The sequence below is a fragment of the Salmo trutta genome, chromosome 18, assembly GCF_901001165.1.
Source record: "Salmo trutta chromosome 18, fSalTru1.1, whole genome shotgun sequence".
Lineage (NCBI taxonomy): Eukaryota > Metazoa > Chordata > Actinopteri > Salmoniformes > Salmonidae > Salmo > Salmo trutta.
The window spans coordinates 42,054,935-42,199,113 of NC_042974.1; the positions used below are offsets into that span (position 1 = coordinate 42,054,935).

The window sequence follows — 144,179 nt, forward strand, 5'->3', positions numbered from 1 at the left end:
TAACCCCACCATGGGGCACTCTGTTCACAACGTTGACATCAGCAAACCACTCAACCCACCATGTGCCATGGAATCAATACATCGAAAATCTCTTCAACACTGTATTTAGATGTCAGACATTCGCTGACAAATTGTATTTGGATTTGGAACCATTCAAGCAGCTGGCACACAGTTTGGACACAACACAAGACATGCAGCCAGAGGTCTCTTCACAGTCCCCAGGTCCAGAACAGAGGCTGGGAAATGCACAGTATTAAAAGACAGCCATGACTACATGGAACTCTCTGCTACCCTAACTCATGCTAGCAATAAAAACAGATAAAACGGATAAAAGAACACCTTACGGCACAACGAGGTCTGTGCAGAGACAGCCATTTTTATATATTTTGTATTGTACTTATGTATTTATTGTATTATGTAGGTGGGTGGCCTTGCACGAATCCTTGGCTTGTGCGAACCGGAACGGCTCATAGTGCAGGAGCCATCTCCTCTTTCGTGAGGCAGAGGCAGCAGGAGATTATGTAGTATTATGTATTTTTGTTTTGTTTCCTGTTTGGACCCCAGGAAAGGCAGCAGCTAATTGGGGATCCCAATAAATACTGCTACTAAACAGAAATGGCACAGAACAGAATAAATAATCTATATAGTCATTCAGTCGATCTGTGCCACTTGAGAGCTGCAGTGGCCTAAACAATTAATACTTAACAGACGTGAAGTGCAAATTGCACTGATAAGTGTGAAGTAGATAATGACAATTCAGAAATACATAATGAATATGGACAACCACACATCCCCAGACAATATACCAAAGACCCATTACCAGAAATTACCTCAAATTAAAAAGCACTCTTATAAAAATCATTGCAACTGGAGGCATTATGTGTGAGAAATTGATCTGATAAACCAAGATACTATTTTAATGTGATTTCATAAACACTGGTATAAAAACAAAACATATGAGACCTATGAAATATTCACGCTATAATTTTGAGTTTCCACACATGACAAATATTTATTGTCACATACACTGAGTGTACAAAAATTATGAACGCGTGCTCTTTCCATGACAGACTGACCAGGTGAAAGTTATGATCCCTTATTGATGTCACTTGTTAAATCCACTTCAATCAGTGTAGATGAAGGGGAAGAGGCAGGTTAAAGAAGGATTATTAAGCCTCGAGACAGATGAGACATGGATTGTGTATGTGTGCCATTCGGAGGGTGAATGGGCAAGACAAAATATTTAAGTGCCTTTCAACAGGGTATGGTACAGTAGTAGGTGCCAGGCGCAGTTTTTTGCGAAGAACTGCACCGCTGCTGGGTGTTTCACGCTTAATCAACAGTTTCCCGTGTGTATCAAGAATGGTCCATCACCCAAAGGACATCCAGCCAACTTGACATAACTGTGGGAAGCATTGGAGTCAACATGGACCAGCATCCCTGTGGAATGCTTTCGACACCTTATAGAGTCTATGCCCTGATGAATTGAGGCTGTTCTGAGGGGGAAAAGGGGGGGGTGCAACTCAATATTAGTAAGGTGTTCTTAATGTTTTGTACGCCCAGTGTACACTGGATAGGTGCAGTGAAATGTGTTGTTTTACAGGGTCAGCCATAGTAGTATGGCACCACTGTAGCAAATTAGAGTCAAGTGCCTTGCTCAAGGGCATATGGACAGATTTTTCACCTTGTCGGCTCGGGTATTCAAATCAGCAACCGTTTTGTTACTGGCCCAATGCTCTAACCGCTAGGCAACCTGCCACCTCAAGCAACCAGAGTCGGGCATTTAGAGCAAAATAAATGTAGCCTTAGGTGTTGCTGCTTCGAGGATGCTCTTTATATGGTCTGTATTCTGGCCTGACAGAATAACAGCCCAGTCAGTTGCTTTCCAAGCAGCACTGAGGATATAACTTCCAGTACTGTTTAACACCTGAATGAGTCATCCAAGAAGATTTTAGGATAAACCTACTGGTTCTAAGTGGTCTAAGGGTGTGTTTACACAGGCAGCCCAACTGTAATGTTTTTTCTACTAATCAGTCTTTTGACCAATCACACCAGATCGTTTCGCATCAGATCTTTTTCAGTGCTAATTTTATTGGTAAATTAAAAAATATATCAGAATTTGGCTGCCTTTATTAACTAAGGGGTTTCCTCAAGAACCAAGGTAATGTTAGCCATCACTCTACTGGAATGTTATCTAGAGCAATGTTCTACAATCCTGATCCTTGGAACCCCCAGGGCATGCAGGCTTTATTTTTCCAACCCAACTAATCAAGGGCAGGCTGATTCGTTGAAGCAGGTGTGTTCATAGTACAACCTCAGCAAGGCCCCCCTTAGCCTTGTAAATTTGCTGATTTGTAAGTTAAGATTTGTCTATATTCTTTTCTCAAAAGTCACTAGAAACTAGCATTTAAAAACAGTTTTTAAACATGTCAGAGGCCTTCCTACGCCCCCTGTCTAAGCCTACTAACATACCTGATTCAACTAATCAAGTGTGTTCATATATACTGGAATGAAAGACAACACACAAAGCCAACAAAAAAGTAAAGTGGTCTGAATACTTTCCGAAGGCACAGTATTTTATATATATATACACAGTTAAAGTCGGAAGTTTACATACACCTTAGCCAAATACATTTAAACTCAGTTTTTCACAATTCCTGACATTTAATCCTAGTAAAAATTCCCTGTCTTAGGTCAGTTAGGATCACCACTTTATTTTAAATATGTGAAATGTCAGAACAATAGTAGAGAGAATTATTTATTTCAGCTTTTATTTCTTTCATCACATTCCCAGTGGGTCAGAAGTTTACATACACTCAATTAGTATTTGGTAGCATTGCCTTTAAATTGTTTAACTTGGGTCAAACATTTCGGGTAGCCTTCCACAAGTTTCCCACAATAAGTTGGGTGCATTTTGACCCATTCCTCCTGACAGAGCTGGTGTAACTGAGTCAGGTTTGTAGGCCTCCTTGCTCGCACATACTTTTTCAGTCCGGCCCACAAATTTTCTATTGGATTGAGGTCAGGGCTTTGTGATGGCCATTCCAATACCTTGACTTTGTAGTCCTTAAGCCATTTTGCCACAACTTTGGAAGTATGCTTGGGGTTATTTCCATTTGGAAGACCCATTTGCGACCAAGCTTTAACTTCCTGACTGATGTCTTAAGATGTTGCTTCAATATATCCATGTAATTTTCCTCCCTTATGATGCCATCTATTTTATAAAGTGCACCAGTCCCTCCTGCAGCAAAGCACCCCCACAACATGATGCTGCCACCCCGTGCCTCACTTGCAAGCCTCCCCTTTTTTCCTCCAAACATAACAATGGTCATTATGGCCAAACAGTTCTATTTTTGTTTCATTAGACCAGAGGACATTTCTCCAAAAAGTACAATCTTTGTCCCCTTGTGCAGTTATAAACCACGGTCTGGCTTTTTTATGCCGTTTTGGAGCAGTGGCTTCTTCCTTGCCGAGGGACCTTTCAGGTTATGTCGATATAGGACTTGTTTTACTGTGGATATAGATACTTTTGTACCTGTTTCCTCCAGCATCTTCAGAAGGTCCCTTGCTGTTGCTCTGGGATTGATTTGCACTTTTCACACCAAAGTATGTTCATCTCTAGGAGACAGAACGCGTCTCCTTCCTGAGCGGTATGACGGCTGCGTGGTCCCATGTTTATACTTGCATACTATTGTTTGTACAGATGAACGTGGTACCTTCAGGTGTTTGGAAATTGCTCCCAAGGATGAACCAGACTTGTGGAAGTCTTGGCTGATTTCTTTTGATTTTCCCATGATGTCAAGCAAAGAGGCACTGAGTTTGAAGGTAGGCCTTGAAATCCATCCACATGTACACCTGCAATTGACTCAAATGATGTCAATTAGCCTATTAAAATCTTCTAAAGCCATGACATCATTTTCTGGAATTTTCCAAGCTGTTTAAAGGCACCGTCAACTTATTGTATGTAAACTTCTGACCCACTGACATTGTGATACAGTGAGTTATAAGTGAAATAATCTGTAAACAATTGTTGGAAAAATTACTTGTGTCATGCACAAAGTAGATGTCCTAACCGACTTGCCAAAACTATAGTTTGTTAACAAGAAATTTGTGGAGTGGTTGAAAAATGAGTTTTAATGACTCCAACCTAAGTGTATGTGAACTTCCGACTTCAACTGTACATACATACATACATACATACATACATACATACATACATACATACATACATACATACATACACAACCAGTCATTCCAGGGTCTTTATTTTTACAATTTTCTACATTATAGAATAATAGTGAAGACATCAAAACTATGAAATAACACAAATGGAATCATTTAGTAACCAAAAAAGTGTTAAACAAATCAAAATATATTTTATATTTGAGATTCTTCAAAGTAGCCACTCTTTGCCTTGATGACAGCTTTGCACACTCTTGGCATTTTCTCAACCAGCTTCATGAGGTAGTCACCTGGAATGCATTTCAATTAAAAGGTGTGCCTTGTAAAAAGTTAATTTGTGGAATTTCTTTCCTTCTGAATGCGTTTGAGCCAATCAGTTGCGTTGTGACAAGGTAGGGGTGGTATACAGAAGATAGCCCTATTTGGTAAAAGACCAAGTCCATATTATGGCAAGAACAGCTCAAATAAGCAAAGAGAAATGACAGTCCATCATTACTTTTAGACATGAAGGTCAGTCAATCTGGAAAATGTCAAGAACTTTTAAAGTTTCTTCAAGTGCAGTCGCAAAAACCTTCAAGAGCTATGATGAAACTGGCTCTCATGAGGACCGCTATAGGAAAGGAAGACCCAGTGTTACTTCTAATGAACTTCTCCTCTTCAGCAGTGTTACCAGCCTCAGAAATTACAGGCCAAAAAATGCTTCACAGAGTTCAAGTAACAGGCACCTCAACATCAACTGTTCATAGGAGACTGCGTGAATCAGGCCTTCATGGTCAAATTGCTGCAAAGAAACCACTACTAAAGGACACCAATAAGAGACTTGATTGGGCAAAGAAACACGAGCAATGGACATTAGACCGGTGGAAATCTGTCCTTTGGTCTGATGAGTCCAAATTTGAGATTTTTGGTTCTAACCGCCGTGTCTTTGTGAGACGGACGATCTCTGCATGTGTGGTTCCCACCGTGAAGCATGGAAGAGGTAGTGAGATGGTGTGGGGGTGCTTTGCTGGTGACACTGTCAGTGATTTATTTAGAATTGAAGGCACACTTAACCAGCATGGCTACCATAGCATTCTGCAGCAATACGCCATCCCATCTGGTTTGCGCTTAGTGGGACTATCATTTGATAATGACCCAACACACCTCCAGGCTGTGTAAGGGCTATTTGACCAAGAAGAAGTGATGGAGTTCTGCATCAGATGACCTGGCCTCCACAATCACCTGACCTCAACCCAATTGAGATGGTTTGGGATGAGTTGGACCGCAGTGAAGGAAAAGCAGCCAACAAGGGCTCAGCATATGAGGGAACTCCTTCAAGGTGAAGCTGGTTGAAAGAATGCCAAGAGTGTGCAAAGCTGTCATCGGGGGAAAAGGGTGGGTACTTCGAAGAATCTAAGATATATTATACAATGTAGAAAATAGTAAAAATAATAACCCTTGAATGAGTAGGTGTCCGAACGTTTGACTGGTACTGTATGTATGTATGTATGTATGTATGTATGTATGTATGTATGTATGTATGTATGTATGCATGCATGCATGTATGTATGCATGTATGCATGTATGTATGCATGTATGTATGCATGTCTGTATGTATTTTGTTGTTGTTGTTGTAGTAGTATTTTACCCTCTTTCTCCCCAATTTTGATATTGCCTCATTGCTGCAACTCCCCAACGTGCTCAGGAGGCAAAGGTTGAGTCATGCGTCGTTTGAAACATGACCCGCCAAACCGCGCTTCTTAACACCCGCCTGCTTAACCCGGAAGTCAGCCACACCAATGTGTTGGAGGAAACACCTTTCACCTGACAGAAGTCAGCCTGCAGGCACCCAGTCCGCCACAAGGAGTCGCTAGAGCGCGATGGGCCAGGTAAAGCCCACCCCCCACCCCGGTCAAACCCTCCCCTAATCCGGACGACGCTGGGCCAATTGTGACACAGCACGTGATCGAACCCGGGTCTGTAGTGACGCTCTAGCACTGCGATGCTGCGCCACCTGGGAGGCATGAATTACTATTAACATGAATTATAACAAAAAGAGAAATACAATCAGATTTTTAAATTAAACAGACTCATCTCACACTTACATTTTCTTTATGGGCCTCTTCACTATTCAACATTCACTCTCAACATCTCAATCAAAAGTTTTAACTTCTTGCAAGTCACAATTTTTCTATATGGAAAATTACCATTTCTTTAGTTATGGTCTTATGCTCTGATTTTATTTAACCATTTGCCAATAAATTAAAATGTCCAAATTAGTTTAACACACTTTGTATGAATTACTGTTAACATGAATTAAAACAAAAAGAGAAATACAAATCAGATTTGTTTTAAATTAAACGCCAGACTTTCATCCCACACTTACATTTTCTTTATGGTCCTATTCACCCTCAACAACACTCAAAAGGTAGCCCAGGGTGGGTCTTTTTTTACTCAACGTCTTAAAGCTTCGGTCAGGATATTATGTTGGAACATTCATGTATGCCTACCTCATTTCCTATACCCAAACTCCAATCCAGACAGGCCTATATGGCTAGGATAATTCACGTCCCACACTGAGTCGCCAAACTCATTGGAGAGTCTTTCAATGGACATTGACCTAGAAAGTTAGAGTAAGTGACAAATAATAGGGCAAGTACAGTACATTTGCGTTTATTTATTGCAGACTATACGGAAAATAACAGTTTTTGTTTTCCATTAAAGGTGAAAAGGCATAATACAGACCACTCCTTCACAATGAGGTTGGCATTAAGAAACATTAGTGTAACAAAGTGATGCCATTAATGCAGCAGTTATGGGGCAAAACATAATAAAGAGTCTAATTACCCCATTATGTATTGCCCCCGCATTAGGTCACCGTTTTCTACCTACAAATATTACTCCAGGTAGGAACGGCTGAGCTGACCATCTTGTGATGACCATTTACCAAGGGAATAATAGTTAATGTAATCAAACAAGTCCTATGAGCGCGAAAGTCAATGAATGGTTTAAAGCACACAAAAGCCATAGAGCTCCTCCACGATTCCCAATCAGAAGAAACATGTTAACTGGCATATCATATACAGAACAGATGCCTACAGTTCATTTCAACTCATTTGCTTTTTGAAGAATAGTACAAAAAAATATAGAAAGATAGAAAATCCACCAAAGGTCAGAATGTATGTCCAGGTCCCATCAAAATAAATACCATAATATATTCTCTCTCTGAATATCCCACTTCTATACCTCATGTTCTAAACATCAGGGTCTGTACTGGCTGTACTGTGATGGGAGAGGGTTGATTCCAAATTGCTGTGGCGCTGCGCCTAAGGCAGTTCTGAAACCTTGTTGTGATGAAGGCATCCCTACACCCATTCCCAGGTTCATACCCATCCCACTCCCCGGCCGGGCTAGGTTTTGGTTGAGCATGTTGGTGTAGGGGGAGGCTCCGTAGTTGAGGCCCATGCTGTAGGGCCTCTGGTGCTGGGTGCTGGGAAGCACCATGGGCTGGACATGCCTCCCCGGGGTGTTGAAGGAGAACTCTGGCGGTGGGCTGCTGGGTTTGGACGGGGTGGAGGTGAGCCGGTCCATGTCCTCAGAGGATTTGGGGGGAGGGGGGACAAAGCTGGACAGGCCCCCGTGGTCAGAGGGGCTGAGTGTGCTGGCTGGGAGCACTCCGGCCATGAGGGAAGGCCGGATCCAGTCATCCTTGAAAATCTGAACCGTCAGCGTGGACACGAGGGGGAAGAGACGGTTGGTCACATGGGCCAGCACCATCTGCTCGTTGGCATCCCGGCGTATTCGGACATGGACAGAGCCAGCCTGCACACAAAGCCAGTGGAGGAGACAAGGAGTTAAAGTGTGAGTCTGTGTGTTTACTCCACATTCTCTCTCTCCCTTTCTCTCCCTCTAGCTCTACTGGCAGTACGCTAAGGCATACAGTCTGGAGAGAACAGTGTGACAACAACCCAGAACTGTGTGACAACAACTGAGCACAGCAGCAACACCACTGTATAAACTTAGTCTACACAGGAATCTACGAGTGCAGCCAGGAAGCTGGCCTATTTATCGATATAACAGCAGTGATGCTGTAATTGCGTAATGTTACCATTACATTATACTGCTATTATGCAGAGTGCAAATAAGTGTTATTTCATTTAATTAGATTTAACGTTGCAGCAGACCAGACAGAATCTGTATTTAAGTTATTCTACGTGAAACAACATTGTTATAGCCACAGTCTGAATAATTCACAGCTCAGGCGTTTCAATGAAACCAGAATGACTCAATTTCTGTCTTTATGCCTTATTCCCTGTATTGGAGTACGACTTTTTGTGTGACTACTCTGTCTTCACAATGGGAATCAAAGAACATGGCCTTGCTTCTCCTAGAGGCAGAGCTAACAGAGCATGACGCATTACGCTGGGAGTCTGCTGGGTATAATGAGGAGACAGCAGGGACAGAACAATGATGACGTACCAGAGAGCCAAAGCCCACCGTCCAGAAGTGTTCATTACGGACCTCCAGGACCCCATCCAGAGTGGAGACCTGATGGAAGACAAGTACAGTGTTACACACATACAGCAGTACATACAGTCTAGAGGTCTGCTCCTGCCCGCTCCCACTGGCTTTCTGTCTGACTCCCACCCGCTCCCGCAATAACTGGTCCCGACCCAACCGCAGTTCCGCAATGTTATTTTAGGCGTATGTGACGCAGCTTACCTTCCAGCCATGGTCCCAGAAATTCTGCACCCTATAGGCAGTATCAAAATGTGCAAGAATACCTAAGATTCGTACGTCACATGGCCCATTATATTAGGCTATCGGTAGGTATAACTGGGCTATATCAACCAATAGGCTAGATGTAGTTCGAAGAGAGCAGAGTGGACACTTGCACTTTCTCTTGAGCTACATTTTATAGCCTACCTTTAAGGAGCAGGACAATTGGGTGATCAGTACCTACTCTACTTCACTGAAACCACACAAGGTTGGCACACATGATCTCGCACACCCAACTAGGAGAGGAAGGCTACTGAACTTGAAGCAGTGAAATTCTGAGGGTGTGTGAATAACGCGACAAAGAGGTGCTTTTAATACAATAGGAAGGCATATAAAGCAGAAAGACGTCCGTTTCCAAATAATCTGCGGGATCTGACCGCATCATGAAAAATGCAGACCGCGCCACAATCTCTGTAGGGGTCTAACAGAGTCTCTGCCATGAGGGGACCAGTTTAACCTGATCGTGTGACCAGTCCCAATCAACTCGCATGGTCTGAAAAAACTATAACTGGCTCTAGTTATAATATTGATAGAGTGGCACAATAGGATCCCAAGGGGCACAATATATTTTAAAACATGGTAGGGAATCATTGCAAGTTGTTGCACACTGTGAAATACACTTAAATAATATATACATATAAAGCAGAGACAAAAATTGGCTTCAATACACATGGTACACATTTCAACTGCCTTATTTAGCGAGTGCAACAGGCTTGAAAAATAGGAAAGAGGTCAAAAGAGGACAACCCTCAGCAAACACATCACTGATTGCCATTAGGAGCAAAGATGAGATGTTCCCATTCGCTTTCAGCACTTTGCCCTCCACAACCATGGTGCTAAACAACTCAAGAGTTGTTGGACCATCAAAAATGGTGGGGGAAAAAAACATTTTTTAAATGTTTTCTGTAAACGGTTATTATTATGTAAATAATTTACATGTATTCCACCTCATATGCCTCGTTATTAACATTGTATTTCATGTCTAACTTTAGCTCCATTTGGACATGACATTACGCTTTGTTGTGCTGATGATGTGGATGTCGATTAAGGCAGCCCCCAGCACCTCTCTGATTCAGAGGGGTTGGGTTAAAAGTGGAAGACACCTTTCAGTTGAACGCATTCAGTTGTACAACTGACTAGGTATTCCTCTTTCCCTTTATTGTTAGGATTATCTCCTCTCCACAATTCACTAGGGTTATCCTCATTGCTTTTGTCTAGATGGTGTACAACTATGACCAGAAGTGACTTTTTGTAGCAGGTTAGGAGAGCATTTTAGCTAACCCTTTTCCTAATTCACCTAACCTGCTATGTTAATTCTTCAAACCCGCTGCCTAAGTTCTCCTAACCAGCTACAAAAAAGTAACTTCCGTAGCTGTATACCACCTAGTTAAAACCGTCCTTAATTGACCTCCCATCCGATTTCAATAGTTCATTAAACAACAAAAACATCACCCCCACTTGAGTGTTCTTACCTCTCTGAGCAGTTTGTCAAGCTGTCCGATGACATGGGAGGGAGTGGTCTAAAGAGGACAGAGCAGAACACTGTGAGTCACCAGAGTGTCTCTGTTCAAAACACAGCACTCCAGAAAATCCAGAGAAAAACTATTTTAGTATTTATTTCATTAGTCCACTGTTGATGCAGTCCCAAAATGTCTCCTGCATTCTGCATCATCATGATGATGTGGCCTTTGCTTCTTAAAAGTCCAATATCTTGAAAACTTGACTGCTGACATGCAAAATATTTTGGGACTGTATCAACAATGGACTGACTAATGAGAAAAAACATATCAAAATATAATTTTGAGTGGATTTTCCCTTTAATGAGTAATGAGCATCAAAGAACATGCTCTCTTTAATTTATTTATTTAACCTTTAACCACTAGGCAAGTCAGTTAAGAACAAGTTCTTATGTACAATGACGGCCTACCGGGGAACAGTGAACTGCCTTGTTCAGCGGCAGAATGACAGATTTTTACCTTGTCAGCTCGGGGATTTGATCCAGCAACCTTTCGGTTACTGGCCCAACTCTCTAACCACTAGGCTACCTGCCACCCCAACAGTGTACAGTGCTTCTTCCTTTAAAAGTTTTGAGCTTATGCCACAACCGTTTGTGGTAGATGGTGGCAGATTGTGGTAAATTGCGTCATTCTAGCAACAATGGCTGACACTTAAATGACGTGCTGCAACTTTTAAAGGAAGAACCACTGTAAGCCAAACATAATCCGGACAGAACATAACTCAATCATTCCAAGAGTTACAGTAAAGTTGTGCGATCCACATCACATCCTACAGAGAATCAATGATCCAGTTCAATTTAGACTGTGGACATGTTTGAATAGCCTACCTGAAGGAGCACCTTCCCGCTGTACACACTCATAGGATACATGGTGCCAAAGATCATGAGGCCGATGGTCACCGCCGAAACTGTGTCCACAGCATTGTAATTACTAGAGAGAGAGAGAGAGAGAGAAAATCATAAGGTACTTCATAATAGATAATATTAGTACGTTATTAAGTTAGGAGCATATAGCTGTCAGGATAGAGCTGGGTGACATGGACAAAAATCCATATCACGATAAACTGACTGAATTATCATGATAACGATACGTTTATAACATTCATGTATACCACCATTACTCACAATCATCCATATAACTCAGTACTGTAGTCTTGTGGTTAGTGTCCACCTTGAGATTGGAAGGCTGTGAGTTCGATCCCCGGCCGAGTCATACTAAAGACTGTAAAAACCTGATGAGTCTCTGCTTAGCACTCAGCATTTTTTAAATTTATTTTTATTTAACCTTTATTTAACTAGGCAAGTCAGTTAAGCTCTTTGGGATAGGGGGTGGTATTTTGACGTCCGGATGAAAAGCGTGCCCAAAGTAAACTGCCTGCTACTCAAGCCCAGAAGCTAGGATATGCATATAATTGGATAGAAAACACTCTAAAGTTTCTAAAACTGTCAAAATGATGTCTGTGAGTATAACAGAACTTATTTGGCAGGCGAAACCCTGAGGACAAACCATCCAGGATTCTTTTTTGTTGAGTTCACTGTGTTTTCAATTGGTTTTCTATGGGAAACTAGATTTATGAGGCACCTGGTTGCAGTTCCTATGGCTTCCACTAGATGTCAACAGTCTTTAGAAATTGGTTGATGTTTTTCCTTTGAGAAATGAAGTAGTACGGCGATTCAGAATGAGTGTCAAGCCAAGTGGACTCGTGTTTGCGGCGCACGACCTGTAGCTCGCTCCACATTGATTTTATCCGCTATTGAACACAGTATATTCCGTCTTAAATGTTATCGATTATTTACGTTTTAGCATACCTAAGGTTGGATTAGGAAAGTTGTTTGAAATGTTTGGACCAAGTTTACAGATAACTTGTAGTCATGTTGTGCGAGTTGGAACCGGTGTTTTTCTGAATCAAACGCGCAAAAAAAATTGACATTTTGGGGATGTAAACAAGGAATTTATCGAACAAAAGGACCATTTGTGATGTTTCTGGGACATATTGGAGTGCCAACAGAAGAAGATCTTCAAAGGTAAGGCATGAATTATATCGTTATTTCTGACTTCTGTGTCGCCACCTGCCTGGTTGAAAATGATTGTGCATTTGTATGATGGGGCGCCGTCTTCAGATAATCGCATGGTTTGCTTTCGCCGTAAAGACTTTTTGAAATCTGACACCGCGACTGGATTAACAAGAAGTTAAGCTTTATTTTGACATATTGCATGTGTATTTTCAAGAATGTTAAATATTTACAATTCTGTAGTTTGAATTTGGCGCCCTGCATTTCCACTGGATGTTGGTCAGGTGGGACGCTACCGTCCCACCTAGCCTAGAGAGGTTTTAAGAACAAATTCTTATTGACAATGACGGCCTACCAGGGTACAGTGGGTTAACTGCATGTTCAGGGTCACAACGACAGATTTTTACCTTGTCAGCTCAGGATTCGATCCAGCAACCTTTCGGTTACTGGCCCAACGCTCTAACCACTAAGCTACCCGACGCCCCTGAGCCCACAGTCCCTACACCCATACCTGCCGCATTAAGGAGATAGATTGAGGGTAAGGCCGTGCGATAGACTAGCTTTCTGTCCAGGGTGTGTACATGTACATTAAGCTGCCTCAGGCTCCTGCCCTATGAGCGGCTCGTGCAAGGCTATTTACATATAAGCAGAATTATTTCATTTCAAAACTTTACATTTCTCTAGTATAGGCAACTTATCATTATGAGTGATATCAGCAAATGCCCACGATAAGTGGTCTGTGTCGATAATTTTCGGTTTATCGTCCCATCTCTATGTCAAGAGTTATCATGGAGGTTGATAAGTAACAAGAGGGATGTCAAACACACATCAGGTCGATAATGAGGGCTTTGTGGAAACACAATTCAGAGTACACATTATTCCTCAACAATACTGATTTATAACTTCCCCGAATCCACTAACTAATTCCATTAAACCATGTCGGAGGGGAGGACTTACTTGATCTCAATGAGCATGTAGGTGATGCAGAGTGAGAGAGCTCCGGCCACGTTGATTAAGACAAAGGGATTCATACGAGGCAGAAGGACACTGCTGAGACCAGGGATAATCCCACACAGGCTGAAAACATACAAACACAAACATAAAATTACTATACTGAGCCATTCAACCCTGCGGTGATGCTCCAAACGCGTCTAAACTTGTTAGAGTTACTGTGACAACATACATTACCAAAGTGACAACACACATTACCAAAGGGCAACCAAAGAAATCACACAAACAATCCAAGACAGGGACTCACAGAAAGCACCTGTAATATACACATCTTCTTAAAAGTGAAAATATGAATAATGCTGAGACTAAGTGATTGTAATATTCTTCTACAATCTACTAGACACAAATATAAATGCAAAATGCAAGACATTTCAACTATTTTACTGAGTTACAGTTCATATAAGGAAATCCGTCAATTGAAACAAATTCATTAGGCCCTAATCTATGGATTTCACATGACCGGGCAGGGGCGCAGCCATGGGTGAGCCTAGGAGGGCATAGCCCCACTTGGGGAGCCACCCACTGGGGAGCCAGGCACAGCCAATCAGAATGAGTTTTTCCCCACAAAAGGCTTTATTACAGCCAGAAATACTCCTCAGTTTCATCAGATGTCCAGGTGGCTGGTGTGCTCACTGCATTGCCAGACTCCAGAGGTGCAGTCAAATTGAAATATGCTCAAAACAAATCAAATGTTATTGGTCACATACACATGGTTAGCAGATGTTATTGCGAGTGTAGCGAAATGCTTGTACTAAACCATTGCTAAACCATTATTTGTAACATTACGATGCTGTCACCATCGACGATGGCTGTCAAACATTGTTGATACTCCGAGTCGGGAATTCATGTCATACGAAAGAATTCCCCTCGACCACGACCACAAATTTTGGAAAACAAACGTTCTTCATCGACTTCTGGTTATAAGGAAATAACAAAACATGCTGAAAAGCTGCTGTGTTGTTCAATGTGTGTTCAGAAAGTATTCACACCTCTTGACTTTTTCCACATTTTGTTGTGTTACAAAGTGGGATTAAAATTAATGCCATTTTTCGTCAACAATCTACACAAAATACTCTAATGTAAAATTTACTGATGTTAGAATTTATGAAATATGAAACACTAATATACAATATACATACACAAAAGTATGTGGACACGCCGTCAAATTAGTGGATTCGGTTATTTCAACCACACCCGTTTCTGACAGGTGTATAAAATCGTGCACACAGCCATGCGATCTCCATAGACAAACATTGACAGTAGAATGGCCTTACTGAAGAGCTCAGTGACTTTCAACGTGGCACCGTCATAGGATGCCAACTTTACAACAAGTCAGTTCGGCAAATTTCTGCCCTGCAAGAGCTGCCGCGGATCAGCTGCGAAGTGGTAGGCCACACAAGCTCACAGAACGGGACTGCCGAGCGCGTAAATAACTTCTGTCCTCGGTTGCAACACTCACTACCGAGTTCCAAACCACCTCTGAAAACAACATCAGCAAAATAACTGTTCGCCGGGAGCTTCATGAAATGGGTTTCCATGGCCGAGCAGCCGCACACAAGCCTAAGATCACCATGCACAATGCCAAGCGTCGGCTGGAGTGGCGTAAAGCTCGCCGCCATTGGACTCTGGAGCAGTGGAAAGGAGTTCTCTGGAGTGATGAATCACGCTTCACCATCTGGCAATCCAATGGACAAATCTGGGTTGGCGGATGCCAGGAGAACGCTACCTGCCCCAATGCATAGTGCCAACTGTAAAGTTTGGTGGACGAGGAATAATGGTCTGGGGCTGTTTTTCATGATTTGGGCTAGGCCCCTTAGTTCCAGTGAAGGGAAATCTTTGTTTCAGCAGGACAATGCCCCTGTGGACAAAGCGATGTCCATACAGAAATGGTTTGTTGAGATCGGTGTGGAAGAACTTGACTGGCCTGCACAGAGCCCTGACCTGAACCCCATCAAACACCTTTGGGATGAATTGAAACGCCGACTGGCCTAATCGCCCAACATCAGTGCCCGACCTCACTAATGCTCGTGGCTGAATGGAAGCAAGTCCCCACAGCAATGTTCCAACATCTAGTGGAAAGCCTTCTATGAAGAGTTGAGGCTGTTATAGCAGCAAAGGGTGGACCAACTCCATATTAATGCCCATGATTTTGGAATGAGATGTTCGTTGAGCAGGTGTCCACATACTTTGACCATGTAGTGTATATTCTTGGGACCCAACTCTTCAATGTATTATTTTACAGACAGATGGATGCATTCATCCTGTGTTCTCTCTACGTGGTGTGTTTTTGGATCAGATGATATTTTCTTTTTGGGATGTGCTTCGTCCTGTTCATAAATGACCAATGTCTGACCTAATTCAAATGGCTAGCCGTTCATTATGCCGTTGTGATACAATTCATGTACAATTAAGCATTCATGTGTGTCGCTTTTCAGCATGTGTCTAAAATAAATACATTACTCTCATTCCACAAAAAGAAAAACGAGATCCCTATAGTGAGTGGAACCACCTCAGATCTTACAGTTGTGTGGTGATGAGGCAGTGTGCATGCTTTACAGATCAGTTATGTGTGTTTAATCAGAGATGTTAATGCAGTGCATTAGGAGGTGTAACCCATCAGAGTAGGCGTGATGATATGATATGAAGTGATGTCCTCCTCAGACAGATGAGTGCTGCCAACACTGGGGATCGCAGTCTCTGAGACCACACATCATACTCATCAGCATCAGTAGGGGGAGTAGAGGGCAATGAGTTCACTCACATTTAGCCAGTGTGAAATCATGCACTGACATTTAGCCCGTTTTTTTTTTTTATTTGCAGCGATGTATTCAGATCTTGGCATAATATTATTTGAAATAGGTCATGATTAGATAAATACTGAGAAGATGAATTCTATATAGTGTTTTTCAACTGCATCCCTGTCCAGTGTCAACCTCTTATTAAACATGCATGGATACTAGTCCACTGGTGTCCAACATGGACACAATAAAAAAAAAAAAACTAGGCATTATCTTTAAAAAAGAAAAGAAAACCCATTAACCTAAAGAAGCTCGACCTCCGGTCACTTAATTTGAAGCCAACATTTGGGGGGGGGGGGGGGGGGGGGGGGTGAGCGGGAAGCAGGATTTACAATCCCAATAATCTCCTAAATCTCCCTGCTGCATTGATATAATTGAGTACTAGGGACAGGGTCGTGTGATTCCACGGCCGTCTGTCTGCACAGTCTGTGCGTCCGGCGCTGCCTAGAGAGAGAGCATGCGCGCGAGAGAGAACACTGTGTGGATAGAGGGAGCTTTGTTCCAGAGTGACAGTTTGCATAATCCCACCCACTGGAGACAGAAATTGTGGGATTACGGTGAGACAAACAAACACTTGATATGATGTCGGTCGGCTATAAATACAGGCTAAATGCTGTTGCCCAAATAATAGTACACAGTGGACTAGCTCTGAGGGTTATATAATGTCTACCCACCACCAGGGAGGGTGGTGAGGCCCAGAGACACGGATGACACGATTACAGCAGATAATGAAACAATGACTCAAAGCAGTCCGGGACATCCTGTCCACTGTGCCTTCTATTCAGAACAATCAGAACTTTACTCTGTTATACAGCGCCTTCAGAAAGTATCCACACCCCTTGACTTTTCCCACATTTTGTTGTGTAACACAGCCTGAATTTAAAAGTGATTAAATTTAGATTTTGTGTCACTGGCATACACAACGAACCCCATAATGTCAAAGTGGAATTGTTTTTATACATTTTTACAAATGAATAAAAAAAATATTTTATTAATAATAGTATCAATACGTATTCAACTCCTTTGTTATGTCAAACCTAAATAAGTTCAGGAGTAAAAATGTGCTTTAAATCACATAATAAGTTTCATGGACTCACTGTGTGCAATAAGTGTTTAACAGGATTTTTTAATGACTACTTCATCTCCGTTCAATTATCTTTAAGGTCCCTCAGTCAAGCAGTGAACTTCAAAAACGGATTCAAGAACAAAGACCAGAGACATTTTCCAATGCCTCGCAAAGAAGGGCACCTATTGGTAGACGGGTAAAAATAAAAAAGCAGACATTGAATATCCCTTTGAGAATGGTGAAGTTAATTACACTTTGGGATGGTGTACAGTGCATTCGGAAAGTATTCAGACCCCTTGACTTTTCCACATTTTGTTACATTACAGCCTTACCTTTAAAATGTATTAAAATATTCCTTTCCCTCATCAATCTACACACAATACCCCATAATGACAAAAGCGAAAACATGTTTTTAGAAATGTTTGCAAATTAATAAAAAAAAAAAAAGAAATAGTTTATTTACATAAGTATTCAGACCCTTTGCTATGAGACTCAAAATTGAGCTCAGGTGCATCCGGTTTCCATTGATCATCCTTGAGATGTTTCTACAACTTGATTGGATTCTACCTGTGGTAAACCGAATTGATTGGACATGATTTGGAAAGGCACACACCTGTCTATATAAAGGTTGCACAGTTGGCAGTGCATATTAGAGAAAAAAAAACAAGCCATGAGGTGAAATAATTGTCCGTAGAGCTCCGAGACAGGATTTTGTCAAGGCAAAGATCTGGGGAAAGGTACCAAAATATTTGTGCAGCAGTGAAGATGCCCAAGAACACAGTGGCCATCATTCTTAAATGGAAGACATTTGGAACAACCAACATTTACATTACATTTTAGTCATTTAGCAGACGCTCTTATCCAGAGCGACTCACAGTAGTGAATACATACATTTCATACATTTTTTCCGCGTACTGGTCCCCCGTGGGAATCGAACCCACAACCCTGGCGTTGCAAACACCATGCACTACCAACTGAGCCACACGGGACCAAGACTCCCTAGATCTGGCCACCCGGCCAAACTGAGCAATCGGGGGAGAAGGGCCTTGATCAGGGAGGTGACAAAGAACCCAGTGGTCACTCTGACAGAGCTCCAGAGTTCCTCTGTGGAGATGGGAGAACCTTCCAGAAGGACAACCATCTCTGCAGCACTCCACCAATCAGGCCTTTATACTAGAGTGGCCAGACAAAAACCACTACTCAGTAAAAGGCACATGACAGCCCTCTTGGAGTTTGCCAAAAGGCACCTACAGGACTCTCAGACCATGAGAAATATGATTCTCTGGTCTGATGAAACTAAGATGAAACTCTTTAGTCTGAATGCCAAGCGTCACATCTGGAAGACACCTGGCATCATCCCTACGGTGAAGCATGGTGGAGGGAGTATTATGGTCTGGCATGTTTTTCAGCGGCAGGGACTGGGAGACTAGTCAGGATTGAGGGAAAGATGAACGGAGCAAAGTACAGAGATCCTTGATGAAAACCTGCTCCAGAGCACTCAGGACCTCAGACTGGGGCGAAGGTTCACCTTCCAACAGTACAACGACCCTAAGCACACAGCCAAGACAACGTAGGAGTGGCTTCGGACAAGTCTCGGACAAGTCTCGGAATGTCCTTGAGTGGCTTGGCCAGAGCCTTGACTTGAACCTGATCGAACATCTCTGGAGAGACATGAAAATAACTGTGCAGCAACACTCCTGATCCAACCTGACAGAGCTTGAGAGGTTCTGCAGAGAAGAATGGGAGAAACTCCTCAAATCTTTCCTAACTCAGTTGTTGGAGAGGAAGGAAAACCGCTCAGAGATTTCAGAAGCCAATGGTGACTTTAAAACAGTTACAGAGTTCAATGGCTGTGAGAGGAGAAAACTGAGGATGGATCAACAACATTGTAGTTACTCCACAATACTAACCTAAATGACAGTGTGCAAAGAAAGAAGCCTGTACAGAATAAAAATATTCAATGCATCCTGTTTGCAATAGTACACTGAAGTAAAGCTGCAAAACACTTGGTAAATAAATTAACTTTCATGTCCTGAATAAAAAAAGTTATGTTTAGGGAAAATCGAACACAACATATCACTGAGTACCACTCTTCATATTTTAAAGCTTGGTGGTGGCTGCATCATGTTTTGGGTATAGAGGTCATCAGCAAGAACTAGGGAGTTTATTAGGATAAAAAGAAACGGAATAGACCTAAGCACAGGCAAAATCCTAGAGGAAAACCTGGTTCAGTCTGCTTTCCAACAGACAGTGGGAGACAAATTCACCTTTCAGCATGACAATAACCTAAAACACAAGGCCAAATATACACTGGAGTTGCTTACCAAGACGACATTGAATGTTCATAAGTGGCCTAATTACAGTTGTGACTTCAAATCGGCTTGAAAATCTATGGCAAGACCTGAAAATGGCTGTCTAGCAACTAACAACAACCACCTTGACAGAGCTTTAAGAATTTTAAAAAGAATGTGCAAATAATGTACAATACATGTGCAAAGCTCTTCCAGACTTACCCAGAAAGACTCACAGCTGTAACATGTATTGATTCAGGGGTGTGGATAGTTATGTAAATTATATATTTCTGTATTGAATTCTCAATAAATTTGTTAAAATGTATATTAGGTGCTTTTGCCCTAAGTAACCTGGAGAGTGGGTGGGATTGTATGTGCTTTTTACTATTCAGGATAGAATGCGACAGAAAGCCACTTCAATAATATTTGGGGTTTTAGATAGATTATGAGAATCAATCTTATTTAGGCCTAGTTTTGTTTCATAGAGTGCTACTGGTATATTATTTGAGATCAGGGTGTTATAGCTATGAGGGAACGCCTGCATAATGGAAAGCAAAATATATCTGGACCTGCAATGAGTTAGAGGCTTGTTTCACATGACCCTCAGCTGCTCATTCACCTAACCCATTAGGAGGTAAGGGAGGGTTCTTTTTCAATGAGTCCGCCAACTCCAAACATGACTCAGCCTTTTGTCATTTTCCACTTCCTGAGTGGCATAATCCAGACCGGGGCACCAGCAGAGAAAGTAGAGGTGCAAAATGATCTCAACACTCTGGACTGAAACAAAACCCACCAACATCCATTATTCAGACAAAACAAGTGAGGCGATTCATCATCCTGGAAGCTACTATATGAGGGCGGAAAGGTGGAGGGGGTGGCGTTTCACTGTCAAGCCTCTCCCCAGCCCTGCACAGGGTCTCCAGGGATGAGGGCCAGGAAGTGGCTGACCTGAGAGTATCCATCAGGTCTTAACCCCAGGGCAAGGGCACACAGCACAATATGGAGAAGGTGAAAGGAAAGATAAGAGTTTCACATCTGACCTCTACAGGCAGGTTTCGCCAGAGGGGGTCATTGTAATCCATTGGAAAAGACATGAGACCGGCCCTTGCTGTCCAGATACCTTACAATAATTCCAAGAAGCTCAATCGATTAAGCCAATATGTTTCCCTGAAAAAGCCACTCCCTAACATCTTGCTGAAAAAATATACTACTACACCCCATGTCATGTTTTACATACATTTTGAAATGTTTTAGTCATTTAGCAGACGCTCTTATCCAGAGCGATTTACAGAGTGCATTCATCTTAAGACAGCTAAGTGGGACGGACACCCACATATCACATTCATAGTAAGCACATTTTTCCTAAAGTAGCTATCAGCAAAGTCAGCGCTAGTAAAGGGGGGGAGACAAGTGCGAGTGTTAGTTCACGAAAGTGGGTGCAAGGGGGATGCTGAGGGATTATTTAAAATACTCTTTGAAGAGGTAGGGTTTCAGATGTTTTCAGAAGATGGGCAGGGACTCTGCTGTCCTAGCTTCAGGGCGAAGCTGGTCCCACCATTGGGATGCCGGGACAGAGAAGAGCTTGGACTGGGCTGTGGGAGCTGCCCTCCCGTAGGGGTGGGAGGGCCAAGAGACCAGAGGTGGCAGAAAGGAGTGCTTGGGTTGGGGTGTAGGGTTTGAGTATAGCCTGAAGGTAGGAAGGGGTAGTCCCTCTTGCTGCTCAGTAGGAAAGTTCCATGGTCTTGTAGTGGATGCGAGCTTCGACTGGAAGCCAGTGGAGTGTGTGGAGGAGCGGGGTGACATGAGAGAGCTTAAACACCAGGCGGGCTGCAGCGTTCTGGATAAGTTGCAGGGGTTTGATGGCACAAGCAGGGAGCCCAGCCAACAGCGAGATGCAGTAGTCCAGACAGGAGATGACAAGTGCCTGGATTCGGACCTGCACCGCTTACTGTGTGAGGTAGGATCATAATCTACAGATGTTGTAGAGCATGAACCTGCAGGAGTCACTGCTTTGATGTTTGCAGAGAACAACAGTGTTGTCCAAGGTTCTTTGTACTCTGGGAGGGGGACACCATGGAGTTGTCAACCGTGATGGAGAGGTCTTGAAGCGGGCAGGCATTCTACGGGAGGAAGTGTAGCTCCGTGTTGTTGTGCTTGAGGTGGTGGGCCGACATCCAAGCGGAGATATATGCCAGGCACGCAGAGATGCGTGTCGCCACCTGGGTGTCAGAAGGGGGAAGGAGAAAAGTAGTTGAGTGTCATCCAAATATCAATGATAGCAGAGACCATGTGAGGATGACAGAGCCGAGTGACTTGGTGTATAGAAAGGGCCTAGAACTGAGCCTTGGGGGACACCAGTAGTGAGAGTACGTGGTGCAGACACAGATCGTCTCCACGTCACCTGGTAGGATTGGCCTGCCAGGTATGATGCAATCCAAGAGTGTGCAGAGCCTGAGATGCCCAGCCCTGAGAGAGTGAAGAGGAGGATCTGACGGTTTACGGTGTCGAAGGCAGCGGATAGATCTAGGAGGATGAGAACAGAGAAGAGAGAGTCAGCTTTGGCAGTGCGGAGAGCCTCCGTAACACAGAGAAGAGCAGTCTCGGTTGAGGGACCCGTCTTGAAGCCTGACTGGTTAGGGTCAAGAAGATCATTCTGAGAAAGATAGCAAGAGAGTTGGTCAGAGACAGTGCGCTCAAGTGTTTTGGAAAGAAAATAAAGAAGGTCTGTAGTTTTTGACGTTAGGAGTCAAGTGTTAGTTTAGGAGGGGAGCGATTCGGGCCATTTTGTAGTCAGAGGGGACGCAGCCAGTGGTCAGGGATGAGTTGATGAGGGAAGTGAGAAGGTCTCCAGAGATGGTATGGAGAAGGGAGGAGGGGATGGGGTTGAGCGGACAGGTTGTCGGGTGACCGGACCTCACTAGTCGCAGGATTTCATCTGGAGAGAAAAAGGGTCAAGGCGTAGGGTAGTTCTGTGTGTCTATTTACCCTTTAGCCTCAGTTTGAGTGGGACAGACTGCTAATCACATTACACACATACACTGTGGTGCATACATTTCCTGAGGGATGCTTGGGAGGGAAACTGTCCACTTCTGGACTACAGGGGGAAAACAAGGAGGATCAATACAGCAGGATGACTCATTGAAAGAGGATCTTACCTTCGACTCAGGTCTGCGACATGCTCCTGGAGCCAACTGGTGCTGGCAGCTGTTGGGAGGATGGTGCGGGGAGGAGAGAATGAAAAAAAGAGAGAAGACAGAAGACAGGGGTCAGAATTACACACATCAACACAGTGAGAGAGCATCACTCTAGCAGCCCTTATCTGCAGTCTGTTCCCATATATCTTCCTCCACAGTGGCCATTGTTGTGGCGGTAACAGGAGCCGAGTGCCATTTGATCAGCAAGCAGAGTGTGTCCTCAGCTGTCCACCCCGCAGGATGGGTTACAATCACAGACGACTGACCAGGGGAGGGCACATATATGATTTTAGAGTATCCCACCGCCATCTGTGATGTTTAAACACAAATGGTTACAGAGCAAACCTCTCAGCCCATATTGGCTAGTTTACTGTGGTTTAGGCAGATAAGTGAGAGAGGCATTGAGAGAGACTACAAAAAAATCTTCCCCAAATCCAATTTTCACTCCCCCACATAAGCCTGACCACACCAGGAGTTTTGGGGTGTTTGTGTATGCGTGTTTGCTCTCCTTGAACATGTCTCTCCCTGACTCTGAGATGACAGGACACAGAACATCCAAATTTGCAAAGCTAAATGTTTGGTTCAGATTTTGTACAACAATATTCTCTGAAAGGGACTCTGGTGTGGCAAAAAGGGACAGGACATAGTCTTATAGTCTTATGCTCTAATTAATTTGTACTGATAAATCATGTACATGCGCAAAAACACAAAACGTTAATAAATTGATAACAAACAGTTGCAAATGTGCAATCCAAAGCTATTGCTTTTTTTCTCCGCTCTGCTGAGGAGTATTTTTCTCCGCTCATACAGGAGTAATAAAAGGCCTAGTACACCAAGTCATTTTTTAAAATTATATTTTTTCCCAATTGCAGCATCCTCAGCACCCTTAGTTCCCGTGGCTATGATATTCGGTAGGCCTAAGATATGGTAAAAAACAACTAGACCTAATGGTCCCTTGTTGCACTTTATGATTTAATTTGAAAATGTAGCCTATATTCAAATCCAGATGCATGCATCTTATTCGAAAGACAGGCAAAAATGTTCCATCAAAGCTTGAAAATATATTTTTTAAACTAATTTAGGTTGTTTTGTATTTCGTTTACACAACTTAACTAATGTATTTTATAACTTGCAGGCCTGTATTTAAAATTTGTACAGTTCGATAGGAAAAAGGCATACCCAAATAGGCCTGTTAGTTTTAAGCGAATGCATAAGAGAATGTTCATTTGTTTTCATGTGTTAGGCTATAAAGAATGTTACAAATAATAATTTGCTTTATCGGTTTATATATTTAGGATTTTTACAGTTTGATAGGCAAAAGGCATATAGCTTAAGGATAATGGGCCTATTAGTTTTTTTGCCTAAGCCAATGTTCATTAAAGTATCATAAAGTATGTTCTAGGCTAAATAATACTTTTTTATCTTATTGTTGTTGACCCCTTGACTTTTTCCACATTTTATTACGTCACAGCCTTATTCTAAAACTGATTAAATAGTGTGTGTCCCCCCCATTAATCTACACACAATACCCCATAATGACAAAGCAAAAACAGGTTTTATTTATTTTACTGAAATATCACATTTACATAAGTATTCAGACCCTTACTCAGTACTTTGTTGAAGCACCTTTGGCAGCGATTACAGCCTAGAGTCTTCTTGGGTATGACACTACCGTACAAGCTTGGCACACCTGTATTTGGGGAGTTTCCCCCATTCTTCACTGCAGATCCTCTCAAGCTCTGTCAGGTTGGATGGGGAGCATCGCTGCACAGCTATTTTCAGGTCTCTCCAGAGATGTTCGATCGGGTTCAAGTCCGGGCTCTGGCTGGGTCACTCAAGGACATTCAGAGACTTGTCCCAAAGCCACTCCTGCGGTGTCTTGGCTGTCTGCTTAGGGTCATTGTCCTGTTGGAAGATGAACCTTTGCCCCAGTCTGAGGTCCTGAGCACTCTGAAGTAGGTTTTCATCAAGTATCTCTGTACTTTGCTCCGTTCCTCTTTCCCTCGATCCTGACTAGTCTCCAAGTCACTGCCGCTGAAAAGCATCCCCACAACATGATGCTTCCACCACCATGCTTCACCATAGGGATGGTGGCAGGTTTCCTCCAGACGTGACGCTTGGTTACATCAGACCAGAGAATCTTTTTTCTCATGGTCTGAGAGTCCTTTAGGAGCCTTTTGGCAAACTGCAAGCGGGCTGTCATGTGCCTTTTACCGAGTGGCTTCTGTCTGGCCACTCTACCATAAAGGCCTGATTGGTGGAGTGCTGCAGAGATGGTTGTCCTTCTGGAAGGTTCTCCCATCTCCACAGAGGAATTCTGGAGCTCTGTCAGTGACCATTGGGTTCTTTGTCACCTCCGTGACCAAGGCCCTTCTCCCCCGATTGCTCAGTTTAGCCGGGCGGCAAGCTCTAGGAAAGGTCTTGGCGGTTCCAAACCTCATCCATTTAAGAATGATGGAGGTCACTGCGTTCACTGACTACATCTCAGCGTTCAACACCATAGTGCCCACAAAGCTCATCACTAAGCTAAGGACCCTGGGAGTAAACACTTCCCTCTGCAACTGGATCCTGGACTTCCTGACGGGCCGACCCCAGGTGGTAAGGGTAGACAACAACACATCTGCCAAGCTGATCCTCATCACTTGGGCCCCTCCTGTACTCCCTGTTCACCCACGATTGCGTGGCCAAACACGACTCCAACACCATCATTAAGTTTGCTGACGACAACAGTGGTAGGCCTGATCACCTACAACGATGAGACAGCCTATAGGGAGGAGGTCAGAGACCTGGCAGTGTGGAGCCAGGACAACAATCTCTCCCTCAATGTGAGCAAGACAAAGGAGCTGATCGTGGACTACAGGAAAGAGAGGGCCAACAGGCCCCCATTGACATCGAAGTGGAGCGGGTCGAGAGTTTCAAGTTCCTTGGTGTCCACATCACCAACAAACGATCATGGTCCAAACACACCAAGACAGTTGTGAAGAGGGCACGGCAACACCTTTTCTCCCTCAGGAGACTGAAAAGATTTGTCATAGGTCCCCGGATACTCAAAAAGTTCAACAGCTGCACCATCAAGAGCATCCTGACCGGTTGCATCACCGCCTGGTATGGCAACTGCTCGGCATCTGACCGTAAGGCGCTACAGAGGGTAGTGTGCACGGCCCAGTACATCACTGGGGCCAAGCTAGGCGGTGTCAGAGGAAGGCCCCAAAAAAATTGTCAAAGACTCCAGTCACCGAAGTCATAGACTGTTCTCTCTGCTACCGCACGGCAAGCGGTACCGGAGTGCCAAGTCTAGGACCAAAAGGCTCCTTAACAACTTCTATTCCCAAGCCATAAGACTGCTGAACAATTAATCAAATGGCCACCCGCACTTTTTACATGGACCCCCCCAACCTCTGTTTTTACACTGATAGTCACATTACACACAGTCACTTTACAAATGACCTTGACTAACCTGTACCCCCCGCACATTGACTTGGTACCGGTACCCCATGTATATAACCTTATTATTGTTATGGAATTTTCTTGTGTTACTTTTTGATTTGATTAGATTTTTTTTTACATTCGTTTATTTAGTAAATATTTTCTTAACTCTTTCTTGAACTGCATTGTTGGTTAAGGGCTTGTAAGTAAGCATTTCACGGTAAGGTCTACACCTGACAAATAACATTTGATTTGATTCTTGGTGACCTTCAATGCTCCAGACAATCCCCAGATCTGTGCCTCGACACAACCCTGTCTCGGATCTCTACAGACAATTCCTTTGATCTCAAGGCTTGTTTTTTGCTCTGAAATGCACTGTCAACTGTGGGACCTTATATAGACAGGTGTGTGCCTTTCCAAATCATGTCCAATCAATTGAATTTACCACAGGTGGACTTGCACCAAGTTATAGAAACATCTCAATGATGATCCATGTAAACAGGATGCACCTGAGCTCAATTTCAAGTCTCATAGCAAAGGGTCTGAATACTTATGTAAATAAGGTATTTGTTTATTATTTTAAATAAATATGCAAAAAAAATCTAAAAACCTGTTTTAGCTTTGTCATTATAGAGTATTGTGTGTAGACTGATGAGGAACATTTTTAGAATAAGGCTGTGACGTAACAAATGTGGATGAAGTCAAGGGGTCTGAATACTTTCCGAATGCACTGTAAATGCAAAATGTGTAAGCTATTGAAAATTATATTTAAAAGCGTTATGGGAGCTTATGCCGATTGCCCATTGAGCAATTCAAGGACATTAATAAACACTTCGACAATATTAGAAAAATGAGTTTATATTGTTTAATTTGTGAAATAAACATTTACTGCAACTTTTATTGACAGTAGCCTATATGTAGGCCTATATTACTGGCTGTTTGGTTTGCAAGGAGGGATTTTCCAAGGGCACAATTTATTTGCCTACACTTCAACTAAAGCAGAAACGTACCAGGTTTGTTTAAACTTCCTATTTGATAAGTCTGTCATCTCTCTCATTATTACTAAACAACTTTCTGAGATGGTTGATCATGAAAGAGTAGGGTATGCCTAGGCCAACAAGTCACATTAAAATCGACTGGAGATTGGGGAGATAAAGGGAAATTAAGATTTTAAAACAATAAGCCAGTGTCTGCTGCAAAAGGCCCATGATAATTTGACATTGGAGAGGATGGAATAAAACATGTTAGACCATATCTGATGTTTTGCTCTGGTGCTCTCTGCTCTTTCTACACCCTACTGAACAAAAACAGAAATGCAACAATTTTACTGAGTTACAGTTCACATAAGGAAATCAGTGAACTGAAATAAATAAATTTGGCCCTAATCCATGGATTTCACATGACTGGGCAGGTGTGCAGCCATGGGCGGGCCTAGGAGGGCATAGGCCAATCAGAATGAGTTTTTCCCCACAAAAGCGCTTTATTACAGACAAAAATACTCAGTTTCATCAGGAGTTGCAGTCAAATTCAAATATGCTAAACCATTGTTTGTGGCATCACAATGTCGTCACCATTGGTGATGGCTGTCAAACATTGTTCATACTCCGAGTTGCTTTTCATGTCATAAGGACTTCCCGTGACCATGGCCACAAATTGGGGAAAACAAACATTTTCCATTGACCCCCAAAAGTATGTGGACACCACTTGAAATTAGTGGATTCAGATTTTTTCTGGGTAGTGTAACAATCTGTCCTCAGTTGCAACACTCACTACCGAGTTCCAAACTGCCTCTTGAAGCAACGTCAGCACAAGAACTGTTCGTCAAGAGCTTCATGAAATGGTTTCTATGGCCGAACAGCCACATACAAGCCTATCCCCATGCGCCAAGAGTCTGGAGTGATGAATCACACTTCACCATTTGGCAAGCCGATGGACAAATCTGGGTTGGCGGATGCCAGGAGAACACTACCTGCACCAATGCATAGTGCCAACTGTAAAGTTTGGTGGAGGAAGAATAATGGTCTGGGGCTGTTTTTCATGGTTCAGGCCCCTTAGTTCCAGTGAAGGGAAATCTTAACGCTACAGCATACAATGACATTCTAAACCATTCTGTGCTTCTAACTTTGAGGCAACAGTTTGGGGAAGCCCCTTTGCTGTTTCAGCAGGACAATGCCCCCGTGCACAAAGTGAGGTCCATACAGAAATGGTTTGTCAAAATCAGTGTGGAAGAACTTGACTGGCCTGCAAAGAGCCCTAACCTCAACCCCATCGAACACCTTTGGGATGAATTGGAACACTAATTGCCCAACATCAGTGCCCGACCTCACTAATGTTCTTGTGGCTGATTGGAAGCAAGTCCCCACAGCAATGTTCCAACATCTAGTGGAAAGACTTCCCAGAAGAGTGGAGGCTGTTATAGCAGCAAAGGGGGGACCAACTCCATATTAATGTCCATGATTTTGGAATGAGATGTTTGATGAGCAGGTGTCCACATACTTTTGGTTATGTAGCGTAGAACGTGTTATAGATTTGACAGTTGAAAAGTTCTATAGACGATGCAATCGTAAAATACCCCAACCCTAGTATCATGTACCGCTTCTTAAGGATATGAGTCTGAGGTGCTTGTGATGGAGACAGGAATAGTCCTAGAGTCTGCTCGCTAACCAACAGATAAGCAATCCTCTTTCAAGTTTACTGTCCATAGCCCCATTTCCATTACAGCATTATAAAGGTGTTTAAGTCTATAAACGTTCATTTGAATAATACATGACTAATCATTATGAATAAAAACAATGATTTATAATCATAATGCAAACCATCTTAGTGTACAAAAACAGTCAGAGTAACGCATGAAACCCACCCCCCATTCTGGGGACGGTGTTGAGTAAAGCCACAGGAAGGGTCATTTTGCTGGGCCTACTCCATGAATGAACCATTTTAGCAGAGTGACTTATTTATGATATGGCAGCCTGTCTGGCTGCCTCAGGGCTCTGCCGTCTGGAACATGCTTATATAATACAATTTTGCACTCACTGTGTGTGTGTCTTTAGCCTGACTAATGCACTCCTGGCAATGAGATGTTAAATGAAGTTAGCCTGTTAATTTAGCCTTGTTTATTTGGGTGTGGGGTAAAGTGAATGACCCAGACAACATTTACCCAATGTACAGCTTCACCACAACTAATCAATCACAAACAGCACAATCTAAATGTGCATACTAACATGAAAACCATCAGTCATTGTGCACTACAAAACACAGGAAGAAATCCTTCCAAACCAAGGAGAGGACTGGTGGAGAGAGGTACAACCAGAGCCATTCAGAGCTCTTTTCTGTGGCATGTGACTGGGTGACAGACAGGCTGACAGAGAAGACAAGTCGTCCATGATCTAAGTCTTGTCTCGAGTTCTAATAATGTTCCTCGAGCAGATTAAGTCATTCCAATGAAAGGCAAAGGAGTAAGGCAAGACAGTCGTAGTGCTCCTAATCGAGCATACTGCTCAATTAAAGCCCTTAATTACATAAGAGCAAAGCTATACAGTGTCTAAGAGGCCATGGACCAAATGGACCACATCTGGACCAATCAAAAACATTGGGCAAATCGGAGCTGACACTAATACAGCACAAACCATAGGCGAAGGGGACACAGACAACATTTTGCTTGTGTCGTAAACATTGGGCTCAAACAAACAAACAAAGACAGGAAGGACAGCTTTCTATGCTGGCCTCTACTAGGTCAAGTGCTGACTGTGTGATCTCCAGATATTGTGTTTCCTCCTGTCTCCCTCCATTCATTCACTCTTCTATGGCCATTCTCATCTCTTTCTCTCGCCTTACCGCATCCCTCCTAGCAAACTTTTTCTCTGAATACTTGGTTCAATCTTGGGCAAGAGTAGAGACAGTGTAAATGATGTGCCCAGGGCTGTGTGTACACGGTGTATAACATTAAAAGTCTCATTGGATTTCAGGCAGACAGATTTAGAGGGTCAACTAGTCTGGGGTCTGGATTGTCCTAGAGTCCATAACTGTGTCAATGAGGATTTACAAACAAACAGTGAGCCATGACAGCTTGGGCCCTGCTTAATGGAGCAGTGCAGCCACAGGCATCGTGCAGCGCCAGGCCCCCTGCTGGCAGCTCAGGGAATTACAGCCAGACTGCAGCAGACAGAGCCACATACAGCAGGACCAGGGACAGTGAGGAGGCACCATGGTACTAGGACTGGCATGTACTACAGCTATAATTGATTATCAATGACCGTGTGGAATCCATTACTAACAAAAACAGCTGAAAACCTGACAGTATCCCAGAATGAACCACAATAATGATGCATTATAATTGGCATAAATTATTATATATTATTATTGACACTAATATTGTCGACCTCTTTTTACACACAGTAAGTTAGTATAGCAGTTTATTATAACCTCAGACATACTAGGCAGTGAGAGGTGAGGAGAGTCAGAGTTGACCTACCTTCTGAGACATAGACAAATGGCTTGTTCTTCACAGAGAGCAGAGTTAACAGGTTGAAGAACAGCGCTACAAAGGTCCCCACCAACAGACGACCCCTACACACACAGAGGACCATTATCAGTACAACATAGATGTATACTCACTTGTAACACATGTCAAACACAGCACATACTCTCCATGGCTTGTACAGTAGTCTCCGTTGACTTCAATATTATTGCTCAAATTAATTTCGAATACATGACACTTTCCCAATGAAGTGAAATAAGTGAATCATAATGGAAAACAAATACGTGTAAACGTTTCCAAAACACAAACATCCACATAAACATCCAAATAGAGGCAGATTATAATGCTGGAGGAATTCAGTTGGTGCTGCAGTGTAAATGGATGTTCTCCACTAGATTAAGTGTTCTGGTACCTAGAACATGTGGCGTCTTGCCTGGCTGGCACCTGCTGCCCAGCAGTGATAATAATCTGTTGTTTTAGTGATATTGCCCTGCATTACACTCAACATCACATTTCCAATGTTCCACTGCTTTGAAAGGTAATCTCGTCAACGAAGACGGGTTTAAGTCGGTCATGTTTTCATCAAACTACTAATCTTTGTTTCATAATGGCGACCCAGGATGGTGCAGCTGCAGCGAGGGACGGCAAACTGATTAGTTGAGAATCCCATTGCGTTCAGTTTAGAGGGATGAGAGGAACGGTAGGCTAATTCTATCTGGACCCAGACCCAGCTGTGATGTTTGTTTGGGCTGATGTTCTCCCTGGAGTGTGTGTGTGGAACAGGGGTGCGTGGGCGTGCGTGTGCGTGCGCGTTTGGACCGGGGCCTACTTACGTGTGCACCTCCGGCTGCTCCACAAATCTCTCCAGACTGGCAAAATAACAGAAGGGAAGAAAAACTGTCACACAGAAACATGGGGCAATATGGGACAAGTAAATAAACAAAAAATGTTTGTTTTTTTAAAGTACCACATGACCTGACCGGGAAAAACTGTTGCCTGTGCTGAGATGTTAAAGCAGAGTGATATAATAGACGGCCAGGACACGCTGGGAGCTAAATGGCTGATTAAGTCTGATAGTGACACTAGTACCACTCACCGTGACAACAGCAATCAGAAACACCCCTCAAGGCTATACAGAAGTGTTTTTGATATTTCAACAGGATAAATTCCGACATGTAAACATGACAACATCAACTTGACGCTTTTAAGGTGGACGATCAAAACCTGTGTCCAGTATTCATGGTGGCACGGAGGGAAGAAGGCATGCAGCCAGTCTATATTTACCATACATTTACCACAAATACACAGTATGTATTCTCTCATATTGCCCTCCCCTCCCCCTCCGTTTCTCTCTGAATACTGGAAGCCTTGTTACACACATGCTTGTGTGACGGTGTAACATCATCATCCCTCCCCTCCCCTCCCAGAAACGTGACCTTTAGATAAACCATGTCTTCTATAATGTGTGCTTCAGGCTAAGGTGTGGACATATGCAGGAGCAAACATGACCACAGCTCTGAAATATGTCCTACACTCATCAACACAAACATACATCTTCTCCTCATACAACCCCACTCAGTCTGCTTCTTTCTCGCTCGCGCTTACGCTCTATGCTATTGGAATTAAGGGCCACACACACATGGTTGATGTACTAGTTGGCAGCACTCACTCCCCTCCTCACCCCTTCCCTGCCTGAGCCGTGACCGCTGGATAAACCCTGATTCTGGGCGCTTGGGCCTAGGTGTGGGCACAGGCAGGAGGAGACATTCCCACAGCTCTGAAATATTCAGAAGCCCCAGTCCCCCACCCCACTCCATCCCCTGTTCCACCCACCTCTCCTTCAGGATGAACAGAGCTCCCAGCTGCACCAGCACCGTGGAGGAAAACACAGCTAGGACCTCCAGCCGCTCAAACCTGGAGGAACACACGATAACACTTTATTTGGATTGTCCATCTGTAGGCAGTCTAAAGACTATCAGTAACGTTTCAATTAACTAACTAACTAACTAACTAACTACTAACCGTAGCCCTAACCCTTATCCTACCCCTAAACTTAACTTTTACCCTTATTCTAACCCTAGCCATAACCATAACAAGCAATTGCTTATCAACAGATAGTTTGTTAATCGTATGACCATTGGGCCCAGTTCCACGAGGGTGCTAAAGGGGGCACAGCCTCCTCGGTTTAGTTTTATGTCCCTTTATTAAAATAGCAAAACAGTTAAAATGAGTGAAAAAATTCTGCATCTCCTCTGCGCTGTGTCAGCACAATGGACAGGACGTGCCGTGGTGTGTGTAGGGGGGCTACGGAAAGCCACTGGGCGGTTAGGTAGGACTCCTTTGGGTTTCCACAAAAATCATGAAAAAACGCTTCTTATCTCTCATCTCGGTGGTAGGCTAAGTGAATAAGGCCCAGGTTAGCTTAGAATCCTACCCCAGCCGCAGGTTCTATCCAAAATTGTTCATTTATAGCAACTGGTTCATAGGAAGAGTGTGGCTGGAACACTTGGTTACTGCAGATGCTATTATGGTTTTCTTGATAGCCTATTGGTTTCCGTTTCTGTAAATTGAACTGTATATAATGGAAACGTTTCTATGGTAGGGTGGCATTGCTTAATTGATTATGTAGGTCAAATTTGATTCACAGAAGTGTATTGTGCCATATCACAACGTGTTGCTGAACTCATGAGCGAGTGGCATGATTTTCCATGCTTGAAGCGGGCCTGTATAGGCCTATTTATTTGGCAAGAGAGCTGTACATGGCTGCTAGGGCTGGGCGATATGGCCAAAATATCATATCACAATATTTTTCACATTATTGACGGTATGATGGTTTTGAATGTTTTGAATAATACAAGTTCTAAATATGCTTTGGTATTTATTAGGATTCCCATTGTAAAAGCATCTGCTACTCTTCATGGGGTCCACATGAAACATAGTACCCGACATTATTAGTCAAGGACTGAAATACATACATTTAAAACGTCACACATAGCCTACATATCAATACATACACACAATATCTAGGTCTAATACATAGTATAGTGCAAATTACAAAATGTCACACTTCCGGATTGTATCCGTGCTGCTGTGCTATTTGTTGCTACTTGGTTACCTGACAAATGTTTTTTGTTTTTTAAAATTACTTATATTAACAGTTTAATCAAAACTCTGCATTTAACACATTTACCAACGTCTTAGTTTTTTGCTCGCTCAACTTTTTCACCCCGGACGCTTTTTCTGGACATGGTTCTACAGAACCTCCACCAGCCGAAAAAGCGAAGTAATAACATTAACGCTATGCCATCTACTTGCAGACGCTGTACTCATAATATGCAGGAGAACTACCGCCTTATGGTGAGGATAGCCGAGTTGGAAGCCCAGCTTCAGACGCAATAGTTAGGCAAGGGTAATTTAAGTGTAGGAAAGGAAGACAACGTCTGTGCCACCAGTAAGTACAGATAGTAGTATAAATCCCCCCCGCACAGTCCACGCAGTCTGACAATTTTCTCAAGGCTTCTGGAAAGAAATGCTGTCGGCATGCTCAGCCGGAGTCGCTCATTTAGCCCATAGAAACGTTCAACCTGTTCTCCCCATTAAGCAGCGAGTTAGATTCAGAGGCCGAGCCTTCTCAGGTCTCCCCTCCCCCGGTTACGGGGTCTGAGTCGCCAAAGCCTCCCACCATTGGTTCTGGCAAATCGAAAACCCTAGGTCATTGGCGACTCCAATACCCACAATATTAGACATAAAAACACACATTCAGCGATCATGGGGGCAGGGCTACCGTGGTAAAGGCTAATCTGAAGAGATTGCTGGCTGAGTCCAAAACTGGCAAGTGTAGATTGTATAGGGATCGTTATCCTCGTCGGCACCAACGATGTTAGAATGAAACAGTCAGATCACCAAGCGCAACATAGCTTCAGCGTGTAAATTAGCTAGAAAGATGTGTTGGCATTAAGTAATTGTTTCTGCCCCCCCACCAGTTAGGGGGAGTGATGAGCCCTACAGAAGAGTCTCACAACTCAATCGCTGGTTGAAAATGGTTTTCTGCCCCTCTCAAAAGATTGAATTTGTAGATAATTGGCCCTCTTTCTGGGACTCACCCACAAACAGGACCAAGCATGACATGCTGAGGAGTCACGGACTCCATCCTAGCTGGAGGGGTGCTTTCATCTTAACTATCAACATAGAGGGGGCTCTAAATCCTCTAGCTCCACAATGAGATAGGGTGCAGGCCAGGGTGCAGGCCAGGCTGCAGGTTGTTAGCTAGCCTGCCAGTTTAGTGGAGTTTGCCACTAGCATAGTCAGTGCAGTCAGCTCAGTTATCCCCCATTAAAACAGCATCTGTGTGACTTGATCTAGGTTGGGCAAAAAGTAAACATGGCGGTGTTTGCCTTAGCGATCTCACTGGAATAAAGACCTCCTCCATTCCTTTCATTAATGAAAGAAATCTTGAAATCTCATCTCAAAATAGGGCTACTTAATGTTAGATCCTTCACTTCCAAGGCAGTCATAGTCAATGAACTAATCACTGATCATAACCTTGATGTGATTGGCCTGACAAACATGGCTCAAGCCTGATGAGGCCTCTCCTCCTGGTTACACTAGTGACCATATTCCCCATGCATCCCGCAAAGGCGGAGGTGTTGCTAACATTTCCGACAACAAAATTTACCAACCCCAAAAATGACTGCGTCTTTTGAGCTTCTAGTCATGAAATCTATGCAGCCTTCTCAATCACGTTTTATTGTCACAGTTTACAGGCCTACTGGGCCATATGCTTCTGCTGCCAATGGCTGGAACGAACTACAAAAATCTCTGAAACTGGAAACACTTATCTCCCTCACTAGCTTTAAGCACCAGCTGTCAGAGCAGCTCAAAGATCACTGCACCTGTACATAGCCCATCTATAAATAGCCCAAACAACTACCTCTTCCCCTACTGTATTTATTTATTTTGCTCCTTTGCACCCCAGTATTTCTACTTTGTACACTCATCTACTGTCAAATCTACCATTCCAGTGTTTTAATTGCTATATGTATTTACGTCGCCTCCATGGCCAATTTATTGCCTTTACCTCCCTTATCTCACCTCATTTGCTCATTGTATATAGACTTATTTTTCTATTGTATCATTGACTGTATGTTTGTTTTACTCCATGTGTAACTCTGTGTTGTTATGTGTCGAACTGCTTTGCTTTATCTTGGCCAGGTCGCAGTTGTAAATGAGAACTTGTTCTCAACTTGCCTACCTGGTTAAATAAAGGTGAAAAAAAAATTATATATATATATACACACACAGCGTTCCTCACTGAGTTCCTGAATATTCCTATTGGACCTTGTAGTCAAGGCTGATAATTTTTGGTGACTTCAATATCCACATGGAAAAGTCGACAGACCCACTCCAAAAGGCTTTCGCAGCCATCAGACTCAGTGTATTTTGTCTAACATGTCTCCGGACCTACGCATTGTGACAGACATACCCTGGATCTAGTTTTGTCCAGAGGAATACATATTTTGGATCAAAATATTTTTCCTCATAATCCTGGACTATCGGACCACCATCCTATTACGTTTGCAAACGCAACAAATATTCTGCTCAGACCCCAACCAAAGATTATCAAAAGCCATGCTATAAATTCTCTGACAACCCAAATATTCCTAGATGCCCTTCCAGACTGCCTCCACCTACTCAAGGACGTTGGAGCACAAAAATCTGTTAACCACCTAACTGAGGATCTAAATTTAACCTTCGCAATACCCAAGATGCAGTCGCACCTTTAAAAACAAAAAACATTTGTCATAAGATATTAGCTCCATGGTATACAGAAAATACCCAAGCCCTGAAGCAATCTTCCAGAACATTTTTATGGAAATGGCACTGTCTAGGAAAGACAGTACCGTGCAATATCGAAGAGCCCTCACTGCTGTTCGATCAGCCTATTTTTCCAACCTAATTAAGGAGAATAAGAACAACCTAACTTTTATTTTTGATACTGTCGCAAAGCTAACTAAAAACCATCATTCCCCAAGAGAGGATGGCTTTCACTTCAGCAGTGATGAATTCATGAACTTCTTCAACGAAAAGATCATGATCGTTAGAAAGCAAACTACGGACTCCTCTTTGAATCTGATACACATGAAAAGCTCAGTTGTCCAGAGTCTGCACAGAACTGCCAGGACCTAGGATTAATGGAGACACTCAAGTTTTTTTTATCCTGTATCTTGACACATTCACAAAAATAGTCATGGCCTCTAAACCTTCCAGTTGCTTACTGTACCCTATTCCAACTAAACTACTGAAAGAGCTCCTTCCTGTGCTTGGCGCTCCTATGTTGAACATAATAAATGGCTCCATAACCTCCGGATGTGTACCAAACTCACTAAAAGTGTCAGTAATAAAGCCTCTCTTGAAAAAGCCAAACCTTGACCTGGACAATGTAAAAAACTATTGGCCTATATCGAATCTCCCATTAGTCTCAATATTTTTTGAAAAAGCTATTGTGTATCAACTCACTGCCTTCCCGAAGACAAATAATGTATACGACATGCTTCAGTCTGGTTTTATACCCCATCATAGTACTGAGACTGCACTCATGAAGGGGGTAAATTACCTTTAAATGGCATCAGACCAAGACTCTGCATGTGTCCTTATGCTCCTAGTCCTTAGTGCAGTGTTTTACATCATCGATCCCCACATTCTTTTGGAGAGATTGGAAACCCCATTTGGTTTACACGGACAAGTTCTTGCCTGGTTTAGTTATCTGTCTGAGAGATATCAGTCAGTGTCTGTGGATGGTTTGTCCTCTGTCAAATCAATTGTACGTTTCGGAGTTCCTCAAGGTTCTGTTTTAGGACGACTATTGTTTTCACTAAATATTCTACCTCTTAGTGATGTCATTCGGAAATGCAATGTCAACTTTCACTGCTATGCGAACGACACACCTGTACATTTCAATAAAACATGGTGAAGCCCCAAAATGGCCTACACTGCAAGCCTGTATTTTAGATATAAGGAAGTGGATGGCTGCAAATGTTTACTTTAAAACTTGGACAAAACAGAGATACTAGTTCTAGGTTCCAAGAAACAAAAAGATCTGCTGTTGGACCTGACAATTAATCTTGATGGTTGTATAGTCGTCTCAAATAAAACTGACGGGTCTCGGCGTTACTCTGGACCCTGATCTCTCTTTTGACGAACATATCAAGAATATTTCAAGGCCAGCTATTTTCCATCTTCGTTTCTGATTTCTGAAAAATCTGAAACTCTTTGTCCAAATTGATGCATAAAAGTCAATCAATCCTTTTGTCACTTCTCGATTAAATTACTGCAATGCTCTACTCTCTGGCTATCCGGATAAAGCACTAAATAAACTTCCGTTAGTGATCATCACGGCTGCTAGAATCTTGACTAGAACCATACTATTTTATCATATTACTCCAGTGCAACCCTCTCTACACTAGAATCCTGTTAAGGTTAGGGCTGATTTAAAGGTTTTACTGCTAAACTACAAAGCATTACATGGACTTGCTCCTACCCATCTTTCCAATTTGGTCCTGGCTTTCATACCTACACGTACACTATGGTCACAAGACGCAGGCCTCCTTATTGTCCCTAGAATTTCTAAGCAAACAGCTGGAGGCAGGGACTTCTCCTATAGAGCTGAATTTTTATGGAATGGTCTGCCAATGTGAGACACAGACTCGGTCCCGACCTTTAAGTCTTTACCGAAGATCTCTTCAGTAGGTCCTATGATTGAGTGATGTCTGGCCCAGGGGTGTGAAGGTGAACGGCAAGGATGAACCGCCCTTGCTGTCTCTGCCTGACTGGCTCCCCTCTCTCCACTGGGATTCTCTGCCTCTGACCCTATTACGGGTTCTGAGTCACTGGCTTACTAGTTCTCTTCCATGCCGTTCCTAGGAGGGGTGCGTCACTTGAGTGGGTTGAGTCACTGACGTGATCTTCCTTTCCGGTTTTGCGCCCCCTCAGGCTCGTGAGGTGGAGGAGATCTTTGTGGGCTATACTCAGCCTTGTGTCAGGGCAGTAAGTTGGTGGTCTGTTGATATCCCTCTAGTGGTGTGGGGGCTGTCTGGGGGTCCACCTCTGTCTCCGGTCCCAGTATCTATTCTGTAATAGTCTTTGTACCGGGGGCTAGGGTCAATCTGTTATATCTGGTGTAATTCTCCTGTCCTATCTAAAGTATGCTCCCTCTAATTCTCTCTCTCTTTCTCCCCTACCGGAGGACCTGAGCCCTAGGACCATACCATAGGACTACCTGGCCTGATGACTCCTGGCTGTCCCCAGTCCACATGGTTGTGCTGCTGCTCCAGTTTCAAACTGTTCTGCCTGCGGCTATGGAACCCTGACCTGTTCACCGGACATGCTACCTTGTCCCAGACCTGCTGTTTTACTCTCCCTCTCTCTACCGCACCTACTGTCTTGACCTCTGAATGATCGGCTAAGAAAAGCCAACTGACATTTACTCCTGAGGTGCTGACCTGTTGCACCCTCTACAACCACTGTGATTATTATTTGACCCTGCTGGTCATCTATGAACATCTTGAAGAACAATCTGGCCTTAATGGCCATGTACTCTTATAATCTCCACCCGGCACAGCCAGAAGAGGACTGGCCACCCCTCAGAGCCTGGTTCCCCTCTACGTTTCTTCCTAGGTTCCTGCCTTTCTAGGGAGTTTTTCCTAGCCACTGTGCTTCTACACTGCCTGCTGTTTGGGGTTTTAGGCTGGGTTTCTGTATAAACACTTTGTGACATCTGCTGATGTAAAAAGGGCTTTAAAAATGAATTTGATTGATTGAATATGATTGATATAAAATGGCTGCATCCCTTCACACTCCCCTTTGTGCAGTAAGGTTTTCTTTGATCTCTTTTTTTTAAAAACTGGTTTTATTGCTAGCTTGAGTTACCTGGGGTGGCAGAGAGTTCCATGTCGTCATGGCTCTATTTAATACTGTGCGTTTCCCAACCTGTGGGAGGCCCCAGTGGAGGGAGGGAGGGAGGCATGCACGCACATCTGTTCTGAAAGGCCCCAGAGTCTGCAATACCACTAAGCAAGGGGCACCACCAAGCAAGCGGCACTATGAAGCCCAAGGAGCTCTCCAAACAGGTCAGGGACAAAGTTGTGGAGAAGTACAGATCAGGGATAGGTTATAAAAATATATCCGAAACTTTGAACATCCCATGGAGCACCATTAAATCCATTATTAAAAAATTGAAAGAATATGGCACCACAACAAACCTGCCAAGAGAAGGCCGCCCACCAAAACTCATGGACCAGGCAAGGAGGGCATTAATCAGAGAGGCAACAAAGAGACCAATGATAACCCTGAAGGAGCTGCAAAGCTCCACAGCGGAGATTGGAGTATCTGTCCATAGGAGCACTTTAAGCCGCACACTCCACAGAGTTGGGCTTTACGGAAGAGTGGCAGAAAAAAGCCATTGCTTAAAGGAAAAAATAAGCAAACACGTTTGGTGTTCGCCAAAAAGGCATGTGGGAGACTCCCCAAACATTTGGAAGAAGGTACTCTGGTCAAATGAGACTAACATTTTGCTATTTGGCCATCAAGGAAAGCGCAATGTCTGGCGCAAACCCAACCTGGGAGACTGGGATGGAGGTTCACCTTCCAGCAGGACAATGACCCTAAGCATACTGCTAAAGCAACACTCAAATGGTTTAAGGGGAAACATTTAAATGTCTTGGAATGGCCTAGTCAAAGTCCAGACCTCTATCCAATTGAGGATCTGTGGTATGACTTAAAGATTGCTGTACACCAGCAGAACCCATCCAACTTCAAGGAGCTGGAGCAGTTTTGCCTTGAAGAACGGGTAAAAATCCCAGTGGCTAGATGTGCCAAGCTTATAGAGACATACCCCAAGAGACTTGCAGCTGTAATTGCTGCAAAAGGTGGCCCTACAAAGTATTTACTTTGGGGGGAGGGGTGAATAGTTATGAACGCTCAAGTTCTCAGTTTTTGTTGTCTTATTTCTTGTTCATTTCACAAAAAATATTTTGCAACTTCAAAGTGGTAGGCATGTTGTGTAAATCAAATGATACAAACCCCCCAAAAATCAATTTTAATTCCAGGTTGTAAGGCAACAAAATAGAAAAAATGCCATGGGGGGTGAATACTTTTGCAAGCCACTGTATATAGTAAAATAAAGTATACCACCCAGCCCTACTGGCTGCATCTCACTGTAGGCTGTGTTTTGGTTATTTGGATCTCCATTCACCTTTTGTTTACTGCGTTTGTTTACTGTTAATGAAACTAGCCTAAATATAGATTGCCCTGCCTTTTCGATCTGATATTTTGTTTACTAGGCCTACTACTTGGCACCTCTGTTTTGTTCGGTTTGCATTCGCAGTTGTCAGTATTCTAAGGCAAACTGCTATTCAGTATTTTAGTTTTTATGCATAAATGACCAGGCCAATACTTTCAGTATTTAGTTTTCATTATTTTGGTAAGACAGCCGTGTGTACAGCTGCATTCAAATATGCTGTTTGTAATAGGTGAATTGTCCTATCTATCTTGTAGCCTATATTCATTACCCAAACGGCCTAGCTGTAGGGCGCTGTCCATTGTGCTGATACAGCGCAGCAGAGATAAGCTACAGCTTTCAAAAGCACTCAATGATCTCGGAGTCTTGGCATTTGAATGTTACGTTTATTGTGGTGTAGCATGATAATATAAGCAGAATTCAATATAATTCCAATGCAAGAAGGCCAAAAAAATGTGCCCCCTCGCCGATTTCAACTACCCCAGCTAGTGACTTTATCCTGGCACTGGGTCTGATAACCATCTGTATAGCATCTACAGATGGACTATCCTGACTATCCAGATAAAGTGTGACCGAACACACACCAACACTGAATACACACAACACATGAGCAATCAAGCAAACCGACATAACTGAAAATACACATGACTGACATCAGAGAAGGTGCTTTATACCATGCATTTTCATTTAAAATACTGAAAGACTAGTAAAATCCTTGGAAATAGATTAAAAAAAACATTTGTCACTGATCTCATTGTGTCTTATGAAAACCTCAACAGAGAGGTAAATATAAACATTCTGTGAAACAACAACAGATGTCCATAAATAAAACAACATACAACGTATGAGTTTTGGGACTGGGTGATATGACGCACAGGACAATTCCCTGTAAGCCTTAATGAAAGTGCTACTGTATCATTTTAATCCCAGATAACAAATGTCCATTCATCTTCAAAAACGGTTCCCCTGACCGGGATACAAACCAGTACACCATCTTCAGTCTCAGTGGTCTGCCCAAAACCCAAAGACAAACCACAATACTAATGTACATAAGTTGGGTTGATGTCTACTGGCAACTAGAATGTCAGATTAAAACTCATATGTGTAAAATGTTGCATACCCAACTTCTGTTTTGCTAACACACCATAACACTGGCCACAAAAAGCAGAACACAAAAAGAGGGCGAGGCATCGCATATCCCTAAAATGAAGCCTAATGGGTTGTTTGGACAACAGAGTGCCATGTCCCATTCTGTGGTGCCGTCAAGCCAACATCCAAATGTCACTGGGTCACTCTGGTGTTTGCCAAAACTGCAAACAGACCCTTTAGTTGAACCCAAACACACCCCTGTAAAACAAAGGCTCAATATTGACCCCCCCAGCTCCACCCGCTAAGCCTAGCCAAGTTCACAGAGAAGTGTAGACTATTGTTTTTTTGCGATATATTGTTTTGTTCCTGTTTGGACGACAGGAAAAGTAGCGGCTGCCTTTGCAGCAGCTAATGGGGATCCAAATAAAATGCTAAATACTGCATTAGGGGCTGAGCAGAGAGTAGCAGAGAAGTGGAGCGTGGCTCCCAGTACTGTACTACTGTGAGCCTTTTGGGGGGCCCTAAGCAAGATTTGGTTGCCCCCCCCACCCTAAAATTGTTAAAGTTAATTTCCTGCAATTATACACATCTTGCCCAAGGCCGGAGAGAATTTAGCAATTTTATTAATCATTTCATGCAATTCTACTCATTTTGCCATGGGGTGGAGAGAAACATTTGCTGTTTTAAAGCGAATTTCATGAAATTCTACACATTCTGCCATGATTTATGCCATGTTAAAATTATAACTAACAAAATCAAATGGGGGTCCCCTGGATATCAGGGAGCTGCAGAGAAGTGTACTGCTGTTAGGGGCTGAGCAGAGAGCTTCGTGGACCCATTAACTCACTGGGAGGGAAATCCATATCAATGAGCTCATCCTAAACCTGACCAAAAACTGTGGGAACAAAACGGCCACAAACAAATTATGAATACGCTTTTCCTATATATTCAAAATCTTTCTGAATAATGTTAACCAAAAACCCCACTTACAACCGGGATCAGCTTTGTATTTGCATCATTTTCAGTTATAAAATATTCTACTTTCTGTTTCACAAAATTTGTGGGGTTAACATTTTAAAAGTAAAGGCATGGAAAAATACATCTCAAATTCCATATCTCAGTATGTGATCATATACCCTTGTACAGTTATACCAATGTCAAAGCCTTTCCAGCTGTAAAGGGGCAATCAGCAGTTGCTACATACATTTTTTTGACTTATACAGTAATGATATGTACCCACTGATTACTGAAGAAAATAACTTATAAATGCCTCATGAGCTTAGTTCAACTGTCGTACCCCATCAAGGCAACAGTAAACATGTTGTCCTGCGCCCCCAATTAGTGACAATTATTAAAATGTATGTTGCATGGATTAATGAGAGAGAGACAAAAAACAATTCAATATTTTTTCCCCTCACTGGAAATCAAAACTTGATAGCTCAAAATGGATGGGTGTCAGAGAACGGACTCCACTGCTTGATAGGAAGAAGCATTGATATAAAACAGGATTTATTTTTATGGGCAGACGAGAGACAGTTATACTGATAGTAGTCTCGCTAGACTAAACTGAAAGTAACAGAATGTCAATGAATTGACTGAAATATTCACATCGATCCACTGTTGTAGATCGTTTACACTTATGCAAACGGTCTCTATACACTAGGCATGTAAGACACTCCTAGGGCATTTTAAATCATTTCACTGTGAGTACTCACCTTAAATTATTATCAAGTACTCGCAAAAAAACCTAAGTTGAGAATACCTAATGCATGCACATTTATGTTAATTTGCCTAACACCAGCCATGACATTTTTAGTTAGTCTTTAACAATTAACCAAGGTTTCTGATTTCATAACAACGAAAAGAAGTGAACAGGCAGATATGTCAGAGCTGTTGCAAAATGGTGTTATAAATCTGAATATCAGTTATAAAAAATAAATCTAAAAGCAGCAATTCTGGGGGCCAGGCACACCATAGCGACATTTGCACATTGTGCAAAGTTTTGTGACAAAATACCAGGCGGTTATGTAGTGTCATCAAATCATATAGGAAGGAAGAGCAGCAGCATAATATATTTTTTAAATCTATTCCCCACAATTGTGGGGGACAAAAAGTATAATTTGCCAGAAAATCTAATTGCCGGAGTTTATAGGTCCTAACGGGAAACTTGCTGCTCATGAGAGGATGAATAGGTGTACAACATTTCATGACAATAGCTCAAATGGGACAGCAGATATGCTTGTTCAAAGTTTGGAATTTCAGTCAATTACTACAGCATCCCTTGGGCCAATCAGAGTTATTTTGTAAACTAATGTGCAAACAGACGGAGACAGATCCATAGTCGTCATCGTACCCCCAGGGGCTTAAACAACCTAAGCTGTGTTGGTATGTAAGTGTTGTATCACATGCATTAATGCATACATGCCACAAAAGAACACCACACATATTATTAATAATCAATACAGGCCAATGGAAACACGATCATCTAATGACTACATTTTTTAAATGAAGATTAACAGTGGGGGCTACTGTAGAATCAGTGTGCTAATGGACTTACCCAAAAGAGAAGAGCTGACTAGGCTTCTTCATTGCCACCCAAGAGCTCAGCAAACAGGTGATCAGACTGTGGGCCAACAGGTACACACACACATAAGTCATCATGACTAACAATAACAGCTCAACACAAGCAGTTGCACAGCAGTAAAAAGAGCTCAACACAAATGTTAGGTACACAATTTAGCTTAGTGTAAAACTTCTTCAGACAGCGCTGACAAAACATAATGAACCCCAGGATTCCCACTTACTCACCTGAAGAGATCGAAGATGGTGAGGTACGTGAACGCAGTTAAGGCTGAAATGAAAGAGAAATAGATGATCAGTGAGTGCTATATTTTACTTGAAAGGAAATACTTTTTTTTGCTCTGTAAAAGCTATTGCAACACGTTTAAGTATGAAGCTGGTAGCTGCAATACACCAGTTGAAAGAATATAGCCTATTTTGGTGAGATAAACAGCAATATATATATATAATGATACATCAGTCGTAACACCCTTAGTGTTCCAGCCATTTCACGGACACACAAACATTAATATCCTTTGGTTGACAAAAACGGTGTTATTCCCATCCAGTAGAGATGACAGTGTAGCTGTGGTGTCTAAGTTAAAATGCCAACTCCCACGCATGCACATAGACACAGCCAGTAATTGTGAATAGACTCAGTGAACAGGCCTTAACCAGTCTCCTACTGCTTCCCAATGTATCTAGACTTTAAAAAACACAGGGAGTAAACTCCCTGGTCCTAGGGGGCGCTGTAGAGAAGCAGTATGCTGGATGACGAGTAGGAGACAGAGGTGGAGGCAGAGTCATATCCGCCAGCCTGCAAACCCGGCTTTATGTAAGCCGAATATGATGGAGAGATTAGCAAAGCTTTGCATGGAGAGGAACATTTTGTTTTCAAACTGCTCTACCATGTTGACTAAATTGAGTTGACGTAATCCATTATCCGTTCACCCAGTGGATCTATTGGACTGACTGAGCTCTGCTTGTTCTGTCCAGGCCACGCTGCCACTGTGATGGCTCAGCACTGTGTCACTGCCACAGCAAACAGGTATATGAGATCACCTCAAATAGGGTATCATCCCATATGGCTTTGCAACTGTAGCCCAATCCTATAAAATCCACTGTGGTGCAGGCATTAACATTAGGTTTTAATCATGTGAATGTACTAGAACATCAGGGAGGACATAGGCTAGACTTGCCTATTGGTAAATAAATTATCCAATTGGATGAGCCCTGGTGCTAGGAATGGGCTATTCACTCAATGATTAGAAGACGGACCATGTTTAATAAAACAATACAGGGTGAGATTTTCTTCCGGCCATATCAGCTCAGCGCCTTTACAATGTACTTTACATCCATCACAGTGTTTTATTCACGACACACTGCGTCCGTTAGGACACATATCCTACCCAATTGTCTGAATGAGTTTAACACTAAGCAGTTTATACACTGACCCACCTGACTGTCTCTGCTCTCTTTTGTTTTAAAATAGACTTCCCTCCAAATATCATGGATACAAACACTGGCACTCAAAACACTTGTCTGGTATCATGCAGCACAAGTACATTAGTCATAACTTCGGCTCCCTCCGGAGCTGAACCCAATATGTGAAGCATAACGTGTCCAGATTAAAGGTCATTTGTGTATGTTTGTAGACCTGATCAATGGGAGACAAAAGGGAAGGAGCAGAGTGGAGGAATATGACCCGGGAGCTGCATATTTAATGATGTCTGCAGAGCAGAAGCCCAAACAAGTCTGATCGGCTGACTGTGCCCCATGCCTTTCTGCCATCCCAGCCCCAGCTCAATCCCAGCCCCATCCTCACCCCCTAGCCCCGGCCCATCAGTCGCACCCACCCCAGGGAACAAAATCCATTAACGGCATTAAGTGCTGCCTGGTTATCGGAGGATAAGCAAAAGTTAAAAGGGGCCTTTGGACCATTGTTGTGTATTACCTTTCTCTCGGCCAGGCCATGTTGGGTCCTAACTGCCTTGGCGCATAGACACAGTTTCATACAGGTATAAACTAGGGTTGAATGGTGGGAACCCGGTTTCTGAGATCAACCGCCCGAAACTAGTCTGCATGATCAAATCATCAATGCTCATGGTGGGGACAGACAGCCCATCTCAGTTGGGAGTGCAGTTTACAATGGATGTAAACCTATCATCTCATCATGGTAACTTTTTTTCTTGTGACAGGTAGGCCTACATTTTAAAAACAGCCTATCACTCAAATATTATTGCTTTAAATCAGAGCACGAGTGAGCAGTCTTTCTCTCTCTCTGCATCAATTCCATTCTAATTGCATCCAAAATAGTTAGATATCTTGAACAGGATTTATCTAGATGTCCTATATACCTCTTTCAGGTAATAAATTAAATGCAGTATTAGCCTTATATTCAGCTAATGAATAATGGGTTATGCATACGTTTCTAACATAGCTTCTCTATTGCGCAATATGCATCCACCTATGTTCCGCTGGCCTCTCTTCCTTAAAAAAAAACCACTCCTTAGCTCTTGAAGTCCCATGCAGGAAAAGCTAGACTAGAATAGCTTGCTGGACATTTCTTTTTTGTAGCATTTCTTTTACCAATAGACTATTTGAAGAGGGACGCTAGCTCTTGTTTTCTGAATGTTAAATACAGCAGCCAATAGAACTCACGGGTAGTTTGAAAGAATAGCAAACGCGCGATAGCGGTAGGCTATAGCAGTTATTTATCCAGACACATAACCATTCAATCGTCAATTTCATTTAACTAGGCAAGTCAGTAAAGAACAAATTCTTATTTACAATGACGGCCTACCCCACCAGCCAAACCCTCCCCTAACCCGGACGACGTTGGGCTAATTGTGCACCGCCCTATGGGACTCCCAATCACGACCGGTTGTGGCACAGCCTGTGAATGAACCATGGTCTGTAGTGACGCCTCTAGCACTGCAATGCAGTGCCTTAGACCGCTGCGCCACTCGGAAGGCCATGAAGAGAAGTGAAAGCCGTCTGCATCTAATTCTAGTCCTATTTTTCAAGCATGTCATTAGAATGATGAAAATAAAAACAATGAAACGTATTTCACTTAACTGTTGAAAGCGAGAAAGCAATGAAGCAACAATAGAGAGAGAAAGAGGAGGTAGGCTAATAACATTAGGGGAAATATTATGAAAGGCATATCTGCGTCATAATTAGTAGGCTAACAATAGGCCAAATTATATTTCCAAATTAAAATCAAATTCGCTAGCCTACACTTGTAACTAGAGGTCGACCGATTAATCGGAATGGCCGATTAGTTAGGGCCGATTTCAAGTTTTCATAACAATCGGTAATCTGCATTTTTGGACACCGATTGTGGCCGATTACATTGCACTCCACGAGGAGACTGCGTGGCAGGCTGACTACCTGTTACGTGAGTGCAGCAAGAAGCCAAGGTAAGTTGCTAGCTAGCATTAAACATATCTTATAAAAAAAACTATCTTCACATAATCACTAGTTAAACTAGTAATATCATCAACCATGTGTAGTTATCTAGCTTGTCCTGTGTTGCATATAATCGATGCGGTGCCTGTTAATTTCTCATCGAATCACAGCCTACTTCGCCAAACGGGGTTATGATTTAACAAGCGCATTCACGAAAAAAGCACTGTTGTTGCACCAATGTGTACGTAACATAAACATCAATGCCCTTCTTTAAAATCAATACACAAGTATATATTTTTAAACCTGCATATTTAGTTAATATTGCCTGCTAACATGAATTTCTTTTAACTAGGGAAATTGTGTCACTTCTCTTGTGCTCCGTGCAAGCAGAGTCAGGGTATATGCAGCAGTTTGGGCCGCCTGGCTCGTTGCGAACTGTGTGAAGACCATTTCTTCCTAACAAAGACCGTAATTAATTTGCCAGAATTGTACATAATTATGACATAACATTGAAAGTTGTGCAATGTAACAGCAATATTTAGACTTAGGGATGCCACCCGTTAGATAAAATACAGAACGGTTCCGTATTTCACTGAAAGAATAAACGTTTCGTTTTCGAAATTATAGTTTCCGGATTTGACCATATTAATGACCTATTTCTGTGTGTTCTTATGTTATAATTAAGTCTATGATTTGATAGAGCAGTCGGACTGAGCGGTGGTAGGCAGCAGCAGGCTCGTAAGCATTCATTCAAACTTTCCTGCACTTGCCAGCAGCTCTTCGCTGTGCTTCAAGCATTGAGCTGTTTATGACTTCAAGCCTATCAACTCCCGAGATTAGGCTGGTGTAACCGATGTGAAATGGCTAGTTAGTTAGCAGGGTGTGCGCTAATAGCGTTTCAAATCGGTGACTTCACTCGCTCTGAGACCTTGAAGTAGTTGTTCCCCTTGCTCTGCTCGCTTTTGTGGAGCGATGGGTAACGATGCTTCGAGGGTGGCTGTTGTCGATGTGTCCCTGGTTCGAGCCCAGTTAGGGGCGAGGAGAGAGACGGAAGCTATACTGTTACACTGGCAATACTAAAGTGCCTGTAAGAACATCCAATAGTCAAAGGTATATGAAATACAAATGGTATAGAGAGAAATAGTCCTATAATTCCTATAATAACTACAACTTAAAACTTCTTACCTGGGAATATTGAAGACTCGTGTTAAAAGGAACCACCAGCTTTCATATGTTCTCATGTTCTGAGCAAGGAACTTAAACGTTAGCTTTCATTCATGGCACATATTGCACTTTTACTTTCTTCTCGAACACTTTGTTTTTGCATTATTTAAACCAAATTGAACAGGTTTCATTACTTATGAGGCTAAATTGATTTTATTGATGTATTATATTAAGTAAAAATAAAAGTGTTCATTCAATATTGTTGTAATTGTCATTATTATAAAAAATAAAAAATAATAAATAAATAAATGTAAAAATAAAATACATGAAAAATACTTTAAAAAAAAAAAGAAATTCAAAAAATAATAATAATAAAAAATTCTAAAACCGGCCAATTAATCGGTATCGGCTTTTTTGGCCCTCCAATAATCGGCATCGAAAAATTATAATCGGTCGACCTCTACTTGTAGGCCACATATCCTGCACCAGAATTGCGTGTTCTCTCAGCTTTATCGTGGTTTGAAAGAGGTGCGTAAATCCAGTCCAGATAATACAATTCACACTAAAAAGATTAGCCCACTGGAGCTTTACCCAAGAGAGCATAAAGCTAGCTACATCTATGGGCTTTTATGTTTTTCGGTCGTGCATAATGTGCAGTATACTGACAGAAAAACATCAAAGCCCATAGATGTAGCTATTATGCTCTCTTGGATAAAGGCACAATCATTTGGGCTTGGGCTCATAAAAAAGCTTTAATGTTGGGCTCATAAAATGTATTTAATGTATGGCTCATCAGACTTGAATTTTCGATCAAAGCCTATTTATATGCTTTAAAGTGAAACTTCCGGTTTGGGCGGGAAATACCAGGTTAATCCGGAGAAAAGTGATTTTTCTCTGGATGGAACATTTGTAAAATATCTAGAAAATATTCAACCTTAGTATACACCCATAGCACCCTCCCCCCCCCCCCACACACACACACAGTATCTCAGATAGGAGAGATTTGCTAACTGCAGCTGTGTGGACTGTCATTGTGCAGAGAAACACGCATCGACCGGGGCATCTCGGGTGTCTGTCGACGCGGCACATTAAAACAACAATAAATCGCTCCATATGTAAACTAAAAGCTTTATTGACTTACTACATAGAAACACCTGGCAGGGGAAACGGGAGCCGTGCAACGGAAGCTGCTGCTGGTCTGACCAGGGAAACACACTCAGGGCTTCCTGCTACATAGCGTTGAGAGCTGAGAGCACACACACACACAGGATGTGAAAAATGTGATTTTTATAAAATGTTTAAACTACCCTTTTTTATAATTGAATTGATAATTAAAAAAATCATGACATGATGTGAATTCCAGGGCCCCCACAATCCGATGAGGAGCATGAAGTCAAGCCCTGGTCTACCCTAGAAAGCCTATATAAAATGATAAATTACCAAATCGCCAGAACGGCCAAGCAACAACAAAAAATGGATGGACATTTTGGCCTCCAGCAATAGGGCGTGCTTCAAATTCAAATACTTCCGTCTTCATGCGCCATCGGGGGTTTTCCAGAGGAATACGTGGATGACGTCTGCGCTATCACTGTCTACTGGTGATTTTGATGGTGAATTCAAAATGCAGATATGGTCATGCATGTGACAGCTAGGGGGCAACGTAGTTCAATCTACCGCAGTCATGTCTACCAGACGGCACTCACCTTAATGCTGTCCCCCACCCACTCAGTAACAATGGTAGTTGATGCCGTTTTTAGGTTCCCTGCTGTGTGCCTCTCCTCCATGATCACAGTGGTCAGTACATGGGACTCCATGTCACACTTCTCATCGATGTGATGGCTCGTTGCAGCGATGTATGACATTGTGTTCATAGACGTCCAACAATCTGTTGTTAACGCCACGTATGTGGTTTGAGAGCTCGCACTTTGGACTTGCAGAGCAATCATTGTACTATTTCTCCACACAGTTTTTTGACATGGCATCTGGTAGCCTGGTTCTAGATATGCCCTCAGGGCATTGAAGCCGACATCCTCTACCATTGACAATGGCTACATAAATGTAATAATTTCTGTAATCAGCGCTGTGATTCTCACTCCATCCCTTATTGTACTTTTGTGTGAAGAGCCTGTCTAATGTCTGTTGTTGGGGGTTTGCGCTGCTGCCAGCAACGGTTTGGGGCTCACGGTGCCTCCCTTCCAGATGGTTAAGCATTGTACCTGTACTGACACCGTAACTCAATTGCAAAGTTTGCATTTCACCACCTTCTTATTGAACTTATTGTGTTATAAGCTGCTGTCGCTGCCCTGTCTCACTGCCATCTTTCTGTTAATGATGACGTGTGGAGCGCTTTATATCCGTGGCAAATAACTTGAAAGATGCATATCACCTTCTACTAACATTACAGTATTGTATTAGGTATTTGTAAAAAAATAAATATTAAAAACCCTTTATCCCTAAACAATTTATTAATTTACTTATAAACGTTAACAATCCCAATTTTGTTTGAACTTTCACACACACCTTAGTGGCCCAGGGGGGAGGTGTGTCACAACACACCACATAGTTTTGCACACAAACACACGTGTGTGTGTGTGTGTGTGTATATATATATATATACACACACTGCTCAAAAAAATAAAGGGAACACTTAAACAACACATCCTAGATCTGAATGAAAGAAATAATCTTATTAAATACTTTTTTCTTTACATAGTTGAATGTGCTGACAACCAAATCATACAACAATAATCAATGGAAATCCAATCAACCCATGGAGGTCTGGATATGGAGTCACACTCAAAATTAAAGTGGAAAACCACACTACAGGCTGATCCAACTTTGATGTAATGTCCTTAAAACAAGTCAAAATGAGGCTGAATAGTGTGTGTGGCCTCCACGTGCCTGTATGACCTCCCTACAACGCCTGGGCATGCTCCTGATGAGGTGGCGGATGGTCTCCTGAGGGATCTCCTCCCAGACCTGGACTAAAGCATCCGCCAACTCCTGGACAGTCTGTGGTGCAACGTGGCGTTGGTGGATGGAGCAAGACATGATGTCCCAGATGTGCTTAATTGGATTCAGGTCTGGGGAACGGGCGGGCCAGTCCATAGCATCAATGTCTTCCTCTTGCAGGAACTGCTGACACACTCCAGCCACAGGAGGTCTAGCATTGTCTTGCATTAGGAGGAACCCAGGGCCAACCGCACCAGCATATGGTCTCATAAGGGGTCTGAGGATCTCATCTCGGTACCTAATGGCAGTCAGGCTACCTCTGGCGAGCACATGGAGGGTTGTGCGGCCCCCCAAAGAAATGCCACCCCACACCATGACTGACCCACCGCCAAACCGGTCATGCTGGAGGATGTTGCAGGCAGCAGAACGTTCTCCACGGCGTCGCCAGACTCTGTCACGTCTGTCACATGTGCTCAGTGTGACCCTGCTTTCATCTGTGAAGAGCACAGGGCGCCAGTGGCGAATTTGCCAATCTTGGTGTTCTCTGGAAAATGCCAAACGTCCTGCACGGTGTTGGGCTGTAAGCACAACCCCCACCTGTGGACGTCGGCCCTCATACCACCCTCATGGAGTCTGTTTCTGACCGTTTGAGCAGACACATGCACATTTGTGGCCTGCTGGAGGTCATTTTGCAGGGCTCTGGCAGTGCTCCTCCTTGCACAAAGGCGGAGGTAGCGGTCCTGCTGCTGGGTTGTTGCCCTCCTACGGCCTCCTCCACGTCTCCTGATGTACTGGCCTGTCTCCTGGTAGCGCCTCCATGCTCTGGACACTACGCTGACAGACACAGCAAACCTTCTTGCCACAGCTCGCATTGATGTGCCATCCTGGATGAGCTGCACTACCTGAGCCCCTTGTGTGGGTTGTAGACTCCGTCTCATGCTACCACTAGAGTGAAAGCACCGCCAGCATTCAAAAGTGACCCAAACATCAGCCAGGAAGCATAGGAACTGAGAAGTGGTCTGTGGTCCCCACCTGCAGAACCACTCCTTTATTGGGGGTGTCTTGCTAATTGCCTATAATTTCCACCTGTTGTCTATTCCATTTGCACAACAGCAGGTGAAATTTTTGTCAATCAGTGTTGCTTCCTAAGTGGACAGTTTGATTTCACAGAAGTGTGATTGACTTGGAGTTACATTGTGCTGTTTAAGTGTTCCCTTTATTTTTTTGAGCAGTGTATATTACATACATACATACATACATACATACATACATACATACATACATACATACATACATACATACATACATACATACATACATACCACACACACACACACATACCACACACACACACACATATATATATATATATAAAAACACAACTGTTGATGAGAGAGTTGACCATCAAACTTGACCCATCAGTAACCAAAACCTGAAGCTAGCTGTGACTACCAGCTCTCACTAAGAAACTTTCACCAGACCACTAAATAAATGGAGTAACTGCTTGAAAGAAAACTCTCTGAGATCAACATTTTTATTCACCATTCAGTGGAAACAAAGTGAAGATGGGTACACGACTGATTTAGGAGGATAGTGTTCTGATAATGGTCAAGGTTGTAACCACAGAATTGTAATGAGATTGTATTTTTATTGTTTTAACCACAACTTTAAAAAGCTGCTTCAGGTTCTATGTAAAGATTTCTCACTTGTTCACTCTTGACAGTTGGTGTTTCACAGCGCAGAGCCTAAAGACATTCCTAGTTGCCATCAAGAATATAAAATGACTACCTAGCCCGTCAATTCTCACCTATTCCAAAGTTTAGTGTAATTGAGCACCCCATCCCACCACCCCTTATACAAGGTGGCCCTACTGTTGTCAGAGTGACAGGCTACACTGAATCCTGATGGATGAGGCTAGTAGGATGTAGCCCTCTGTGAATAGGAAGACATGGGTGAGCAGCACATCTTTTTTCCCCAATAAGGAATAGGCTTGTGTAACGCGAGGCTACAGATGGAGACTGGAACTCTATACTTTAAGTAGGCTGTCAGAAATGAATAGGGGTACAAGGACAGGCCCCCGAGGAGCTTCACACCAGCTTGTAGTGATGTCGTCCCCTGCCCTGGAGACAGGAGAGCGAGCTCCCTGCTCCAACCCTGAGCTGAATACACTGTCTCTGGCCAGACTTGGCTTGGATAGGCTTCTGTTGTCAGGGTGGATCTCAGTCAGTGGAATGTCTTAGGTGTCTTACTACAGTCTCCTCTTTATTTAACAGCAACAAAACCGGACGCCGCTATTAGATTAACTCATTCGGACGGATGGTAGCTCTAAAGAGATTACATAAGATGAGGCAGATGAGGACATACATTAGCTGTACTGAACATACAGTCATGGCCAAAAGTTTTGAGAATGACACAAATATTAATTTCACAAAGTCTGCTGCTTCAGTTTGTATGATGGCAATTTGCATATACTCCAGAATGTTATGAAGAGTGATCAGATGAATTGCAATTAATTGCAAAGTCCCTCTTTGCCATGCAAATGAACTGAATCCCCAAAAAACATTTCCACTGCACTTCAGCCCTGCCACAAAAAGACCAGCTGACATCATGTCAGTGATTCTCTCGTTAACACAGGTGTGAGTGTTGAAGAGGACAAGGCTGGAGATCACTCTTATGCTGATTGAGTTCGAATAACAGACTGGAAGCTCCAAAAGGAGGCTGGTGCTTGGAATCATTGTTCTTCCTCTGTCAACCATGATTACTTACAAGGAAACACGTGCCGTCATCATTGCTTTGCACAAACAGGGCTTCACAGGCAAGGACATTGCTGCCAGTAAGATTGCACCTAAATCAACCATTTATCAAATCATCAAGAACTTCAAGGAGAGCGGTTCAATTGTTGCGAAGAAGGCTTCAGGGCGCCCAAGAAAGTCCAGCAAGTGCCAGGACCGTCTTCTAAAGTTGATTCAGCTGCGGGATCGGGGCACCACCAGTACAGAGCTTGCTCAGGAATGGCAGCAGGCAGGTGTGAGTGCATCTGCACACACAGTGAGCCAAAGACTTTTGGAGGATAACCTGGTGTCAAGAAGGGCAGTAAAGAAGCCACTTCTCTCCAGGAAAAACATCAGGGACAGACTGATATTCTGCAAAAGGTACAGGGATTGGACTGCTGAGGACTGGGGTAAAGTCATTTTCTCTGATGAATCCCCTTTCCGATTGTTTGGGGCATCCGGAAAAAAGATTGTCCGGAGAAGACAAGGTGAGTCCTGTGTCATGCCAACAGTAAAGCATCCTGAGACCATTCATGTGTGGGGTTGCTTCTCAGCCAAGGGAGTGGGCTCACTCACAATTTTGCATAAGAACACAGCTATGAATAAAGAATGGTACCAACACATCCTCCGAGACCAACTCCTCCCAACCATCCTGGAACAGTTTGGTGATGAACAATGCCTTTTCCAGCATGATGGAGCACCTTGCCATAAGGCAAACGTGATAACTAAGTGGCTCGGGGAACAAAACATCGATATTTTGGGTCCATGGCCAGGAAACTTCCCAGACCTTAATCCAATTGAGAACTTGTGGTCAATCCTCAAGACAAACAAAAACCCACAAATTCTGACAAACTCCAAGCATTGATGATGCATGAATGGGCTGCCATCAGTCAGGATGTGGCCCAGAAGTTAATTGACAGCATGCCAGGGCGGATTACAGAGGTCTTGAAAAAGAAGGGTCAACACTGCAAATATTGACTCTTTGCATCAACTTCATGTAATTGTCAATAAAAGCCTTTGACACTTATGAAATGCTTGTAATTATACTCCAGTATTCCATAGTAACATCTGACAAAAATATCTAAAGACTCTGAAGCAGCAAACTTTGTGGAAATTAATGTGTCATTCTCAAAACTTCTGGCCACGACTGTACTGTCGACATCACCTAGTTCTTGCCTATTAGCTACATATCTATGAAAAAAGCTAACCCCATGGAGTGATTATTACCTTTAAATCACGGTGTGCTTAACTTAGACAGATTCTAAGTAAAGCAGATGTGATCTTCCTGATGTGGTCGTTTGGGGAATAAAGTAAGTGAGTTCATTATAGGCAAAGCTGAGAATCATTTGGAACAGACAGTGAATCTGAATGTAGGACTGTTCCCTTTACTCATAGCCCTGTGGGACTCAATGGCTTCACCAGCTGTGCTCTAACGTGGAAGAACAGGAGGGGCCTGGGGACTAACCAACTCTCCCTTCACTGAAAACACACACTTACACACAGCCGCACATGTACACAAACAAACACACACTGACAAACACACACTGACAAACAAACAAACAAACTCATGGACAGTTGGACACACACATGCTGCAAGAGCCTAGCGAGGACAAGCTCAGTCTCAAGTGCCACACACATTCTCTTTTTCCATCACTGTCAGTCACACTCTCTTACCCACATATTTTTTTGGGAGGCATCTGCATAGAGTTTGCCACCATGCCAGTCTCCTGAGAGCCACACTGGGCCAGCAGCTCAGACTAGGGGGGTTGTCCGACAGGGTAAACCCTTTCATTCAGCTCTCTCGCTCCCTGAGCAGGAGGAAGGATGGAGATGGGGAGGATAAGGGAGGAGGAGGGGTGTTTATAAGCCTGCAGAACAGGCACTTGACCTCCTTTCGCTTGGCTTCCCCCAGCTGTAGAAATACGGTGTACGGCGGGAACACACAGTCCCAGAGACTAGTGCTTCTGACAGGAGGCTGTCTGATATAAAAGGAGCAGAAAGACATCAGATGCACCAACTAACACAAAAATAAACATAACCTACCACATGAAAACACACTCACACTGATCAACTAACCTCTGTGTGTGAGTGACTGTGTGTATATGTGTATATGTGTGTCTGTCCATGTTCCATAACACCATCAACGCAGAAAAGTCCTGAATTTCCAGAAATCACAAAGGACCATTAAAAACGCTTAAAAGTAACCCTCTATAATCATCCAGTATAATCCCCCGTATCAATGTAGCAGAATAATTGGCATAGTAAACAAACACAGTATAAGAAGGGAATAAACTTAGAGGATCATTGGCCTTGAAAACAATAACTTTGTTCAGTCAGTTTGTGTTTGTCTGTAATGACCTACACAACCCACATTCCCCAGCGAGTATTGATCCAGCTAAAAGAAGTGTTGACAAAAGAGGAATGTGCATATCAAATTAAAGCATTTTCAACAGCTTGAAATTGTATCTAGTCTACCGGTGCAAAATTTGATCTGGACCAGCTGACAACACCTAACAGCATCCTGTAGACTCAATTGTTTTATTCTGAAAGGCTATGGAACAGCTCACCACTTTAGGATAAGTTACACACACACACACACACACACACACACACACACACACTGCATTTGAGGAAGAGGCGAGCAGAGGACGCAAAGAATCAAGGAAATACAATTTAGATTCCCCTCTGGAAACCTCCCAACACCACCCTTTAAGACACCATTATCGGATACTAGCCGTGCGCTGCTCGGCGACATCCAAAAATCACACAAATGCCTACTTTGTAGTCCTACAGACTGTCCCTACCTCTGACGCAGTGGAAATCATAATTACCACAGAGCAGGTGACAACAGTTTTTTAAACAGCTGAACCCAAGGAAGGCCTCAGGGCCAGATAATGTGAGCCCACTCCTCCTCAAGACAGCTGAGGAGCTTGGCCCAGTCTGGCAATCCATCTTCCAGTTATCCCTCGACTCACACACAATACCACAGACCTGGAAAACATCTCACATCATCCCCATCCCAAAAAAGCCATGCCCCATGGAGAACAATGACTACTGACCAGTGGCCCTAACCTCAGTGCTCATCAAATCTCCGGAGAGAATAGTGGTTCGGTACCTAAAAATCTCTGCGGATAGGGATGTGGACGCTTACCAGTTTGCCTATAGAAATGGGCACAGTACAGAGAGGCAGTGACCACCCTCACACACCTGATCCAGAAACACCTTGACCAACCAAAAACCTACACCAGAGCACTCTTTATATATTTTTCCCCTGCCTTTAACACCATGCAACCACACCTTCTACTAGCCAAAATGAAAGAACTGGACATTAACCAACACCTCATTCACTTCTATCACTCATTTCTCAGTGACGGAACTCAGTTGGTCAAGATGAAAACACAGGTCGTCATCTTTGACCCCACGTCAGTGGCTGACCGGAACCAGGTCATCATTCACAGTGAACAGATCCAGCACGTCGACTCGTATAAATATCTGGGAGTACATGTTGACCATGACCTGAGATGGAGTGTCCATGTGGACTATGTGTGCTAAGGTGCAACAATGCATGTACTTTCTTTGCAGGCTGAGGTCTTTCGGGGCAGGCTCAGAAATCCTGAACTTGTTCTTCTCCACTATCCAGAGTGCATCACTGCTTGGTACAACAGTGTCATGGTATTGGCAAAAGCCAGGCTAACAAGTCTGCTGAAAACTGACTCAAAAATAAATATTTGACTCAACATTCCATGACATACACAAAGGCATTGTTGGCAGAAAAAATTGATGCAGTTTAATGCATGATTAATATAATTCACCAATACATTTCTTGACAGCAATATTTTGGGACTATCAGGTTGTAAATCACAGTTGGCCTGGTACATTGTTTGTTGCCTCCATTCGGGATGCACTGTTTCACTTTCAATGACTAGGAATGTCAATACAATCAAACTACCATTGGCAATGATCACCAGTCAGTCATAACATGGCTAATAGGCTAGCGTATTTATTTATGTAGCAAGCTAAAAACACGGAGCCTACCGTTAGTTAGCTAGCTGCTAGGAGAATGTCATGTCATTGGAGGAGTGGGTGAGTGACTTTTTCCCCCTCATATCGTTTTTTATCAGTGGCTATACAAAGCTAGAGATGCAGGGGTAATTTGGGTATCTAGCAAGAACAACTGTTATCCAGTTAGCATCTCTTTCATTTGCAAATTCACTCTGGCCATCTACCCCAATTTCAGAGCACACTCGTCTGTGTTCCAGAGCACAGAATAACTAATGAAGTGACGCAAGCGCAAAACCAGCTCAATATGACCGATGTCAGTAAACGTAGGCAGAAAAAGTAAAAGTTAGTCATGAACACTCTAGATAACATGTAAACAGCCTAACCAGCTCTGTCAGGGTAAAATGGCCAGTGAGGTGTTCTCTCATTTGTTTCTGGAAGTAGCTAGCTAGCCAATATTAGCCAGATAGCTTGCGTGCTTGGTTGGGACGAGCATGCATTGGCAGGCAAGCTGCAGAAGGACAAATAAGCTACAATTCCCCATCGTTTATCAGTGCAATTTTGACATTCAACTAAGTGAAAAGGTTTGAGGGGTTATCTAAATGTTCCTTTGTTAGATTTTAGCTCATCTTGCTGTGGCAAGCATTAGTTGTTGATATTGTTGATGTGCATAACTGAGGGAGAGATAGCCTACCTTTTCATGGTTGTTTGATCAATAGGAATGTAAAGTTCCCAAATGTAAGAGGATTCCTGTGCTACTTACATACAGTTGAAGTTGGAAGTTTACATACACCTTGGCCAAATACATTTACTCTCAGTTTTTCACAATTCCTGACATTTAATCCTAGTAAAAATTCCCTGTTTTAGGTTAGTTAAGATCACCACTTTATTTGAAGAGAATAATGGCAGAGAGAATTATTTATTTCAGCTTTTATTTCTTTCATCACTTTCCCAGTGGGTCAGAAGTTTACATACGCTCAATGAGTATTTGGTAGCATTGCCTTTAAAAATTGGGTCAAACGTTTCAGGTAGCCTTCCACAAGCATCCCACAATAAGTTGGGTGAATTTTGGCCCATTCCTCCTAACAGAGCTGGTGTAACTGAGTCAGGCTTGTTGGCCTCCTTGCTCGCACACACTTTTTCAGTTCTGCCCACACATTTTCTATAGGATTGAGGTCAGGGCTTTGTGATGGCCACTCCAATACCTTTGTTGTCCTTAAGCCATTTTGCCACAACTTTGGAAGAATGCTTGGGGTCATTGTCCATTTGGAAGACCCATTTGCGACCAAGCTTTAATTTCATGACTGATGTCTTGAGATGTTGCTTCAATATATCCACATAATTTTCATTCCTTGTGTTGTCATCTATTTTGTGTAGTGCACCAGTCCCTCCTGCAGCAAAGCACCGCCACAACATGATACTGCCACCCCCGTGCTTCACGGTTGGGATGGTGTTCTTCGGCTTGCAAGCCTCCCCCTTTTTCCTCCAAACATAACAATGGTCATATTGCCAAACAGTTCTATTTATGTTTCATCAGACCAGAGGACATTTCTCCAAAAAGTACGATCTTTGTACCCATGTGCTGTTGCAAACCGTAGTCTGGCTTTTTGATGGGGGTTTGGAGCAGTGGCTTCTTCCTTGCCGAGCGGCCTTTCAGGTTATGTCAATATAGGACTCATTTTACTGTGGATATAGATACTTTGTACCCATTTCCTCCAGCATCTTCACAATGTCCTTTGCTGTTGTTCTGGGATTGATTTGCACTTTTCGCACCAAAGTACGTTAATCTCTAGGAGACAGAACACGTCTCCTTCCTGAGTGGTATGACAGCTGCGTGGTCCCATGATGTTTATACTTGAGAACTATTGTTTGTACAGATGAATGTGGTACCTTCAGGCATTTGGAAATTGCTCTCAAGAATGAACCAGACTTGTGGAGGTCTACAATTGTTTTTCTGAGGTCTTGGCTGATATCTTTTGATTTTCCCATGATGTCAAGCAAAGAGGCCCTGAGTTTGAAGGTAGGCCTTAAAATACATCCACAGGTACACCTCCAATTGACTCAAATTATGTCAATTAGCCTATCAAAAGCTTCTAAATCCATGACATAATTCTCTGGGATTTTCCAAGCTGTTTAAAGTCAACTTAGTGTATGTAAACTTCTGACCCACTGGAATTGTGATACAGTAAATGATGAAATAGTGACGTGAAATAGTGAAGAAAAAAAATAATAACCTGCCTGTAAACAATTGTTGGAAAAATTACTTGTGTCATGCACAAAGTAGATGTCTTAACCGACTTGCCAAAACTATAGTTTGATAACAAGAAATTGGTGGTGGTTGAAAAACGAGTTTTAATGACTCCAACATAAGTGTATGTATGTAAACTTCCGACTTCAACTGTGTTTGCAGAAATCCATTCGGGTTTATTTTGTGGCTTTTGGCAAATGCGTTCTTATGATCTAATGATACACTGTTGCAACTGCCTGTAAACACACAGTCCAGTTCAAAGTGAATGATGGCAGGCCCGTATGGCAAAAGGCTTATTTGCATAAAGGCCTACTGTAGCTCTGATTGGCTATAGCGCACTGGTCTGCGTAGACTCCGGTCCTGGACGAGACAGATGTTTTTATTAGGTTTTATTTCCTGCAGTGTCTATTATTTGTGCAAATGCACGGCCGCTTTCCCACTCTATATTGCTATAGAATTTAAACAAATGCCTTAGTATAAGTAATTCCCAAACATTCTAAGAATGTGAAAATGTGAAAATGACCATATCTAAGTGCTCGCTTGACTGTGTCATATTCTTCCTGGGGGTGTATATGAACACATTAAAATAAGATTTCATGTTGCTAAAATGCTGTCAGTTCCCCATTAAGCGGTCATTATTGTTGTGAATGTTTGATGTTATGCCTGGCCTATGCCATGTCTTTCACCATATCACAGTGCATTTTCTTGTATGTAAAGGAAATTTCTGTGAAAATCCGACAATGAAAAATCGAATCTAATACTTTGCTATCGAATGGGAACATTTTCAGCTGAAGAAATGGTTGTGGTAATACGCACATCCATCAAGAAACTTAGGTGCTGGGCTAATGGTACATACATGAAAAGAACAAAGGCCTACACACTGTTTGATGCCAAATATTTTCCCCATTTAATCTCGTTTTGATCCAGAAGATCTTCGTCGGGTCAAAACATGTACAAATATTTCCGGTAGCTACCTTATAAAAGTCTCAGAAAAAAGCATATATTATTCTTCCAGAATTGGCAACAATTCAGTAAATTACAAGCTAATATCTTCCCACTATTTTTCATAGCTATTAGGCTAGCTGCTGAGGATAATGAGATCAAAGAGATCAAGCGCTCTTTTTTTTTCAGATGAGAAACAAACTGAAAATTGGTTGCAGTGCAATGTCTTCCTTTCGAATTTTCAAGACTTCTTGGTAATGGCATCTTAAAGGGATAGGCCACCTTTTCAATTTATGGTGTTCTCGATTCATCCAGACACTCGATATACAAAACAAATGTGACCTAAATAAGTAAGTAGCCTCACCCGAGCCAGAACAGCACATAGGCTCCTGCCCCATCTCCTGTTTCTGTAATGTGAGGCAGCTGGAGAGGGCACTAGTTTATTGCAGGGCCTAGATGTATTCTATTTACCATACATGGTAAGCCAAGTAATAGCCTGCAATGTCACTGTTAATTGTGTGTTCTCTTCCAAGTAACGTTGTGAACGCTTGCTTAACAACCGCTTTATGAAATGTACTTTAAGTATACCTAAAAGTCAGAGAGAGGGTGTCACTGAATTGGAAAGTGGAACAATGAGATCATTTTATCTTAGTTAATCATTATCTCGCTTAACAACAAACCCTGAGCTTGAACTTTACAGATCAGTGAAGGCCGCGTCACCCTCCGGTTTGCATCAAACTCTGTGGAGTGAACATTGATTCTAGCCAATCTGCAAGGAATTTGTAATGGAAACACAGATCCTGCTCAAGTTTACAACGGGAGATCTCTTCAGTAAGCCGCTGTCTCACAACCAAGCAGCTACATTCACAGCGAAGACCAGTCACAGTGACGAGGCTCAGTGCTGCTGATGGGGACTTCAGACTTGTTCTCAGACCAGGCTAACAGCCCTCCCTCACTCTTCCTCTCCCTGTGACTATATAGCCGCTGACAGGATAAATGATGGCCTGATTATGCAAACCTCGCATTCTGTGGTTCCCTGCTGCATGGCCTTGGTGCATTATCGTATAAAACGCAATTAGAGATTCTCGTAATCACACCGTCCCTCAGGTCATGATTATTACACTCTCCTGGAATAATTAAAGTCCACCCAAGGCACCAGAGGCAGTACAGTGCAAGAATGACAAGCGTACATCTCCTTTGCAGCAGCAGCTGAGGTAGTGTAGCTTTGCTGTAATGGTGGCATTGTTTACTATGAAGTGGGAGGGATGGAAAGAGAGGACAGGAGGGGAAGGGAATCTAATGAACCAGAAACCAAACGCGCAGAGCGCCACATCAGGGTCTTTATGCAATGACTGGAAAACATCTTGAGATGTGGAAGAGAGCTACACTGAACAAAAAGAAAAATGCAACAATTTAAGATTTTACTGAGTTACAGGTCATTAAAGAAAAATCTGTCAATTGAAATAAATGAATTAGGTCCTAATCTATGGATTTCACATGACTGGGCTTACAAATATGCATATGTTGGTCACAGATTTGTTTTTAAAAAGGTAGGGGTAGGGATAGGGCTGTGGCGGTCACAAACTTTTGTCGGCCGGTGATTGTCAAGCAAATAACAGACAGTCTCACGGTAATTGACCGTTAATTAACATAAACACATTTAGCATCTCCTGGCTTCCACATATACTGTAACCTTCAAGCCATTTTAATAAGTCTAATAAATCCATGTAATACAGCCTACACCTTCACAATAAATCCATCATTTATTTTAGACCGGTCTAAAGAAGCATGATATGAAGAAAATGTCTATTTCAGAAGAACAGAATAGCATACTCTGAGTTGTCCTTATGTTAGGTCCTAATGTGGCTATGCCAAATGGCTGTGAGCTACACTAGTTCATTTAGCAGACAAGATTTGCTTAGAATTCCATTGCATTATTATATAGTATGAAGAATACAATTGAACAAAGCTGAATAAAAAAATACATTTTCTCAAAACGATTTGAGGGAGTCCACACATGCAGCTATTCTTTGTTGAGCGGTTAACAAAGAAATAGGTATTCCTATTTGCTTAATTGAGAGTTATTAATGTAACTTTAGTTGTTCTTCAAACGTTGGGCTATATGTTTTGATGTTTAATACATTGTAAGGGTGCATGATGTGACTAATGATGATTTGAAAAAAGTTGCTTGAAAGGCTCTGCTTTGTTTTTTCGCGCAGGCTGTACACACTCCAATAGTCTGTCATTCACAATTTGACCAGCACTTGATAATTACTTGAACTTCACAGCCGCATACCCTTCGTGGCCATAATGCACCCTAAAATAATCCATGCCTTTTGAGGCCCGGAGTGCTGCGTTGTGCCCTTCTCCCTGAGTGTGCTGCGCAATCAAAAGCTTCTCTCACTCAACCTATTCTATTCTGTGTGAGAAATAAATATTCCAAACAGTCTGGGAAAGTTATGGGATGCGATAGATCCCAAATTAATACAACCATTAGCATAAAAAAAAAAACATTTTTATGCAATGTGGCTGACGTAACAGAACATTTAGCTTAAAATGTTGATTAACTATGAGGTTATTTCTTCACATTATAAGCGTAGAAATGCGCACATGGTAGTAGGTTATAAGCACGAATGTTCCATTAGCAGAAAACAACGTTATCAAAAGTGACCGCAAATGCAATTACGCACGTAATGCTTTTATTATAAAGGTGCATTTTTATGGTGATCTTCCCCAAACTTCAAACTCACGTGCTGCTTATACATGCCAGTTAGACTACACCCCTTGTAAAGCGGATTAATGTGCTTTAATTTTAAGAAGTTATACAAACCTTATTAAAACATATAGGCCTATGGGCTAGGCTACATGAGTTGTGCGACTATGAGTTGAACAAGTTGCAAAAAAAAAAGGCATTGTTTCTTATACTGGGCATCATTCACAAGTTATATGTAGTTCACAAGTGATAGGGTAAAATTGGCTATTCAGACTATTCTTGATTTAATATTGTCTTTAAATATACTAAATAATATATGTGTGACATCTGTTTTGATTTAGAATGGACCATTATCACGCACCTGAAAAAATACATGTCATCCTTCACTTAAATAGCGAATTGAGGACGATTTTCCCGGGGGGGTTTATTTTCATGCCAGCAAGGTAGGCTATTCTCCTGTTGTAAATATAATCAATGTGCTTAATATAGTAGGCCTAGCCTAAAGAAACCTGATGGAATCCTCTTTCTATTAGTGGCAATTGGATAGCCTATAGAAATGTTGCGCAACATGAGCTCTCATGAAGTGTTTGATTAGATTTTCTCTTATATTTGCATTGATGTCAGAGTGATTAGAGGGACAATAGAGTGCTGAGTACCAGGCAGTTAGCAAGTTTGGTAGACTACTAATGACCATCAGCAGCATCAGAGATTGGAGATGCCTAACTACCGTGACTAAACGGTCATGTGGAATTTGACTGCCTCCATGACTTGTGATGGCCAGTGTGGCGGTAATATGGTCACCGCAACAATCCTAGGTGTGGATCAGAAAACCAGTCAGTATCTGGTGTGACCACCATTTGCCTCATGCAGTGCAACATATCTCCTTCACATAGAGTTGATCAGGCTGTTGATTCTGGCCTGTGGAATGTTGTCCCACCCCTCTTCAATGGTTGTGCAAAGTTGCTGGATATTGGCGGGAACTGGAACATGCTGAGCATCCCAAACATGCTCAATGGGTGACGTGTGGTGAGTATGCAGGCCATGGAAGAACTGTGACATTTTCAGCTTCCAGGAATTGTGTACAGATCCTTGCGACATGGGGTCGTGCATGATCATGCTGAAACATGAGGTGATGGCGGCGGGTGAATGGCACGACAATGGGCCTCAGGATCTCGTCATGGTCTCTCTGTGCATTGAAATTGCCAAAGTTAAAAAGCAATTGTATTCTTTGTCCGTAGCTTATGCCTGCCAATTCCATATCCCCACCTCCACCATGGAGCACTCTGTTCACAACGCTGACATCAGCAAACCTCTAGCACACACATCTGCCCAGTACAGTTGAAAATGGGATTCATCTGTGAAGAGCACACTTCTCCAGCGTGCCAGTAGCCATTGAAGGTGAGCATTTGCCCACTGAAGTCGGTTACGATGTTGCACTGCAGTCAGGTCAAGACCCTGGTGAGGATGACAAGCACACAGATGAGCTTCCCTGAGAAGTGGCCTTAGAGTGGCCTTTTGTCCCCAGCACAAGGTGCACCTGTGTAATGATCGTGCTGTATAATCAGCTTCTTGATATGCCACACTTGTCATATGGATGGATTATCTTGGCAAAAGAGAAATGCTCACCAACAGGGATGTAAACAAATTTGTGCATAACATTTTAGAGAAATAAGCTTTTTGTGCTGGGATCTTTAATTCAGCTCATGAAACCAACACATTACATTTATATTTTGGTTCAATGTAATTTGCCCCACTGCCACACTATAAGAACGCTCCAGCCCACTACAGAATTGCTCCGGTCTGAGCACCAACCAGACATCCCACAGCGAAAACAACATCCACAAGCTTGTACAACGTACACACAGTAATTATTCCGATTAAGTTACTTTTTTACAAATTAGAGGCATACAAAGACAAAACAAATGTGGTCCAGTGTGGAAATGATAAATGAGTGAAGGAAATGCAGAAATTGATGAAAATGCTGAACATTTTCATTGAACAGTATAAAACTATCAGCAGAGAGAAAGTCCCATTAAAACCACTTAGAATGTATTTGTTGCCACATTAGGGTCATGCACTACTCATGAAGCATATTTTGAAAATAAAAAATATTGTGATAGGATATTTTTGCCATTTCGCCCAGCCCTACTAGACATTCGAGCACCACACACCAATGACTGTATATATGAATGGACAAAGACATCGATCACGTGACACCATTCATTACAATGTGAAGACTCAATAGCACATTGAAGCCATATTAAATTGGTTAAGATTGCATTTCATGGAGACATAACAATTTGACATAACAGTTTACTTCAGGAAGTGACGTAGTCAAGTTGAAGGCCGACCGGGGTACTGCAGGCTGCCATTAGCAACTATATTATCCTTATCTTCTTCATTGTGTGATTTTAAAATAAAATCAGTTCAAGGACATACATTTGGTGTATTAGAAGCAATTATTGGTACCATGGTTGTTTCCAAATTGTGTTTGTTTTACACAAAGAGTTCAATTTTTCCATTCAAGCTAAGCTACAGGACTGTTTTGCTAGCACAGACTGGAATATGTTCCAGGGATTCGTCCGATGACATTGAGGAGTACACCACATCAGGTGAGGTAATCTGTATATGTAGGTGGAGGCGAAGTGAGTATGCATAGGTAACAAACAAACAGCGAGTAGCAGCAGTCACTTAACACCATCATTAAGTTTGCCGACGACACAACAGTTGTAGGCCTGATCACCGACAACGATGAGACAGCCTATAGGGAGGAGGTCAGAGACCTGGCAGTGTGGTGCCAGGATAACAACCTCTCCCTCAACGTGACAAAGACAAAGGAGAGGATTGTGGAATACAGGAAAAGGAGGACCGAGCCATGGTGCTGTAGTTGAGCAGGTTGAGAGCTTCAAGATCCTTGGTGCCCACATCACCAACAAACTATCATGGTCCAAACACACAAAGACAGTCACGAAGAGGGTACGACAAAGCCTATTCTCTCTCAGGAGACTGAAAAGATTTGGCATGGGTCCTCAGATCCTCAAAAAGTTATACAGCTGCACCATCTAGAGGATCCTGACTGGTTGCATCACTGCCTGGTATGGCAACTGCCTCCGACCGCAAGGCACTACAGAGGGTAGTGCGTACAGCCCAGTACATCACTGGGGCCAAGCTTCCTGCCATCCAGGACCTCTATACCAGGCGATGTCAGAGGAAGGCCCTAACAATTGTCAAAGACTCCAGCCACCCTAGTCATAGACTGTTCTCTCTGCTACCGCACGGCAAGTGTACCGGAGCGCCATGTCTAGGTCCAAAAGGCTTTTTAACAACTGCTACCCCCTAGCCATAAGATTCCGAACCTGTGCCCCCGCACATTGTACCGGTACCCCCTGTATATAGCCTCGCTAGTCTTATTTCATTGCTGCTCTTTAACTATGTTATTTTTTACTTAACACTTATTTTTCTTAAAACTGCATTGTTGGTTAAGGGTTAAGGGTTTGTAAGTAAGCATTTCACGTAAAGGTAAATACCTGTTGTATTCGGCGTACGTGACAAATAACATTTGATTTGAATGAGGGATCCTGTCACGACTTCCACCGAAGTTGGTGCCTCTCCTTGTTCGGGCGGCGTTCGGCGGTCAACGTCACCGGCTTTCTAGCCTCCACCGATCTACATTTCTTTTTCCATTTGTTTTGTCTGTATTGTACACACCTGGTTCTCATTTCGTTTGAATTATTTCCCTATTTAACCCTCTGGAGCCATCATGGTTTTGTGCATGTTTGTTGTTGTCAGTTGTCTCGTTTATGTGATTCTGGATTTTCTTTCTCCTTGTTGGAGGATTATTTTTGAGTAAAGTTACTATTATTACTCATCTGTGTCCTGCGCCTGACTCCGCCTTACCCACATCACCTAGACTCTGACAGAAACACGCACCTTCAATGGAGTCAGCAGGTGCACACAGCCCTCCTCTACCTATGGAGGAGCCCGTCCAGCAGCACGCGACTATGTTGCAAAGTCTCGGCACAGCCATGGATCGCGTGCTGCAAACCATGGAGCGATGGGAGAGGGGTTTTTCCAGCAACCCCATCATCATCACCCCAGCTCCCACAACAACCCACACCGCTGTCCACCCCTCCTTCACCTGGAACCAGTGGGATTCGGCTCGCGCTCCCGAGGGTATACGATGGAACGGCTGCTGGGTGCCAGGGGTTCATACTCCAGCTTGGGCTCTACCTGGCAACAGTTCAACCAGCTCCTTTGGGACGCGAGAGTGTAAACACCCTCATCTCCTGTCTGACTGTTAGAGCACACGAATGGGCCAACGCAGTCTGGGGAAGGGAAGGACCGACGTTGGACAATTAGGAGGATTTTACCCGCCACTTTCGGGCTTTTTTCGATCATCCACCTGAAGGGAGAGCGGCGGGGGAACGCTTGTATCATCTCAGACAGGGGATGAGGAGCGCACAAGACTTCGCTCTGGACTTTCGAAATCTGGCCACTGGGGCAGGATGAAATGAGCGAGCCCTGATCGACCACTACTGGTGTGGTCTACGCGAGGACGTTCGTAGGGAGCTAGCCTGTAGGGACACCACCCTTACCTTTGACCAGCTGGTAGACATATCCATCAGACTGGATAACCTGTTGGCCTCCCGCGGACGTCTGGATCGGGGGGGGGGGGGCATTCCCGGCCGTAGAGGGCACACTGCTGGTCGGTGCTGGGGAGGTTCTCCAGGGAGTCGAGGCAGCAGGCAGGGCACTGGTGGATCATCCCAGGTGAGTAGGCACCCGACTCACCCAGAGCTTCCTGTTTCGCATTCCCAGCATAAGGCGCTAGTAGATTCAGGTGCCGCTGGGAATTTAATTGATCGTTCATTTGCAATTAGATTAGGGATCCCCATTGTTCCTGCTGATCTGCCCTTCCCTGTACATGCCTTAGATAGTCGTCCTTTAGGGTCAGGACTGATCAGGGAGGTCACAGCTCCACTATGTATGATAACGCAGGGGGATCATAAGGAGAGAATTAGTCTCTTTCTGATCGATTCACCTGCGTTTCCTGTGGTGTTGGGGCTTCCCTGGTTGGCCGATCATGACCCCACTATTTCGTGGAAACAGGGGGCTCTCAAGGGATGGTCACGTCAGTGCTCGGGGAGGTGTGTAGGTGTTTCCATAGGTGCAACTACGGTGGAGAGTCCAAACCAGGTCTCCACCATACACATCCCCCCTGAATATGCTGATTTGGCTCTCGCCTTCTGTAAAAAGAAAGTGACTCAATTAGCACCCCATCGACGGGGGGGATTGTGCGATAAATCTCATGGTAGACGCAGCACTTCCCAGGAGTCACGTGTATCCTTTGTCACAGGAGGAGACGGCGGCTATGGAAACACATGTCGCCGAATCTCTGGGACAGGAATACAGTCGGCCTTCCACTTCACCTGCCTCCTTGAGTTTCTTTTTTGTGAAGAAGAAGGATGGAGGTTTACGCCTGTGTATTGACTATCGAGGTATAAATCAGATCACAGTGAAGTACAGTTACCCGCTGCCTCTCATAGCCAGTGTGACAGAGTCATTGCACGGGGCGCGCTTCTTCACAAAATTGGATCTCAGGAGCGCTGACAACCTGGTGCGTATCTGGGAGGGGGATGAGTGGAAGACAGCATTTAGTACCACCTCTGGGCACTATGAGTACCTTGTCATGCCGTACGGGTTGATGAATGCTCCATCAGTCTTTCAATCCTTTGTAGACGAGATTTTCAGGGACCTGTAGTGGTGTATATAGATGACATTCTAATATACTCCGCTACACGCGCCAAGCATGTGTCCCTGGTGCGCAAGGTGCTTGGTCGACTGTTGGAGCATGACCTGTACGTCAAGGTTGAGAAATGTCTGTTCTTCCAACAGTCCGTCTCCTTCCTAGGGTACCGCCTGTCCACGACAGGGGTGGAGATGGAGAAGGACCGCATTTCAGCCGTGCGTAATTGGCCGACTCCATCCACGGTAAAGGAGATGCAGCGGTTTTTAGGGTTTGCCAACTACTACCGGAGGTTTATCCGGGGCTTTGGTCAGGTAGCGGCTCCCATTTCATTTTCATTATTTCCCTATTTAACCCTCTGGAGCCATCATGGTTTTGTGAGTGTTTATTGTTGTCAGTTGTCTCATTTATGTGATTCTGGATTTTCGTTCTCCTTGTTGGAGGATTATTTTTGAGTAAAGTTACTATTATTACTCATCTCTGTGTCCTGCGACTCCGCCTTACCCACATCACCTAGACTCTGACAGATCCTGTTTTCTGCATCATTACATCTGGATGATTTTCTTTTTAGGCACACTAGTCCTCCCAAATTAAAATTCCAAGCCGCATAGCAAAATATTTAGGAGCATATGCGACCAAAATGGTCGCACTTTAGAGCCCTGAACACACTATCACAATAACACTGCGACACCTGCAGAGATCTAATCTGCGTGAGGGTGGGAGGTCAGAACATAGTAGATTAATTACTATTCCTATGGGTCAGCAGGACTCAGTAATATGGGATCTCTCGCGCTCTGGATACGTGACATCATGAGTGGATCTAGGAAGCTGGAGAATAATCACTATAATGGTGGGAACTGCAAGTGCCCTAGGTGAAGAACTTAAGGGAGAACAGAATTATGTCTGAGCACAGTATCAGAACAATGTCAGTACATAGTGATCTCACTGATGTACTCTACTACGTAGTATCCAAAGCTGTAGTCCATAGATGTCCTTGTTTACTCAGTGGGCCCTCTAACCTCTAGGCTAACTCTGCCTGGCTGGCTGTGTGGAACACTGTGTCATGTAGATGAGTACTCACCCATACTGTTGGTGGAGCTGCACCACATCAGCAGGCAGCCAGTACAAAGAACATTCAGCATCCCGAACACCAGGATTCTCCATGACTAAAACACAAACAGAACATTAACCAGAGCTTTCTAAACCAATGAATTCATTTAGATCTATAGGATTGCTTGGAGTGGTGTATTAATAGCTAATGCAGGTGGATGATAAAATAACCTATGGCATTGCCTAACCTAACTGTCAGTTAGGCTAATGTAATAATATTGTATTGTTCATTTGCCAATTTAGGGAATGCTTTGTTGCAGAAAAACCACGTACAAGACGGAAAGCAAAAATGTGAGGACGGTACAAACTCAAGGCTATCCACCACGTCTTTGTCTGTCACTTCGTGTTGGAGTCAGTGGCTGTCCTTGGAGTGCTGTGAAATCTACAATTACTGCAGTGCACCGTGTTATGACAGGGCTAGGGCGTCTTGTGACAGCCAGAGCCAGGGATAGAGATGGGAGCTGAAGTGTGTGTGTGTGTGGGCCTGTTGCAGCTTCAGGGCCCTGTAGATTGCTGTGCCTGTGTCTGTGTGCAAACAGAGCAACAGCATGCTGCCCAACACATCCAACCCCCCCACACACACGCTTTCTGGGAAAGCAGGGAACAACGAAATGTCACTGCCACCCTCTGCGTGAAGGAAGTATTGCAAGTAAACATGTCTGCACATCTTTTTCCTGAGGGTTGTTCTTTAGACATCACATATCTAGGTTAAATCTTACATTGGAGTGACACTCGCAAACACCTTCAGGAACATCAGCCTCCCTGAGTCACATAATACTGTCGCTGAAATATCATCTGTAGATAATATGCCTACGTCAAGTACTTCATCAGCTTTAATCCAGACGTATAGAGGGCTACTCAGCAGCACAGAAGGAGAGAAGAGTTTTATTGCCAGGTCAACAGCAGCATCAGTCTGGAAGACTACCACTGCCTAGTGCATGGATGGAGCAGACACCCAGCGTCAAGCCACAGTGAGCCTAACATAAATAATCACACATCATCACACCCTTATGAAGAAAGACACCACTCTCCACTTTCTCCGCCAAAGGAACTTTCTTTTCGGAAAACTTAGTCTCCTCTCCATGCATGTGAAGTGAACTCCGTTGGCTCTACCTCGATCAGTCTCTCTGGTCCTATAGAATCTAACCCAGTCTCTTCCATACAGCTTCTAGGGAGAGCAGTCTCCACAAATCAAATCAAGTTTTATTTGTCACATACGCCGAATACAACAGGTGTAGGTAAACCTTACAGTGCTTACAAGCCCTTAACCAACAATGCAGTTTCAAGAAAGAAAATAGGTGTTATGAAAGTATTAACTAAATAAACTGAAGTAAACAAATGAATTAATAAAAATAAAATAATTTAAGAAAATTGAAAAATAACAAATAATTAAAGAGCAATAATAAAATAACAGTAACGAGGCTATATACGGGGGGTACCGGTACAGAGTCAATGTGCAGAAACACAGGTTAGTCGAGGTACTATGTATATGTAGGTAGAGGTAAAGTACGCATGCATACAGTGAGGGAAAAAAGTATTTGATCCCCTGCTGATTTTGTACGTTTGCCCACTGACAAAGAAATTATCAGTCTATAATTTTAATGTTAGGTTTATTTGAACAGTGAGAGACAGAATAACAACAAAAAAATCCAGAAAAACACATGTCAAAAATGTTATAAATTGATTTGCATTTTAATGAGGGAAATAAGTATTTGACCCCCTCTCAATCAGAAAGATTTCTGGCTCCCAGGTGTCTTTTATACAAGTAACGAGCTGAGATTAGGAGCACACTCTTAAAGGGAGTGCTCCTAACCGCTGCTTGTTACCTGTATAAAAAAGACACCTGTCCACAGAAGCAATCAATCAATCAGATTCCAAACTCTCCAACATGGCCAAGACCAAAGAGCTCTCCAAGGATGTCAGGGACAAGATTGTAGACCTACACAAAGCTGGAATGGGCTACAAGAATATCACCAAGCAGCTTGGTGAGAAGGTGAAAACAGTTGGTGCGATTATTCGCAAATGGAAGAAACACAAAAGAACAGTCAATCTCCCTCGGACTGGGGCTCCATGCAAGATCTCACCTCGTGGACTTGCAATGATCATGAGAACGGTGAGGAATCAGTCCAGAACGACACGGGAGGATCTGTCAATGATCTCAAGGCAGCTGGGACCATAGTCACCAAGAAAACAATTGGTTTTCTACGCCGTGAAGGACTGAAATCCTGCAGTGCCCGCAATGTCCCCCTGCTCAAGAATACATATACATGTCCGTCTGAAGTTTGCCAATGAACATCTGAATGATTCAGAGGACAACTGGTGAAAGTGTTGTGGTCAGATGAGACCAAAATGGAGCTCTTTGGCATCAACTCAACTCGCCGTGCTTGGAGGAGGAGGAATGCTGCCTATGACCCCAAGAACACCATCTCCACCGTCAAACATGGAGGTGGAAACATGCTTTGGGGGTGTTTTTCTGCTAAGGGGACAGGACAACTTCACCGCATCATTTGACGGGGCCATGTACCGTCAAATCTTGGGTGAGGACCTCCTTCCCTCAGCCAGGGTATTGAAAATGGGTCGTGGATGGGTATTCCAGCATGACAATGACCCAAAACACACGGCCAAGGCAACAAAGGAGTGGCTCAAGAAGAAGCACATTAAGGTCCTGGAGTGGCCTAGCCAGTCTCAGACCTTAATCCCATAGAAAATCTGTGGAGGCAGCTGAAGGTTCGAGTTGCCAAACGTCAGCCTCGAAACCTTAATGACTTGGAGAAGATCTGCAAAAGGAGTGGGACAAAATACCTCCTGAGATGTGTGCAAACCTGGTGGCCAACTACAAGAAACGTCTGACCTCTGTAATTGCTAACAAGGGTTTTGCCACCAAGTACTAAGTCATGTTTTGCAGAGGGGTCAAATACTTATTTCCCTCATTAAAATGCAAATCATTTTATAACATTTTTTATATGCGTTTTTCTGGATTTTTTTGTTGTTATTCTGTTTCTCACTGTTCAAATAAACCTACCATTAAAATTATAGACTGATCCTTTCTTTGTAAGTGGGCAAACGCACAAAATCAGCAGGGGATCAAATACTTTTCCCCCCCACTGTAAACAGCTTACCAGAATAATGCAATAATAAAGTAAGGGTCATTTTACAGGGTTGGGGAATTCCAAAACAAAGAGCACTGTGGGACAGTTGTCTCTGTGGCATGTTAATGTGCACGCATGCACACACCCCTTACTAATTCCTTACCCGTCTGTCTGAAGTCACCAAGCGGAATTCTTGAGAGAGTTTCCCAAAGAAGGATCTGTGCGTCTTCCGGAATGGGTGTATAGTGCCCTGTGGGTACCACACAAACACACAGTCAAATGGAAGGATGTGAGATTAAGGACTCAGAGAGAAGCACCACCATCTAGTGTGTATCCTTCGTATTTAGCTACAGTAGGATGCCTGTAAAACAAAATGCTGCTTTAGACCAGGGGTGTCAAACATATGGCATTTTGGGGGGGGAAGACATACTCAATATACTTTACGACTGAAACCAAATCAAAACTAAGTTGTGTGGAAATGTTCTTGACCGTGTACAGCTCGCTAATAAATCACCTTAATGAAAGCTATAAAGTCAGGGAGCATCGGAAATGCCAAAAATAAATGGATGGAGGACATTTTTTTCTCACATTTTTTCAGTAAGGCCCTCCGGACCTCGTTAAAGACCAAATGTGGCAAAACGAGTTCGACATCCCTGCTTTAGACCCTACCAACTGGTGTCTTGAATAAGGAAAACTTACCAGCAAATACGTGTCAGTTTCTTGCTTTTTTCTGTGGATTGTGATATCTGCAAAGAAAGTATTTGGTTATGAAAAACAGAAAACAACAGATGACTGATATGGACTGTACATAAAGTGAAGTTTAATCTAACTTTATTTTCAAGATACCAGGACGACGCATGTCTGATTATGCATGGATTTCAAAATGTCACCAATAATCTGGTTAGTCTGGTTTAAACTGGCCATACATTAGACAAATTTTAACTGCGATTTTGCCATGATTTTTATTTATTTAACCAGGTAGGTAAGTTGAGAACAAGTTCTCATTTACAACTGCGACCTGGCCAAGATAAAGCAAAGCAGTGCAACACAAACAACACAGAGTTACACATGGAATAAACATAGTCAAAAATACAATAGAAAAAGTCTGTATACAGTGTGTGCAAATGAGGTAGGATAACAGAGGTATGGCAATACATAGGCCATAGTGGTGAAATAATTACAATATAGCAATTAAACACTGGAGTGATAGATGTGCAGAAGATGAGTGTACAAGTAGAGATACTGGTGCAAAGGAGCAAAATAAATAAAATAGATAACAGTATGGGGATGAGGTAGTTGGATAGGCTAATTACAGATGGGCTATGTACAGGTGCAATGATCTATGAGCTGCTCTGACAGCTGGTGCTTAAAGTTAGTGAGGGAGATATGAGTCTCCAGCTTCAGTGATTTTTGCAGTTTGTTCCAGTCATTGGCAGCAGAGAACTGGAAAGAAAGGCGGCCAAATGAGAAATAGGCTTTGGGGGTGACCAGTGAAATATACCTGCTTTACCTAGCAAAGACTTATAGATGACCTGGAGCCAGTGGGTTTGGCGACGAATATGAAGCAAGGGCCAGCCAACGAAAGCATACAGGTCGCAATGGTGGGTAGTATATGGGGCATTGGTGACAAAACGGATGGCACTGTGATAGACTACTCAGCAAATTGGATGCAGAGTGTTGGAGGCTATTTTGTAAATGACATCGCCGAAGTCAAGGATCGGTAGGATAGTCAGTTTACGAGGGTATGTTTGGCAGCATGAGTGATGCTTTGTTATGAAATAGGAAGCTGATTCTAGATTTAATTTTGGATTGGAGATGCTTAATGTGAGTCTGGAAGGAAAGGTTAGTCTAACCAGACACCAAGGTATTTGTAGTTGTCCATATATTCTAAGTCAGAACCGTCCAGAGTAGTGATGCTGGGCGGGCAGGCAGGTGTGGGCAGCGATCGGTTGAAGAGCATGCATTTAGTTTTACTTGCATTTAAGAGCAGTTGGAGGCCACGGAAGGAGTGTTGTATGGCATTGAAGCTCGTCTGGAGGTTAGTTAACACAGTGTCCAAAGAAGGGACAGAAGTATACAGAATGGTGTCATCTGCATAGAGGTGGATCAGAGAGTCACCAGCAGCAAGAGCGACATCATTGATGTATACAGAGAAAAGAGTCGGCCTGAGGATTAAACCATGTGGCACACCCAATAGAGACTGCCAGAGGTCCGGACAACAGGCCCTCCGATTTGACACACTGAACTCTGCCTGAGAAGTAGTTGGTAAACCAGGCGAGGGAATCATTTGAGAAACCAAGGCTGTTGAGTCTGCCGATAAGAATGTGGTGATTGACAGAGTCGATGAATACAGCTGCACAGTAATGTCTCTTATCGATGGTGGTTATGATATCGTTTAGGACCTTGAGCGTGGCTGAGGTGCACCCATGACCAGCTCATAAACCAGATTGCATAGCGGAAAAGGTACGGTGGGATTTGAAATGGTCGGTGATCTGTTTGTTAACTTGGCTTTCGAAGACCTTAGAAAGGCAGGGTAGGATAAATATAGGTGTGTAGCAGTTTGGATCTAGAGTGTCTCCCCCTTTGAAGAGGGGGATGACCGCGGCAGCTTTCCAATCTTTGGGGATCTCAGACAATACGAAAGAAAGGTTGAACAGGCTAGTAATAGGGGTTGCAACAATTTCGGCTGATAATTTTAGAAAGAGAGTGTCCAGATTGTCTAGCCCGGCTGATTTGTAAGGGGTCCAAATTTTGCAGCTCTTTCAGAACATCAGCCATCTGAATTTGGGTGAAGGGGAAATGGGGAGGCTTGGGCAAGTTGCTGTGGGGGGTGCAGGGCTGTTGACTGGGGTAGGGGTAGTCAGGTGGAAAGCATGGCCAGCCGTAGAAAAATGCTTATTGAAATTCTCAATCATCGCGGATTTAAATCGGTGGTGACAGTGTTTCCTAGCCTCAGTGCAGTGGGCAGCTGGGAGGAGGTGCTCTTATTCTCCATGGACTCCCAGAACTTTTTGGAGTTTGTGCTACAGGATGCAAATTTCTGTCTGAAAAAGCTAGCCTTTGCTTTGCTAACTGACTGTGTATATTGGTTCCTAACTTCCCTGAAAAGTTGCATATCGTGGGGGCTATTCGATGCTAATGCAGTACGCCACAGGATGTTTTTGTGCTGGTCAAGGGCAGTCAGCTCTGGAGTGAACCAGGGGCTATATCTGTTCCTGGTTCTACATTTTTTGAATGGGGCATGCTTATTTAAGATGGTGAGGAAAGCACTTTTAAAGAATAACCAGGCATCCTCTACTGACAGAATGAGGTCAATGTCCTTCCAGGATACGCGGGCCAGGTCGATTAGAAAGGCCTGCTCGCTGAAGTGTTTTAGGGAGCGTTTGACAGTGATGAGGGGTGGTCGTTTGACCGCAGACCCGTTACGGACACAGGCAATGTGGCAGTGATCGCTGAGATCCTGGTTGAAGACAGCAGAGGTGTATTTGGAGGGCAGGTTGGTTAAAATGATATCTATGAGGGTGCCGTGTTTACGGATTTGGGGTTGTACCTGGTAGGTTCATTGATAGTTTGTGTGAGATTGAGAGCATCAAGCTTAGATTGTAGGATGGCCGGGGTGTTAAGCATGTCCCAGTTTAGGTCACCTAACAGCACGAGCTCTGAAGAAAGATGGGGGGCAATCAATTCACATATGGTGTCCAGGGCACAGCTGGGGGCAGAAGGTGGTCTATAGCAAGCGGCAACAGTGAGAGACTTGTTTCTGGAAAGGTGGATTTTTAAAAGTAGGCGGTCAAATTGTTTGGGTACAGACCTGGATAGTAGGAGAACTCTGCAGGCTAACTCCGCCCCCTTTGGCAGTTCTATCTTGTCGGAAAATGTTATAGTTATGGATGGAAATGTCAGGGTTTTTGGTGGTCTTCCTAAGCCAGGATTCAGACACAGCTAGGCCATCCGGGTTGGCAGAGTGTGCTTAGGCAGTGAGTAAAACACACTTAGGGAGGAGGCTTCTAATGTTAACCTCTCTAGGGTAGGGGGCATTATTTTCACATCCGGATAAAAAAACGTACCCAATTTAATCTGGTTATTACTCCTGCCCAGAAACTAGAATATGCATATAATTGTTTGATTTGGATAGAAAACACCCTAAAGTTTCTAAAACGGTTTGAATGGTGTCTGTGAGTATAACAGAACTCATATGGCAGGCCAAAATCTGAGAAGATTCTGTACAGGAAGTGCCCTCTCTGACCATTTCTTGGCCTTCTATAGCCTCTTTATCGAAAACAGCGGATCTCTGCTGTAACGTGACATTTTCTAAGGCTCCCATACGCCAGAACGTGGAATGATGACTCTGCAGTCCCTGGCTGAAAAACAGTAGCGCATTTGGATAGTGGTCGATCTGAGAACAATAAGACGGGTGCGCGTGTCCACGTGAAGAGTCCATTTTCTTCTTTCAGTGTTTGAACGAAAACAACGTCTCCCGATCGGAATATTATCGCTATTTTACGAGAAAAATCGCATAAAAATTGATTTTAAACAGCGTTTGACATGCTTCGAAGTACAGTAATGGAATATTTTGAATTTTTTTGTCACGACATGCGTCCGCGCGTCACCGTTCGGATAGGGACCTGAACGCACGGACAAAACAGAGGATATTTGAACATAACTATGGATTATTTTGAACCAAAACAACATTTGTGGATGATGTAGAAGTCCTGGGAGTGCATTCTGACGAAGAACAGCAAAGGTAATCAAATTTTTCTTATAGTAATTCTGAATTTAGTGAACGCCAAACTTGGTGGGTGTCAAATTAGCTAGCCCGTGATGGCGAGCTATCTACTCAGAATATTGCAAAATGTGCTTTTGCCGAAAAGCTATTTTAAAATCTGACACCGCGATTGCATAAAGGAGTTCTGTATCTATAATTCTTTAAATAATTATGTTTTTTGTGAACGTTTATCGTGAGTAATTTAGTAAATTCACCGGAAGTTTTCGGTATGTTTGCTAGTTCTGAACGTCACATGCTAATGTAAAAAGCTGGTTTTTGATATAAATATGAACTTGATTGAACAAAACATGCATGTATTGTATAACATAATGTCCTAGGAGTGTCATCTGATGAAGATCAAAGGTTAGTGCTGCATTTAGCTGTGGTTTTGGTTTTTGTAACATTATATGCTAGCTTGAAAAATGGGTGTGTGATTATTTCTGGCTGGGTACTCTCCTGACATAATCTAATGTTTTGCTTTCGTTGTAAAGCCTTTTTGAAATCGGACAATGTGGTTAGATTAACGAGAGTCTTGTCTTTAAAATGGTGTAAAATAGTCATATGTTTGAGAAATTGAAGTAATAGCATTTTTAAGGTATTTGAATATCGCGCCACTCGATTCCACTGGCTGTTGACTAGATGGGACGATTTCGTCCCACATACCCGAGAGAGGTTAACATGCATGAAACCAAGGCTTTTACAGTTAAAGAAGTCAATAAATGAGAGCACCTGGGGAATGGGAGTGGAGCTAGGCACTGCAGGGCCTGGATTAACCTCTACATCACCTAAGGAACAGAGGAGGAGTAGGATAAGGGTACGGCTAAAGGCTATAAGAACTGGTCGTCTAGTATTTTCGGAACAGAGAGTAAAAGGAGCAGGTTTCTGGGCGCGATATAATAGATTCAAGGCATAATGTACAGACAAAGGTATGGTAGGATGTGAATACAGTGGAGGTAAACCTATGCACTGAGTGACGATGAGAGAGATATTGTCTCTCGAAACATAATTTAAACCAGGGGAGGTCACCGCATGTGTGGGAGTTGGAATTAAAGGGTTAACTAAGGTGTACTGAGCAAGGCTAGAGGCTCTACATTGAAATAAGGCAATAATCACTAACAAAAACAGCAATGGACAAGGCATATTGACATTAGGGAGAGGCATGCGTAGCCGAGGAACCATAGGGGTCCAGTGAGTGGCTCGGGCCGGAGACACGGTGATTCAGGCAGCTAGCGGGCCGGGGATGGCAAGCTAACAGAAGGGCCTTAGAGGGACGTTGCGATGGTAGAAAGTCTGTTGTAGCCCCCTCGTGCTGTTACGTCTGCAGACCAGTCATCGTGGATCAGCAGGGCTTCGTATGGTAAAAGGGGTCCAGGTCAATTGGCAGAATAAGCTAACAGTCCAATATGCTCTAGACAGCTAGCAGGATGTCACGACGGAGGAGCCAGTTTGGGATCCACAACAAATTCCGGGGACTGCAGGTACATCCTAACGTCGTAGGCTACAACCAAGACGTCGTAGGATGCATAATGTGAGCGAGTGAAAGACGTGCAATTATGGGACTTGCGCTCTGCCGGTCCGTATCTTAGGTCCGGATTATTTCTCTGGCATGCCAGAAATTTCCGGTCGTATCTTGTGCAGCGAGGGGGTGCTACGATGCGACAATGGAAGATGAAGCTGCAGTAGATAGCTGCAGTATTACGGGCTCCTGACCAATTCTTCTATTTTGAATATTTTTTTAAGCTGATTGTCATTTTTACATCATATTTCCGCCATTATTTCATATGACCAGCTACGGGACATCACAACAGCGATCACTAACCTCAATTTGGATGAATATTTCTACTTCAATGAGTCAGCATCTCTGGACGTGCTCCTTCTGGACTAGGGCCTAATCCCCGGTACTTGAAAGAGGAAGACATAGCACAAGAGAGGCAAACGAGCGGGCTGCCTGACGAGACTACATCAGCAACTAAATAAACCGCTTCTACCTTCCTTTCTATTGGCGAACATACAATCACTAGAGAACTGGACGAGTTCCGTTGGAAATTATCCTATCAACGGGACCTGAAGACTTGTAATATCCTATGTTTCTCGGAGTCATGGTTGAACAAGAACATGGATAATACACATCTAGATGGTTTTTCTATACATCGTCTAGACCGACCGGCAGCAACGGGTAAGGTTAAGGGGGAGGTGTGTGTCTGCTGGGGCATGATCTGTACATTTAAGGAACATTCCCTGTCTTAGGACAGTTAGGATCACCACTATTTTAAGAATGTGAAATTTCAGAATAACAGTAGAGAGAATGATTTATTTCAGCTTTTTTTTTCTTTCATCACTTTCCCAGTGGGTCAGAAGTTTACATACACCCAATTAGTATTTGGTAGCATTGCCTTTAAATTGTTTAACTTGGGTCAAACGTTTCAGGTAGCCTTCCACAAGCTTCCCACAATAAGTTGGGTGAATTTTGGCCCATTCCTCCTGACAGAGCTTGTGTAACTGAGTCAGTTTTGTAGGCCTCCTTGCTCGCACACGCTTTTACAGTTCTGCCCACAAATGTTCCATGGGATTGAGGTCAGGGCTATTTGATGGCCACTCCAGTACCTAGCCTTTGTTGTCCTTAAGCCATTTTGCCACAACATTGGAAGTACGCTTGAGGTCATTGTCCATTTGGAAGACCCATTTGCGACCAAGCTTTAATTTCCTAACTGATGTATTGAGAGGTTGCTTCAATATATCCATATAATTTTCCTTCCTCATGGAGCCATCTATTTTGTGAAGTGCACCAGTCCCTCCTGCAGCAAAGCACCCCCACAACATGATGCTGCCATTTTGTGCTTCATGGTTGGGACGGTGTTCTTCTCTAGGAGACAGAACGAGTCTCCTTCCTGAGCGGTAGGACGGCTGCACGGTCCCATGGTGTTTATACTTGCGTACTATTGTTTGTACAGATGAACGTGGTACCTTCAGGCGTTTGGAAATTGCTCCCAAGGATGAACCAGACTTGTGGAGGTCTACAATTTTCTTTCTGAGGTCTTGGCTGATTTCTTTTGATTTTCCCATGATGTCAAGCAGAGGCACTGAGTTTGAAGGTAGGCCTTGAAATACATCCACATGTACACCTCCAATTGACTCAAATTATGTCAATTAGCCTATAAGAATCTTCTAACGCCATGACATCCTTTTCTGGAATTTTCCAAGCTGTTTAAAGGCACAGTCAACTTAGTGCATGTAAACTTCTGACCCACTGAAATTGTGATATAGTGAAATAATCTGTCTGCAAACAATTTTGGGAAAAATTACTTGTGTCATGCACAAAGTAGATGTCCTAACCGACTTGCCAAAGCTATAGTTTGTTAACAAGAAATGTGTGGAGTGGTTGAAAAACTAGTTTTAATGACTCGTATGTAAGCTTATGTAACTTCAACTGTATATCTGTTTCGGTCAGAAACGGAATAGGAGGCGAGACATCCCACTCACTCATTTTTTCTGGTTCACATACAGTCAATGAACTAAGCAGACCAAAGATGGTGTATATAATGACGAGATGGTCTTCTCGCCACCCTAACAATGGGAGTTGTTGTCCCAACTGCGGGAATAAGCAGAATCGCTGTATTCCTACGTGAGCAGATTTTGACAGGAGTGGACCCTCTCTGACCAGACGCAGATTCTAATGAAATTGTGCCTATGTGAGAGCAAACCGGTTATTAAGCAGACCAGAACTTACCCCTTTTTTTCATACACTTTTTTTTCATATGGTAAACGGCCTGAGTGGGACATCTTAATTTATCCACCATCTTTGCTTTGGTTTCCTGGCCTAGCTAAACTTTTAAAATTGGATATATGTCTTATTGTACTTTTTATTATTATCAAGAAATCAATACAAAAAGTACACGGGGGAACACAAGTATATATACAAAAAAATATACAAAGGACAACGTTACATAGCATTCGTTAGATGATAGAACATTGCTAACGTTAGCTAGATACGTTAACGTTAGTTAGCTTTGCCCCGAACTTCAGGTAAACTCTAGAGCAAGTATTGTCTTGGCAATGAATAACAATACATTAGCTAAAGTGAAGATTTAGTTAGTTCTCTAGTAGCGACACACACAGTTGTGGAAAGAGGCTTCACAGCTGTATATGGGGCTAGCTAAACGTGCCTAGGCAGCTAGCTAGTTACCCCAACTAAATTGCATTGCACTTGCTGGCTGGCTGGCTAGCTAGCATAACATAACTAGCTAGCTACCTGAGTCGTTGATGTTGACAACGTCCACCGCCACCATGTCAGGTTTATCAAGGGGACCAACTTTCCTCTCGGTCACCCCGGATGGCACCACGTCCGGCTTGGAACCGAATTTCCTGGGGTAAAAGTCCCCAACATTGTGATACGATAGTCCTGATGGAGACGTGGACATGCCACCGTCCATCGCCATTTTTTTCTCTTCAGCCACAAAACGAATCGATTGAACTGTCGAAAGCCTGCGCAAATGCACAGATCTGTAAATAATCTAATCGTGATGTAACGTTAGCTCTTGGCTACGCCAAAAGAAGATTGTTTACAACGCTTAGAAGTCAGTGATTTCAGCGAGTAATACAACGGAAGTCGAGAAAATACAGTTTGTGGCAAAAAAAAACCGCTAATTTAATTAAATCACAGATCTCTGAATGATAAATTGAAAGGCCACTTTCTGTTTGAAAGAAAATTGTAGTTATGTTGGTGGTTGATAAGAAACATTTACATACACATTTCCAACATAGTTTCGATCAATGTTGGAAATGTAGCAATTATATATTTTTTTTACCAGGTCTGTCTTTTTTTGTTGAGAAAATCGTGATTAAAGTTGACATTTGAAAATTGTTAGGCCTTTTTATGATCCATGAACTGTACACAACACAGACAATTACCTAGCAAAATGTCGTTTACAGTCGGTTTTGGTTGAAAGTTGAAAAGACAGTATATTTCATGTCATTGAAAAGACGACTACAAAGATGTCCGTCTAGGTTCGGTTTTCGTTGAAAAGACGTTTCAGGTTATTTCAAAGATTTGAAAACATAATTTCAACGTACTTGCGTACACATGTAAAATGTATAAAAAATGGGTCTATGGCTGGCAGGCGATGTATATCAGACCGTATCCCACAGGTATGACAAAACATTTATTTTCACTGCTCTAATTATGTTGGTAACCAGTTTATAATAGCAATAAGGCACCTCTGGGTGTTGCGTATGCCTAAGAACAGCCCTTAGCCGTGGTATATTGGCCATATACCCAGTGGCGTTTTTAACATGTAAATCTTGGTGGGGCAAACTCCCAAACATTTTTTTTAGATGCATGCCAGCAAAGACACTAAACAATACATTAATTGCACTATAACAGTGACAAGCAGTGCCCACAAACTGTTCTTGTTCTGAGAAATGATGGCTATTCCATGCAAGAAATTGCCAAGAAACTGAAGATCTCGTACAACGCGGTGTACTACTCCCTTCACAGAACAGCGCAAACTGTCTCTAGCCAGAATAGAAAGAGGAGTGGAAGGCCCCGGTGCACAACTGAGCAAGAGGACATGTACATTAAAGTGTCTAGTTTGAGAAACAGATACCTCACAAGTCCTCAACTGGCAGCTTCATTAAATAGTACCCGCAAAACACCAGTCTCAACGTCAACAGTGAAGAGGCGACTCCGGGATGCTGGCCTTCTAGGCAGAATTGCAAAGAAAAAGCCACATCTCAGACTGACCAATAAAAAAAGAAAAGATTGAGATAGGCAAAAGAACAAAAAAAACACAGACACTGGACAGAGGAACTCTGCCTAGAAGGCCAGCATCCTGGAGTCGTCTCTTCACTGGCAATCCGCCTGCTCCTTCTGACAGCGGATGGGGCGCTGGAGCCTCACATGAGCATTGTTCCACATCTCTTCTGCACGGCTGAACCACTCGTTCACCACAGGAGCTTCGGTCTGGCTCGGAGTCCATGGGGCCAGGACTGTCTGGTAACCCAGAACACACTGGAAGGGAGTCAGCCCGGTGGAGGAAGGGCGCAATGAATTCTGGGCGTATTCCGTCCAAGGAAGAAATCGGGCCCACTCCCCCTGCCGGTCCTGGCAGTGACTCCTCAGGAACATCCCCAACTCCTGGTTCATCCTCTCCACCTGCCCGTTAGACTGAGGCCAGTACCCGGAAGTGAGGCTGACCGTGACCCCCAGCTTCTCCATGAAGGCTTTCCATACCAGTCACGTGAATTGGGGGCCACGGTCGGAGATGATATCCTAGCTGGTAAATTCAAGTTATTAAGATATTCTAGCTAGCTACATTTTCAGATATTACACATTTCTAATTTTGACATGAAGTATTTTCATTTCAAGTTAAAGTGTACTGTTAGCTAGCTAGCTAACATTAGTTGACTGGCTCGTTAGCTAACATTATGTGTATTATCTTATTATTCGTATCTCAGAGCCATTTGCTTTGCTTGATATAGACTAATGTTAGCTAGCTAACATTGGACCTGGATGGTTAGCTACCTGCAGAATCATGCAGAGTAGTAACGTCATGAGTTGTGATTATGGTTCATTGTTTAGCTAGCTAGCTACGTGTCTTAACAAAAAACTCCCCAAACACCTCTGGGATGAATTGGAACGGCGACTGATGTTGGAACAATGGCAACAATAGAAGAAACAAGATATACACAAGGCAAACTTTTACTTCATAATTATCAGCTAGATATGTGAATCATAATAATCTAGCTAGCCAACTAGTTAAACAGACAAAAATGACCTAAAACTAATTTTATACAAGGTAGATGAACATTTTTTGTGGGTAGCTAGCTAACAATTATTCGTGGCTATTAATGAGATGTGAATAAGCAACATTTCATTCCGAAGTCTGAGTGCATTTTCTCTTGCTTCAGCTCAAATTTCTTTGCATACATTCCGTTGAAGCTTGCATCGATGCATGCTTAAAAATATGCACAAACGGAGTACGCATTCGAGAACTGCCTTCCATATTCCGTTTCGCATACTTTTTATTTGGACTCATAGTCCGACCCTCCGTGCTCCATTTGGTGTGCTCGGAGCACGGTAGTATGAATTTTGAGAAACAACCTTAGTTTAAGTTTAGCATCACTTTTCAACCAATCCAGTGCATTTTTGTTGAAAATGAAAAATTATGAAATCAACAATAAGTCAAAGGATTTAACTACTGAAACAAACAAAGACAAAACAGATCAATCCCACTTTTCAGACAAAGCCAAATAGAACAATCCCACTTTTCAAGCCTGCTGTAGGTGTGGTAAACACCACCCCCGGCTCTACCAGGGGCATGCTTGAGGTGATATCCCACAGCTCTGCATACGCCAGAGATTGATTTCTTATTGCTCACTTTAATCCATTGTACAGGATGCAAACAAGTGACTGGCGTTTCGAGGTCAAGCTGACGTCTTCCTCAGAGTGACCTGACCATTACACATTGATCCTATTTGTAGCCTAGTGGCCCATTGAGACACAACAATGTAAAATATTTTATAATGATAATGTTTCAAGGTAAATGTCAAATTATAGCACAAAAAAATAAGATAAATATTGTGTCTCATTAATCAATAGTTCATGTCAAAATATACATAGGTGATATTTGAGTGTCTGTGAATCCGGAGACAGGCAACAACATTATAGAAATGAGAACAGTGAAAATCTTAATTCAGCCCCTTTGGATCCACAGTTTCTAAGGAGTACTTCCAGAATGCCTCTTTGTTTTAGGCTATAAATAGGAGCTATGTGCAATGGTCAGGTCACTGACGAAGACGTCAGCTTGACTTTGAAACCTCAGTTACCTGTTCGCATCCTGTACAATGGAGTAAAGTGAGCAATAAGAAATCAATCTCAGCCTTTTTTTGTTGAGTGCTCCAACTCCTTTTTACTTTGAATTAGTCCTTTTGGAAGTTTTTCTTGGTAAGCCATTCTCAAAATAAAGAGATCGTTGATAAGCTTAAATGTCCATCTCCCACCCATGGAGAGACCTACAGTGCCATGAAAAAGTATTTTCCCCCCTTTCTGATTTTCTCTATTTTTGCATATTTGTAATATTGAATGTTATCAGATCTTCAACCTAAACCTAATATTACATAAAGGGAACCCGAGGTAACAAATAACAAACAAAAATGGATACTTATTTTATTTATTTATTGAACAAAGTTATAACACCCAATTCCCCTTACACTCAATAACTGGTTTTGCCACCTTTAGCTGCAATGACTGAAGCCAAATGCTTCCTGTAGTTGTTGATCAGTCTCTCACATTGCTGTGGAGGAATTTTGGCCCACACTTGCATGTAGAACTGCTTTATCTAAGCATTTGTGGGGTTTCAAGCATGAACTGCTCGTTTCAAGTCCTGCCACATCTCAATTGGGATTAGGTCTAGATTTTGACTAGGCTGTTCCAAAACTTCAAATTTGTTGTTTTTTAGTCATCTTCATGTAGACTTGATCGTGTGTTTTGGATCATTGTCTTGCTGCATAACCCAGCTGTGCTTCAGTTTCAGCTCACAGACGGATGGCCTGACATTCTCCTGTAGAATTTTGATACAGAGCAGAATTCGTGGTTCCTTCTATTAAGGCAAGTTGTCCAGGTCCTAAGGCAGCAAAGTATCCCCAAACCATCACACTACCACCACAATGTTTGACCGTTGGTATGAGGTTCTTACTGTGGATGTCACGACTCCTACCGAAGGAACTATTTGTGAGAAGATGAAATGTGATGTTAGCCTTCTAAATGAGAGTATGGGTTTTCATATCAAGTTTTAACTAGTCAGTGACGACACCCCGTGAGTACAGACATTTACATTGTTGTCATGGACCGCCCCCTTTTCTACTCTAGTATAAAAGCCACTTCCAACAAAATTGACATTAGTAAAAAACTCAGGGACGGGAGTTCCCACGTTGAAATGGCTAAGAAATCTACAAACTAAAGAACAAGTATTCAGGCTGCAGCTGTTTAAATAGTTTAGTTTGGTAAACGCATCCGACCTAAGAACAATTCAGAATGGTACTCTGAAGTATCCATTATAACAACCTACAACTCCAACAGACTTTGATCTCTGGTGGACAAACCAGAGATCAAACTACTGACTATTCAACAGACGGACCAGTGATCACAGAGAGGGACAACAAAGGCATGCACTCGTAAATATGTAAATTGCTATTTCTTTTCGAATGAGAGGCTGTTCATGTTAAAAGTACTAGCATTTCATGAGTGTAGTTATCAACTGTATTACAGTGAATTCTCTCTGAGTTTTCCGCTGTTGAGCTGTCCCCACCCTCTTTCCTTTGTCTACCAAGCCGTCATATCGGCTTAGCCCACTAGGGACTTTTCTATCATATCAGTAACCAATGTATGACCTATTGTATGTGTGTTTATGTAATTCTGTGATTGATTAGTTAGTAAATGAATAATTAAGCCAATTTGTATATCGCTGATTCGTGATTTATGTTAGGGTTTGTGCAGATATCTAAGAGTTTGCGATGTTCAGTAATGAGTGATGAGATAATAATAAATGAATAAGTGACTGTAATTGATAAGATATGAAAATATCTGAAGAGTTATTTTCGGGAAATTGACACTCTATGAACAACATTTTTCCATGGTTCCCTGACTTCCTAGTTAATTAAAGTTACATGATTAGTTTAATCGCGTAATTAAATTACACATAGAGAATTTATTTGATAATATACAGTCTTCACATTTAATGATAGTCAACGCTACGACATAATGATGTTCCCGTGCGAGGAATCTAAGATAGAATGAGGCATTTATTTTGATTCAGTCTATATAAAATTGGAAAGCAGATTGCATTATGCACCCAGATTATGTTATACAACATGGGAGTTGTAGACAGGAATTTTTGGTTGCGTGTGTTGACATTTGAACAATACAAGGAGGTTGCCTCCGTGTTGTTTCTCTGACATAGTCAGTGTAGGGTTACATTACATTTTTAGTGCTAGGACACGATCCAGCTAATTATAGAAATTTGACAAATAGATGCGTTGGGCCAAACGTGCTATTTCTGTTTCTCGTGTTTCAGAAGCGGGTAGACTCGGTCATTATTCATTTCTCGAGCAAGGACATAGGGCCAGCCGATTGAAATTTGAGGAGATATTAGCTGACCCAGCGATAATCATCTCCGTCTACCACACTTAGACAGCGTGGCTAGGCCATAGGTGTATCTGTTGTCTAATATTACTGCGAGTTCCGGTAACTTAGTGCTAGCAAAGAAAACTGAACAATTAAATGTAATTGCAAAAGCTTATGATGACGAACAAGCGCAAACTCTTCAACCAAATTGTCTTCTACTGGAACAAAATCATATTCTACAGGAAGAACTCGATTTAGCCAAAACTAAATAGGACGATGTCCACGCCAAACTAGATAAATCTGACGAGTTATCTACAAACAGAACCGTGCAACTTGATAACATGCATGCAGTTTTGTTGAACGTTACTCAAAGTAACAATGTTCTACTGCAAAGGCTGCAGACCAAAGCCGATCAGTTAATGAACACAATGACTAAGTTGAATGACAGATCAGCAGAACTCATTGAAGTCGCTGACCAAATGAATGATGAGAGAACTCAGGTGATAAAGATGGAAATATTGATTTCTAACCAAGCGGCAGAAATATCATGACTGAATCTCTCACTCCATACTCAATACTCAAGACTCTCACTCCATATTCCATACTCAAGACATCTGCAAACCATGACATATGAGTAGGAGACCGAAAGGGGCAAGTGCGACACTCACGTGTCCAATATCAGGACTCAAGTGGACTCTGCAATGCAGCAGAATACCACCCTTAGGTACAATCTGGTGGAATTCCAGAACGGTCACACGCTACAGCGTGACTACCCAACCAAGCAACCGTAGCCCGGTGCTCAAATGAGTGAAGACGATAAAAGGTTTCAGACTTTGCCTCCCTCATGTGTCCCTTAGTCTTCTCCTCTTGGCCATTCGGCACTGAGTAATATGGCGCCTCTTCGCCAACAAAGACAAAGCTTGGCTTCTCCTCTTGGCCTTTCGGCCCCAATTTCCCCACAGGATGAAGCCAACCCTCTCCACCCGCTTGGCGCGGAACGTCTTGACAAACTCGCCAAAATTTCCACACCTTTGACCCCGTTCCAGGTCAGCCAAACGATACTGAGACATTCCTAACTGACATAGAGGATGCATTGCATAGCTACCCGAACACTACGAGTTCTGACGTTGGTTTACCTGTTGAAGTGAACGTCGAATAGACACGTGACGAGGTTCATTCATCTACAACAGCAACACATGCTAAACGACTATGCTAAACTTGTCACAGCTTTGAAATTAGAATTCAGTGGTTCTGCGACTCAAAAACACGATAGCTCACTAGCTAACATGGCCAAACAAGTTCGGAATGAACACCCACAAGCTTACTATCATAGGCTTCGTTCAGCTTACTTTGGCCTACTCACTAAAACAGGAATGGAAGAGCTGTTACAATTCAAACAAATGTTTCTGCCAAACATGTATCCCACCTTCATTACCTACTTGGGCCCTACAGCCCATGTTGGCTTGCCTATCTTACAACTCAGAGAGCTTGCAAGCACAGCTTTTGAGGCATCAAAAGCTCGCCACGCTAAGAGCCCTGACAACTCGGTTTTGAAGTTTGACCAGGAGCACTTTATCCAGTTAGAGGGTGCATTATCAGGTATTGCAGCATTGAGAGATGACGCACAACAACGTTTTCTACCGCAAAACCGTGACTCCAATAACCACCGCGGTCGAAATAACTGTAAAGGACCAGACAGGGAATTGCCAGACACCAGGTCCGCAGGAATTAACACCCTTAGCAAGGAAGTTAAACATCGAATTTCTCCCGCTCTCACTCGAGACCCTATCCAGGGCCTGCTCGATCAAGGAACAAGCCCACAAGCTTTGTCTATAGACTCGAATCAGTCTCGAATCTGAAATCCTGCTGCTCGGTGCAGACTTGATGGATCGGTTACTCCCACTGATTGATTGGAAAACCAACCATGTATGTTCACAGGTCACAGTGCCTTCCACACTGTCTTCCCCCAATGCTAAATGCAACGCAGTCATCCACAAGGTGTATCTGTCGAAAGCACCCCTTGGGAAAAAGACGTTTCAAAACCTCTTGGTGCAGAATCCGATCCAAGGAGATATTAAGATATCTTGACACATTCAATCAGCAAACCTGATTGACCATTATTTTCATGATTTAGAGTCAGCAATCTCTGTGATTGAGCAACTTCCCTCCTCCTTGAAGTCATGCAATACTGTAGTTGAGATGAACTTCTCTTGCCCTTCAGACACTTCCGCAAGCACTGCGGCCGTCTCAGCAAGAAAAACATTGATGCGCAGAGTATACTCTGCTTCCGATGATACATCTTCCACTTTGTGGGGGACTGTCAGCCCTTACAATGATACTAATGGCGTCAGTCCAGCATCTGACCCGATGACTCCCACTGGTGAAACACTTTGCGATATCACAGACAGATATCCTCGTCTCAGTTCGCAGGTACTGAAGAGGTTGTCTCACGTAGATGCTGTGATGACAAGCCTCGACAGCCACTGAGCGTTTTGAAGCACAAACACCAGGAGATTTGGTTGAAATGTTACAGCCATTCTCATAACAACGCGGCCGCTGACAACTCGTACATAGGGTCTGACCTTTTCCTTTGTGCCTTGGATACCAACACCAACCGCTGGTGGGGGGGTCACGAGACACAAAAGGGTGGAATACTAGCCCAGACCAATGGTGAGCAGGGGGGGGGGGATTCGTGACTACGTGCAACACTGTACGAGGCCACCAGAGCAGAAAACAAATCTAGTTCTTAACTTCCCCATGAGAACAGAGAGGAGCGCTTTCCAGAGGCTTTCTGTCGACTGACTATCCAGCAGACGGACCAGTGATCACAGAGAGGGACAACAAAGGCATACACTCGTAGATATGTAAATTGCTATTTATTTTCGAATGAGAGGCTGTTCATGTTAAAAATATTAGCATTTCAGGAGTGTACTTATCAACTGTATTACAGTGAATACTCTCTGAGTTTCCCGCTCTTGAGCTGTCCCCACCCTCTTTCCTTTGTCTACCAAGACGTCATATCGGCTTAGCCCACTAGGGACTTTTCTATCATGTCAGTAACCAATGTATGACCTATTGTCTGTGTGTTTATGCAATAGCATGTAGCCTAAGCTATGATATTGGATAGCCTATTTGTATCAAGTATCTATTTTCATAGTGTGAATGATGGAAAATAAAACAAATTATAAAATGATTTAATAGGCATCAGGAAAGTGTGACGTGGTAAGGTTGGACCCAGGTGCAGAGAAGAGACCAGACGAGGAATCAGTGGTTATGTAACGGTTGTCCAAAGGAGTAGACCAAGGTGCAGCGTGGTATGTGTTCATCTTGATATTTATTTTAACCTGTTTGGGACAGGGGGCAGTATTTTCACGGCCGGATAAAAAACGTACCCGATTTAATCTGGTTAATACTCCTGCCCAGAAACTAGAATATGCATATAATTAGTAGATTTGGATAGAAAACACTCTGAAGTTTCTAAAACTGTTTGAATGGTGTCTGTGAGTATAACAGAACTCATATGGCAGGCCAAAACCTGAGAAGATTCTATATGGGAAGTGCCCTGTCTGACCATTTCTTGTCCTTCTATAGCCTCTCTGTCGAAAATACAGCCTCTGTGCTGTAACGTGACATTTTCTAAGGCTTTCATTGGCTCTAGGAAGGCGCCAGAACGTGGAATGATAGCTCTGCAGTCTCTGGGCGAAAAACAGCAGGGGTTTTGGAGAGTGGTCCTTTTGAGGACAATGACACTGGTGCGCGCGTGCATGTGACGACTCCATGTTTTTCTTTCAGTGTTTGAACGGATACAAAGTCTCCCGGTTGGAATATTATCGCTATTTTACGAGAAAAATCGCATAAAAATTGATTTTAAACAGCGTTTGACATGCTTCGAAGTACGGTAATGGAATATTTTGAAATTTTTTGTCACGAAACGCATCAGCGCGTCACCCTTCTACTTCAACAACAAAACGGAGCTATTTGGATATAACTATGGATTATTTCGAACCAAAACAACATTGGTTGTTGAAGTAGAAGTCCTGGGAGTGCATTCTGACGAAGAACAGCAAAGGTAATCCAATTTTTCTTATAGTAAATCTGAGTTTGGTGAGTGCCAAACTTGGTGGGTGTCAAAATAGCAAGCCGTGATGGCCGGGCTATCTACTCAGAATATTGCAAAATGTGCTTTCACCGAATAGCTATTTTAAAATCCGACACCGCGATTGCATAAAGGAGTTCTGTATCTATAATTCTTTTAAAAATTGTTATGTTTTTTTGTCAACGTTTATCGTGAGTAATTTAGTAAATTCACCGGAAGTTTTCGGTGGGTATGCTAGTTCTGAACAAAACATGCTAATGTAAAAAGCTGTTTTTTGATATAAATATGAACTTGATTGAACAAAACATGCATGTATTGTATAACATAATGTCCTAGGAGTGTCATCTGTTGAAGATCATCAAAGGTTAGTGCTGCATTTAGCTGTGGTTTTGGTTTTTGTGACATATATGGCTAGCTTGAAAAATGGGTGTGTGATTATTTCTGGCTGGGTACTCTCCTGACATAATCTAATGTTTTGCTTTCGCTGTAAAGCCTTTTTGAAATCGGACAATGTGGTTAGATAAAGGAGAGTCTTATCTTTCAAATGGTGTAAAATAGTCATATGTTTGAGAAATTATAGCTACCATTGGATATTGGTGAGTATGTCCATAAGAGGTTTTTAACTCTGAACACTTAAACAAAATAATAAACAATGGAAAAAGACCGTCACATCTTGCAGGCTTTACAAAGCAGTACAAAAATAAGATCCCACAACTCAAGGAGGGAAAAAGGGCTGCCTAAGTATAGTTCCCAATCAGAGACAACGATAGGCAGCTGCGGGGGGTCCGGGTGGACATCTATACTTGGCGGCGGCTCTGGTTCGGGGCATAGCCCCCACACCGCCCGCTGATCCCCGCTTCTGTGTCGCTGAAGGAACCAGACCGTGGATCATCACCGGAGGCTCTGAACTGCCAACCGCCGCTGAAGACCCTGGGCTGCAGACCGCCGCTGAAGACTCTGGGCTGCAGACCGCCGCTGAAGACTCTGGGCTGCAGACCGCCGCTGAAGACTCTGGGCTGGAGACCGCCGCTGAAGACTCTGGGCTGGAGACCGCCGCTGAAGACTCTGGGCTGCAGACCATCGCTGAAGACTCTGGGCTGCAGACCGCCGCTGAAGACTCTGGGCTGCAGACCGTCGCTGAAGACTCTGGGCTGCAGACCGTCGCTGAAGACTCTGGGCTGCAGACCGCCGCTGAAGACTCTGGGCTGCAGACCGCCGCTGAAGACTCTGGGCTGCAGACCATCGCTGAAGACTCCGGGCTGCAGGCCGTCTCAGGAGGTTCCGGACTGGGGAGCGTCGCTGGAGGCTCCGGAATGGGGAGCGTCGCTGGAGGCTCCGGACTGGGGAGCGTCGCTGAAGGCTCCGGACTGGAGAGCATTGCTGTAGGCTCCGTGCCATGGATCATCGCTACAGGTTCCGCGCCATGGATCATCACTGGAGGCTTTGTGGCATGGATCATCACTGGAGGCTCCGCGCCATGGATTATCACTGGAGGCGTCATGCCATGTATCATCCCTACAGGCTCCGGGCCATGGATCATCCCTACAGGCTTCTTGCCATGGATTATCCCTACAGGCTCCGGGCCATGGATTATCACTGGAGGCTTCGTGCCATGGATCATCCCTACAGGCTCCGGGCCATGGATCATCACTGGAGGCTTCGGACCATAGATCATCACTGGAGGCTTCCTACGTGGAGCTGGAACCGGTCTCACCGGACTGGGGAGACGCACTGGAGACCGGGTGCGCAGAGCAGGCACATGGTATACTGGGCCGTGGAGGCGCACTGGAGGTCTGGAGCTTAGGGCTGGCACACCCCGTCCTGGCTGGATGGGTATTTTAGCCCAGCAAGGGCGGAGCGCTGGCACAGGACAAACTGGTTTGTCTGGGTGGAGACGAAACAGCAGAGGAATTTCTCCAGCTCCGTGTTGGCCCGCTCCGTTTGGCGGGTAGGTGGAATCCCGAGGAGAGACTCATTAACGCCCCCAACAGGGAGCAGAAGGCTTTCCAATACCGTGCAATGAACTGGGGCCCACGATCCGAGACGATGTCCTAGGTAAGTCTGTATAGTCGAAAGACATGGTTAATCATGAGATCAGCAGTCTCCTTCGCTGAGGGCAACTTGGGTAAGGCAATGAAATGGGCTGCCTTGGAGAACTGATCAACGGCCACCAGGATAGTAGTAAGCCCTTGGAATGGAAGTAACCCTGTGATAAAGTCTACGGACAGGTGGGACCAGGGCCGGCTGGGGATGGGCAGAGGTTAGAGCAACCCAGCCGATTGCTGTCGTGAGGACTTGCGTTGGGCACAGGTGGAACAGGCCACAACAAATCGCCCGTTCACGTCATGAGCCATAGCCCGGTGCACACCGGTTCAGCTTAGTCGAACTCCCTCATTCATATGCGGAAACAGTGTCAAACAAGGCATATCCACATGGGCAGTAAATGAAAAACACTTCAACAAAGGTTCAGATGCTACTATGCTATTTGATAAGATAACAAGGAAAGTTAGTGTTAAGTAATTACACTGTGGTATGACATGAGAAGGAGATCACCTTACTTAAAACAAAAACAGTATACTTTTTTGGTGTTTGTGTACTTTCTCTGTAAACCGTATTATATACCGTGGGGATATACAAAACATAACAGTAGATTGGATTGTTAAGCACAAACTGAAGCCCTTTTAAGTATGTGCCACTGCACTATGGGCCTCATCTGAATGTTTTGTATACTCAGTGTATATCTCAACAAGCTGCCTAACTGGTCTGTCAGTGTTTTACCACCTGGCCCAACCCACTTGTTATCAACACCATTACATAGTCAATAGTTAAATAGCTGTAGATATTGCTCATGGACTCTATAGTTTCCACAAACATAAATAAACAGTACTATATAGTATTTAGTTTGCACAAATAGTTAGCAAAATATGTGACCAACCAAGTAGATAACAATGAAAAACAAACAAACATGAAACTGTGTTAATATGAGTCTTTCATCCTTAATTGTTCTTTTATTTTTTTTATTGATTCTAGAAATAATATCGAAGAAAAGTTGAACAGGTGCAAAAGCCCAGTAAATCTGGACCCAGATCTGGTCACACCCCTTTTTTCTTGGTTGACCACCACAATAGTCATGTGCCTACTACATTCTTCGGATTCTGCAGTAATAAAATAGAAGATATAATCCCGTTGCGTGTGACCAGCAACTTAACTTGTTGTATAACTGGAAACACATAGTGTGGGTGTAAGCATTATTCTGCAGCTACAAAGACTTCAAATAATAATACAAATAATACACATAACACAAAGCAAAGTGCTGAATGATTATTCAACAGCAGGCTATGTGATTCAGCTGGGTGATAACAGCTCTTGTCTAATACAAGAGCAATATTAGCAGATCCTTAAACCTTTGGCTCCCTCATACAGACAATGTATCTCTCTTTTACTGTCTTTACATAATACAGTCCCACACAAATGGGCTTTCACAGTGAATCAAGGCTAACTTGACAGCCAAACACTTGTCAGCAGTGGGAGACAATTTTGAGTGATCCATGAACTTGAACAATTGCATGCCAGTGATGGTTCAGTTTGGTTCTACTGTTACTCTGTATTTCACTCTGTATCTCTGCACCTCATACAGTCGGTTTACATTATTTCTCCCCAGGTTATCACAGTGTTATGTGCTTGCTACAACACTGCAGAGCTATGGGAGAAGGCTGTGTTGTTTCTGTTCAGATTCACATCCGCACTCACTGGATTCACTTGGTCATCCAGCCGTTGTAAGTCCTGTAGTCACTTGGAGAGACTGGGGGCCTGCTAGAGCTTCTTATGTTTAGCACAGGGCACATCTCCTGACTGGCTGCTTGGAAAGGAGGACCTCATCTTTTGAAACGCAGTCACCGCTTTCTCTCCAACAGGCTTTGACATGTGTCAAGGTGAGTTAGAGTCTGGGTGCTGTGTAGCTTTTGGTGATAAAACACCGTTATGTGCACTTGAGTCGTTCCATTATAGTGCTCTGTGTGAGTGGGTGGGTGGTATACAGTATGTAACCTGTCTAAGTCATCCAGAAAAAGAGTATCGGTCCTGTCGATGGTACATCAGCAGTGTCAGAATAACCACAGTCATAACATATCACATCATGTTCAAATCTCATCCAATGCACACTTTCACCACTAAGCCTGTACCGCATAGAACTAGGCCTAAATAAACTAGGCCTGTTTTGGGCTTTTATGGGTTGTCTTTATTTTCCCTGTATGGATGTCTCAGTAAAGAATAGTCCAACAACAACAACCTAAAAGGGATAATTAATGATGTATGCATACTGAGATTACAGCATGATACACTTTGCAGTGAAACCCGAGAGGGAGGCCAGAGAGGAAGCTTATTTGCTTATTTCTATAGGCATGAATAATCACATTGTACAGAAACGGTTAATCAAGTGACAGTAAAAAATGTGAATGAGGCAACAGTTTTTACTTTTGCCTTTGAGTGGATGAAGCTATAGGGGCCACTAGATTCTAAGGGAAATACATCCACATAGGTATTGTTTATAAAAAACACTTGTGGCAGGACATTTCAACATCTGGGATATTTCAAACGCTCCCTATTTACATAATGACAAAAATGTGTAGCAAGGGATACACAGCATTCTCTCAAAGTGATTCATTTACAGTATGTTCACTGTCAGATAGCACGTTGTTGTTTAGACGCTTAGGAAAGAAAATGATGTAATAGAAATAGTTTACTTCCATGCAACATTGGACAGATATTGGCCAGCTGTCTTTGGATACCCTACCCAAATAGTTCCTTCCATTCAATGACCTACTGTAGTCTTAGCTCTAGCAGTCCCTCCCATCTGGTTAGTATTGCACAGGCATCTCCCCAATCAATCACACAGGACACCAGATTTTCCATGCTCCCCTACAGAAACCAGGAAACTCCTGCTTCTCACACAAGCTCTATCTTTGAAGGACATGCCTCCTTCTCCTCCTACTGTACTCTCTCTCTCACACACACCCACATTCACACACCCACACTCATACACAGAGCGGAGCTCGTGGCCGTCCAGCTGCACAAATACACTGGATGCCTGTTAGCGGTGGAAACTGAATTTTCTTTACCTTGAGATTTTCTGCAGTATTATCCAAAATGAGTAGCTCTTTCTCAGCCAAAATGGAACTGGCTAAAGATATGAAGGAGGAGGATAAGTTGTACAGATATAATGGAGTGCTGTACCCTGTCATCATGAGTCCAGTGGAGAACCTGAAGGCTATGGAAAGGCTGGAAGCAAGAGCAGATGATGTAATGTTAGTTGCATATCCCAAATGTGGTAAGTAAAAATATTTTAATGTGAAAATACTGTTAAACATTTAGATGGTCACCCTTGGGCAATGGGCATATTGATTAAGCATTTACCTTTTCTAGTAGTCATTCACTATATAGCCATGTTATTTTTACTCGTTATTCACAGTGTCACTATTTACATTTTTATTTTGTATCTTATCTTTTAATCTTTAACTCTGCATTGTTGGAAAAAGACCCGTAAGTAACATTTCACTGTTAGTCTACACCTGTTGTCTACGAAACGTGACAGATACAATATGATTCGATTTCTGATTTGATTTTACTATTATATCATGTTTAATCAGTAAAATAAGGAGTGTTCCTCTTGGTCTTCAGTTGTCTACTCTATGGCCTTACCTACATAAGGTTCAAAATTCAAGTTCATTATACAATTGGGACAATTCACGTTACTTATAGTGTTGTCTTACTCATAGCTCATAGTGTATGCCATTTTATTGCAGCGTGTATTCAAAGTCATACAAAAGGTTTTTGATTTGCTGAGTGGGTTTGGGGTATTCTCTTACAAAAGTGACCTATAATTCAATTTCACAATGGACTGAGCATTTGGACTTGCAGAATATGATCTGTGTGCTTTGGGGTAGGGCCTCCCCGGCAGGCAAAATTGGTTGCAATAAAGTCTGTTTCTGGTTTTAACCTTGCTATTACAACCCAAATTTGCAGCCAGTTTTGCTCGCTTTGTCGGTTCTTTCCTCTGCACACTATAGAGCGATTTAAGATAAGCAATCAGTGTTGATGAATGTTGAATTTAACACAGGCCACTCTACATGCTGCAGACATAGAGGCCCCCTTGTAACAACGGTTCATGTAACAACTTTAATATTTATAATGTAATAAAACCGGTTAATGTAATACCATGTAACAACTTTTTGGATTAATAGCCAAAGTATGTGCAACTGATCATCTTATACCGTACTAAAATAAAAAATGGTATGTATCATTTCCCTTATTTGAATGCACATACCACTCACCACCTATTGAAAATACACACAAACCAATGCGCACTCTTACACACACACGCACAAGCACACATTGACAGACACACAGACACACAGACACACACACACACACACAGAAACACAGGTAACACTTTATATGAAGGGGGTATACATAACAACGATCATGACGTTGGCCTGTGGGTAAGGTTTATGACCCCCCCATAAATACCTTTCTCCCTTCCCTCTCTCTCTCTGACTCTACTGAAGGACTCTTGAATAGCCTTTGTTAAACATAGAGAGTCTGGGAACATCAAACGGTGGGGGGGAAAGGAACCACATTTCGGTAATAGAACCAGTTGAAAATATGCGTTGGTACTTAATGAATATGATGTCAGTTCGGTTGTCATCTGAGACATTATGACTGAAAATGTCACCTTCTGTTCCGAGTACGCGAGGCCTGCAGCCTCTGCGTTAAAAGGGCGAATAACTTTCTGTTCCGGGTACATTAGGGCGACGGTCCGATGTCAGAAGGATTCCGATAATAACTACAGAACGAAGCCAACCTCAGCGTGAGCTTTGGTTGTGAATGGTATGAACTTTGAACTCTTATTCACTACAGAAGTGATACCTCCTAGTCGTTGAGTTAGCAGCGGCCACTGTAAACGTGGGCTAGGAGAGGACGGACGACGTATCCAGTCTAACACACAATGACGATACTACAACGTATCCAATTTACCACCAGTGACATTCTTCAGAGGACAGGAAGATATCTGTTGGCCAACACGGCCAGCCTACCGAAGCGCAGCTCAGAGTAAATATTTATCGCATTTTCCTTTTCCAAATGGGCGGTAATTTAGAATGCATAAGATACTGTATTTACGATAGCATAGCTTCTCCCTTTGTTCCTCAGTCTTCCCGCTCTTTCATTCAAGCCAACCCCCTCTACATTTACATTTTAGTCATTTAGCAGACGCTCTTATCCAGAGTGACTTACAGTAGTGAATGCATACATTTCATACATTTTTTCTCCGTACTGGTCCCCCGTGGGAATCAAACCCACAACCCTGGCGTTGCAAACACCATGCTCTACCAACTGAGCCACACTGGACTCTTTGTGTAACCAGCCGTCATACAGGTTCCATCCACCAGGGACGTTTTCTGTATAACATAATTTGCATTCTGTGTATATGTAATTCTGTGTGATTAGTTAGGTATTTAGTAAATAAATAATTAAACCCAATTTTGTATTGCTGATTCAACTTGTTAGCCAGGGTTTCGAAAAGATAACCAAGAATTTACAACTTTCAGATGAGACTGAAATAAGGTGACGATTAATATTGACTGCTATTGATGTAAAATATTACTAGGTCTTTAAGAGTTTATTTGGAAGATAACAGCTCTATAAACACTCTTTCGTGGTGCCCCAACTTTCTAGATAATTACATTTACATGATTAGCTGAATCAGGTAATATTAATTACAAAGAAAGGATTTTATAGAATAGCATGTCATATCACTTAATCCGGCATAGCCAAAGACACGACACATCTTTATGACACCAGTTATAACACCTTTATGAGTGTTGCAATATCATTCATAACAACCGTTATTACACATTTATTCAAAATCATTCGTAAGGAACTTTCAAAATAAAACATCCTTTGAATAGCTCTTTATTTATAATTACAAAGGAAGTTTGTATTTTTGCTGCCACGGTACCCAACCCCCTGACACACGATTTATGCAACAGTCTGGGAGCACCGGGTAAGCCTCAGGGCCTAGTCTTAAAAATATTTATTCTGGATAATAATGATCCGGATTGTGTAATCCCCTTTTTTTTATCAAATTTTGAGACATTTTTTTTAAAGGATTGGAATAGGATCATTTTCACTTCAGATGCCACAATATCAAGACACAGAATCCAAATGTTCTTTGAATACACCTACACCTTGCCATCTACTGAGATGGTCATGTTCCCACTTCTACACGGTCATAGAGAAACAGATGAGTTTTACTACATGAATAAAGGTTACTAATAACAAGTGAAAGAAGAGTCTGACTAGAAACTTCATATGGAGAAAAGGAGTGCTGTATTCTCTGTTGTGAACATGCAACTTCATTATAGGACAAATATATGCACTTATTTGACACTACTCAATATAACAACTAACCACATATATACAATGCCTTTGGAAAGTAGTCATACCCCGTGACTTATTCCTCATTTTGTTGTGTTACAGCCTGATTTCGAAATGGATTAAATATGATTTTATTATCCACACAATACCCCATAATGACAAAGTGAAAAAATCTTTTGAGAAATCTTTTGAAATGTATAGAAAATTAAATACATAAATATCTTATTTACAGTGGCTTGCGAAAGTATTCAACCCCCTTGGCATTTTTCCTATTTTGTTGCCTTACAACCTGGAATTAATAGAGATTTTTGGGGGGTTTGTATCATTTGATTTACACAACATGCCTACCACTTTGAAATGCAAAATATTTTTTCATTGTGAAACAAACAAGAAATAACACAACAAAAACTGAAAACTTGAGTGTGCATAAATCTTCACCCCCCCCAAGTCAATACTTTGTAGAGCCACCTTTTGCACCAATTACAGCTGCAAGTCTCTTGGGGTATGTATCTATAAGCTTGGCACATCTAGCCACTGGGATTTTTGCCCATTCTTCAAGGCAAAACTGCTCCAGCTCCTTGAAGTTGGATGGGTTCTGCTGGTGTACAGCAATCTTTAAGTCATACCACAGATTCTCAATTGGACTGAGGTCTGGGCTTTGACTAGGTCATTCCAAGACATTTAAATGTTTCCCCTTAAACCACACGAGTGTTGCTTTAGCAGTATGCTTAGGGTCATTGTCTTGCTGGAAGGTGAACCTCCGTCCCAGTCTCAAATCTCTGGAATACTGAAACAGGTTTCCCTCAAGAATTTCCCTGTATTTAGCACCATCCATCATTCCTTCAAATCTGACCAGTTTCCCAGTCCCTGCCGATGAAAAATATCCCCACAGCATGATGCTGCCACCACCATGCTTCACTGTGGATGGTGTTCTCGTGGAGATGAGAGATGTTGGGTTTGCGCCAGACATAGAGTTTTCCTTGATGGCCAAAAAGCCAAATTTTAGTCTCATCTGACCAGAGTACCTTCTTCCATATGTTTGGGGAGTCTCCCACATGCCTTTTAGCGAACACCAAACGTGTTTGCTTATTTGTTTCTTTAAGCAATGGCTTTTTTTCTGCCACTCTTCCATAAAGCCCAACTCTGTGGAGTGTGCGGCTTAAAGTGGTCCTATGGACAGATACTCCAATCTCCGCTGTGGAGCTTTGCAGCTCCTTCAGGGTTATCTTTGGTCTTTTTGTTGCCTCTCTGATTAATGCCCTCCTTGCCTGGTCTGTGAGTTTTGGTGGGCGGCCCTCTCTTGGCAGTTTTGTTGTGGTGCCATATTCTTTCCATTTTTTAATAATAGATTTAATGGTGCACCGTAGGATGTTCAGAGTTTCAGATTTTTTTATAACCCAACCCTGATCTGTACTTCTCCACAACTTTGTCCCTGACCTGTTTGGAGAGCTCCTTGGTCTTCATGCGCTTGCTTGGTGGTGCCCCTTGCTCAGTGGTGTTGCAGACTCTGGGGCCTTTCAGAACAGGTGTATATATACTGTGATCATGTGACAGATCATGTGACACTTAGATTGCACACAGGTGGACTTTATTTAACTAATTATGTGACTTCTGAAGGTAATTGGTTGCACCAGATCTTATTTAGGGGCTTCATAGTAAAGGGGGTGAATACATATGCACGCACCACTTTTCCATTATTATTATAATTGTTTTTTGAACAAGTGATTTTTAAAATTTCACTTCAACAATTTGTACTATTTTGTGTATGTCCATTACATGAAATCCAAATAAAAAATCTATTTAAATTACAGGTTGTAATGCAACAAAATAGGAAAAACGCCAAGGGGGATGAATACTTTTGCATGGCACTAAGTATATAACACCCTTTTGCTAAGAAACTCCAAATTGAGCTCAGGTGCATCCAATTTCCTTTGATAATCCTTGAGATGTCGCTACAACTTTATTGGAGTCTACGTGTGGCCAATCCAATTGTTTGGAAAGGATTTAGAAAGAAACATACCTGTCTATAAAAGGTCCCACAGTTGACAGTTCATGTCAGAGCAGAAACTATACCACAAAGTCCAATGATCTGTCCGTAGATCTCTGAGATACAATTCTATCTCGGAGATCTAAGGACAGTTCCTTGAACTTCATTGTATAGTTTCTGCTCTGACGTGGTGGAGCACAGAGCAAAAACAAAACAAAAATTGTCACTTTCGAATACTTTTGGAACTCTGACAGTATCTGGGAAAGGTATAAAACAATTTCTAGAGTGATGAAAGATTCCAAGAGCACAGTGGTCTCCATCATTGGGATATGGAAAAAATATGGAACTACCTAGACACTGCCTAGAGCTGGCCGTCCGACCAAAGTGAGCAACTGGGCAAGAAGGACCTTAGTCAGGCACAGGGAGGTGACCAAGAACCCAATGACCACTCTGACAGAACTACAGAGTTCCTTGGCTGAGATGGGAGAATCTGCCAGAAGGACAACAGTGTCTAGAGCACTTCACCAATCTGGGCTTTATGGGAGAGTGGCCAGACGGAAGCCACTCCTGAGAAAAAGGCACATGACAGCACGCCTCGTGTTTGAAAAAAGGCAAGTGAAAGACTCTGACATCATAAGGCAAAAGATTCTGTGGTCTGACGAGACAAATTGAACTCTTTGGCCTGAATGCAAAGCACTATGTCTGGAGAAAACCCGGCACAGATCATCACCTGTCTAACACCATCCCTACCGTGAAGCATGGTGGTGGTAGCACCATGCAATGGGGATGCTTTTCAGCAGCAGAGACTGGGTGACTAGTAAGGATAGAGGGAACAATTAATAGAGTCAAATATAGGCAAATCCTTAATGAGAACCTACTGCAGAGGACAAACAACCTTAGACTGGGGCAAAGATATACATTCCAACAGGACAATAACCCCAAGCATCCAGCCAAAGCAACACTGGAATGGCTTCAGAATAAGAATGTGAAAGTCCTTGAGAGGCACAGGCAAAGTCCAGACTTCAATCACGCTACTCCCAATCTAACATGGGAGATTTACACATATCTATTCCTGTACTAGCAGACAATACACCACCTTTTTATACACAAGGTGTGGTCCTTGGGACTAAACTAAGCACAGGTTCTTTGCATCAAGGACAGACAACTGAAGCGATGCAACAATTTATTTTAGTTTCAGAGCCACAAAAATAGCACAATCTCCATAGGCTTACATCATTTCCAAACAACATCTTAAGGTCTAAGAGCTCCACACATCTGTCCTTCAAAACAAACTCCAGTTGTTAGCAGCAATATCAGATTTCTCTCACAAACAAACAAACATTACTATGATTACGTTTCTCACAAAATGTATGTTCAATCAAACGTTGGTGTTGCAATATTCATGGAGGGTGTGCACAGGGAGAAGGTCTACAGTACCCGTCAAAAGTTTGGACACACCTACTTATTCTGTCACACCCTGATCTGTTTCACCTGTCTTTGTGCTTGTCTCCACCCCCCTCCAGATGTCACCCATCTTCCCAATTATCCCCAGTGTATTTATACCTGTGTTCTCTGTTTGTCTGTTGCCAGTTTGTTTTGTCCGTCAAGCCTACCAGCGGTTTTCCCCTTGCTCCTGTCTTTTTCTATAGTTCTTGTTTTCTAGTTTTCACGGTTTTTCCATTCTGCCTGCCCTGAGCCTGCCTGTGGTTCTGTACCTTGTCACACCGCCCTGGATTATTGTCCTCTGCCTGCCCCTGAGATTGCCTGCCGTTCTGTACCTTTTGACTCTGATCTGGAGTACTGACCTCTGCCTGCCCTTGACTTGTCGTTTTGCCTGCCCCTGATCTAGTAATAAACTTGTGTTACTTTGACACTGTCTGCATCTGGGTCCTCCCTAAAATGTGATACATTCAAGGGTCTTTCTTATTTTAACTATTTTCTACATTGTAGAATAATAGTGAAGACATCAAAACTATGAAATAACACATATGGAATCATGTAGTAACCAAAAAAGTGTTAAGCACGATCTTTACACAGGTGCACCTTGTGCTGGATACAATAAAAGGCCACTCTAAAATATTCCGTTTTGTCACACAACACAACGCCAAAGATGTATCACGTTTTGAGGGAGTGTGCAATTGGCATGCTGACTGCAGGAATGTCCACCAGGGTTGTTGCCAGAAAATTGAATGTTAATTTCTCCATCATAAGCTGCATCCAATGTTGTTTTAGAAAATTTAACGGTACGTCTAATCGGCCTCACAACCGCCGACCACGTGTAACCATGCCAGCCCAGGACCTCCACATTCGACTTCTTCAACTGTAGGATCGTTTCAGTGCACCCTTTTGTGGGGGAAAACGAATTCTGATTGCCTGGGCCTGTCTCGAAAGTGGGTGGGCCTATGCCCTCCCAAGCCCACCCATGGCTGCACCCCTGCCCAGTCATGTGAAATCCATAGATCAGGGACTAATGAATTTATTTCAGTTTAATGATTTTACTGTAACTCAGTAAAATAATTGAAATTGCTGCATGTTGAGTTCATACAGTATTTTTGTTCAGTATATATTCCTTGGGTTTATATGCCTGGCTCAAGTCCACAATGAAGCCAGACGTGGGCGTAAATTGTTCGCCCTATATTTCAAATGCTTTAACTCAATGTACTTGATGATTGTGCTTTCCTGGCGCAATGGAACCAATGGAATAGTGCCAAAAGTGCGAATTCTTCTGGCACTCCAGGCAAACGCTCAAAGTACTGGAAAGATTTCAAATACTATATAAACCCAGGTCTGGAGGGCACCAGTGCAATTGGTGTCATTGTAATATGTCGAGCAACCTTGCCTGAGACTTGCATTAGCTCCACAAGCTAATAACTTGGCTTTAGCTCAGCAGGTCTAACACAGGCAGTAACACCAGCAACTGTCCGGCTCACTCCCACAATATATTTCTAATTAAAATAAATTGTAATGCTGTAATGAAAGAAATACTTTTCTTTTGAAGGTTCCTTATGAATGATATTGTATACATGTGTTATACAGGTTGTTATAAATGATACTGCAACATTCACAAAGCGGGTTATGAATAGTTTAATAAAGGTGTTATGAATGTATTATATATCTTTAATTTAACCGTAATACACATACTGGTATATACCCACACATACAGACTCAATGTGTATTACAAACACACAAATGCACATTGCACACACACTCACAGGTACACGTAGTGACGTGACAAAATAACACACACACTAGTGGTGTGCGGGTCAGCTGTTTGTTCAACAGCCCGCAATTGCTAATAACCCATGCGCAACTGATGAAGTGAAAATCTTAAGTCCACACCTGACCCTAACCCACATATACAGAAAATGCGCTGTAGGCTACAGTCAGAGATGGCGGCATGATTTTTTGACAGGGGATGCAAAAAGAAAATTGGCTAAATTTTATATGTTTCTGCTCATAATTTCCAACATTTTGGTAAGCTATTTGTTAGTCAACTTGTATATAATACATATACATGCAGCTTCTCTTCTGTTATTATATGTTGCCCTAGACTAAATAAAGAATAATGTCATAAATTATAGAATGAATACTTCAATCTAGTTAACATTGGTAAAGTTTTCTCTGTCATGTCTGCTTCTTGCGCAGAGCAAAGATGTTTAGGGACCTGGGAGAAAATGGAATGACCAAAAAAATGATGAGAAAGATTTTCTGTGCATAATTAAAAATGTACATCAATTTGACTGGTTGTAAGGAAATAGAAAGCTGTGAAAAAGACCCAACGTGTTTCTGATAAGATTTCAGCTTGGCTTGGGTGCATATTTTATGTGTTTGAAGAGACCTTCATTTCCAAACTTTATCTCCAAATCATATTTAAAAAAATCACCTTTATAATAAAGCGCTTGCAGGCTAACAATAATATATGATTCCTAATGTGACGAGTAGCCTAATCATAGTTACCGACAATATTCGGTAACAGTATCCACTACAGCCTAAGTTAATTTACCTCATGACTGTTTGCAAAACAAAATAGACCGTTGTGAACAGACCGTACATGTCTTTGTAGTGCATAATTACAACGGGTCCGTGTGTGAGAGAGAGAGAAAATTAGATGGGTTTTGTAACTAAATTAGTAAAAACAAGATTGTTACAATTAAAACTGAGCACAAATGGACAGCTATGCAATTCATCCTCCTTTTTTTACATTGTTCCCATTTTAGCCAAGTTTAGAATTGTAAACTAATAGAAAATATAAGTGGAAAACTATTGTGAGCAAGATCACTTAATATCCACCACAAGGGGGAGAGAAAAGAAGAGGGAGCAAAAGATGAGAGAGAAACAGAGAGGGAGAGAGAGAAACCCGACTCAACTCAAACTAAACTGTCTGTTGTACAGAAGAGCGTGTTTCCGAATCCAAACCCCCACAACAGAATAGATAAGATCATGAACGCACCACTTACAAAACAGAGCTGAGAGCTTTCCATGCAGAGATGTTATTTTATTTAACCTTTATTTAACTAGGCAAGTGAGTTAAGAACAAATTCTTATTTACAATGACCAGAACCTGGACGACGCTGGGCCAATTGTGTGCTGCCCTATGGGACTCCCAATCATGGCCAGTTGTGATACAGCCTGGAATCAAACCAGGGTCTTTAGTGATGCCTCTAGCACTGAGATGCAGCGCTTTAGATTGCTGCACCACTCGGGAGCACCCCTAAGAATGGGGTCCTTATATAAATATCCCATGTTTTTTCTCTCTCCCTTACCCCAATCCTAGTATAATTTATAGCAATAGTGCAAAGGAAAAATAGTTTTGTTGTTTTCATTGCAACAACACAAATTGTTACACCTCTTCTGCAGGGAGTGGTGTCATTTCACCATTTCACTACAGGGGGTGCTACTGCACCCCCAAGCACCACTACCTCCCGTGGCTCTGCCTGCCCTATACATTGTTAATTTGGTGTATAAAAAAGGTATATCTTTTACTTTGCTCCTTTTGGAATCTTCAGTACACAGTTCAAACAGTTCAAAGCATACATAGCCTACCGTTCAAAGTATCTTGTAAGGAAAATGCAAATTGTAAAGGGCAATTTAGAAAGTGCAAAGAGCACTCTGAGTATATTTCAAATCCTGATTTTGAAGGTGTGTCCCACCCTTTACCTTGTCTCCCCTTTTAGCCTCAAACGGCCTCATTGATGTTAGCCCTGTTTCTTTTTTAGCTGTATCTTTCACAGTCCATGAAACCATTTTATGGATATTACAAAACACCAAGGGCTGGTTTTCCAGACCCAGAATAAGCCTAGTTCTGTACTAAAATTAACTTTCAATGGAGATTCTCAATTGAGAATGGTTTTTATACCAAGACAAGACTTAATCTGTCTCTGGGAAACTGCTCCTTAGCGGATTGCCACTCACATGACAAATATTTTGGGATAATAACTTACAACTCACTCTTGCCTAATTGTGAAATGTGGGGAAACATTTTTAAGAATATCAAAGGACACTAACCCTTTCTATTCCTGATCCCTTTGTGTAAATTGAAAAACTTTCTCTTATGCTCAAATGTTAATGGACCTGAATGTTCACTGTCTCTGGCAGGTTTTAATTGGATGGTGGCGGTGCTTCGTAAAATACTGGCAGCAGCAACTGGTGAGAAAGCAGAGTCCCAAATCCCTCCATTGATGGAGTTCTTTGGGCCAGAAATGCAGCAGGTGTGTTATACTGCTTGACTCCCCTGTAGTTTTAGCAACACTGCAGGTTTGTCTGCCTCAGATAAATCAAATGTGTAAATAATGGAATATGCTTTGTGTGTAATAATTGGATATGCTGTGTATGTGTTGTGTGGGGTTGTATGGTTCACAAATGCACACATTCCCTGTAGCATAAAGAGGTGCTGTAGTTATATTGGGATGTTTTTAGCCCACTTTAGGTCCATAAAGTAGGTTTTCATGACACAACGTCAGGTCAGGACACTGTTCTCTATGCTACTTATGTCACAAACAGTCAGGTGTAAAGGATATCCCGCTGCTTGCTTAGCAAGTACTGCTCTTAATGATTCGGCTCATACAGAGGCTCCAACCCAGGACCTCTGCCTCGCAAACACATGTGATTGCGCCCCTGAAGCATTTTAGACAGTCGCGCCACCGAAACGCTTTCTCTTCACCAGCGCAAGTGGAGACACTTCAGGCTGAGTGAGTTTCACAGATCCCCATCTGTTACACAGGCAAACAATAATGTCATTTTACTGTTCTGTAACTAGTCACAATAATTAGATGCATGTGTTGCAATCATGCTGTGATCCACTAAGGCCCATGAGTGAATGTTAGTGAATTACAAACCCGTGCTGTGAGTGGCCTCCAATGAACGCCCTCATGAGCCCTTGTGTGTGGAAATGTTAGCACAGCTAGACCTTAAACTTCATCCAACAAGAGTGGTCTACCTACAGTATACACCCATGATTCTCACACCGAATGCAATTAACATGGAGGATATAGTTTGATGGGGTAATATAACAGTGTTTTGTATGGCCAGCTGTGTCAGGATTGAAGAGTGTGTAACTGTTCTTACATTGGTTCCCTGTGATCCCCTATGCCTAAAACAACATAACATGCCTGTATGCACAGTGTCTGTTCAGTATATGACCGTAAGAGCAAAAGCATACCGTGGCTCATGTAGCGTTAAATGGACGCCTTGTCTAACTTGCAGGTTATTCACAAAGCACCGTCCCCCAGATTTCTAGGGACACACATGCACCCAGATAACATTCCTGCATCCTTCACCACAAAGAAAACAAAGGTATGTACTTTCAACCTGGTATCTAAGTGTTGTTGTGATGGAACTCACGATTACCATGTTTATTTTTCCAGCAGTGTTTTTATACTTCGGGCCCACAGAACTTCCTCTTTTGATATGAGTGATATGAAATTCTACCACAACTTCCTCCAAACAACAACTTGTAATTCCCTTGTTATGTAAGAGTCAAAGCTTTTCCTGTGCAGTGTGAGAGCTAGTGTTTCTCTGCAGACAGAGTACCACACAGACATAAATATATACACCGCAAAGAACAAACTGTACAGAGAACATGGTAGACAGAGCAAAGCACAAAACAGACACACGTAGGACAATATTCAGCAGACAATCACACTCCACTCAACTCAACAACAAAAAAATACAATTCGTATGATATGTTACAAATTACAATCTGTTGTGGCAAACGTTAGCTAGGCTAGGGGAAAGGGGTTAAGGTTAGGGTTAGAAGTTAGGTTAAAGGGTTAAGGTTATGGTTAGGGGAAGGGTTAGCTAACATGCTAAGTAGTTACAAAGTAGCTAAAAAGTAGTAACATGCAACCTTTGGATTTCTAAATGTTCGCGTTATATGCTTACCCATCCAACCACCTTCCTTTTGGTTTTGCCTTAAAGTAATATTCTATAAAATATACCGTGTCCGTAAAAAAGGCTCGGAACTTTTGTGGAACAGCACAGTTAAAAATATATGGCAAATAGAACCATCAAACTGGATGGTCTTCAGAAATAGATCGGAGGGGTTGAGGGTAGCGGAAGGATTGGAGTACAAACAAACAAAAGATAATTATTGTAAAATAGATTGTGTAAAATGTTTATAGTACGTATAAGCTGGAAGTAGAAGCCTAAGTGTTGTTGTTCATTAGTTTACTCCAATTGTCATGCCCTGATCTGTTTCAACTGTCCTTGTGCTTGTCTCCACCCCCTCCAGGTGTTGCTTATTTTCCCCAGTGTATTTATCCCTGTGTTTCCTGTCTCTCTGTGCCAGTTCGTCTTGTTTGTAAAGTCAACCAGCGTTCTTGTTTCTCAGCTCCTGCTTTCCCAGTCTCTCATTTCTCTCTCTCCTGGTTTTGACCCTTGCCTGTCCTGACTCTGAGATCGCCTGCCTGACCACTCTGCCTGCTCCAGACCTCGAGCCTGCCTATCGCCTGCTACTGTTTGGACTCTGACCTGGTTTATGAATTCTCGCCTGAATTCTCACCTGCCTTTTGCCTACCCCTTTTGTCATAATAAATATCGGAGCGCAACCATCTGCCTCCTGTGTCTGCATTTGGGTCTCGCCTTGTGCCCTTATAGTATGAACTGGCCATGACAGACCCAGCAGACTTGGACCAGCTCGGTCATGTTGTCTCCCTGCATGGAGCCACCATTGGGAGGCATGAGGAGCTACTTCGGCACCTTTTGGAAGGGCTTCGTTCCCTGACGGAACGGCACGACCAAGGGTTTAAGGCGATAATGGAGCAAATCCGTGAAGTAGCTCATAGGCAGCACGCCACATCTGAGACCTCCCAACCACCCAGTAACCTTTCTACTAGTTGTGGATTGGTTCAACCTACCCGGCTCCCTGCGTACCCCGCTTCCCTCCTCCGGAGCGTTATGCAGGTGATCCTGGTACCTGCAGGGCATTCCTTTCCCAGTGCTCCCTCCTTTTCAAACTCTAGCCCTCTTTGTTCCCATCGGACCGATCGAAGATAGCGTATTTAATCACGCTAATGTTCGGAAGAGTGCTCTCCTGGGCGACAGCTGTGTGGGAGCAGCAAACCGCTGTGTGCCATAGCCTGGAGGAATTTATGGCAGAGGTGAGGAAGGTTTTCGATTCTCCAGGTGCCCAGGAGGGAGGCGGCTCGAAAACTACTGCAGGTACGTCAGAACTCCCGTAGTGTGGCAGACTACGCAGTAGATTTCCGCACATTGGCCGCCGAGAGTTCCTGGAATCCGGAGGCTCTGTTAGACACCTTCCTCCACGGGCTCTCGGAGGTGATAAAGGATGAGCTCGCTTATGAGAACACCGGTGTGAGAAGAGGTTGGTCCTCGGGAACTCTTGTTCATCGGGAACACTCGTCTGCCCTAAGGAATCCGGAAATGCCCGAAGTGTGAATTTCCGAGGACAGCCGAAAACACCCGAGGTTCCTCGAGAATCATTGGCGACAGGTGAGATGGATACTCCAGAGCCCATGCAACTGGGAAGAGCTAGATTATCGGTTGAGGAACACTCACGTAGGCTGAGTTCTAACTGTTGTCTGTACTGTGGAGGTGTGGGACAATATATAGCCACCTGCCCTGTCAAGAAACCCTTTTCTCTAGTGGGTACAAGTACTCTGGTGAGCCAGACCCGGAGTTCCCTAATTCCCATCACCCGTACACCTTTTTTGTGATTCTGCTGTGGGGAGACCAGTCTAAGTCTCTTCGGGTGCTCATTGACTCTGGGGCTGATGAAAGTTTTATGGATGCTACCATGGTTTCTGAATTAGGTATTCCCACTCAACCTCTCTCTGTCCCCATGGATGCAAGGGCACTGGACGGAAATTCAATTGGAAGAGTCACCCATAGCACAGTGCCCGTTCAGATACGGGTTTCAGGAAACCACAGTGAGACCATACAGTTCCTCCTCATCGATTCACCCCATGCTCCTGTTGTTCTGGGATTTTCTTGGCTCCAAAAACACAACCCTGTTATTGACTGGACCACAAGCTCCCGTTTTGTCATTCCCATTGCCTTAAAGCGGCACAGCCGTCCCCGAGATGTCCTCTTCAGAGCATAAGCAAAGCTTTGGATGTCTCTGCTGTTCCCACTGAGTACCATGACCTCCTGGAGGTATTCAATAAGGCACGTGCTACTTATCTTCCCCCGCACCGTCCTTATGATTGTGCCATTGATTTCTTCCCCAGCACCACACCACCACATGGTCGGCTATATCCTCTATCCGGCCCGGAGACCAAGGCCATGGAGGAGTACATTGAGGTTTATCTAGCTACTGGAGGCATCCGTCCGTCTGCATCTCCTGCCGGTGCAGGGTTTTTCTTTGTGGAGAAGAAGGACAAGACCCTGCGGCCGTGTATTGACTACCGGGGTCTTAATGATATAACGATCAAGAATCGTTACCCCCTGCCACTCCTCTCCTCGGCTTTTGAACCTCTCCAGCGGGCCACCATTTTTTCCAAGCTGGACCTTCGGAATGCCTACAACCTGGTTCGGATATGCGAAGGAGATGAGTGGAAGACAGCATTTAACACAGCCAGCAGACATTATGAGTATCAGGTCATGCCGTTTGGACTCACAAACTCCCCCACTGTCTTCCAGGCCCTGGTAAACGATGTGCTCCGGGACATGCTAAATTGTTTTGTGTTCGTCTACCTTGACGACATCCAGGTTTTTTCCCGGTCTGCCCAAGAACACATTCTCCATCTCAGACAAGTCCTTCAGCGCCTCCTGGAGAACCAGTTGTTTGTGAGTTCCACCGCTCTACAATCTCCTTTCTGGGATATGGCATTGCTGATGGAAATGTCCAAATGGATTCTGAAAAGGTGAAAGCAGTGGTAGATTGGCCTCAACCTACGTCCAGGGTGCAGTTATAACGTTTCCTGGAGTTCGCCAACTTCTACCACCGTTTCATTCGGGGCTACAGCACCCTGGCGGCCCCCCTCTCTGCACTCACCTCTCCCAAAGTACCTTTCACATGGTCTCCAGCTGTTGACAGAGCCTTTGTGGACCTGAAGCATCGGTTCACCACTGCACCCATCCTTGTCCATCCGGACCCGTGTTGTCAATTTGTGGTAGAGGTTGATGCTTCTGATGTTGGAGTGGGGGTAATCCTGTCCCAGCGATCTGCCCAGGACCAGCTCCATCCCTGTGCCTTCCTGTCCCATCGTCCCAATCCGGCAGAAAGGAACTACGACGTAGGCAACCGAGAACTTCTGGCTGTCAAGATGGCCCTGGAAGAGTGGAGGCACTGGCTGGAAGGAGCAGAACAGACTTTTTTTGTTTGGACTGGCCATAACATTTTTTGAATATCTCCGTACAGCCAAGCGCCTGGTCCAGGCAGGCCCGGTGGGCTATGTTATTTACAAAATTCAACTTCACCATTTCCTACCGCCCAGGGTCCAAAAATATGAAGCCTGACACCCTCTCCCACCTATACAGTTCCTCTGCCAGTCCCTCAGTCTCCGAAACCATTCTCCCTACCTCATATGCCTTGCGGCTTCAGTGGGTTGGGGTATTGAAACCCTGGTTCGCAAGGCACAATGCTCCCAGCCTGAACCTGAAGGGGGCCTGACTGACTGGTTGTTTGCCCCAAACTCAGTCCGGTCCCGGGTCCTGGAATGGGCTCATTCCTCCAGGCTGACCTGTCATACAGGTTCCCATCGAACCCTAGCCTTCCTCCGACAACATTTCTGGTGGCCCATAATGGTTCCTGACATCTCTGCCTTTGTTGCCGCGTGCACTGTGTGTGCTCAGAACAAGACTCCACGGCAAGCTCCTTCTGGCTTCCTTCAGCCAGTACCTGTCCCTCATCATCCCTGGTCCCATATCTCTCTGGACTTTGTCACTGGGCTCCCTCCGTCTGATGGCAACCGTCAATCTGACGGTAGTGGATCGGTTCTCCAAGGCCGCCCATTTCATCCCTCTCCCCAAACTACCCTCTGCCAAGGAGACGGCTCAGCTCATGGTGCAGCATGTCTTCCGGATCCATGGACTCCCAGAGGACATTGTCTCCGACCGTGGTCCTCAGTTCTTGTCTCAGCTCTGGAAGGCGTTCTGCACTTTTATTGGGTCGTCGGCCAGCCTATCCTCCGGATTCCATCCCCAATCCAACCGCCAGTCAATTTCTCGCATGGAATAGCCTTCGTTTCTCAGAACAAGAATAGACTGACGAGTTTCAGAAGAAAGGTCTTTGTTTCTGGCCATTTTGAGCCTGTAATCGAACCCACAAATTCTGATGCTCCAGACACTCAACTGGTCTAAAGAAGGCCCGTTGAATTGCTTCTTTAATCAGCACAACAGTTTTCAGTTGTGCTAACATAATTGCAAAAGGGTTTTCTAATGATCAATTAGCCTTTTAAAATTATAAACTTGGATTAGCTAACACACCGTGCCATTGGAACACAGGAGTGATGGTTGCTGATAATGGGCCTCTGTACGCCTATGTAGATATTCCATAAAAAATCTGTCATTTCCAGATACAGTAGTCATTTACAACATTAACAATGTCTACACTGTATTTCTGATCAATTTTATGTTATTTTAATAGACCAAATTGTTTAATTTTCTTTCAAAAACAAGGACATTTCTAAGTGACCCCAAACTTTTGAACAGTAGTGTATATATTTACAAAAAAAAGATATGGGGAATTGGAAATTATGCAGACAATTACATTGATGGAAGCTACAATCTATCTGCAATATTAAAGCTGATCTACCCCTTGAAAAAAATTATATACACAGTATATATATAAAAAATATATCATACATATTTGAGTGATGTTTGTTTACTATGTTGCGTCTAGTCTATGAGACCAGGCTGCCTGGATCAGTCTAAAAATACACTGTTATTATTATTATGTTATGGTCTTCTGTTGCTCAAAAACAGATGCTGGTGATATTCAGGAACCCGAAAGACACAGTGGTTTCCTTCTATCACTTCTCCAACAAAAACCCATTTCTACCCACTGCCGAGTCCTGGGACCGCTTCTTCTCAGAGTTTATGAGTGGAAAAGGTACCTAAAGAGCCCTTATGAACTAAATACAGTGCAGTATATAGTCTGAAGAGCCCTTATGAACATTGGGTTTATATTTTGGGGTTTGCTTTATATAAAAATACAACTTGAGTCATTGTTATTACAGTAAGAGATGTATCTATCTATACATTACAAAGCCTCACCAGAATAGTATGTGCCTATTCCTAGTTCCCTGGGGTTCATATTTCGACCATGTACTTGGCTGGGAGAAGAGAATGGATGACCCTAACGTGATAATAGTCACCTTTGAGGAGTTAAAACAGGTATCAAACATTCCTTGTGTTTTGGATACAGACCATATTTTTGATAGGTTTGCTTTTTGTCATTTACATTCTGTCTTGTTAATTGTAACCCACCCAGGACCTGAGTGAAGGTGTGCGAAGGGTCTCTGAGTTCTTTGGTTTCAGTCTCAGTGATCCTCAGATCCAGGCCATCGCAGAGGAGAGCACCTTCAACGCTATGAAGGAGAGCTCCAATGACTCACACGGCCAGATGGGCAACGTCTTGTTCAGGAAAGGTGTTTGTGTTGAGAGAGAGAGGAGAGAGAGAGTGAGAGAGAGAGAGGGCTGTATGAGGGAGCTTTGTTCCAGAGTGACTGTGTTTGTTTAATCCCACCCACCTGAGACAGAAAATGTGGCACTATATATGATGTCTGTCAACTTTAAATACAGACTCGTGTCTCAGGTCTCCTGGTCCTCCTAAAACAACCCTTGTCCTTTTCAGGGAGAGAAAGCTAATAACCTTTGGTAACCTCCTATAAGATGAATGCATTAATCAATTACTGTCTGTCTGCCTAACAAACCATGACTGTTACCCCTAAATACAGTGCAGTATATAGTCTGTCGTTCATTGACTTGTGTTGTTTCACTCTGCAGAGGTATGATATAGGTAGCATAGGAGAACATCTCTCTCTCTCTCTCTCTCTCTCTCTCTCTCTCTCTTTCTACATGACCTCACACAACCTTAACATGCCTGTGCTGAACAGACAGCCTCACGCTGGGCGTGTCTTTGAACATTAGGCCGGTAGTTTAACAGCTTATACGTGATATTCACGCATGTATAGCAGGCCAAGGGTCATATATGGCCCTCTACAGCATATGTGATATTGAGCTCACTGAAACTTATTAAGGGATACAAATACAGTTCTTTTTTTTTACAACTTATAATATTATCCATTGTGTATTAGGATTAATTGAGATCGCAAATGTGTAAATATAAAAATAAAAAACATTCCCACTTGCTAATCTAATTGACTGCTAGTTATATAATGCGATCATATGTCAGCTTTGTCCACTGATCACAATGGATAATAATAGCAGAGCACACTCCATACACATTCCTAAAAGGCTGTTGCACACTTGTTTAGTTAGTTTCATACATGATTATCACACCACCAACGTTAAACTTGGTGGACTGGGATTTCTGGGTTACATTTGTGTAATTATACTGTATGTTTCATACTCGCCATGCACATTCACTACAGTATACTGCATGTCTTAGGTGTGAGGTTGAGGTAATCTTATCATCAAGCAAAGTTATATTTTATAATATGTTGGTTACCTCACACTACCTAAAAGACTAGGTCAACTGTAATCTATGAATAACTGTAATATAAAGATCATTTATGTTATGAACAACTGTAATCTATGAATAACTGTAATCTAAAGATAACTTATGTTATGTACTTGCTCTACATTGATCACGTGTTTTAGTCTTGCTCGTGTGTGTTTAATGGGTATTTCCTCCCCAGGTGAAGTAGGAGACTGGAAGAACCATTTCAGCCCAGCCCAAAGCCAGGAGATGGATACAGCATTTGAGAGGCACCTGGCAGGGACTAAACTGGGGGCTAAACTGAAGTATGACCTGTACTGCAAGTAGATAGCAGACAGGATGAGCACTGACTGAACTGAGACAGGATGCAAGGGAAACACTGACAGATTAGGAAAGTTCAACCCCAACAGGCAGGAGAGCTGGTATGCACTAGCTAAACTGACATAGACAATGAGGAATTTGGTGGTGTGACACTTGTTACTCCACTTGACTGTCTTACACTGCAGCCATTCCAGGGCATTTTGTGAAAGTGTGACATGAGATAGAGTAGACATGATATACTTCATGTTAGATTCTTTATACACATCTTGTAATCCTTGTTTTTATACCACTGCACTTAAGAATGTTAATTAAAGTTGGTTCAATGATTGATATCAGCCTCCTTGTCTGTATTTTATGATATTAAGCATTCAGTTCAGAGTAACGGAATTTGACCCCAGGATCATATGTGCCACACAGTGTAGTTCCATGAATTACATGCCACATGAGGTGAACTATAATAATCATGTTCAAAGTCCTAGTAAGAATGCCTTTTGACGTTGGCACTGGCTTTTGTCGTAATGGCCATGCTTGCCAACAATGTGACAGGTTACAATAAGACTGTTGGATTGAAATGCATACAATACTAGATAAAAAAAAATATATATAATTATTTGGTGACCAAGCTGAGACTGTCTGTAAATTTAAAGTCTAACATACTGTAATATAAATTCTTTATTGCTCAAAGGCATTAAGAAGGAAAGAAATTCCACAAATTAACTTTTAACAAAGGAAGACCTATATATTAAAATGCATTCCAGGTGACTACCTCATGAAGAATGCCAAGAGTGTGCAAAACTATCATCAAAGCAAAGGGTGGCTACTTTGAAGAATCTCAAATCTAAAATATAACTTGATTTGTATGACTACAGGAAAAGGAGGACAGAGCCCGCCCCCATTCTCAGCGACAGGGCTGTAGTGGAACAGGTTGAGAGCTTCAAGGTCCTTGGTGTCCACATCACCAACCCAACAAACTATCATGGACCAAACACACTAAGACAGTCGTGAAGAGAGCACGACAAAGCCCATTCCCCTTCAGGATACTGAAAAGATTTGGCATGGGTCCTCAGATCCAAAAAAGGTTCTACAGCTGCACCATCAAGAGCATCCTGACTGGTTGCATCACTGCCTGATATAGCAACTGCTCGGCCTCCAACCGCAAGACACTACAGAGGGTAGTGCGTACGGCCCAGTACATCACTGGGGCCAAGCTTCCTGCCATCAGGACTTCTGTATCATGCAGTGTCAGAGGAAGACCCCAAAAAATGTCAAAGACCCCAGCCACCCTAGTCATAGACTGTTCTCTCTGCTACCGCACAACAAGTGGTACCGCAGTGCCAAGTCGATGTCCAAAAGGCTTCTTAACAGCTTCTACCCCCAAGCCATAAGACTCCTGAACAGCTAATCAAAGTGCTACCCAGAGCCCTCTTTTACGCTGCTGCTACTCTCTGTTTATAATCTATGCATAGTCATTTTTACTCTACCTACATGTACATATTACCTCAATTACCTCAACTAACCGGTGCCCCCCCGCACATTGACTTTGTACCGGTACCCCCTGTACATAGCCTCACCTGTTATTTTACTGCTACTGTTTAATTATTTGTTACTTTTATTTTCTATTTTTTACTTAGGCCAGACAAAATTGACTCACTGTTTAACGGATTTCCCCCCCAGAAAAGTGAGGCGTGAGAGCGAAAAAAATAAAGAAATAAATAAATAATAATAATAATATATATATATTTATAAATATATATATTTACATTTATTAGGTGAATAAGGAATAACGGTACTTTACCACATTGTCCAATAGGCGAAATATAACATTTCCGACTGATTTTCTGATTATTATTATTAATACACAAATTAACATTAATGAACATTATTCACATAGGATGTATAATAGAATGCAAAATTCTATCATACTCAAAAGTTATTTTCAAAAATATAAAAAGTAATGCATGAATGTATTATCAGATCAAAAATCTACTTAATTGTATAGCCTAACAAATTCAAAAATGATTGACAATAAATAATTTTAATCAAATTAAAATGTTGATGCATAATAAAAAGTGAATTACCTGAAAGCATCCCTAAAGCCTAGGCGTTAACAAAATATTCATACAAATATTATTAGGACTCTCATAGACTAGGCCTTGTAGAAAGAGGGTCAATCAAGTTAGGTCTGCCAAATGAATGTAGCATTGGGAAAAAATACATAAATCCAGCCATAGAGTATAACCTTTAGTCATAAAAAAATAATTGTTTACAACATGCACAATTAGAAGCATCAATCTATATAGAGCAAGCGTGACTAAATTCAAGCCCTGTAACTTTGCTCACAGCAACCTCCTTCGATTGTCTCGTCTGGCTGCCACGAAAAACCCCCACCTGCTGATCTGCACTAAGTGTGTGCGTGCCACTGGCGATGTACTTTGCTGGACATGCTAGCTCTTCTCGGCGGAGCATCATTACTTCAAACACATTCCGTTGTGGTGTTATCGGTTGGCCTACTACTACTGGTAGTACCAGTAAAATGTAAATTATAAATTGTAAATCACCATACAGCTGACACACTTCGATTTCATCAATCATTTTGAGTTTAATTTGGTTGTCCAAAATACTATCAGCTTGCACTGCGTCTTTGCTGATGAATGTCCTGATCTCTGGCCAGTCAATTGGTTAAATGACATTGTTGTTTCCTCTATTAGTCTATTAATCACTTCTAATAGATGAATCAGCTTCACATGCTGACCAGACCGGACCCGTCGTGTGCGCGAGCGTTGCAAAATAAATGTAGAAATCCATGTTATTCAATAATTGCACCCACACTGCTCGCGCGCGCCAACGAGCGTCTGCGATGCCAAGGGCTAAAATAGAACTCCTTTCTATTTCTGACGCAGATCGTGCTGCAAGTCTTGCCTCTCCCATCTCCTCATTGGTTTATAGAAGCAGGTACCCACGTGCCATCTCCTCGTTGGTTATACACACGTGGGTGATTGAAAGACGAACTGTTTTGCCGGTTGTCGTGGTAATACTATGAAAATGTAGATGCCAATCACCATATAAGTTCAAAGATGAAAAAGCCTGGAAGGAGGAGAGATGACTAGAAACGATTCGGTTGACAGTTTATGTGTGGATTATTTGTCGGAGTAGAGGACCTTGTACATTTCAGGTAAAATAACAACTCAATGTTTATATTCCAGGACAAATTAGCTAGCAACAGCAAGCTAGCTAAATAGGACAAATTAGCTACCAAATGCAAGCTAACTAGCTAAATTGCCATACATGTTTAATGCTTTTCAACCTGTCCCCAAATTAATGTCATTAGTTTGTTTTGATATTTTAACCTGTGTGGCGTGATCGCGTTTGGTGTAGGGGGACAAAATAAATTAATGCACGATAGCGCACGATGCCGCACGCGCACAGCCGGTTTGGGTTCCGTGTCAGCCATGAATGCATGAGAGAGAAACGAAAGATCTGCATATATTGGCCAAAAAATAACATATCTGATAAAAAAATGTATTCGGTGTGTGGAGAAAAGTTAGGCGGGGCATCCGATAAACAGTAATTCAACTGTGTCCGGCCTTACCTATTATTTTTACTTAACACTTATTTGTTTTCTTAACTTCTTAAAGCATTGTTGGATAAGGGCTTGTAAGTAAGCATTTCACTGTAAGGTCTACAAATAAAATTGGATTTGATTTGATTTTAGGGAGATCAGAGCAGGGTAGGGCCTACTCTTTGGCTGGTCCAGTCAGTGTGCCCCCTTCGCAAAATAACGCTGACAGATCTTTTAATAAATAATTATGATAAACCGTGGGCTTAAAAATATTAGTCATTAAGTTTAGTCATTCATTTTGTCAATAATCAAGGATAAAAGAAGAGTTTCCCATTAGTAATTAACAGTTGGAGGGCCATTAAAATAGATTTGTTCCCCAGTCGTATGTGGTAAACATAGAGATTGATAGAGATATCATCTTTATATGTGTCCCATTATGGCGTCGACGAGAGCACCTACAGCACCATTGAGGCCATCTCCATTTTGAAGTAGTAGATTTTCTTCTACTACTTCTATGAGATAGCAAACAAACTAAATGGTGCATACTGTCATCTAGAGTGTGTTGTTTGAACAGATATAAATCCAAGGATGCCGATTTATTTACTGCCAGCTACAGTTATGGAATGTTTGCTCACAAGTATAATTAATTGGCTGATCCCTCGTGATGACCCGGATGGAATCATGAGATCTCTGAAAACTCGAAAGAGTTGTTTTTGTAAGCCTCTCGTTCATATGTTGTACACCATTGGAGTTTGGAGTTGTCATTTGTGATTGAGACTTGCAAACATGTGCTTTAAACAATTTACATTTGTTGATTGCTAGACATACAAATTACATTATTTCTTGATACATTTAAAACGAGGTCTAGTTGAGGCTGCAACCAGACTAGATTGTGAACTACGCTTGGTGGAATGCATTGCTTGACTCTTCCGCTGCGCTGTCATTTGCCACATACTTTTAATTGCGAAGAAGGAAATAACGTCCGTGGGTGTAATGTTTGGCCGGAGCAAGTAGTCTGGGTAGCTAGGCAAGGTGGTAAGCACAGTCATTCGCGAACTACAGCCCCCAAAATGATTCATTCTCGAGTTTGAGTTTGTTGAGCAGAGGCTGTGTGTTTTTGTTCTACGAAGCTGTGTCCATCATAACATTCAATAATCAAGTAATTGCAGACACCATGCAATCAATTATGAGTTCTTCTTTATGCTATTAATTTATTTTCCTGCATTCATATGACAGACCGTTGGTGGTCGAAGCACCTCTCTGGAGCCGCTGAACCGGAGGAGCGTGTAATAATCCTGCTGTAGGACTCACTGCGGGCAGCATTAGCAGATCAAACGAAAGACTAAAATGAACGAGTCATTCAGAAAATCAAATCATGACTCTTAAGTCAGTAAAGAGTAATTCAAAAGTAATTAATCATTTGCGAAACTCACATCACTAATGTCTATCCCAAAACAGATTTTATCCATCTACAGTCCTCTATCCAACTCTATGATGGTAAATGCCCACTTCTCATTACGAACACAGCATGAATATATGAACGATGCCTCTGGTTTCAGCTACACAGAGTGACATCACCCAGATGTAAAAGTCATCAAGGCAAAGGGTGGCTACTTTGAAAAATCTCAAATATAAAATATATTTTGATTTGTTTAACACTTTTTTGGGTACTACATGATTCCATATGTGCTATTTCATAGTTTTTTCATAGTTTTAATGTCTTCACTATTATTCTACAATGTAGAAAAAGAAAAACCCTGGAATGAGTAGGTGTGTCCAAACTTTTGACTGCTACTGTATATCCGAACTTGTTCTCTAGCAGATTAGTAAGAATGGCTCACCTCGTGTTCAAGAATGGCCTTTTTCCCTTCATTCAGATTACAACCTCTCAGTTTCAGTTATTTGAAAACGAAAAAAATATTGCTATTTTTATTATTATGGTTAAACTCAAATATACTAATTGATTTGTAAATTATATCATAAATTGTACTGGTGGTTATGTCACACATGCAGTTAACAAAAAATATATGGAAATGTCTGCTCTATCCAAAATTACAACCAACTAATAGCAGCATTGCTGCAAAAATTAAGGAGGCAAGTGGAAAGGGGAGAAGGTAAGGAACTTGTCTGTCGGCCCAGCATTAAAGACCAAAATTGGATGAGAAATCAAAACGTATACCAGTTTCATTTAAGGACCAAAAAATTGACAGCTGATCCATACAGGTTGCAAAATAGTTGGGAGGAGATTTTCAATGTACTGATTCCATGGCATATGGTTTATGAAAGGCGGATTCAAAACGTAGAGTTTTTCAATTTAAATTATTATATACAATTCTTGAAACCAATATAATTTTATATGGGGGGTACAACCATCCCAGCTCTGCAGATTTTGCTGCAAAGAGACAGAATTATTAGATGGTACTGCCCATGTGTAGCTTGTTTTTGGTTGCAGGTTCAGGAATGGCTGAAAAATTGCAACATTTACCTGGAGTTAACTCTGCAAATAGCACTGCTGGGTGATTTGAAAAGTCATAGTCAATCGATCAATAACATAATAATACTCTTACCAAAAATGTTTCTCCTTAATTTGCAATCTATAGAAACTATGAAAATAGAAAGGTTCAGAACTTTTGTGAAACATCACAGCACAGTGGAAAAATATATGGCAAATATAAATCAAACTGGATGGTCTTCAGAAATAGATGGGAGGGGTTGAGTGTAGCTGAAAACTGGGACTAAAAACAAACCAAATATACTGTGTCCTTAAAATGTATATAGTGTATGTATGAACTGGAAGTAGAAGCCTAAATATTGTTGTCCATTAGTTTATTCCAATTAGGGGAGGGGTGTTAGGGTTAGGATAAAATAATAAAGAAGGAAAATATATTAAACAAATATATGTATAAAATACTATATATATATATATTTACCCCAAAATGGGGTAAAAAATAAAGAAAAACCCTTGAATGGGTAGGTGTGTCCAAACATGTGACTGGTACTGTATGCGTATACATATGCATTGGATGTGATTGACATTGGAAGATATAATTTTCTCAGTTGTATTTCCAGCTGAAAAGTAAAAGGTTCTGACAGTCATTCTAGAGGTAGCCTTTTGTACTCCCTGCTCAAGCACCATAGTTGATTTGAAGCACTTTTCATTATGTGGAACGTTTCCATAAAGCCGATAGAAGTGATAGGTTAGCTCCAAACCAACTCATCACATAGTATATGTAATACATTATGTATGTAGATGACTATATTTAAATTCAGAGCTGACCGAACTCCATTTATTTTCTATTTGGTGAAATATGTTTAGAATGTCAACAAAAGCATTAACTGCTCAAAATGGAAAGAAAACAATAGTTGGTATGAAGCATTATTTTGTTCACTTCAGAAAACAGAGTTCTTTTGACAGCCCTATTGAGTCTCTTTTTTTCTGTATCTGTTGTTGTGTTTTTGTGCACCCTCACATGTGGGTTGCGTGTGTTCTGCAGAAGTTTACAATATGGGGGCAAATGCGTAGGTGGAGGGAAAGGGGAGGGTTCTCTCTGTGGTTGGTATCCCCAGAATAACCCTCATGCAGAGAGAGAGAGAGAGAGAGAGAGAGAGAGAGAGAGAGAGAGAGAGAGAGAGAGAGAAAGAAAGAAAGAAAGAAAGAAAGAAAGAAAGAAAGAAAGAAAGAAAGAAAGAAAGAAAGAAAGAAAGAAAGAAAGAAAGAAAGAAAGAGGGAGGCAATCACAAGGTGGATTCAGGCTACTGCACATGGAGGACACATTTCCTGTTTTGTGACAAATGTCCTGTTCTGTACCGAACCGTGGTATCAGGCTTTCCATCTGGCACCATGACAAAGAACCACAACAAGACCAAGAACCCCCACCCCATCAATCCCACCAATGCACAACCAACACACATAGTAAAACCTTCAGGAACTTGAAGCGGGGCTAGTGGTCTTGGTATATATATATATACACACACTCACACACACACACACAAACACACACACACACACACATATATGTATATATATACTGCTCAAAAAAATAAAGGGAACCCTTAACAACACATCCTAGATCTGAATGAAAGAAATAATCTTATTAAATACTTTTTTCTTTACATAGTTGAATGTGCTGACAACAAAATCACACAAAAATAATCAATGGAAATACAATTTATCAACCCATGGAGGTCTGGATTTGGAGTCACACTCAAAATTAAAGTGGAAAACCACACTACAGGCTGATCCAACTTTGATGTAATGTCCTTAAAACAATTCAAAATGAGGCTCAGTAGTGTGTGTGTGGCCTCCACGTGCCTGTATGACCTCCCTACAACGCCTGGGCATGCTCCTGATGAGGTGGCGGATGGTCTCCTGAGGGATCTCCTCCCAGACCTGGACTAAAGCATCCGCCAACTCCTGGACAGTCTGTGGTGCAACGTGGCGTTGGTGGATGGAGCGAGACATGATGTCCCAGATGTGCTCAATTGGATTCAGGTTTGGGGAACGGGCAGGCCAGTCCATAGCATCAATGCCTTCCTCTTGCAGGAACTGCTGACACACTCCAGCCACATGAGGTCTAGCATTGTCTTGCATTAGGAGGAACCCAGGGCCAACCGCACCAGCATATGGTCTCACAAGGGGTCTGAGGATCTCATCTCGGTACCTAATGGCAGTCAGGCTACCTCTGGCAAGCACATGGAGTGCTGTGCGGCCCACCAAAGAAATGCCACCCCACACCATGACTGACCCACCGCCAAACCGGTCATGCTGGAGGATGTTGCAGGCAGCAGAATGTTCTCCACGGCGTCTCCAGACTCTGTCACGTCTGTCACATGCTCAGTGTGAACCTGCTTTCATCTGTGAAGAGCACAGGGCGCCAGTGGCGAATTTGCCAATCTTGGTGTTCTCTGGCAAATGCCAAACGTCCTGCACGGTGTTGGGCTGTAAGCACAACCCCCACCTGTGGACATCGGGCCCTCATACCACCCTCATGGAGTCTGTTTCTGACCGTTTGAGCAGACACATGCACATTTGTGGCCTGCTGGAGGTCATTTTGCAGGGCTCTGGCAGTGCTTCTCCTGCTCCTCCTTGCACAAAGGCGGAGGTAGCGGTCCTGCTGCTGGGTTGTTGCCCTCCTACGGCCTCCTCCACATCTCCTGATGTACTGGCCTGTCTTCTGGTAGTGCCTCAATGCTCTGGACACTACGCTGACAGACACAGCAAACCTTCTTGCCACAGCTCGCATTGATGTGCCATCCTGGATGAGCTGCACTACCTGAGCCACTTGTGTGGGTTGTAGACTCCGTCTCATGCTACCACTAGAGTGAAAGCACCGCCAGCATTCAAAAGTGACCAAAACATCAGCCAGGAAGCATAGGAACTGAGAAGTGGTCTGTGGTCCCCACCTGCAGAACCACTCCTTTATTGGGGGTGTCTTGCTAATTGCCTATAATTTCCACCTGTTGTCTATTCCATTTGCACAACAGCATGTGAAATTTATTGTCAATCAGTGTTGCTTCCTAAGTGGACAGTTTGATTTCACAGAAGTGTGATTGACTTGGAGTTACATTGTGTTGTTTAAGTGTTCCCTTTATTTTTTTGAGCAGTGTATATATATATATATATATATATATATATATTCGGGCCATGTGGCCAGTTTTAGCCATTTGTAGAGTGTCAGACATACAATCAGGGTTACAGTGCCTTCAGAAAGTATTCACACCCCTTGACTTTTTCCACATTTTGTTGTGTTACAGCCGGAATTTAAAATTGATTAAATATATTTTTTTTCTTCACTGGTTTACCCATAATGTCAAAGTGGAATTATGTTTTTCCCAATTTTTACAAATGAATAATAGATGAAGAGCTGAAATGTTTTAAGTCAATAAGTAGTCAACCCCTTTGTTATGGCAAGCCTAAATAAGTTCAGGCGTAAAAATATGCTTAACCAGTCACAAAATAAGTTGCATCGACTCACTTTGTGTGCAATAATAGTGATTAACATGCTTTTTGAATGATTACCTCATCTATGTACTCCACACATACAATTATCTGTAAGCTCCCTCAGCCGAGCAGTACATTTCAAACACAGATTCAACCATAAAACCAAGGGCGGTTTTTGAATGCCTCGCAAATAAGGGTAAATGGATAACAAAATTGAAGACAATGAATATCCCTTTGAGCATAATGAAGTTATTACTTACACTTTGGATGGTGTATCCCAGTCACTACAAAGATGCAGGTATCCTTCCTAACTCAGTTACTGGAGAGGAAGGAAACCGCTCAGGGTGAATTTAAACAATTACAGAGTTTAATGGCTGCGATAGAAGAAAACTGAGGATGGATCAACAACATTGTAGTTACTACATGATACTAACCTAATGTCACGGCTGTCTGTAAGAGGGAACCAAGGTGCAGCAGAGGATGTGCTCATCATTAGAATTTTAATTCTAAACAAACAAGAGAACACTACAAAATGAACAAAAACGACAGCAAACAGTCCTGTTAGGCAAATACTCAAACAGAAACAATTACCCACAAAACCCAAAGGAAAAACATGCTCCTTATGTGTGACTCCCAATCAGCAGCAACGAGCTTCAGCTGTGCCTGATTGGGAGCCACACACACGGCCCAAAACAAAGAAATACCAAAACATAGAAAAAGGAACATAGAACGCCCACCCAATGTAACACCCTGGCCTAACCAAAATAAAGAACAAAAAACCCCTCTCTATGGCCAGGGCGTTACAGTACCCCCCCCAAAGGTGCGGACTCCGGCCGCAAAACCTGACTCTGAAGGGGAGGGTCCGGGTGGGCCTTCTTACGGCGGCGGCTCAGGTGCGGGACGTGGCCTCTGCTCCACCCTTGACGTCGCCCTCTTAGGTGGCGCACCTGGCCGCGCCGAAGGTCTGGTGGGCGACGCTGACTGCGCCCGGCTGGCGGGCGGCGATGGTTGCGCCCGGCTGGCGGGCGACCCTTGTTGCGCCCGGCTGGCGGCCGGCGATGGTTGCGCCCGGCTGGCGGGCGACCCTGGCTGCGCCCGGCTGGCGGGCGGCGATGGTTGCGCCCGGCTGGCGGGCGACCCTTGTTGCGCCCGGCTGGCGGCCGGCGATGGTTGCGCCCGGCTGGCGGGCGACCCTGGCTGCGCCCGGCTGGCGGGCGACCCTGGCTGCGCCCGGCTGGCGGGCGACCCTGGCTGCGCCCGGCTGGCGGGCGACCCTGGCTGCTCCGACGGCACTGACCCAGGATTCACCAGGCTGGGGAGACATGACAGAGGCCTGGCCCTAGGCGTAGGCACAGGACTCACCGGGCTGGCGGGCGTCCCTGGCCACTCTGGCAGTTCAGGACAGTTGAGACCCACTGGAGGCCTAGTCCTGGGAGGTGGCACAGGACGGACCAGGATGGGGAGACCCACTGGAGGCCTAGTCCTGGGAGGTGGCACAGGATGGACCAGGATGGGGAGACCCACTGGAGGCCTGGTCCGAGGAGGAGGCACAGGATAAACCGGGCTGTGGGGGAGCACTGGAGTTCTGGTACGGACACTCTTTACCCACACTCCAGGCTGAAAGCCCACTTTGGCCCGGCACAGGCGGAGAGCAGGCATTGGGCGAACTGGACCCTCCCAGCGCTCTGGAGACACAGTGCGCAACGCCGGCGCAGGATAACCTGGACCGAGGAGGCGCACTGGAGACCAGACGCGCTGAGCTGGCACCATCCGCCCTGGCTCGATGCCTGCACTCGCATGGCACTTGCGGGGGGCTGGTATGTAGCGCACCGGGCTTTGAACGCGCACTGGGGACACCGTGCGCTCCACAGCATAACACAGTGTCCTACCAGTACCACGCTGCTTCCGGTAAGCACGGGGAGTTGGCTTAGGTCTACCACCTGACTCTGCCAATCTCCCCGTGTGCCCCCCCCAAAAAAAATTGTGGGGCTGCCTCCCGTGTCCGTTGAGCTCCCTCGCCTCGTACCAGCGCCTCTCAGCTCTCGCCGCCTCGATCTCCCACTGCGGGCGGCGATACTCCCCAGCTTGAGCCCATGGTCCTTTCCCATCCAGGATTTCCTCCCAAGTCCATGACTCCAGATAGCTTTTCTCCTGGTGCCTCTCCTTGTGCTGCTCCTTCCTCTGCTGCTTGGTCCGTTGTTGGTGGGTAATTCTGTCACGGCTGTCTGTAAGAGGGAACCAAGGTGCAGCAGAGGATGTGCTCATCATTAGAATTTTAATTCTAAACAAACAAGAGAACACTACAAAATGAACAAAAAACGACAGCAAACAGTCCTGTTAGGCAAATACTCAAACAGAAACAATTACCCACAAAACCCAAAGGAAAAACATGCTCCTTATGTGTGACTCCCAATCAGCAGCAACGAGCTTCAGCTGTGCCTGATTGGGAGCCACACACACACGGCCCAAAACAAAGAAATACCAAAACATAGAAAAAGGAACATAGAACGCCCACCCAATGTAACACCCTGGCCTAACCAAAATAAAGAACAAAAAACCCCTCTCTATGGCCAGGGCGTTACACCTAATTGACAGAGTGAAAAGAAGGAAGCCTGTACAGAATAAAGACATTCCAAAACAGGTATCCTGTTTGCAACGAGGCACTAAAGTAATGAAGATGTACACTTTTTGTCCTGAATACAATGTGTTGGGTTTGGGGCAAATCCAATACAACACATTACTGAGTACCACTCTCCATATTTTCGAGACTAGTGGTAGCTGCATCATGTTATGGGTATGCTTGTAATCGTTAAGGACTGGGGAGTTTTTCCAGGATAAAAAATAAACAGATGGAGCTAAGCACAGCCAAAATCCTAGAGGAAAACCTGGTTCCGTCTGCTTTCCACCAGACACTGGGAGATTAATTCACCTTTCAGCATGACAATAGCCCAAGAAGACAGTGAATGTTCTTGAGTGGCCGAGTTACAGTTTTGACTTAAATCTACTTTAAAATCTATGGCAAGACCTGAAAATGGTTGTCTAGCAATGATCAACAACCAATTTGACAGAGCTTGAAGAATTCTCAAAAATATTATGGGCAAGTGTTGCACAATCCATGTGTGGAAAGCTCTTAGTGTCACAGGTCAGGTTTTCTCCCTGGAGTGTAGTACCTGAGGTTGCCACTGGAGAGCACCCTTGGGTTACTTCTAGTATCCAGGTGACCCTGATTGGGCTTATTGGGATCACCTGCTGGATGACTATTTAGGTTCCTCTGGACTGGGCCAGTTGCTCAGGTCTCATGTTTTGTTCAGTGTTCTCGTGTGCCCTTGCTTTGTTGTTTTGCTATGAAGACCTTTAGAAAATATTCTGGATTTACCCTTACCTCTGCCTGCTGTGTTTCTCTGCTCCTGGGTCCGAGTTCGTACTAGCGCTAATGTCACACTTAGACTTACCCAGAAAGACTTGCAGCTGTAATCTCTGCCAAAGGTGCTTCTACGAAGTATTGACACAGGGTTGTGATTTTGACTACTTCTGTAACTGAGATATTTCTGTATTTAATTTTCAATTAATTAGCAAAAATGTCTAAAAACATGTTTTCACTTTGTCATTATGGGGTATGGTGTGTAGATGGGTAAGGGGGAAAAAACGATTTAACCTTTTACTGCAGTGGACTAAATCAGGGTCACACAGTGTTTCTTGGTAGTCAAACAAATCTGCTTGAAACAAAAGTATACACCTCACACACATGGTTATGGGCTTAAAAAAAAGAAGACACCTGTTCCATGTCAGATATAGAGTTGAAATGTATTCAATTTTGAGTTTGTGTCCCAACATTACACTTTATATTCATCACATAACACTGAAATATAACAAAACCGTTTGGCATAGAAACACTGGATTTCTGGAATTTAATTTTTCTTCATGTTTATTAATTATGAAATTAAGACAAATATTAAAGCAATTCAGCCATGAAGCCGCTAGAGGGCGATTTGGTCATTTTACTCCATGAAAATGTTACCCAATTTTGAATTCAGGCTGTAACACAACAAAATGTGGAATAAGTCAAGGGGTATGAATAGTTTCTGAAGGCACTGTAGCTGTGTTTGAACAGTACATTGTGTAACCACTGTTGGCTTTGTCTTCAGAGTTGAGACTACTGTACTTGGAGGATAGGTTGTGGGGATGTCGTCTGTGTGAGGACTTCCCCTCTGTGTTAACAGAGCTACAGTTCTCTTCTGTGGTCTGGCATCGTGTCAAAGCAGATTGGGGACAAACCTTGACATAGTAGAAACATCTGTGTGATCTTTCTGGTTAACACATCTTAGCAGTAACATAGGACTGTCAATCGTACAGTTAGGGTGTACAACTTAAATAATACATCTGAAGTACATAATTTGCATCTAACAGTACCAAAAATTAGAACAGGTCATGGAAAAAATAGTTTTAGTTACTTACCTCCGTGGTTCTGGAATTCTCTTCGGAATATTAAAAGATTTGATGATCTAGTTTCGTTGGTGGAGTTTAAACACTTGATTGATGTAATAATCATAGAAGAGTGTAATTGTCTTTAGGACAGCTGTCAAGACTTTTGTGTTTTTAAAGTAATACGTAATTGTTGTACTGTATGTGTGTTTGTAGTTTTGTTTAATGTTGTGTTAGTGTATGTAAGTTGTTTTGTCTGAAACGTTGTTCCACCTGCTGCTATTGGACCAGGTCTCTCTTGGAAAAGAGATGTTTTCTCAGTGAGAACAACCTGTATAAATAAAGGTTAAATAAAAAAAATTAAAAAACATCTGAGTGTCACATTACATGAACTTTACAGTATCTTGGTTAGTTAGCTTATGTCATCAAAGTTAGTATATTTTGCCCTTCAGTCTAGAAATCAGAATATGAATGATAACAGTGCCTCCTTCTGAGACGGCAGTATCTTCATGTACCCTGTAAACCAGCCTATATACCACCATCCATCGCCTTTGTCTACCCAAACCCTCCCCCACTCTCCCCTCTGAGACACCTGTGCTGTTTTAGATATGCAGTAGTCAGAGAAAAGCTTTGTAGTGCTTCCAGAGCTACAGGTGCACATCAAGGCATGTGTGTGACGATGACCACATCTCACCACTCAACATACACTCCACAAAACTAATGTTCCACCACATCAGCATATGCATTCTCACAGTACAAAACATGCACACACACAAAATGTAAGCCTCTTTCATGCTCTACTCACTCCTCACTCTCTTCCGCCTCCTCTCTCCTTCCAGTCGTCATTCAGTTTGGGCAGAAGGACAAGGAAGAGTTGAAGATCATTGAGCACCAGACCCAGTACCATAGACTGATGCCTCACCTGGCTGCAGCTCTGGCTCTCACCTTCACCACCAGATACTGTTAAAGAGATCCTCCGGTACTTTTGTATACTTTTTAGCCAGTATACTTTTTAGCCAAAAGTGGTCCCCGAAAATGGCGTATTCCATCACATATGTGCAGAAATGTGCACCACGTCATTGCTCTCTCTCGCTCTCTTGCTCTGCTGGGGGTGCATCATGTGCTTCTTTCTAGCCATCACTGAAATGGCGAGGGGCTGAAGCTCCTTGGTTGAACAGGAATTGCTAGGGGGCTGGCCCATGTGGGAAAAAATCTGGCAGCACAGCTTCCAGAGAAACTTTCAAACTATGGATTTTGTGGCTAATTGAGGTAAGACAGTAATTCTGCTGAAACATTATGCATGTATGAACTACACATTGACACATACAGCCCAAAGCGGGAGGTTTAAAAAATACTTAGTAGTCGCCAAAGTTCCGGAGCATTTCTTTAACACTACCTCTAGACACACCAATATCAGAGGAGACCATCATCAAACACCACTTTAAACTGCCTCCACTCTCAGGACCATACACTGGGCTATATAAAGGGAAACACTATTCTTAAACAGTTTTTTCCCTCACATACTGATTGATGGGATTGACGTATGACTGACTTCATGGTGAAAAGAGCATTGTTATCTGATGCCACTAGATGGCAGTCTTGCTATTATGATGATGCATTCTCAAATCAAATCAAATTGTATTTGTCACATGCGCCGAATACAACAGGTGTAGACTTTACCATGAAATGCTTACTTACAAGGCCTTTCCCAACAATGCAGAGTTAAAAAGTACAAAAATATTAGCAAAACAAATAGAAAATAGTAACACAGTAAAATAACAATAACGAGGCTATATACAAAGAATACTGGTACCGAGTCAATGTGCAGGGGTACGAGCTATTTGAGGTAATTGAGGTAATATGTATATGCAGGTCGAGGTAAAAGTGACTAGGCAATCAGGATAGATAATAAACAGAGTAGCAGCAGCGTATGTGAAGAGTGTGTGAGTGTGTGGCGTCAATATGCATGCGTGTGTGTGTGTGTGTTTTGCGTGTGAGCGTGTGAGCGTGTGAGTGTGTGTGTGTGTGTGTATGTGTGTGTTGGAGTGCCAGTGTAGTATGTGTGACTGTGTGGGTAGAGTCGAGTGAGTGTTCATAGAGCCAAAATGCAAATAGTCCGGGTAGCCATTTGATTAACTGTTCAGCAGTCTTATGGCTTGGAGGTAGAAGCTGTTCAGGAGCCTTTTGGTCATAGACTTGGTGCTCTGGTACCACTTGCCGTGCGGTAGCAGAGATCACATTTTTAGGGCCTTCCTCAGACACCGCCTTGTATAGAGGTCCTGGATGGCAGGGAGCTCGGCCCCAGTGATGTACTGGGCCACACGCACTACCCTCTGTAGCACCTTGCGGTCGGATGCCAAGCAGTAGCCATACCAAGCGGTGATGCAGCCAGTCAAGATGTTCTCAATGGTGCAGCTGTATAACTTTTTGAGGATCTGAGAGCCCATGCCAAATCTTTTCAGCCTCCTGAGGGGGAAGAGGCGTTGTCGTGCCCTCTTCACGACTGTGTTAGTGTGTTTGGACCATGGTAGGTCCTTAGTGATGTGGACACCGAGGAACTTGAAGCTCTCAACCATGTGCCGACGTGTATGTGACGTGCATTATTCCAATCTTATCTTGAATACCACTACTCCCCACTACTCATTTAAAGACCCAGGCCCATTGTCTTGTTGTGGATCCGGTCCATGAAGGAGTGCCAAGGGTTCTTGGATGATGGCAATACTGCGGTTGTAGAGGATGGTTTCATTGATTGTATCAAGTCTCTAATAATGTGATGAATAGGTTTGAGTGTTTCTCGTTGAGGTGATGTAAGGGCAACTTGGGAAACCACAACACTGCACCTTGTCATGTGGGAGTGCGCGCATCTCTTGAGTGTCTGATCCTACACAGACCGCACTTTGTAGTGACATCGTCTGACATTTACCTGCTCATTTCACTGCTTTCAGAAGTGAAGCCGTTGTGATTTTTGAATTTACTGTGAACATGTTTGAGTCTCATTTCTCAAAATTCAGAATATTCAAGGTTGTAATGTTGATCTATTATTTAATTTGGTCAACATATTAGTCAACGACCCTGCTGGTCGCTGTACCATGATTTGCTGAATCAAGTGTTCTAGTGCTGGACTGGAATAAAAAAAACATCAACTGTGGCATTTTAGGACCAGGGTTCCTGACCACTCATTTCATTTATGTACTGTAAATGAATTGAACATATGAATGTGAAGCCCATCACTACTGTATTCAAATTAGGTGTGTGTTTATACCAGTAGATGACAGGTTTCTGTGTGTTCTCTCTGTTAGGGTTTTATAATGGAGAATCGAATCCCAACTCTGAAGTGTAACTGATGTATTTGTCACGTTTGAAGGTGACAACGTCGTCATGTGACATGTAGGAAAACCAAAAGCAGGTCAAAGTTCTCTTCAATATTTTCCACATCCCTTATCTGAAATGTCAAGTACCATATTACGTTGTTTTGTTGTTCATCACACTTTTGATGTGAAATGTTTTAAATACTAACCATGGCTTCTAGACAAACATGTTGATAGAGCTCAGAGTCTGCCATTGTTTCTCAAACGAGTGAGATGAACCTCACATTTTTGGCAAAACTATAGACTGAGATTTTCTAGAAGGTGATTGTGCTTTGAGATAAAAGGTCATTAGTGTACGTTTTCACACAATTGAATTTGCAATAACTTGATCTGCGCATAGAACCATCAGCTTTATGGGATGAAGGGCATTTCTCCTTGTTTGCGAGTTGTAGAGGGAAGCTATGTAGCAACTTGGACTGAAGTTGAAGTGATGAGTGTACCACACACACACACACACACACACACACACACATGACTCTCTGAACTCTGAGATAATAGGAACAAGGTCACCATTCAGATACAGTGCTGTCGAGGTAGAGGGAGACTCAGAAATCAGATTATTTCATCATAAGCTCATAAGGTGGATAGTGAAATCATTGTCCAAGTTTGATTTCATCATGGAGGATGATACTGTATCTCTATAGACAGGTGGTTGAATTGGTTGATGGAGTGTGTTTACAAGGGTGTGACTGTGTGAACATGAAGGTGGTTTTGTGTCAGACCAACTGTTGTACAATCATACACTAAATGACAAAAAGTATGTGGACACCTGCTCGTTGACCATCTCATTCCAAAATCATGGGCATTAATATGGAGTTGGTCCACCCTTTGCTGCTATAACAGCCTCCACTCTTCTTGGAAGGCTTTCCACTAGATGTTTGAACATTGCTGCGGGGACTTGCTTCCATTCAGCCACAAGAGCATTAGTGAGGTCGGGCACTGATGGTAGGCGATTAGGTCTGGTTCGCAGTCGTTGTTCCAATTCATCCCAACGGTGTTCCATGGAGTTGAGGTTAGGGCACTGCACAGGACAGTCAAGTTCTTCCACAATGATCTTGACAAACCATTTCTGTATGGACCTTGCTTTGTGCACAGGGGCATTGTCATGCTGAAACAGGAAAGGGCCTTCCCCAAACTGTTACCGCAATGTTGGAAGCACAGAATCGTCTAGAAAGTAATTGTATGCTATAGCTTTAAGATTTCCCTTCACTGGAACTAAGGGGCCTTGCCCGAACCATGAAAAACAGCCCAAGACCATTCATCTTTACAGTTGGCACTATGCATTGGGGCAGCTAGCGTTCTCCTGGCATACGTCAAACACATCTTCGTCCGTCAGCCTGGCAGATTGTGAAGCGTGATTCATCACTCAGGAGAACGAGTTTCCACTGCTCTACACCATTTACACCATTCCAGCCGACGGTTGGCATTGCGCACAGAAGTGTGGGGGGACATAACCTGGCGGAGGATCTGGGGGTCCTCCCCCAGATTTTTTGGGGGCATCTAAAGCTAATTTCCTGCACTTTTACACAATCCAATATGCCGTCTCTATTTAGAACAAAAAGTAAGCAAAAATGCCCACAGTCATAAAGCTAGGTAAGAGATCATTATTAAATATGTTTAAGCGATTAATAAGACTGAACTAGATCAAAGTTAATTCAATAATACATATTGTGTTGCACCTTTAACTAATAGCCTAACAAATGAACAACTTTTGATTGTCTTTAATAAGACATTCTCTATATCAAATTTCAGCCAGACTGACCAGCAAGGCCGAGCCACCTGCATGCCCGACCCCCACCAGTCTAGTCAATAACTCAACTCTCTCCCAACACAATTTCCTTTCCAGTTCCCACCTTCAGTTTTTTTAATTCCCAAGGGAAAGGTAAAAATAAAAAAAACTCTAACATACATTAATACACAGAAACAGGAAATTCTCCATATAATTAACCTCATAGGCCGTATAGTACTGTAGTGATCTTTTTACTTGCACACAAAATAGGTGGGTCGCACCATCCTATCCCTAGGGGTCCACCACTCTGCAGCGCCCCAACACACCCCACTAAGCTTTAGGATCTTAGTGAAACGTTCATTTATTGGTTTCGGGTGTGTTAGGTCAGAGTGACAACCCACAGGACAGCAGATCCCCAGGGCCAGGACTGAGCAGCCCAGCAGCTAAGGATTTCCTAAATTGATATCTCCCCTGACGTGGGCTTTTTTTCAATACAAACTCCTTTAGTCATACTGTATTCTGTATAAAATTGCATCCAGACCTTATGAAAGTTGCCCAGTATACCCTTAATCTGATAATAAGTCAATGCTAGTGATACATGACTTGACATTGTGGGAGGATAACCAACCTTCCAATGAATGGCAATCCATGTCTTAGCCGCTATAAATGCTTGGTTACACCGTTTCTTCAGATAAGTCTCCAGTATCAATAGTTCCAAGCAAACAAAAACAGGGAGAAGGGAGAATCTGTAGACATGCTGACATAAAAGAACATACTCCTTGCCAGAATTCAGCCAGTCTTCACAAGACCACAACATATGCAAATATGTCCTTTTTTGTGTTTTACATCTCCATAATACAATTTCTGAGTGCATGATGTTCAGTTTCATTGGCATATAGTACGTTCTATGGATGGTCTTAAACTGCAGTAATTTATATCGGAGATGATATGAACGTGACTGGGCATTCAAATATATCTGTATCCATTCATCATCATCAATAGCTTCTACCAGATCTTCCTGAAATTTTTGTTTGACATGTTTTGTGTCATCGGGAAAAGCCTCTCTCAACTCTTGATACAGTTTGGAAATCAACTTGAGATTTATCAGACTGCCTTAAAATAGCATCTGTCTTGTCCAGTGTTTGCTGCACAGAGAGAATAAAGTGTTGTATCTGCAGATATTCACCTCAACTCCGTCACAGACTGGTCTTCCCTGGCTGCCTGGCCCTGCTGAGACCCCTGTCAACATCTGATCCTCCTAAGATGAGGCCTGACAAAGAATTACCTTGGTGTACATTTATAGATTATATTATGAAAGAATAGAATCAATGGTTCAATAATTGAAATGACCATTATTCCCAGATCCCAAACTGTAGCATTAAGCTTGAACTGCTGTCCTGTAGCTACTGTAGGTGTATCTATCAATTCAAGATGAAACTTTGTATCATTCACTGATATTGTTAATATACTGCAAAATTCACCTGAGATCCGTAGGCTGGTCTTCCCTGGCTGTCTGACCCTGCTGGGACCCCTGTCACCATTTAATCCTGCTAAAACATGATTAGCAGTTTTGTGTACTGACTGTGCTCTAGATGGCTGCAGTCCCGACAGAGATCCTTGCGCTGCGGTCGGTCAGACAGGCGACTTTGGGATGAAAATATTTGAGTTGTCGCACAGATTATTTGGAAACGGCCCTCTTTCTGCTTTGTATGCGTTAGCCTACCCGTTCTATTAAAATCACATATTTTCTGTATTATTCTCTCAGAATTGGCAGCTTCAACCAGTAGCCTACCTCTCCTAGTTGGGCGTGAGAGTTCAAGTGCACATACTACATCTCCTGAGTGGCACGGTGGTCTAAGACACTGCATCTCTGTGCAAGAGGTGTCACTGCAGTACCTGGTTCAAATCCAGGCTGTATCACATCTGGCCATGATTGGGAGTACCATAGGGTGGTGCACAATTGGCCCAGCATCGTTCGGGTTTGGCCATGGTAGACCGTCATTGTAAATAAGAGTTTGTTCTTAACTGACTTGCCTAGTTTAATAAAAAATGTCTGGTCTTATTGAAATAGAGTAGGCTGTATACAAGTGGCAGTTAACTCAAATATGATTAGACTAGTTTGCTACAGTGTCTGTAAATAAATAGGCTATTGATAATGGAAAGAAGGAGGGTGCTTAACTGCAATCAAAGTGGAGGATGATTTGCAGGCAGAGACACATAATACTTAATGATGATTTCATTTTTTTGATTGCACAAAGAGTCGAAGTGCAATCAAAAAATGTAATCATTAAAAAGACAAAGGCACAACGTGCACATAGATTAGGGTAGTATGTTGAGCGAGCGTTGCGCCTTTTCATTTTCAATAAGTATTGATTACCCATCTGTGTCTTTGCCTGTAAATCGTCCTCCTAAAAAGGTAGGCTATATCCTATAGGCCCATGCAAAATGTAGCAAGTGTTGCTGTCATTATTCTTGCTGCTTCAAGTTCAGTAGCCATACATGCGAGATCAGGTGCGTGTGTGGTCTCAATTAAATAGAGTAGGCTATAGCCTATGCATAGGCGGAGAAGCATGGGGCAGTTATCTTTCCAAGGAAATGTACTTACGAAATACTTAACTACTGTTGAGTTCTAGTTTGAAATACTTGCTACACCAAAAGTGAATGGTTATATGTAGGAGGAATGTATATGGTGGGATCAATGAAGTATACAGCATATTGCACTTTCACTTTAAATGTGTAGCTATAGCACTTTGAATGAATTAGTTTGTGTAGTTTCTGGGTTTTCATGTTTTATGTACTGTATTCTTAAGCACATGTCCAAATGGTGGGATAATAAAGTTGATCTGAATCTCAATCTCTGGATATGAGCCAGGGGCTTGGAATGTTACTAAGTAAGGGAAAAGGCAATCACATGGTTGCGGTCACTGATAAGGGTGGATAGCTGTGGATTAGTGAGGAATGTGGGCCGAGGTCAGGTCGGGTCACATGAAGGGAGAAGGAACAGTTTATTACCCACATCACTTAACTTCCTGCCTAGCAACAAAGATGTAATGAAGATAGAAAAGGAGGAGACTCCGCCTAAAGGGGGGTAGAAAGACTTGTGCTGGTGGAAACATGTTTTGGTCTTATGCAGCTATGTGACCGAGTGGGTGAATAAACTTGGTTTGAGCTTTACTAGTCGTCCATGAGTTTTACTCTGTTTATTTATAATCTAACAGTGAGCAGGATTCACCACGATTTACAGTCGAACTAGACAGTCCGAATCAGTGAAACAGGAGCCAGCACGTAGGCACAGTTCCTACACCTGTTGCCACTCATTCTGACATCTTGGGGAGATGAGAGTCGTAGGCTGAACCAATTATAGGATACAGAGCTAGAAAGCCAGAGCATATTCAGTAGTCCCATTGTAATACGAACGGTTGTAGATTTAGGGTATATGGTAAGTCCTGGAAGGTAAGCCCGAGCAGGCTGGTACCTGCAGAGAGTAAGTCCTAGGGGGTAAATCCCGAGTGAGTTGGTTCCTGCGATAGGGTAAGTCCCGGAAGTTAAGCCCGAGCAGGCAGAGGGTAAGTCCTAGGGGGTAAATCACGAGTGGGGTTGGTTCCCTATTAGACCCGTAAAGGGAGTGTGAAGGGAAGCACACACAACTCACCGGTTATGAATATTTGTTAGTGGTGTTAATACCGTTTTTAATTTATTGTGTGGGGTCTTTTTAACTTCTTGGTGACAGGGGGCAGTATTCGGATATTCAGATGAATAATGTGCCCAAATTAAACTGCCTGCAACTCGGGCCCAGAAGGTAGGATATGTATTAGTAGATTTGGATAGAAAACACTCTGAAGTTTCTAAAACTGTTTGAATGATGTCTGTGAGTATAACAGAACTCATATGGCAGGCAAAAACCTGAGATAAAATACAACCAGGAAGTGGTTTGTAGTTTTTCAAGTGATTGCCAATCTAAACTACAGTGTCTGTGGGGTCATTTTGCACTTCCTAAGGCTTCCACTAGATGTCAACAGTCTTTAGAACCTTGTTTCATGCTTCTACTGTTACTGGGGAGAGAATAAGAGCTGTGGACTGCCTGAGACCAGTGAGTTGTTTACTGCGCAGTCACGCAGGCGCGCCATTCCTTCTTTTTCCTCTGGAAGAATACACTATTGTCCGGTTGGAATATTATCGAAGATTTATGTTAATAAAAAGACCCTAAGGATTGATTGTAAACATCATTTGACATGTTTCTACGAACGGTAATGGAACTTTTTGACTTCGTCTCGGGTTTTGCGCTCGCGTATTATGTCTTTGGAATAGTGATCTGAACGCGCAAACAAAACGGAGGTATTTGGACATAAATATGGAGTTTATCAAACAAAACAAACATTTCTTGTGGGAGTCCTGTGAGTGCATTCCAATGAAGATCAGCAAAGGTAAGTGAAGATTTATAATACTATTTCTGAGTTTTGTTGACTCCAGAACTTGGCGGGTAACTGTATAGCTTGCTTTGATGGCTGAGCTCTGTACTCAGAATATTGAACAATGTGCTTTCACCGTAAAGCTATTTTGAAATCTGACACAGCGGTTGCATTTAAGGAGAAGTGTATCTATAATTCTTTCAATAACTGTTGTGAATTTTATCAACGTTTATGATGAGTATTTTTGTAAATTGATGTGCTCATTCACCGGAAGTTTTATGGAGGCAAAACATTTCTGAACATCACGCGCCAATGTAAAATGGTTTTTTTGGATATAAATATGAACTTTATCGAACAAAACATACATGTATTGTGTAACATTGAGTCCTGGAAGTGTCATCTGATGAAGATCATCAAAGGTTAGTGATTCATTTTAGCTGTATTTCTGTTTTTTTGTGAGCCTCTCCTTGCTTGGAAAATGGCTGTGTGGGTTTTCTTGTCTCGGCGCTGTCCTAACATAATCTAATGTTATGCTTTCACCGTAAAGCCTTTTTGAAATCGGACAATGTGGTTGGATTAACGAGAAGTGTATCTTTAAAATGGGATATAATAGTTGTATGTTTCAGAAATTTGAATTATGAGATTTTGTTGTTTTGAATTTGCCGCCCTGCTATTTCACTGGCTGTTGACTAGTGTGTCCTGCGGGTGGGACGCTAACGTCTCACATGTCCCAGAGAGGTTAATTTGGTTGTAAACTGGGTATGCAGAATGATGGAAATGTTTGAAATGTTGTGAAATGGTTTCTGCAGTACAGGGAAAGAAAAGGGAAAGAAGATGCATAACGGTGTTGATTGACCTTTGTCCTGACTTTCTGGTGAGGCCTGATCAACCTCACTAGAAAAGATAGAGACATTTTTTAACCTGTTGGGGATATGGGACAGTATTTGCACGGCCGGATAAAAAACGTACCCGATTTAATCTGGTTACTACTCCTGCCCAGTAACTAGAATATGCATATAATTATTGGCTTTGGATAGAAAACACCCTAAAGTTTCTAAAACTGTTTGAATGGTGTCTGTGAGTATAACAGAACTCATATAGCAAAACCTGAGAAGTTTCCTTACAGGAAGTGGCCTGTCTGACCATTCCTTGAGCTTCTTGACTCTGTTTATTGAAGACTGAGGATCTTTGCTGTAACGTGACACTTCCTACGGCTCCCATAGGCTCTCAGAAGGCGGGAAAAAGCTGAATGATGTAATTCCAGCCCCAGGCTGAAACACATTAGCGCTTTTGGCAAGTGCTCTATCAGAGGACAATGGGCTGAAGCGCGTGCACGAGTTGACCCCATGTTTTTATTTTCTATCGTCTTTGAGCCTAAACACAGATTCCCGGTCGGAATATTATCGCTTTTTTACGAGAAAAATGGCATAAAAATTGATTTTAAACAGCGGTTGACATGCTTCGAAGTACGGTAATGGAATATTTAGAATTTTTTTGTCATGAAATGCGTCGTGCTCGTCACCCTTCTTGAACGCACGAACAAAACAGAGGATATTTGAACATAACTATGGATTATTTTGGACCAAACCAACATTTGTTATTGAAGTAGAAGTCCTGGGAGTGCATTCTGACGAAGAACACCAAAGGTAATAACATTTTTCTTGTAGTAAATCTGAGTTTGGTGAGTGCTAAACTTGCTGGGTGTCTAAATAGCTAGCCCTGTGATGCCGGGCTATCTACTTAGAATATTGCAAAATGTGCTTTCACCGAAAAGCTATTTTAAAATCGGACATATCGAGTGCATAGAGGAGTTCTGTATCTATAATTCTTAAAATAATTGTTATGCTTTTTGTGAACGTTTATCGTGAGTAATTTAGTACATTTTTAGTAAATTCACCGGAAGTTTGCGGGGGGAATGCTAGTTCTGAACGTCACATGCTAATGTAAAAAGCTGGTTTTTGATATAAATATGAACTTGATTGAACAAAATATGCATGTATTGTATAACATAATGTCCTAGGTGTGTCATCTGATGAAGATCATCAAAGGTTAGTGCTGCATTTAGCTGTGGTTTGGGTTTTTGTGACATTATATGCTAGCTTGAAAAATGGGTGTCTGATTATTTCT

The 144,179-nt window shown here is 42.8% G+C and overlaps 2 protein-coding genes across 2 annotated transcripts; one reads left to right on the plus strand and one right to left on the minus strand.

The window, feature by feature from the left end:
• Nucleotides 1–6,818: 6,818 nt before the first annotated feature.
• LOC115153316 (zinc transporter 6) lies at nucleotides 6,819–84,113 on the minus strand. The gene is made up of 15 exons (XM_029698638.1): nucleotides 83,834–84,113; nucleotides 75,519–75,565; nucleotides 74,983–75,069; nucleotides 71,702–71,786; nucleotides 44,924–44,966; nucleotides 44,673–44,738; nucleotides 32,566–32,646; nucleotides 31,566–31,601; nucleotides 30,727–30,821; nucleotides 22,791–22,839; nucleotides 13,427–13,546; nucleotides 11,285–11,387; nucleotides 10,413–10,460; nucleotides 8,641–8,709; nucleotides 6,819–7,983 (listed from the first exon to the last, which is right to left on the minus strand). The coding sequence occupies exons 1-15, from the start codon at nucleotides 84,018–84,020 to the stop codon at nucleotides 7,423–7,425; spliced, it is 1,677 nt and encodes a 558-aa protein (XP_029554498.1). The 5' UTR covers nucleotides 84,021–84,113; the 3' UTR covers nucleotides 6,819–7,422.
• Nucleotides 84,114–98,768: 14,655 nt separating this feature from the next.
• LOC115153317 (sulfotransferase 6B1) lies at nucleotides 98,769–118,954 on the plus strand. Its single transcript, XM_029698639.1, has 7 exons — nucleotides 98,769–99,126; nucleotides 109,816–109,928; nucleotides 110,923–111,012; nucleotides 116,605–116,731; nucleotides 116,921–117,015; nucleotides 117,113–117,269; nucleotides 118,503–118,954. Exons 1-7 carry the CDS (start codon nucleotides 98,946–98,948, stop codon nucleotides 118,628–118,630), a joined length of 891 nt encoding a protein of 296 aa, XP_029554499.1. The 5' UTR covers nucleotides 98,769–98,945; the 3' UTR covers nucleotides 118,631–118,954.
• The last annotated feature ends 25,225 nt before the right edge of the window (nucleotides 118,955–144,179 follow it).

Coding starts and splice junctions, on each gene's coding strand:
- LOC115153317 (XM_029698639.1), top strand. CDS start 98,946: ATGAGTAGCTCTTTCTCAGCCAAAATGGAACTGGCTAAAGATATGAAG. Junction 99,127..109,815: donor AGTTGCATATCCCAAATGTG/GTAAGTAAAAAT, acceptor TGTCTCTGGCAG/GTTTTAATTGGATGGTGGCG. Junction 117,016..117,112: donor CCTTTGAGGAGTTAAAACAG/GTATCAAACATT, acceptor TAACCCACCCAG/GACCTGAGTGAAGGTGTGCG.
- LOC115153316 (XM_029698638.1), bottom strand. CDS start 84,020: ATGGCGATGGACGGTGGCATGTCCACGTCTCCATCAGGACTATCGTAT. Junction 31,602..32,565: donor CTGTTCATCCTGAAGGAGAG/GTGGGTGGAACA, acceptor TTATTTTGCCAG/TCTGGAGAGATTTGTGGAGC. Junction 30,822..31,565: donor GAGCAGCCGGAGGTGCACAC/GTAAGTAGGCCC, acceptor CTGTGTGTGTAG/GGGTCGTCTGTTGGTGGGGA.